The sequence below is a fragment of the Phodopus roborovskii genome, unplaced genomic scaffold (genome assembly GCF_943737965.1).
Source record: "Phodopus roborovskii unplaced genomic scaffold, PHOROB, whole genome shotgun sequence".
NCBI lineage: Eukaryota > Metazoa > Chordata > Mammalia > Rodentia > Cricetidae > Phodopus > Phodopus roborovskii.
Genome location: NW_026126424.1, coordinates 8642501 through 8770459, shown reverse-complemented (window position 1 = coordinate 8770459; position 127959 = coordinate 8642501). Strand labels below are relative to the sequence as shown.

General features: G+C 40.3%; 2 protein-coding genes, 1 long non-coding RNA gene and 1 other non-coding gene across 4 annotated transcripts in view; 1 reads left to right on the top strand and 3 right to left on the bottom strand.

Moving 5' to 3' along the window:
• The first annotated feature begins 43880 nt into the window (after nt 1-43880).
• Nucleotides 43881-98644, top strand: Prss12 (serine protease 12). The gene is made up of 11 exons (XM_051185559.1): nt 43881-44492; nt 60841-60991; nt 70722-70900; nt 72940-73081; nt 75927-76123; nt 78636-78777; nt 83042-83247; nt 86869-86947; nt 88624-88746; nt 96085-96365; nt 97500-98644. Exons 1-11 carry the CDS (start codon nt 44015-44017, stop codon nt 97805-97807), a joined length of 2286 nt encoding a protein of 761 aa, XP_051041516.1. The 5' UTR covers nt 43881-44014; the 3' UTR covers nt 97808-98644.
• A 134-nt stretch (nt 98645-98778) lies between these two features.
• On the bottom strand, nt 98779-99776 carry LOC127223017 (uncharacterized). The gene is made up of 3 exons (XR_007834609.1): nt 99427-99776; nt 99130-99177; nt 98779-98946 (listed from the first exon to the last, which is right to left on the bottom strand). It is a non-coding gene; the product is annotated as an uncharacterized LOC127223017 (long non-coding RNA).
• On the bottom strand, nt 99252-99381 carry LOC127223128 (small nucleolar RNA SNORA24). The gene has a single exon (XR_007834613.1). It is a non-coding gene; the product is annotated as a small nucleolar RNA SNORA24 (small nucleolar RNA).
• A 21345-nt stretch (nt 99777-121121) lies between the features above and the next one.
• Nucleotides 121122-127959, bottom strand: part of Ndst3 (N-deacetylase and N-sulfotransferase 3) — a 132954-nt gene continuing 126116 nt past the window's right edge. Inside the window, exons 12-13 of the mRNA XM_051185558.1 lie at nt 123783-123885; nt 121122-121433 (exon numbers count right to left, since the gene is read on the bottom strand). Of these exons, the coding sequence (XP_051041515.1) occupies nt 121314-121433; nt 123783-123885 (223 nt within the window). The 3' untranslated portion in view covers nt 121122-121313. The remainder of the gene's footprint in view (nt 121434-123782; nt 123886-127959) is intronic.

The window sequence follows — 127959 nt, the reverse complement described above, 5'->3', positions numbered from 1 at the left end:
TAGTTCAAATAGCCTTAGAACTTCAGAACATCAACGAAGTATACCTTATAAATCTATATGTGGACAGAATTTGTGTGTGATGTATAATTAGGAAACTGGGCGTGTTACAGAAATAGAGCATTGTAGATACATTCCTCACTTGAAACAAAGACCTTTCTGATATTATTGGGATGCATTTACTTAAGATCCTGTGAAAGTCTTTAAAATCTTTGGGTTATCAAAATAGCTGTGTGCTTAGGTAAAGTCTTCTACTTTTGCTATTATTGTTGACTTTTTAAGTCTTTTCCTTTTAGTTGGGTTTTCTGTTTTTGGGTTTTTTGTTTTAGACAGAATCTCATGTATCTCAGTCTAGCCTAGACACTTAGCCAAAGATGACATTGAATTTTGATCTCTCTTCCTCTTTCTATCAATGCTAGGATTGCATGTCTACACCACCGCACTGAATTTGTGAGATGGCAGGCATTGGAACTTTTTTTTTTAAACTGGTATTTCCCTTGTGATTCTTATTCAGAGAGAAAGAAGTGACTCATTGATTCTCCAACACTGTTGGGGGATCCATTATTCTCAATAACCGAGGACAGTGAAGAGCTGTTCATGTTTATGTAGACTGCATCAAACAGTTTGCAATGTTAGAAATTAAAATCACAAGGGCCCTCCATAAGAGCAGCCAGTGCTCATCTCTCCAGCCCCCATCCTCATTTTAAGAGTGGGCAACCCAAGCACTATTAATGACTTCTATTCCTCATCTTTCTTTTGATGTTCTCAATGACTTATTTAAAATACTAAATTGTGTCTTAAATTCTAGCACTTGAAGGTAGAGGCAGGCAGATCTCTGAGTTCGAGGACACAGAGAAACCCTGTCTTGAAAAAGCCCAAACCAAAAGCAGAAAAAACAATTCTGAGCTTGAATCCAGTGGTAGATAAAATATAATTAACAAAGAATAAGAATAAACAATTCACAGAAGTCCTAAATGACCAGTATATATGAGGAGAGATATAATACTACTTCATCTCTAATCAGAGAGCTTCAAATTAAGTCAACAAAGAAAATTAGTTAACACCAAGTACTGGTTAATATGAAGAGAATTTGTACTTCATGCACTGGTGAAATTAATTTCAGTTATATGCTCTCAACAAAAGAATACATTCTAAGAAATATGTCTTTAGGGAGTTATTTTTCTTGGCTATAGAATGTACTTGAACAGACTTAGACAGTATAAGTCTGCTTTCAACCTTGCTAATGCTGTGACCCTTTAATATAGTTCTTCATGTTGTGGTGATCCCCAGCCATAAAATTATTTTGTTTCTACTTCATAATTGTAATTTTGCTACCATTATGAGTTGTAATATAAATACCTATGTTTTCTGATAGTTTTAGGTGACCTCTGCCAAAGGCTAATTTGACCTCCCAAAGAGGTAGAGACCCATAGGTTGAGAACCATAGGTCTAGGTCAATCACCAGACATAGTCCTTTGATGCAGCCAAGGGACATAGTTAACCAGAGATACACTGTAGGTGGAAGTCCCATCCACCAGTTCCCAAATAACCTTCACAGAGGCTTAATATTAATTACAAATGCTCAGCCAGTAGCTCAGGCTCTTACATTTTAAATTAACCCATATTTCTTATCTACCCTCTGCCATGTGGCCCATACCTCATTTCTACGTGTCCTCTGCTTCCTCTGAGTCTGTATCTTCTTTCACCCCACCCCCTCTCGTCCCAGTCCTTGGTTGTCCCGCCTATGTTTCCTGCCTGGCTACTGGCCAAGAAGTTTTGTTTTGTTTTGTTTTGTTTACTGAGACAGGGTTTCTCTGTGTAGCTTTGTAGATAAGGCTGGCCTCGAACTCACAGACATCCTCCTGTGACTCTGCCTCCAGAATGCTGGGAATAAAGGCATGCGCCAGCACCACCCTTCTGGCTCCCTCTCCCTCTCCCTCTTTCTCTCTTATTTATTAACAATGGAACGAACACATTCTCACAGTGTACTGGATTATTCTATAGCAATACACAAAGCAGCTGCTGATATGACTACATACAGTCTCACAGCAGGGTTTTGTGGCTATTTATTTTTTTTTTGTAAGCACTCTCTAAATAATGATAAAGGAATGACATCGTAACTATACGAGACAGCAACCTAGTTATTTATTATCATCAATCATCATGTACTGCACATGACTCTAACTGCTTTGCTCTGGCAGCACCTTAGGTTTGTCTACACATCACCAGCACTAACGTGATGTGGCTGCGTTGTGCTATGTTATGGTGTTACCGCTATAACTCAGTTAGGTTAAGAAATGACATTGCCATGTTGGGGTGTGGATGGGGCTTGTTTCCTGAGATGATTAACAAAGGGAAGAAATGGACTGTGAATATTGAGGGCACCACAGATGGGATCTTGTTTGAAAAACAAACATAAAAAGGAGAGAGCAGGCTGAGCGGCAGTGTTCTCCTCTCTCTCCTCTTCCTGTCCTGATGAAAGATGAGAAGCACGTTTCCAATGATACAGAGAGAAGTTGGTCCCACCCCTGTGCCTTCCCTACTATGCTGCTTCACACCCATCCATGACTACAACGCCAGAGGATGCAACACCCTCTTCCGATCCCCTTTGGCACCAAACACCCAGTTGGTGCAAACAGACATACACCCACACATAAAGTAAAATGAATTAATTTAATAAATGTAAAAAGTAATGTACATTTAAAGTACATGCACCATAGAGAAAGCAATCTATCTCAAACCTAGGGGAAATACAGTGACTATATTAAAATGACCATCTCAGATGAGAAGGGCACAGGAAATGAGGTTAAGGGGACTGCGGAGAACAAGTAATGAAATATAATGAAGGAGAATCAGAGAGGCTCAGGATAGTCTGCAGTCTGTGTACCTGAGAGCCGTGTGATCACGGATAATGCATGGCCACCCTAATTTTCAGGAGGATACTTAAGTAATGTTCCCAGCAAAAGCATGCATGGATTTTAAAACAGACTTTGGTAAGGTTTCAATGGCCTTTGTAGAGGGCACATAGATAGCTGATTGATACAAATCTTTTCTAAATATATTCTTCCACCAACATATTTGAAATTAAGTTGCATGATGCAATCAGTCTAAGGGAAAAAAAGCTTAAAAAATTAAAATTAATACCCAAAGAGAAATGCTCTATAAATCTAGACAGTGCAAAGATATTTTATCACGAGGTTGTCTTTGTTGAGACTCATAATTTGTCTGATAGTAGCAAGACATTTTTGGGAGCTATTCATTCATGGGTGTTTGGAAGGGGGAAAATGAATCCCTTTATCTGAAATTCTGAAACAACAAAGCGACACTGAATGCTTGATGTCTGCGTCTTTAACATGCTGACGTTATTTGTGGTTCTGGAAGAAAACTATAACATACATTTTTTTCAAATATGTTTAACTATATATACTTTGTTTTATTTCTAAAAACATCTATTGACTTCTCTCGAACATGAGAATTTCTTCTGAATGAGCTTATCTTACTCCCTTAAAATATACTACTACAAAAACTATGTGCTATCTTTGAATCCTACATGTTGGTTGGAAATAGTAATCTTCCCTTAAAATATTTTAATGTTCCCTGAGCCTTGACTATGTTGTAGGTGTGTTCATTGGGGTGGACACATCAGTTGGTCTCTGCATTTTGAACAGTGTGTCTTTTTCTGGTGAGCTCCATCAGCTGTTCAAAGAAGTTTCTTTGAAGTGGGGTGAGAACTACACTTATCTGTCACAGGGTGCAAAGGAAACTGCACTGATTTAGGGAACTGGCAGTAGTGGGTTCTTCTTTTGGTCCCATGTCTCACAGCTATACAGAGTTGTTCAAGTTTACAGTTATCTATTGAGTGAGCCTCAAGTCTTACTAGGTGACTGTTAGTCACCCCCAGAATACAAGCGCCACCATTGCACCTTTCAGAAAATTATCTTGTCATACCGGTCACTGTTGTGGTTCATTGGCATTACAGTTGGACAGGGGTATTGATTGCTTCTCTATTGGTTTCTCAAATGACACCTTCCAAAGCTTTGAGAGCTAGAACCTTCAGTGAGGAGGTTCCCAGGTCAGAATTGTCACTACAAATCTTGTGCTCAAAGTGTGTAGCATCTTTAGTGATAGGGCCTTTACTTCTTTTACTGGAAGGTGCCAGGGGCAACTGCAGTCATCTATATTGTTTTGGGGTGTTTCTGGGCTTTTCTGACCAACAATTGGAAAGGGAGTCTCTCATGCCTGGCATTGGGGTTTTTGTTAGTCTGTTTTGTGGGAGGAACGTCATTACTTTGTGTGTGTGTGTGTGTGTGATCATAAAATAATACAATTTCCTATGGCCTTTCTATAGTGGCGTCTTGTTCTGCCAGTAGATTTGAGGCACCAGCCTTAAGGTGTGGCTTCGATGTGTGGGATGTGATCCCTTATAAGGAAGAGAAGGGGGCCTCACTTTCTGGGTTATGGTCTTCACATCCTGAATTGCAGAATCATGCACCTCCAGGAGCAGAAGACTGCAACAGCTATTTACCTTCATTATGTTCCCCAAATAAATATCTAAAATTTCTGCCATAAGATACATCCATTTCATATACTATATGATACTATATAAAATACATAATTTGAAAGAAATTGGAAGGAAACGTTTAAATGTAAACAATTATGGGTTAGAGATACTTTATGTGACTTTATCATCCTCCTGTTTTCTCCTGTGATAAAAGTGGTTAAAAAAAAAAAAAAAAACTATAAATGCATCAGTCGCCTGGATACGTATGAGGAAAAAAGTCTTTTAAAACTTACTTCATATTTTCAATGTTTTTCTAAATAATTGAGTAAATGGCTTAAATTGCTTTATTTCTTTAGTGGTGAGAGATCTTCCAGAAGGAAATTAGACAAATGTCGCATTTGTGGAATCAAGGTAAGGAAAGAGAACATGCAGCAGCATTTATCTGCCCGTCATTTGGTGCATGCTGTAACTGATTGCTCCATACCTTTCCATAGTCTTTTAGCTAACGACTCACAGATTTCTTCTCTGAGCGTAGAAAGTGTTGTCAGATAACAAAGCCCCCATTTCTTCTAGTATTTTGGGAATTGGTTTCCTTAGCAGTAATGTCTCAAATACACAAGTCGTCATCATTTTAGAATGACAGTTTAAAACTCCCAAGTACTCCAGTTTGGAATGTGTCCAGTTTTCGGTCCACCCAGTCTTTGGTTTTAGCCTAAAGAAGCAGCTGGTGGAAGTGTTGAGGTTAGAGAACACAAACATGCACGCATACTTTCCTGTCCAGAATGAGAGCGGGTCCTTTGGGGAGTAGTGTGATCACAGCGCACTGTGAACAAGTATGAGATGATGCACATTTTTTCAATGATCTTGTATGAACCTAAAATGTTGTTATAGACCCATATAGCTATGTGACAAACTACTAGAAGATTAATGACTGAAGACAAATCCCACATCGGCTACCCCAGCACATTCCCTTCACAAATACCTGGCTGTAAAAGGTCTTCCTTGGAGCTTTGAAACAAATGACAGCTCAAAGAGCCATTTTGAGCATACTTACAGACTGTGTGGCCACGAGAGATCCAGACACCATGCTCTCTAGGGGTTTAGGTTTGTTCCTTTTGCCACTGTGGAAGAGGTGATGCTGCTAAGAATGCCAAGTCCCACAAGGTAAACTGAGTTATGGAACCAAAGAGAACTGTGTAAAGAGAAGATTCTCAGTGACCAGATACCCTCTTCCCTATGAAAAAGGTGTCTTGTTGGTATTGAAAAAGATTTTGGAGACCATTACTTGCTCATGGGGAAACTCTAGTGACTGGAATCCTAAGAGGGGCCTTGCTTATGTCACCTTTGATGGCCACCACCCCATGGATAAGATTGTCATTCTGAAACGTTGGTGGTTGTTGTGAATGTGGTTTGGTAGCAATGACAATTTTGGTCATGGAGGGAACATCAGTGCTCAAGGTTCTTTTGGTGGCAGCCATGGTGTTGGATATGGCAGTAGTGGGGATGGCTAAAATGGATTTGGTGATGAGTGAAGCCATTTTGGAAGTGGTGAAAGCTATTGGCACTTGTGATAAACAGACTTATGAAGGCAGGAAACATTGGGCAGAAGCTCTGGCAGTTACTGTGGTAGAAGCCAAGTCTTTGCTAAGTCACAAAGCCGAAGAGGTCCAACAGTGTCTGCGGCAGTGGAAGAAGGTTCTCGTTAAGTGACAGGAAACAGCTAAGCAGGGTAAGGGAGCAGACAAAGACAGGGAAGCTCCACATTACAACAGACTTGGAAGTCAGCCCAGCACAGTGGTAGCAGGGCCTAGCTGCTACATAGAAGACACGTTTTAGACACTTTCATGCTTGGTAAAAAAAAATCTCTAGGACTGCATTTGGAATGGATTATGTAACAGGTTACTGTAGCTTGTGTTCTGAGGAAAGTGTAAAGCATTCCATCCCGGGTGTTAATGCAGACCTTTTTACCTACTTTGTGGATAGCTAAAGAGCATAACCTGATCATAACTCCAAATAAATGGATCTTTTAAAATAGGAAGTATAGTCTAATTTTTTTTTGAAGTGTAGAGCTGTTTTTATAAGTATGCAGAGCAAAGTGTCCTTACAACAGAATTCAGACAGGTATGGGCATATCTCAGGGTCCTGCCAAGGCCTGGAAGGGAGAATTGTGTAGTGGGTGGAGCCCTGTTTGCACTCACAACAGTCCATATGCCCACAGATGAATTCAAGGAAGAAAGCACAGTAAATAAACATAGAGCCCTTTTCGTCGCCTGGAAGCTTGGTTTCATTAATATCAGAGCTTATGCGCAGAGCGAGATTGACTTCCACAGCTTGCTCTCAAACACATCAAACATCTGTGTGAAGGACTGGAGGGCTAATTCCTCAGTGCACTGCCACAGGGGAGGGAATCAGCGGAGGGCAAGATGCATCATCGAGATAACTGAGTTTGTGAGCACAGGAGAAGGCCTCTGTGGAGAAATGCACAGTATGGTTGAAGAGGGACATTTTGTTAGTAGTCATTCTCCACAGGACTAGAATAGCCCTACAAAAGCCAGGTTCATTGTGGATCAAGGTCATATTCTAGTGCAGTCTGAGCTACAAAGATTGCTTCCTGTCCTAGGACCACAGCTTCCTTGACACAGTGACAGAGACAAGGGATGGAGACTGCAGTGACAGATCCTAGGAGGCTGGGATTGTACCTGACTTGTTTCCTATCCCCAACATTTAGCATCCCGTGCATAGGAGATTCTAGCGAACAGGTAAATAAATGCAAACACATGCTTAATGAATCCCAGTGCCTCGCTTACAGTGAGGCAGTCAAAGGTCACTGCTGATTGGCAGAAAGCCACCGAATTCTGATGAAAGCAGGAGTGATCCTGCAGACTACAGTAAGCTCTTTAGAGGTCAGAAATCCACCCAAACTCCTGAAAACAATTAGTGGTTTATGCAGACCATCTGTAATCTATGCAAGTGTGATGGGATGTTGGGAGCACAGGCAGCCGTTTTAGTAATCTGGTCAATGATTAGCCCAAGGAACATGAGAGAGAGAGAGAGAGAGAGAGAGAGAGAGAGAGAGAGAGAGAGAGAGAGAGAGGAACATCTTTGCTAGAAAATTATGAACAAAAGAGTCAGATCATGCTGGAATTAAGCATGATGAAGTGTGACTCTGAGAACTAAGTCAGTCCCCACACTTTAGTCACATAACATAATAAAAATGCTACTATGGTGCAAAAAAAAAAAAAAAAAAAAAAAAAAAAAAAAAAAAACCAAAACTATACAGGTAGTTTTCTCGGCGGGAGGGGAGTAAGTTGGAAACACACTAATAGCTTACTGTTTACCAGACTTGCAGCACATTAACTCATTTGGTTCTCAAAATGGTCTTGAGTTGGTTACTAATAAAGTCTTGTGCAGATGGGGAATGCTGAATTGAATTAACTCATCCAAAGACACATGTCCAGTGAACAGCAAAGGGAGGCTTTAAACAAAGGGGGCTAGTTGGCAATCTAGCCTTGAAGTTGGGCGTGGTCTGTGTCTTCACATAGCAGAAGTGATAGCCCTCAGAAATTACACTTCTGAGACTAGATGGTGAGGACAAAGAAGCAGCTAAATTTGTACCTTTAGGGGGATGGAGAGATAGCTCAGTGAGTGGAGCATTTCATAAAGTGTGAGGAGCTAAGTTCAGCTCGTCAAATACCAAAGGACTGTGCGATTCCAGAATTCTTACGGAAGGCAGAGATGGGACAATTTTTGGGAGATCATGGGCCAGCTAGCCGTGTAAACAATGGTGAATATGAGAGCTTGTCTCAAATTGAAGGTGAGAACTGAGACCCGAGATTGTCTTCTGATCTCCACATGTGTAAAAATACACAACACACTCACATTTATACACACGATACGTATATACACAAAGACAGATGTATTTTCTTGTGCAGCTTTGACTATCATAAGCATCCAAAGTGAGGCAGCAGACACTAGGCGTCAAAATACAATGGTTTAGGGGTAAATTCTGGGTCAGATTATACCTTTATCATCCCCCCCCAAAGTCACCTACATAAGATTAGGCTGTATTGTGGCAATCACAGGGGAATTTAAAATAGCAAAGCAATGCGTTAGTGATAGTACAAATGGACTCATGAAGACTAAAATTACATTATTGTATAAACAAATGAATGTCTTGTGACTGATGCAAATGGCTTGGTCTTTAACAGATTAAACCCTAAGAAACTCTGAAGGAAATTATGAAGAGTAAAAGTTTGAAAACAGCCCATAGTCGGCACTTGTAGTGAGAAGGCAGCCTGCTAACTTCATAAACTCTAACATTCTTGTCCTGAGAGTGTCTGGAGGAGGAGGAGGGCCGACCAGTAGGGCCCACCAGACAATGTCCCTTATTGTTTTTTTCTTGTTCAGCGATGCAGTGTCCCTAAGCATGTTCATTTCTTCTTTTTACTTCTAAAAACTATGCTAAACTATGCTGTTTTAACACTGCTTTAACATTCACGCACTATTAAAGTTTCTCCACCAAGGGTGTAAAAGGAGATATTTAGCTTTAGGGCAGCATTTCTTAGATGCAAAGGGCGCTTTGAATGCCACCCTTGTCCTGATCCACCCCAAGTTTTCTATGCACTAGTGGAACAAGGGTGCTTTAAAACTTTTGTCTTTACTGGGATTAATTATTTTGCTACCATATTGCCTTTTTTAACTTTAAAAAGATAATAAGAGAATTCCACTGTTTCTCGCTCAGTACTTTGAACAAAGAAATCTATTGAGTCTCACAATTTTTAGAATGTTTCCCACCAGCCTACAAAGAAATGTTTGCAATGCTTCTTAAATATTATTTAGAGAAAACTTCGAAATAGAAAGAAATACGTGGTGGTTATGATTCTCATACTATGATGGGGCTCATTTAAAGGTAGAATATGGTAAAGAGGGATCCTTGATTTTCACAAGAAATACAAAACCACTGTCACCCACTCTGTATGAACTGTCACCAGCAGCAAGATGTAGCAACAGGCACTTCATCCTGGAATTAAGTGCTTTTGACTTTTAACTTTTGAGACAGCGTCTAACAAGATTGCACCTCCATAGTTTTCTTGAGATGGATTTGTTCTTACTCCAGGTCTCCTTGTTGGCTCAGGACCACGGTGGCTGCAGGCTGGAGGCAGCTGGTGCAGAACAAAAGCAGGGTGCAGATTGTGTGCAAAGGGAGGAAGGGAGAGACGGAAGAGAGCCAAGGTTCAATATGAGGGTGTTTGCACATCTTCCTTTTGTAGTACAGGAGGACTTGGTCATGGCGTTTCTCACAGCAACAGAAAAGTAGCATATACCAGATGCAAATGTGTGTGTGCAGATCTACATGTAAGAAATTTTATACATACTGCATATTACCCTTCACTAGATTCTAAACACGACATTTCCTTTTTCCTTTGCTTTACCTACTGCCTGATATATAGCAAGTACTTAATAAATGCACCTTCCTTGAATGAATAAATATTGAAGGGTATAGAGTATAGATCTTTTCTTTTTAGATTTCATAGAATATAATGTACGTAGTTATTTAAAACTCAATAAAGAAGCCCCTTTTAAAATCCTTCTAGGCTGGGAAGATGAATCGGTGGTTACTTGCCAGTGGGCTTCAGGAACTGAATTTGAGTGTAGGATCCTATAAGGTGGGAACAGAGACTTGGATCAAGGGACAAGCGTTGTCTGCTGGTCACTGCAGCAACACAATAGGATATGTCTCTGCATACACACATGGAATAAACAAAGTAAGATCTTTTGTGGGTTTCAGAGGTCCTATATTTTTCTCAGAGGTCACATTTTTATCATCCCCTGAAAAATGTATAAAGTTCTCAATCCTTGGCTAAGGCCATGCAGGAAACAAATATAAATGTCTGGGCTTACAGGAAAAGTTTCTTTGTAAACAAATTAGTTTTATCTTAACTGGAAAAAAAGACGGACCTCATTAAGCTAAGTAGCATTGCTAATGATTTTAGAATGTGGTTGACTTGATAGTCATGAAAATTCTCAAGTATGTTTTTCATTTAACACAGGCTACATTTACTATATTCTTAATAAACAAATTAAATGTTCTGCATTATAAAATTACTCTTGGATAATAGTAATTCAGGTCTTCCAAACAGAAGTAAGTCTCAGTGAGTCAAAGATGAGCTTTTTATACTTTGTATTATGTTATTCTTTTTGTTATTGTTGTTGAGACAGGGACTCTGGCAGTCCAGGCTACTCTCAAACTAGCTATGTAACAGAGGATGACCTTGAATTACTGATCCTCCTGCCTCTATCACCCAAGAAATAGAATCACAAGCATGTGCAACCATGCCTCAGTTTATACTGGTCTATAAAATAGAAACAATTTGTCAGAATCAACTTCTGTCTCCGTTTTATACCTGATGCCCCTTGGTCATGATAACGAACTTGTTACAATGTTTAACAGAAGTTCCCAGTCAAAGTTAAATGAAAGAAAGGAGCAGATTTCAAACATATGTTTATTAAAATCTACAACTGAGTTCATTGTTAGCAGCTGGACCTCCAAAGCAGAACAGTGAACTTAAGTAAGCACACAATACATGGAATGACTTCTTTTTAATTTGTAAAAGAAACTAGAAATTTGGTTGGAAACAATAAGGGAAGAATCCATGACATCCATCATGGCTCCAGTCAAAGACTCCACTTTGTGAGTCACTGGCATGTGAGCATTCCTGTTCCGGTTCTGTTCACTGCATGCTTTGTCATTCTAGCCTTCCCTCCTTAGACATGTCTCCACCTCTGTCAACACAGCCATACTGTACACACATATGCATGCCCAGCTCTGTGTTGGGGATAAAGTTATTGTCCTGATGTTTAATGTTGACAACTGAGCTTTACTAAAGATCCAGGTATAATCATTTTACTGAAACAATTACAGTAGCCGCTGTGTTGCCCTAAAATGCCCACAGGGGATGAAGACAATTGCTTCTGCCATCTCAGGAAAGTACAAAGACCTTTCCTGTATAGTTTTGCCTCTGTAATTGCATAGAAAGATATTTAAATCAAAAGAAAGAAAGCCTACCGGGAATGAGAATGTTGACTCACTAATTAGACAATTTTGTATTAGGAAATATTCTTAAACATGAAATGTTCCACATTCTGACAAAAATGAAACAAACAGGGTTTGTTAAAAGGACGACAGCTATGTCACAAATCAAATGAACATCTGTAAAACTTAGTTTGTAAATTGATAAGAACTAAAATTGCATCCTAGTGAAGGTGGTCCCGGCTTCAGGCCTTGTTTGAATCTGGTTAGTCATTGAAAGGAACTCCAACTGGTCTCCCTCTCAGGTGTCAGTCTGCTTACAGCTCAACTTTTTTAGCTCTCTCTCTCTCTCTCTGTCTCTCTCTCTCTGTGTCTCTGTCTGTCTCTCTCTCTCTCATGCTGAAGTTCAAGGCCGCTAAGCAGTCTGTTTGACAGTGTCATCCAAGAACCCCAGGTTGTTCTGTTTGACTGAGACCCCTCCAGACCTTAGCCACACAATCTTCAGTCACTTACACTAAAGGAGGCAGAGAACCGGGGAGGTATGCAGCCTCCTTTGAAAGCGAGTGTAAGCAAGAAATTGCATTCAGTGCCTCTGCTCATTTCCCATTTGCTGACAGCCATAGATACACATATCTGGACTAAAGCTAGTAACTGTGGCCTCCAGACTAAAGCCCTGGGGAATTCTCTTACTAGAGATGAAAAGAGAGGATTCTGGGGACCAGAGAAGAGGTCAGGATAAGGCAAGTGGGGGGCAGAACTGAAGGGGACATTCACTCTTGAGTTTTCACCTCCTACTTCAATGTTGGATACCAAGCCCGTCACTTGCCCTTCTCTAGTTCTGCCCGACCGTGGGCAAGTATCAGACTGCGCTGCCCTTTAGTTTTAGAGGAACACGTGATGCTCAATTCACAGTCTGACTCAGGGTACACACACCAGGGGAGGAAGCACTCCCTGCAAAAGAAACTTGCGCTAGTACGAATAGACTAAATATAAGGTAGGTGGCCAGAAACAGAAAAAGCATCGATGACAAACAAATCTAGGACTTCAAAATTTAGAACCTAGTACTCTAGATTTAAAAAAAAAAATCTGCAATATTTACATCTCCCCCTAATTTTTAAATGCTAAGTTCTCTCATGTGTCTTGAGAATCAGTATAATATTCTATTCACCAGGTTTGAACACACAGTCCTCTAGATGAACATGGACATTACGATGGAATTTCTGGAACCAGTACATGGGGTGGGCAGGGCGACTGGTGACTTTCACCAGCGTTGTCAAATTGTGGTTGACTCTGCAAGAGAAAGCCAATACAGCAGCAACCAAAGATTGTAGCAAAAGCCAGTGAGATGAGAACAGATAGAGTGAAAAGATAAATAATTAATTAGATAAATTTGAAATGGTTATGTTTAAGTAAAGGTAATTTTAGCATCTAAAATCTATAGAACAACCTCATAGTTTATGTGTAAATGCTGCCAGTAATCCAGGTGCCTTTCTTGTGGCTTGGGCATAGTTGATTATATTCCATGAGTGTTTAATATTTTAATCAAGGATTTCTAATTTTTATCTTAATTGAAATGTTTAAATTTATTTATTTCATCCGCATGGGTACTTTGTCTGCAGGTATGTGTGTGTCTGGTAGCCACAGAGGTCAGAAGTGGCCATTGGATCCCCTGGGCCTGGAGTTACAGGAAATTGGGAGCCTCCTTGTGGGTGTTGGGAACCAAGCCAGGGTCCTAGAGAAGAGCAGCCAGTGCTCTTAACCACTGATTCATCTCTCCAGCCACAAGGAGTTCCATTTTAGAGATGAAACAAAAATCACAAAATAAAATATATACTATGTTGAGGAGCAGAAGTGTTTTAGATTGTGAGAAGTAAAGTCATTGGTAACAACATTTGAACATCTATGAATCCAGATAGAAGGAGCAACATCAGAGTGAACAAACCTAGCAGAGAGGAGATGGTGTCCTGGGAGGAAGCGCTTGTTTGCTAGTGTGAGGATCTACTTCAGTGGAAAAGTTGGACACAGTAGTTCAAGAGTCTGCAATGCTTGTGCTCCTAGGAAGAGGTATGGAGTGGAGTCAGGACAAGAGAATCCTAGAAGCTTGACAGCCAGTTAGCCTGGTCTATGCAACAGAACAATAGAGCCCCTGTCTCAAACAAGGTGGAAGATGATGACCAACCCCCAAGGCTGCCCTCTGACCCCAAGCACACAGAAGACTGTGGGCCTAGTGTGGCTGGTGGTGCAAGCAGTTAACCCCAACACTTGGGAGGCAAAGGCAAGTGGATCTCTGTGAGTTGGAGGCCAGCCAGGACAATATAGTGAGACCTTGTCTGAGTAAACAAAACATAGCAAAAGCATGTGTACATGCAATCACAAACACCACAGATAGTACTAATCATAGTTTTTTGAGATCTTAAGTGCAAGCATCTTCCATATATCCCAATCAATAACTCTTAAAAGGCAGGGAATTTTAACCTAGTGTTTCAGATTGCTTAATGGGATTAGCACAACACATACACATACACACACACACAACTGGATATGGATACATACAGTGACAGACAGACAGATAGACACACATGTAATTTTGGATATTTTATACAAAAATTTTAGAAAGCCCATAGGGAAAATATTTCCTGGGTTATATTTTTAAAAAGGCATCAATTTCAGAGAGATTGAAAATGGGCAAGGCTAGCTACAGCATACCCAACAGGGAACTCTGTCCATTAAGAAAATTGTGAATTGCAATTGGGTAAAGTAGAAACTTTTTCTCTCACATTGCCATTTATGAAACTTCCTACGCTTGTCAAAAGCCTTCTGTGGTTGTAGTTAATCTACTTTATTTGTTAACATTTCTTAATGGGAATCAGAATGGCATAAATGAGGTCTCTAAAGAGGCTTTAAACACTTAGTACTGGGAAGTCATTTAGCATTCTCCTAATTGCCTGCATTTTCTTCTCTGTACTCAGCCCATTTAATTCATCTGGGGTCCCCAGTGAAAGGCTAGTACATCTACTGTGAACCGTTTGAGGAGGGACTTACTCTGTACAACCCGTTCCACATTATATAATGAAAGGGCTTAGTGGAGAGGAATTGTTGGGCATATTTCTCATCTGTTGAGACCTTAATTATTCAGTGGTTGGTTGGCTCTTTGAGGATTATACAAGCTTTCATTTCCACGCTCTTGCCCTAGAGATGCCTGTTTTGCTATTGCACAAATCATTAACAAACCTGCCGAGAGGAGTTTGGGGACAGACTGAAATAGAGGATCACACTGTCCATTATTTTGCTATTTCTCACCCCACTTAAGAAAATCTTGAATGTCAGAGGGGATTGAAAAATGCACAAATGTAAGTCAGCTACTGGGGATTTTATGATTCCCACTACCCATGCTACTTCCTGTTCTTCAAGAACATGTCTGCCCATGTTCTTAATGCTTTAAAATAGTGACACAGTCCTGTACATTTAAGAATGTAAAGGATGCCACTCTATCATCCTACAGAAAATCCCATCAATTACATGTCCTACAAAAGTTTGTGAGGCATTCTTCCCTCTAAATTTCTCTTAACATTAATATGTTTTCTCAAGAGGATAGGTAAAAAAAAATTTTTTTCTGTAACTGTTACTCTAAGTTATCTTTCAATTTACTTACATGAACACAAAAAAATTCCAATTCAGGATATAATAAAACCTACAGTGGAGATATTCAGGAAGGAAGCTATAGGGAAAAGAATTAAACAAGGAAAAAATTAATGCAATACTTCCTTTGAGATGCATTTTATATTAAAAATTTTCTTTCAGAAGTTGAAGAGTACACACACACACATACTTTGGTCTGTACAGGTGAATGAAGCTAGGACCTCACTCATTTTAAGCAAGTGTTTCAGGGGTTCTATTGCTGTGACAAAACACCAAGACCAAACACAACATGGAGAGGAAAGGTCTCATTTCATCCCAAAATGTTTAGTTCATCATCTGGGAAAGCCAGGGCAGGAACTCAAGGTATGAGCTGAAGCAGGGGCCATAGAGGGTGCTGCTTTTGGCTTGTTTTCTATGGCTTGCTCAGTCTGCTTTCTTATGGCACCCTGGACAACCAGCCAAAGGGTCACACTGCTCACAACAAACTGGGACAAACTACATCATCATCAATAATGAAAATGTTCCATAGGCTTAACCCCAAGGCCAGTGTGGTGGGAATATTTGCTTGTTGAGGTTCATCCCCCTTCCAAATTACTCTGATATTAACAAGTAGTTATCACAGTAAGAAAGTGCTCTGCTGCTGATCTATATCCATGCCCATATTCACTTTCTATTTTGAAATAGGTCTCACTAAGTTGTATAGGTTGGCCATGAAGTATCGAATTGCAAATAAGCCTTCAATTTGCATTCCTCATGCCTCAACCTTCATAAATACAGGATGCAATGACAAGCCTGTACCACTAGACCCAGCTCAAGTGAAGAATTATAGCTTCACATTTGTGGTGCATAGTAACTTTAATACAGAGCCTTATGCTGTTATTTTGTTATTTAGCAAGTATTATCAATAGTAGCAAGTACAGTAAACAATTATTTTAAAAGAACTAGGAAATGGCATAGGAAATAACACCGCATGTTACAAAATGGAAGCAAGTATAGAAAAAGTTATAAGCCGAATATGGTGGTGCTTGACCAGCACTCAGGACACTGAGGTTGCCAGGCTGGGCTACATAAGGACATCCCATCTAAAAAATCTAAAAACAATAACAACAAAACTTACTTTTCTCATAATGTTTTCCTTCTAATAATTTAGAATACAGGAGAGTTGAAAATGTTCAAAGTCTTCAACAATGGTGGTTGGGGGTGGGGGCACAAATGAATATGGTTCACCATTAAAATGGAAGTTTCTTTTTCTTTTCTTCTTCTTCTTTTTTTTTTTTTTAACCAAAGAAAGAAGAGTTTGTTTTGGGTCACAGTTTAAGAATGGGTACAGTCCATTGGGGTGGGGAAGGCATGGTGGCAGAACCATAAGGTGGCTGGTGGCATCCCATCAGCCATCAGGCAGAAAGCAGAAAGATCCATGCTGCTGTTCAGCTTGCTGTCTCACTTTCATCCAGTTAGGGACATCAGTCCAGGGAATGATGCTGTCCACAGTTATGCTGATCTCTATCTACCTTCATGAACCCAATCCAGGAACTCCCTTGCAAACATGCCCAGAAACTGGTCTCCTGGGTCTTTCTAGATCGTGTCAAATAAACAGTTAATATCAATCAAAAGGTAATGAAATGGGAGGTTTATGGGAAGAACAGCATAAAACTTCTTTTTTATGTAAATAAATCGTTTTTTAATTTGTTTTATATAACCAAGTCCATTTAAATGAAAACAAACATTTATAGACAATATTTGGGAATTTGGGCATCGTTCTTTCCAAACTACTTCCTGCTGGTAAGGGGCACTGTCATGGGGGATTCTAAGAAGATGCAGAAATCCTGGCTGTAGTCTGTAAGGCTGCTTGGTCCAGCTGTTTTGAATGTAGAATCACCTGGTACTCTGTTTCAGGCAGTCTGGCTTGATCAAACCACATTAGTCTGGAAGGAATCCACAGCTTTTCATTTTCTGTGGAAAAAAAATAGAAATCCTTTTCCCCAGTAACTTGTCCTTGAACTTAAATTTTGGAGTCAAAGCATTTTTTTTTAATTTAATTTATTATTTTACATGTCGATCCCAGTTCCCTCTCCCTCCCTCCCCTCCAGCCCTCCCTCCCTCCTTCCCTCCCTTTTACCCTCTCTGCCCTCTCACATGTACTCTAACCACCCTCCCCTCCCATCCCCCCACCCCAATTCCATATGTAGGGGAATGCCATCCAGTTGGGGTCATGTAGATCTGACAGGTCATGTGAAGTAGGGACTAGGGCTTCTCTCCTGTCTCTAGATTAAGACAGTTATCCCTCCATGGGGGATGTGTTAGCAAGGTCCTTTTGTGCACCAGGGATACATCCTGTCTCCACTGTCTGAGGTCCCTTAGACTGCTCAGTCCTTCTGGCTGAGACCCATATTCAGGGGGGCCTGAGTCAGTCCCATGCTGGCTTCCCAGCTATCAGTCTGGTGGCCCGTTAGCTCCTCCTTGTTCAGGTAAGCTGTCTCTATGTGTTTCTGCAGCCTGGTCTTGTCCTCTCCATCTGCATCTGAGTTCTACTTCGACTCAGTGTTTATGTATGGGTATTTGCTCCTGTTTCCAACAGGCATTAGTTGAGGGCTCCATGGATAAGTTAGTTGTTGATCTCACTCTCCAGGAAGGGCATTTATGATAGCCTTTCCATGGAAGCTCAAATTGTTAGTTGGCGGCAGTCTTATAGTTCTCTAGACCTTTTTTTGTGTTCAATTTTATCTTCAAACCAATACTGGTTCCCTCTTTTATGTTCTCCCTCCCTCCCTTGCTCCCTCCCTCCCTCCCTCCCTCCCTCCCTCCCTCCCTCTCTCTCTCTCTCTCTCTCTCTCTCTCTCTCTCTCTCTCTCTCCTGTCTTCTATTCCTAACCAGGCTCAATCTTCCTGGTCGCACGTGTTTTCCTTTCCTCCCCCTTGTTTTCTCCTACTTCTCTCTCCATTTGCTGCCCCCCTCCCCACTTCACCTGAGCTCTGGGGGACTTGTCCCTTCCCGGTTCTGTGAGGGACTTTATATGAATTTCTTAGAATACACCTTGTATCCTAGTTCCTTTGGTGGTGTGAATTACAGGCTGGCGATCCTTTGATATAGATCTAAAATCCATATATTGAGTGAGTACATACTGTGTTCCTCTTTTTGTGACTGGGTTACCTCATTCAGGATGGTTTCTTCAAGTGCCATCCACTTGCCTGCGAATTTCAAGATACCATTATTTTTTTCTGAAGAGTAGTATTCCATTGTGTAGATGTGCCACATCTTCATTATCCATTCTTCAATTGAGGGGCATCTAGGTTGCTTCCAGGTTCTTGCTATTACAAATAGTGCTGCTATGAACATAGTTGAACAGATGTCTTTGTTGCATGGATGCGTATCATTTGGAAGTTTCAAGTAAGTGTTCACAGCCACAGACTCCACAAATGATGTGAATGAAAAAGAACAAAGCCAAATGCCTACGTGACTTCAATTTAGCAGTTCTGTCTTCCAGTAGAGAGGGAGGGAGAGGAAGTGTGTGTGTGTGTGTGTGTGTGTGAGAGAGAGAGAGAGAGAGAGAGAGAGAGAGAGAGAGAGAAATGATGAAAGTCAATCAACATTAATAAAGAGTTAACTAACAATAATTATCTCTTGATCTCTAGATCAAGGTGTGTAACAATTCTCTAAGTTTTTCTTATTTTGTATATTTTGCATAAGAATTGCTTATTATGTTTAAAATACATAGTAATATTGCAAATCCTCTTCTCATTCTGCATATTTTTATGCCTGACTGTATGCATCTACTGCAGAAACTTGATCATCTGTCTTTCAGAGAACTGAATTTCCTTGGAGAAGGAAGTCTCGTTTTTCCTAGACACAGTGTTAAAAAAAAAAAAAAAAGTATTTCTTACTTTCACACCTTCAAAGAACACTTAGAAAAATTCACAATTCACTAGCATCCAGCTATTGGAGCACACTTTCCACATTCCAAGTGTTAACACGTGCCATGCTTTTCTACCATTTACCATCTGTCAATATTTGTCTGTCTGTCTGCTACTATTCTAGATACTCTCTGCTTCTGTGAGTTCAGCTCTCAGCCTCTGTGCATGAGATCACACTGCATTTGCCTTGCTTCACTTATAATGTCCTCCAAGTCTGCCCATGCTGTTGCAGATGGTAGGCATTCTTATTCTCTAAGTTGCCATGAGTGGCTCCCCTGAGCCAAGCAACCACCACCTTGGGGTGCCCCCGACTGTGCAAAAGATCGTCTTAACTGGGTGTTGATAGTGTGCACTCCACATAGAGAAGCAACAAGGTATGAGACCCTTGCCTGAGAAAGCAGCCTCTCCCTCCCACCTGCTACCACTGTATGTGGCTGGGGAAGGCAATGGCGTATAGTCCAGGAAGACAAGAGAGGAGCTCCAACTATGCAACTAGGGAATAGCTTTCAGTTTGGCAGGCTTTTCCAGGTATGGCCAGTTAGGGAAGCAGAGCCCATACCCCTGTAAGTATCCCCCACCCAAGGCTTTCTAAAGAAACTCAATAAATTCACTGGCTGCCCGGAGAGAACCTAGAGAGAACTGTGCCATGGCTTGTAGTGGGAACTCTGGGAGGAGCGGCAGACATTGCATGACATTCTCCCTCTGAGAAGAAATTTTAGCAAGCTAAGTATTTAAAGTTTTGTGGTTCTTCTAATGTAATCACAGCTATTACCTGCAAATTTGGATATGTATTTATTTTATGCTGTTTTTAAGTATCAGCCTTCTATGTTGTTATAGGCCTTTTCGTTCTATCTTTAATTGCACTTTGAAATAACAAATTGGTAATTTACTTATAAGGTAGTGTATTGTACACAAATCTGTGTAAGCCCAACAGCCACATGATTGTTTTGCCTTCAGGGATGTCTATGAAGTACATATGTGCAGTGTCCTCAGTGGACAGAAGAGGGCGTCAGATCTCCTGGGACTGGAGTAAAAGAGTGCTGTGAGCACCTTCAGGTCCTCTGGAAGAGCAGCCAGTGCCATTAGCTATTGAACCATCACTGTCCCCATGGTTACTTAACTCATAAATTACATAAGTGTGTGTTTTGACATTCTAAACACAATTTTTCCTCTTTGTTCTCATATTTTTTAACTTTGCATTTTGAAATAACTAGACTTACTGGCGACTTATTTGTAAGTTTTTTTTTTTATGTACACAAATCATTGCAAGCCATTCTGTTTCAGAAAAAGTTGTTGCTCATGTAGCATTGCCTTCCTCGAATTTCTTTCTTTATGCAAAGACAGATGTCCCCCAAAGCCATATCATGACCGTTAAACTAAAGAAGTGAGCACGAACTAGGTCAACATCACTGTCAAACTCACAGGCTCAACTCAAATAGTGTTTATCCCAGTAGTGTTCACGGAGGGTCACATGGATGGACCATAATGGGTCATCCAGAATCATGCGATACATTAGTTTTACATGCTGTTTGGTTCCTTAGTTGGAAAACTTTTCATACCCCTCCTATCTCCCTCCTTTCTTCTTCCCTTCCTCCCTCCCCACCTCCCGTGGTTCCTGGTTAGAGTTTATGATATAATATGTATTAAGTTTACTCACCACTGGCAGTGAAAAATTAGAAATTATTTTGTAGGCAATCCTCAGTTGGGGCTAAAGAGATGGCTCAATAGTTAAGAGCACTAGCTGCTCTTTCAGAGGACTTGGGTTCAATTCCCAGGACCCACATGGCAACTTGAAACTGTCTTGTAACTCCAGTTCCAGGGAACTTGGCACCCTCACACATATATGCAAAGCAAAATACCAGTACGTATAAAAAATAATAAATACATCTTTTTTTAAAAAAAAAATGTGCTTTTTTTTAATGCTTTGTGGTTTTCTAAACAAAATAACAAAAATCAGCAATACTATGTAAGTATTGTTGTGGTCTACTTGGAGCACTGGAGCATTGCACCAAATCTACCTGATGTCAGATTGTCTGTCTTTCTTCTTCAAACAGGGTCTTATGTATACGAGGCTGGCCTCAAACATTCTGTTTAGCCACTTACCCATGGTGGAGCACAGTGGCACTGGCTTTATGTGGTACTGGGGACTGAGAGGGGCTGCATGCATAACAGGCAAGTACTCTACCATCTGAGCAACTTCCTCAGCCTCATCATTTATCTTTTACCTGGTGCTATTAACTTTTCAAACTTGGTTAAGACGGTATATTTTAGTTCATCCACTTTAAAATAAATCACAAGCATGCTATCATTAATCAATAAGTAATTAAAATGATCCCATTCCTCATCAACTTTAAACCACCAGTTTTTGCATTGTGAATTATTCTTGTCTATGTCAATCATTACTAAAATTGTTGTTAATTGCCAGCTCTTTATAGAGCATGCCATTTCACAATAAAATGGAGACTGTCTTTCTTGACCGTCAATTAATTAGCATCCCATCTTTTTCGGCTTGGGTTGTGGCACAGGTGGCCAGTGAGGTCCTATTGATGTTTAATAAGAATCTGAATAAACAATTAGGCCAAATAGATGTTTATTCAGGGAGAAATAACTCACAACATAGTCAGGTGAACACCAGCAGGTTCCTTCTCCCAAGAATGCCTTCGGAAGTACTCCTGTCCCAGTGCAAGAGAGCGTTCCCTCTCTCCTGCTCAGACCTAGTTCCACAGGTCACTTCCGCCCCTGGCTCCACTCCAATGGTCGTGGTCAGTGCCACAGAAGGAGATAAAGTGAATATTCCACTAAAATTCCCATTTTAGTCTAAAGAAAAGATTTAGGCTTGATACAAAACTATATACAAAACTTGAATAACAAGTGTGCTCTAAGAAAAGGAAAATTGAGAACAAAAAGACCTACAATCTAGTCCTAGGGTGAAGGCATAATGGAGTTTACAATAGAGATGTCCTAAGCTGGAAAACTTAAGTCTAGTACCTAATATATCTAACTAGGAAGAGAGAATAATAGTTGTGATAGTTTAATCTCTAACCTCATCAAGACCTGAGAAGGAAAGTAACAATACTAGGGTAGGCAGGAAGTGCAGATGGGCAACTTCCAAAAGGTGCAGCCATACAGAAACAGCAAGCTACCTGGACAGTCACCTAAGGTCTCACAGCAACATTGGTACACCCAGTTTTGGCTAAGGCCAAGAGTACTTGACAGACCATAACAATAGCAGGGAGGTAGAAAGGCTGTCTTACCCTGACTTGGCAAGGTACAGCAGTCTTCTATATTTGTCTCCTGCAAGCACATAGGACCGCATGTCCAAATCAATGGTCAAGGTGGGAGCAGTTCTCTGCTCAAGAGGCCATTAGCTGAGGCGAGAATGAACTCCAGCAGGAGCAACAACAGTGTCCAACATATTTTCATGAAAGTGCATGGTGCTGTCAGGAGCAATAAGTGTCTCATGTCAACAGAGTACTAATATTAAAACATTTAAATGCCATGTTTTGCATGTCTATGAAGTAATTGAAGATTAAGCATCAATGTCTGACTAATCTCATAATTAAAGGAAACATGGATGAAGATAATCTGTAATATTCAGGAACTTAGCTAAAAAAAAAACTGATTAAAACTTCCTTGAATAAAGCAGGGATAAATACCTAAACAATATATATATATATGTAAATCCCTAAATTAGAGGTAGAGTAGAAATGTCTAGACATGAGGTAGAACTATAAAGGGCAGCATGATAAATATCCCCAAATGTATCAATGTACAAAATGTCTTGAATACAAAAAAAGGTATACATACATAGAATATGGTAAAAATAATGTGCATTAAGTGTCGTAAGTGGAAAGATTTCACACAATATGACAAAATATAATATACAATTCTTCTGGACAGGGAATATAAACTTAATTTTATATAGCTTACCACAAATAAGAATATATATCAATGTAAGCTGTGTAATACTATCTCACTCTTACTCCATAATTCACAAGATAAGCTAATCTACCTATGTCCCATATAAACCATACCTTTCCCAATTATTCCCTATTCCTGTCTAAAAGATAAAAACCAAGTCTAAGCATCACCTCATACTCAACCCTAAGTAACTAAAACCAACCCAAGGAAGATGAATATTATCCCCAAATTCCAAGAGTAGGGAAAGGGGGCATTGTTATCTTAAGTTTACTTCCTGCTGAAATGGGACGATGATTGCTCCAATGGATCCTGGAAGAAAATTTTTAGCAACCAAATTTCTCAACAGAACTGGCTGTGACATATGTAGCTAGTCACTGTGTGGTAGAAAATGCTTGACTGTAGTTGTATTTGAAACTCTGGCCAGGGTGTAATGAGAAGGTGCACCATTACAGCTAGCTAGTCATGAGTTGTCTTGAGCAAAACAGTCTCAAACTGGTTTTAGGGTGATGTTTGTAGTTCAGATGCATCAGGTTGAGTCAAGTGGAAATGATGACATGGGGCCCATCTTCTTTCCGGAGAGTTCAAAGATTGCTGTTAGGAATTGTTATTATTCCTTGTGGAAAACTTAAACATTAATATTAAAGAAAAAATTTCAATTCTTAAGGTATGCATTAGGGAAAGGCAACAATAAGCATTAAAATGTATATGAGAAAATTAGGATTTCAGAATGATATTCTTGCTCTGTTTACAGAGCTTTTCATTTCCTCAAGGAGTCCTGCTTTCTCCTGGTGGGGAATAGTTTCTAGAAAACTATATCTGACCTGCCTTTAATCCTAGCACTTGGGAGGTGGAGATGGGATCTCTATTGGTTGGAGGCCAGCCTGGTCTACATAGTAAGAGCCTGTTTCAAAAACAGAACAAAACAAAACAAAAATAATAAAACAAAATACAAAAAAACAAACAAAAGCAAGCAAAGAAAAACAATAAAACTCAAATCTGAGCACAAGTCATGTCCATTGCTGAGATTTTTTTGCTTCTTGGGCCTCCCAGGGATTGCACTAGGAAGTGTGTGTGGGTGTGTGTGGGTGTGTGTGTGTGTGCACGCGAGCGCATGCATGCATGTGTACAGCCAGCTAAGCCTACAACCACATACACACACACACACACACACACACACACACACACACAGAGAGAGAGAGAGAGAGAGAGAGAGAGAGAGAGAGAGAGAGAGAGAGAGAGAGACCTGTTTCTTTCATTGTATCTGTTTCTACGTATATACTGATCTACTGTGAGGTACCTTTTCCATTTCCTTAGGAGAGTCCTCCAATTCCAGTCAAACAGCATAGGCTGTACTCCAGCATATCTTCTTCCTACATTGGGTTTCTTATTCCTCACTCCTGTTAATCCCAGTAGCTAAATTACTGGGTCTTGCAACTTAGTCTCATCCTCATAGAAAAGAGAGTTGGAGAGTTGGTGCAGTAGGTAGAGTGGTAGATAGATATACAAGCCCGAGGGCCAGAGATTGCATCCCTAGAAGCAACACAAATGCCAGGCCTGCTTGTGCCTAGCCTGCATCTCAGTCCTGCAGAGGCAGAGATTGGATCACATGAGCTGGCTGGAGAGGGAGGCTAGTCAAATCTGAGAGCTCTGGGTTCAAGCGACAGATCTGGCCTCAATATATAAGATGGAGAGCCTCTGGAAAAGACACTACATATGGAGCTCTGGCTTCCACACACACATTTGCATGTGCATATGTGCTAGTATATATGTGTCCTCCCTCTGTCTTGTGAACAGAACATACATATGCATACTCAAAAAATGAATAGTAATTTTTAGTCATTTGGTTAAGCCTCTGCTGGGTTAACAATCGATCTCCTGTTGGTATTGTAACCACCCGAAGTCTGGGAGGCCATCAACGTCCTTTCCTTTCATTGGTGGTTGGAAAGCAGTGATTCACGAATTCTCATTCCGTCTACATTCATTACCTACTGTTTTTCTGTGGTTTCTTTGCACACCTTTAATGGCAGCAATCTGGGCGGCAGAGACAGGCCAATCTCTGTGAGTTAGAGGCCAGCCTAGTCTATATAAAGGGTTCCAGGCCAGCCAGAGCCCTGCCTCCATGTAAAAACAAGAGTGGTGTCTCCCCATCTTTCTCCCTTTTTGGTATTGTTGTCACTATGTGGCTAATTTTACATTTTGAGCATGTCAACACAAAGAGGGGTCATGCACACACTCCCTACTCCAGTGTCTCTCACTTCTGTAGAGAGCTATGAACTCACAATCGCAGGAATGTATTAAAGCACACAATAGAGTACTCATTGGGGGTTAAGGGAGAACTCAGAGGAACTGAATAGCTACTCCTGCTGCTGTGACATCAGCTTCTGGAGTTATTTCCCACAATTCCTGGAGGTTGAGAATGCAGCGTTCCTTACACAGGCTGTAGTGTTGTTTACCAATGTGCTGTCAGTCGAAGAGATATCTAAAAGGACCCCTTAATGTGGTGCAGCAAATGTTGTCTGTTTTTGCACTGATGAACGACATCCTGACACTAGACTCAATGATGTATTTTGAAAAGAATGCGTAGGTCACGACCAGTGTGGCTGCCTGAGAAAGGCAATGGCTATATTTTACAAGAACAGCCCAAACGATGATCACATTTTCCATGCTTTCCTCCACAGATGTCTGTTTTTTTTTTTTTTTTTTAAAGAGAATCATAGTGTAGACTCAACTATATTTCATCACTCATCAAAGAAATCAGACCAAGCTCAGAGTCTGAGACTCAGAGTCCAGGTGCTCTTGGATTTTTGCTTTTGTTTCATCTTCATTCACATAGTCACATTGCTGTGGGCCTGTGTGAAGACAGCGGCAACCCTGTGACCCCCCACTGCCTGCCCATGTGTTTGAGGCATCATGGAGGTTCTGAGCAGTGGGGAAGGACGAGGAATAGACCCACCTGTCAATGAACTGCATGCTATTCAATCCCACTAAGTCGCAGAGTCCTTCTGTTAGACATCTGCATTGCAAAGGTTGCAGGTTAGTTATATAAGATGAAATACAGTATAGTGCATTTGTCACTACTGGAAACTGACCCAGTGATGGGCACTGTTATTACCCAAATGTCATAAGACAAAGGACACACTCTTAAGCCAGTGGTCAAAAGATTGTTTGCTTTCTCAGTTAATTTTTACTCATGTCAGTGCTTTCCAAAATTAAAAAAAAAAAAAAAAATCATTCCTTATCATTGTATTTGATACTCTTCTTAACTTTGGAGAGACACGATTTGGGTTGAATTATTGTATGTTTGTGTTCATTTCCTGTTGCTATTCCCCACTGTGGTGTTAGAGCACACATTTAACATTTATTTACTGGGGCGGGGCTGTTGTTGCTTTGTTATGTATAACTTGTGCTCTTTTCTAGCTAATTCCGGTTTATTGAAATCGTTAACGAAACTTCTCAAGCCTCATTGTCACACTAACCAAACCTCATCAATACATCAACCAAAGTCTAGCAAGCAGACTCTTGATGACTTGAAGAGATACATTGTCATTACTCAGCGCTCCTATGACAGAAGCAAAAGGAGTCTTCTCCTCTAGTTCTTTCAACAGACTGCCTTAACGAAACTTCTCAAGCCTCATTGTCACACTAACCAAACCTCATCAATACATCAACCAAAGTCTAGCAAGCAGACTCTTGATGACTTGAAGAGATACATTGTCATTACTCAGCGCTCCTATGACAGAAGCAAAAGGAGTCTTCTCCTCTAGTTCTTTCAACAGACTGCCTGACAGCAAAGGCACTGTGCTTAAGGACAAAACGTTGCATGACCTTATCAAAGACTTGATAAAGGCATTCTTTTAAAGTTGCCGGTGCATTTTTCACATTTTTCTAGAAAACATAAGTTAAAAATCTTATAGTCACACTATACATGTTTTGTATCTTAAATGTGAGACTTTTGTTTTTGTTTTTACTAAACTGACAGTATATACATTAGGACTTATGGGGGAAGGTTATAGTGATTTATTTCATAGAAATTCCAGTCTGTCAGTGCACAGACAAAATGTCAATTGACTATATAATTAGATGATACCATGTTTTTCTTAAGCTTTTAATGTTACTCTATGTCAGTGATATCAGATTTTAGTGACATCAGAAAATTATGAGCAGAGACAGTTAATCTACAGAGAACATAAGTAATTGCATAATATTTCTGTAGTATGATCAATATCAACAATGCCAACGTTGATGGAGTGGCACATGAACAAAAGGCAAATTCTTCTTGTAATATAGACTAGACAGGTACTGGGGTCTGGGGCGGCAGTGGGACTGGAGGAAACCGCCAATGTCTCCATGCTGCAGGGGCTGTGTTCTGCCTTCTCTCAGACACACAGTGACGAGAAGCAGACCCTCTGATTCCTTCATACCCCACTCCCACCCTTTATCCCACCATTAAAGCGCAGCCCCCACGCATGTACCAGATTTCCAAAGAGGAATTTCAATAATGATAGTGTGTGTGTGTGTGTGTGTGTGTGTGTGTGTGTGTGTGTGTGTGTAGAAGAAATAGAAAAGAGGCGAGGAGAACACCTTTAGGCTGAGTAAGTTGCTGAGGGGAAAAACAAACAAACAAAACAAACCTTGCAATGGGTGTGGGGAAAGGCAAAAAGAACATTGCTAGGGTGAGGCTGGTATATAAAACAGAGAATGGTGGCGTTCACAGAGCACCATAACTAATCAAAAGCAGCAGGTGGATACGTTCAGTTAAATCTTTCCTCCCAAAGGGCTTGGTCAAGTTGGTTCTTCAGCAAGCTCTGGAAGTCCGTGCAAGAAAGCCGCTGGCCACACGTGGGAAAGCTTGGGAGCTGCTCAGGCAGGCAGCTCGCCACAGGCACCTGTTCTAACCCATTACAGCTTCACTTCCTGCCCGGTCTAGATATTTACCCTCCTCTCTCATTCCTTTGGGTGACAGACTAAAATCGCAGTTATCTTAAGCCAATGTTAAGGTGCTGGGAGATAGGGAAGCTGTCCTGAGGGTCGTTCCGTCTATCACAGATGACCTGATAAAATTACTGATACGACTTCAAAGTGTAAAGCACTTGACAGCAGAGTGGTGAAGAAACTTCAGAGGCGGACTCTGTCCTCCCGAGGTACCTTGCTAGATACACATATCTGAAAACACCTGTCTCAGCAATGGAGTAGCTGAGGTCTTGTCAGGTGTGGCCTCCAAGACGGGATAAAAGGTGAAAAATCTATGGAAAAATCAGGAAATGGCAGACCCACTTTGGAACGTCTATTGCACACAGAGCTGACTTTGGCTTGCTGTCTGTTGACAGGCAAGACTTCTGTGGCCTGGTTGGGGTTCCTCGCTGTCCTCAGCAGTCTGGTGGAGATCAGGTGTTAGTAAGGCTTTTCCCCTAAAACTCACTGTCCGGGACAGGGTGTTGTTGCTCTTCATACTTCGGAGCTAAGCTTTGGGCCTAATGATCTAAGTGACTTCAGGTTCACAGCGTAGTTTCTGAGAACCGCCTGGGATCGCAATCAGTTGGTTCTAACTTTAATTCTCCAGCAATCTTTTGGCGGCATAGTGGGTGAGTAATTGAATCAGAGGGAGATGGTGTGGTTTGCTAAGGAGTAGGTCAATGCTATAGAAACCAAGGTGGTTGTTTTCATTGGTACCGTGAGCTGGAAACCTCTGGAAGGACATGTAGAGGAGAGGGAACCTTAATTCATAAGATTTGGAGGGGCAGGGAAATGGAGACAGTCTAGTTCTACCTCTCAAAAAATACTGGTAAAGTTGCATAACAGGCAACATTTTAAAAGCTTATTTTAGAGTTTTAGTCCAGTGAGAAAAAGGTCAAATGCCTGAGGGGAAATACAGAAGTATCAACACATAATTCTGTTCTTAGCAATAAAATTTAATTTGGCTTTTTTTTTTTTTTTTTTTTTTTTTTTTTTTTTGTCTCAAAGGCTTAGCGACTTTTCAGTTTGGTCTAAATCCCTTTACGTTCTAATTTGAAAAAGAAAGAAATTTTACTTTCTTCCCAAGGAGCTGAGATTTTGATTGTGTACAGGTTGTTTACTGTACTTCTGAGCCCCAAAGAAACAGCATCAGGGGATATTTTCCCCTTAATGGTAGTATGTGCTCAAACGTCTATCACAGCTTGCCTTTGCCGGCTCCATCCCTGAATTCTAAAATGGCTGCTCAACATATTCTGTGGGAGGGAATAAACTTTCAGTTCTCTAATTACACTGAGCAAGCAGTGAGTTAACACAAAGGCAAGAAAGGAGACCAAAAAAAAAAAAAAAAAAAAAAAAAAACCATGTGTTTTGTCTTGTCTTGCTTGAGTGCTTACAAAGCAGCAGACAGTAGTTTAAAGAGCATCTCTGTGAAGTAGCATTGTGCCTGCAGATGCAACTCAGCAGACTGTAGCAAGCCTAAACTAGTCAATGACTGATGAGAGATGTCATTCTGTATCATACAAGTCTGGAAGGAATCCACAGCTTTTTATTTTCTGTGGAAACAAAAATAGAAATCCTTTTCCCCAGTAACTTGTCCTTAAACTTAAATGTTGGAGTCAAAGCATTTTTAAAATATATAAATTTAATTAATCCAGCAGCATTTTCTTTATCAGTTGTTATTTTCTCAGCAGTCAAGCAATGTAGAGACAACACAATAGCATACAGTAACCAGATTCTCTCTGAGCTTTTAATCTTTACGTGCCTTTATTACTCTGTTTATTTTACTTTTATTTTTTTTTATTTTTTGACATAGGATTTCACTGTGTAACTCTTATCTGTCTTGGAATTTACCCTGTATACCAGGTTTACTTTGCAAATCACAGAGATCTGCTTGCCTCTGTCTCCTGAGTGCTGGGATTAAAGGCGTGTGCCACCATACCCAGTTCCTCTTTGTCTATTTAAAACCATTTTATTTTTGCCTCCCAAGCCTATGTATTTTTTTAAAACACATTGTAAACTTTTAGCACCTTTTCTTAATGTGAATCTGTCTCTACTGTAAATCTTTATTTTTATGGCCATGAGTCTTTATCTGTTAAACAACAACATTGTTAAAATGAAAGTATTTGTTTTTGCCACGGTTTACCAAAGATGGTGGCGGGTACTTTTACCGCCAGCATTGAGAGCTATGCTCACCGCCTTGGTCTGTGCTGCCACCCAGAAAGTATGCTGCCGGCTTGGAGATGTGGTCACTGCCATTGCCATCTCTCATACACACCAATAAATTGTTAGCAGAGTTATTTGAATCAAGCCAGACCCCCTGAAACAGAGGACCAGGTGATCCTACATTCAAAATAGCTGAACAAAGCAGCCTTGCAGACTACAGCCAACATTACTGCGTCTTCTTAGGATCCCCCATGACAGCGCCCCCTACAAGCAGGAAGTAGTTTGGAAAGAACGACGCCCAAATTCCCAAATATTGTTTATAAATGTTTGGTTTCATTTAAATGGACTTGGTTATAAATGGGTAATGATCACAACCAATATTCTTTTTAAAAGTAAAAAGGGAATTATGGTATAGATATGCATAGTTTGTTTTGGAATGGATTTTCATTTATTGATACAATTTAAGGTCAATTTTGTGATGTGTAGGTATTGTGTTTATATAACTCATTTAGAAATGTAATGTATAATGTAGTACAGATTATAGATAATTACCTATGATAGTCAAAGCTTAGAGTTAAGTTAGTTTTTCAAGATACACGGAGATGTATTTGAGATAGATAGGAATTCTTCAAACCTTTCAAAGACCTACAGAATATGGCATTTAAAATGGTTTAGGGTTTTCGTGACAGTGAGACATAATTGCTCTTGGCAATACCACCTGCACCAGAAAGGAAGATGGAAGATGGACATCGAAGAAATACATTATGGAGTTTGCTTTCAATATGGCAAGACTAGCCATGTGGACAAGATACTGCTCTTGTCTGGACTGTTTGACTTTATGCTGTATAAACTGGACATGCAGGACCCACAGAAAAGTGACTGCTGATTCAAGATGGACATTGCTACAGAGATCCTGCTTTATGGAAGAGTCTATGAGACAGTATGCAGGACACAGAGAAAAGTGACTGATAAACTGCGAATACAAGAAGACAGTTTAAAGTTTCCTGCATTGCTGAAGAGTCTGCCAGACACACTATGGCCTATGGGCTAAAGATGGAAGATTACAAAAGAACTTCGGGTGACCAGGCAGTGAGTTGTCTCTGTCATTTCTAGAGTTTATATACTATCCTTCTGTGGTCTTTGATGGAGTTGAAGACAAATAGTTATGGTTATAGTTTTCCTTAGTTAGGTTTAAAGATAAGATACATATAGGACTTTAAATTCACAAATATAGGATAGATGATAAAATAGTTTCCTTTAATCTTGCTAAATGTTAATGGACTAAATATTGTTAATTGTGATTCTTATTGGATAACTGTTGTGTTATATATTTTGCTATGTTAAGGTTAAACCCCTTCTTTTTATTTAAACAGAAAAGAGGAGATGATGAGAGATGTCATTCTGTATATGTTTCTCATACTGGTTAATAATAAAGCACTGTTGGCCAATAGGAAAGGAAGATAGGAGGGACTAGGAGACAAGGAGGAAATAGGAAGTAGTAAGGAGGAGTCAAGATGGAGAGTCTGAAGAAAGCAGTATGCCGCCAGCTCCCTGGTAAGAGAAATACATAGATCAGCAGAAATGGGTTAATAATTAAGACAGAGCTAGCCAATAAGAAACAAGTAACAGGGCCAACAGCATTGTATCAAATACAGAGTCTCTGTGTGTTATTCGGGGCTGGCTTGGTGGCAGAACAAGAGCCGGCGGCGGGTAGAAAAACCCATTCTCCTTACAAATGACCGTCAAAGTACCTGCTGTCCATTAGACAACATAGTATTCCCTTGTCTACACATAACAAGACCAAGTTGAGAATAACACTCTTTACTAATAGTAAGAAGACTTACTAATCCAGTTATGAATATCATAGTACTTGTAACTTCACCTTTTTTTGGGCTGTAAAAGTCAGCTGTTAGAAGCCTGGGTGTGAGGGGGGAGGGGTAGAGGGGTGGCTCAGTGGTTTAGAGTGTGAACTGCTCTTTGCAAGGCCAGAATTCAGTTCCCAGCACCCACATGAGGCAAAGCATAACTGCCTATAATTGCAGCTCCAAGGGACCGGATGCCCTCTTTTAGCCTCTGCAGGCACTGAGCATACATGCACAAGCCCCACCCCCACATTAAAATAAGCCTTTTAAAAATGATATTATTGCAGCGTTTTATTTATTCATCAAACAATTACTTTTCCTGACGTATTAGAGCACCCTAATTTACAGATTAATGGACTCAGCAAGAAGATGCTAAGCTCCTTGTGGGGTACCATCAGGTACTATGGAGCAAGCCAAGGCATGGGGTAGCTCAGTGGCAGCAGGTCTGAAGTATATTCCGAAATATTTACTCGTGTTTTCCCTCACAGCCGCTTCAGGAAGCTTAGTCAGACCATGTAACACAAGCAGGGCAAATCGACAGAGCACTGCCAAGACAGGCACCAGCCTCAAGCTCTTCTAGTGTAACTCATGTTGGTAACTGCAGAGTAGGCCACTGAAATCCACCTACATGACAAACTTATCCCCAAGCCAGCATCAGGTGCTGTGCATTGCTCTCAAGTAAATGTAATGTTCCCATTTGCCTATCGAGCTTCCCTACAGGCCAGAACTCTGTATTCTCCACATGTCCAACTATGAAACCTACATAACGAACAGTCATCGGAGGCCTTGGGAAGTACAGCTTTTCAAATTCACCTGTCCAAACTGTCTGACTGCAGAGATAATTCACTCAAATTGGAGTCTTCGGTCAAATGCAACTGTGTAGGTTAACGAATTCCACTAGTAAGGCAAAGGATAGTTATGTGTAGACAGAAAGGCAGTAAAACTCATCTTGAAAACTGCAAGTTGCTCACAGAGGTTGTAGTGAGAACAGAGGTTAGGATTGAAAGAAACATTAGAGAATTAACAGGGAAAGGTCTGAACTGCAGTGGCAACGGAAGGGTTGAAGACCTCATGGAGAAAACTTGAAGCTCTGTAGCACGTGGCAGGTTAGAAGTGCTTGCAGAGAAGTCAGGAAGTCACTGGCAAAGGTGGAACCTCAGTAGTCATGGAGGCCCGAGGAGGTTAGAGATGCCAGGATGGTGAGATGGCTGCCCAGGGTGTGGCAGGTGTGGAGAGCCAGCAAGAGTCTACCAGGAAAGCTACATACTCTGCAGGTGACAGAGCCAGAAAAGTGGAAAACTCAGGGCCTTTGGAGCCTAGACGATAGCAAATTCTTCCGCTCACTGCCCGATGCCAGACACTGGACTACGGAATTGGATTGCTCTGTATTGCTTTTGCTTGTGCTCTGGTTTTTTTTCCTTCTTGAAATAAGAAATATATAACTTATATTTTGTCTTACAAGAGTTCATAGATAGACTTTGGGTTTTTAAAGAGAGATCGGATTTTCTAATTGTTGAAACTTTAAAAAGACCGTGACACTTTCAGAAGTTGGACTGTGTCACATAATGCGATATTAATATTAACATGAGATCTTGGCAAAACAAGAAAGGAACGGCTGTGGTTTAGTAGTAATGTGTTGTGTGTTAAGCTGACAAGGTGTCGATTGTGCTGTTAGTTTTTGTCCACTTGATAAAAGTGAGGAGGAGGAAACCTCATTCGAGGAATGGTCCCTATTAGACTGGCCGGTAGGTATGTCTGTGTGGCATTGTGTTCTGTTTGTTCCTCCTTCCCTTATCCCTCCCTCCCTCCCTCTTTCTCTCCTTCCCTTCCTCTCACCACACACACACACACACACACACACACACACACACACAATGCAGCCCTGCTGGCCTGAAACTCAATATGTCAAACAGACTGGCCTTGAACTAATAGAGATCCTCCTGCCTCTGCCTCCTGAGTGCTGAAATTAAAGGCATGCACTGACATACACAAGCAGTTTCTTGATTAATAATAGATGAGTGGGCAGGCCACTGTGGGCGGTGCCCTGCCTGGGCAGGAGGCCCTGGGTTGTGTAAGAAAGCAGGTTGAGAAAGGCATAGAAGACAAACTAATCAGCAGCTTTCTCCTTGGTTCTGCTTCAATACTTGCCTCTAGGTTCCTACCCTTAGGTCTTGCCCTAACTTTCCTCAGGGATGGACTATTACCTGAACGTGTAAGTTCAACTTAACCCTTTCCTCTCTTAAGTTGCTTTTGGTCATGGTGTTTATTGCAGCAACAAAAACTAAACTAGAACACACAGGAAGGTCTGAGACACTAGGGAAGATAAACAAAAAGCTTGTAGATGTAACAGGAGATGGAGCTCTGGGCCATACAACAGAAAAGTAAGAAACTGAGGAAAATTGAGAAAGTCAGTATATTAGTCAGGATTCTCCAGAGTCACAGAACTCTATGGTGGTAGTGTGTGTGTGTGTGTGTGTGTGTGTGTGTGTGTGTGTGTGTGTGTGTGTGTGCGTGTATGTGTGTATTTATTGGACTTACAGGCTGCAGTCCAGCTAAATTCAACAATGGCTGACTATAAACAAAAATCTAGTAGTTTCTCTGTCCTACGAGACTGGGTGTCTCAACTGGTCTTCTGTATATATTGGATTCTCAAAATAGGCTCCAATGCCAGAGAAGGAAGGGTAAACAGACCAAAAACCAAAAGCTTCCTTCCTTCTACTATGTCCTTATATAGTCTTCCAGCAGAGGGTATAGCCCAGATTAAATGTACATCTTCCTGTCTCAAGAGTTTAACTAAAGGTGCGTGTCTTCCTAACTCAACATTCCTGACTATATATGGCTTTAGCCACTTCAAACCAATCTGAAAATCTCTCACAGGTGTGCCCTTCATTTTTGGGTTATAGTTCATTTCAGATATAGTTGACAACCAAGAAGACCCATCACACCAAGGAAAAGTAGGAGAAACTTCAGAGAACTGGGAGAATTTTCCAAGTGAGCAAAAGGCCATTGAACTTCCTTGGTGTATGAGTTTTAATGGTATATGACAGAAACTAGACAAAGACTAAAGTAATGTCTGTTGAGATGTTTCTTTGAGCTATCATGGGCTGAGCCAATGGAGGGCCCTGAATATCACCCCCTCAATTCAACTAGGGAGATGACTGCATGATATTTATGTGCTGAATCCCAGTTAGAGGTGGTTGAAATCCCCCATCTGTGCATCCCTGACTCTGGTTTTGTTAGTCTTGACTATCAGCTAGACATAATTAACTGCTGGCTGCTGCCACTGTCATCAGCCTTGTATGTGTCCCAATTACTGCTAACTATGCATGAATGACAGTTCCTTCACATTATGAAAACTTGAACTAGCAATTATTTGTCACGCTGGAGCCTGTAATGGAACCTAGCATTTAGTATTAAATCACCTGCTCAGTCTCAGTTGTGTGATCCAGGGACATAACAGCATCATGTGCCAAGTTCTGTCTTGGTTGATCAAATTTCATCCTTCCAACGACCATCTGATACCAAAGACCATTGTGTCATATGCAGAAGCCTTTTATATTGAGTAGAAATTTCCAAGGTTTTCAAAACTAAGGCTAATCTAAGGTTATATCATACTTATATTGTACAACTTGGCTGCAAATAACACCATTGGGTCTGAAAACTGTGCCAAGGTTTAGTTAGACAGTGAGGGATACATCCTTCACAATGTGCTTTTTTCTTAACCCAGAGAAGAAAAAATCCTTTCTGATTTCATCTTTACTAGCAAATTTTGTTTCTAGTTCTTATAACAGTGTTATGCATATATAAGCCCTTGACATATTGGGAACTTTTATTTGGGGAAAGGTACAGAGAATCAAGAATGAGGACCGCAGGGGTTTAGGCTGCGAAAGGGTTGTGAGGTAAACTATGGAGAATGGTTTGTTTTGCAGAGTAAGTATTAGTTTAATTAAAAATGATTTTGACCATCTCACTCAATTAAAGCACAGCTGTCTTTCTTTATTTTTGCCTTTGCTACTGCTCTACTACAGATAACTTTTAAAAGGGTGACATCTTCCTTAAGCAAATTCCTGCTCTCTGGGGACCATTCAGAGAGGGTTGAAATCTCCCACTTGCATTATTTCTTTCTGTCATTGTGTAAATGTTTACAGTTTCAGACAGGGTGACACATTAAGTTTTATCAGGCAACTGTTAACCTATCTAGTTGTCCACTCTCCTCCCTGAGGATTTTAACTGTGTAGTCCCAGCTGTCCCGGAGGGAGCTCCATAGTATTCTATCAAGAGCCTAGACACCTGATTTCATGGATAAAACCTTTTGTTTTATTGTAGCTGGACAAACAAGAGACCAAATCTGCTAATAAAACAAAGCAAGAGATACAATCATGGGTAAGTGAAGATGCTTGAAGCTTGCCCTCTGTTTAAAGAGATTAGCTGACAATGTATACATAAGGTATTTAGCATTTGGAAAACTCTAGTGTCATACTATTAATACCATATAAATTTTTTATTATCCTTTTCTTTTGTGCTGGGGTCTTAAACTATAGTCCAGGCTTACCAGTATTTACCATGTTGCCCAGGCTGCCCTCAAATCCATAGCAATCCTGTTGGCTCAGCCTCCCCAGGACTGGGATTACAGACACAAGGCACAACCTCTGGCTAAACATAGTATCTTCTTTCTATAAGATTTATTTTTATGTTTGTACTTGTATATGCATTTGTATGCAGATGTGAGTGCGCCACGGTGAGTGTGTGTGTGTATGTGTGTGTGTGTGTGTGTATATGTGTGTGTGTGTGAGAGAGAGAGAGAGAGAGCGTTGCATGCATGTCTATGTGTCTGCGTGCAATGGCCTGTCTGTGAAGGTCACAGGACAACCTTGGGTCTTGGTCCTCATATTTCATCTTCTTGGAGACAGGGTCTTTTATTTCTTTGCTGACTGCCATGTGCTCTAAGCCTGTGAGCTTCCTGGGGAGAGGCATCTCCTGTCTTTGCAACCCATGTTACCATAGGAGAGCCTGAACATAACAGACACATGCGATTCCCTTCAACTGTTTGTGGTTCTGGAGATTTGTACTCAGGCAGACACTTTCCTCACTGAGCCCACCCCTCAGACCCTAACTATGGCACCTTTTGTTTTAAAGTAATAGAATATTTTGCTACTTCTGTGAGAATTTCATACATGTGTTCAGTGTATTTTGATCATATTCACTCTCCACTCCCCTAAGACCCATCTGCCCAACCTCCAACACCCCCTTCCAAATTGCATGACCTTATTTTTCAATAACACTCTGAGTCCAATTTGTGCTGACCATATAGTCCTCAGTATGGGGCCACACTGGAGCCTGGTCAAGCTAACAGGGGCCACGCCCTTTAAAAAAAAAAAAAAAAAGGTGCCTTTCTCTTCCCAAGCAGCCATCAACTGTCAGGAGCTCCCCTCTGTGCTGGAATGCTGACAAGCGGGCTTGAGTTAGTGCATGTAACCACTTGTGCACAAGACACTGTTCCCCCTAGGTCCTCCCTGACCTCTGTGTCTGATAATCTTTCCACTCCCTCTTCTGTGATGCCCCGAGCCTTGGGGTGAGGGGGTGTGATGTAGGCATACTATTTATGGCCCAGCACAGCTCAGACAGTCACTATCTGTGCTTTGACCTCTTGTGAGTTCCTATGTGAGCCTTCCCAGAAATCTCTGAAAAGAAAAATCCTTAGCAAGCTTCCGGAATAGAGTTTTTTTCCTCTTAAAAGAAATGTCAGGAGCAACAGTTTTCTCTTTTTCTGGACAGAGGGTCCATCTAGATATGATCTCCATTGTGTCATTTGAAAGTTACGCCAACATTAAGAGGCCAAGCAGCCGGAGAAATAAAAAGGAGCCAGATCCCAATAGCATATTCAGACATAAAGCAATAAATTTGAGGAAACTTAAAACTTCATCTTGTATGAGACCATGTAAGTCCTTTCAAAGACCTTGCTTTAAATACATTTTGAGTCCAAACTTATTTTGCTTGCAATCAAAAAACAATCCAGGCATCTGTAGATTGTTGTTACTATTACTATTATTTGTATTTTGGAGACAGAATCTCAGGTAGCCCAGACTGACCTCAAGCTCACTCTGTAGCCATTGCTTGCTTGCCTTCTTGCTTTTATGCCCTGAATGCTGGAATTGCAGGTGTGTACTACTGCACCTAGCTGATTAAATAATGCATAAATTCCCAGCAAGGAAATAAAATGCCTATCATGTTGGCTGCTTATTTCTAACACTTTCTGTAGATATGACATCACTATACTGTAAATCATGAAGAGGATATCACTCTTTCACTGGAAGAACTCAGCTGACTCGAGAGCCAATCACTCTGGAATGAATGCTTCTTCCCACCAAGGAAGCTACAACAAGGTTAGCTCTGGGAGAGCAACACTATGGTTGTGAACTGAATAAGCATAGTGTACCATTCTATCATGCATTTTCTATTTCAAGAACAGAAGCTGGTGATGGGAAGTGTCACAGTTTGAGCACAGCTTTAAAGGATGTGAGGATTTTGTCAGGTTGACAAAGTTTTAGGTAATTTTGTGTCACCTAAATGTTATGCAATTGCAAAAAGTCAGCATAGCTATAGTACGGTATCTGTAATAAATGGCACTTCTTCCAATAAAATCTGTGCTTACCAAATGATTTGATTCTATGAGCTATGGGTTACTGAGGGCACTGACATGTTTGGGTTTAAGCAGAAGTGAGAGTCTAGCATATGTAGCATGGACCTGTAATTGCTACATCTCAGCCCAGCTGTATCTGGAGAGGTTGACTGATGCATGATCAGGAAGCCAGGGTCTCTAAATCCTGAGTTTCCCCTCTCCACCTCACCAGTTCCCAGGCAAATGTGAACTTTTACAGCTACTGAGCTGATCTCTGAAGTATCCTACCTCAGGAAAACAAGCAGGCCAAACAACCCATAGCCTCTCTTTCCTCCCTTCCCGTCAACCCATTCCTAACCTCAGCTTTATTTATGGTTCTGAAGATTTCAGAGATGAACAGAAAGAAAAAGACATTAAATCACACTGACTTATTTGTACCTCACACAGTAAATCCTCTCATGGGACCCAAGTGTGTGGAATAGCTAGTGTTTCTGCACCTTCCTGAAATTGGTCCTTGAGTATGGGAGAAGAGTGGGGGGCAAGAAGGAGCTGCCAGCATCCTCAGAAGGCCAACACACCAATAAACAATAGGGACTTGAGCCTTAGTTCACATAGGTCCATATAGACTGGACACTAGAACACAGCCATCACTTTCCATATCGACTCTCCTCCCACAGGACAGTGCTAGCAGAATCACAGCGAGATAAAATTGGCTTCGCCCTGGAGGCTACTCCTACCTCCCCAGAAGTCAATAATTTTCAGACACTGTAGACCTCCTGGAGAGGGAGTGAGCTGGCTTCCAAGTAGGAATTTGCCCATGTTTGGCTTTCAAGAAAGATGTAGAGGGCCAATTGTTGGAAGTTTGGGAAAGGATTCCTCCTGGGACTGGAAGTTGGTACCCTGTCCTTTTCAGTGCTGAGTTCTTGTAATTCCCAGACCACCAGCAAGCGTTTTGCCTGCTGTTTTTTCTGCCATCTCTTTACCTGCTCATGAGTGATCAGCTGATTTGCAACTGGAAGGCAGGGAGGTTTGAAACTGATCATTGTCCTTATGTAAACTCCTCAGGCATAACATTTTGATTGGACTGTACGGGCAAAACTGTTTTAAGGAAGGGAGATGATTCATTCAAACACCTTTCCCAGAGGTAACTTGTAAGGTCCCCTGGTATCCCCTTTCTACAGACAAGTAACTTTTGGATTAAAGAAGTGAGCTGAGGTGTCCAGTGTTCAGATATTAATGACTTCAGCCAGACTGAGCCCAGGTTTAAGTCCACAGTGAAAGTAACTTGTATTACTCCCCTATTTGTACATACAATTTGGTTAGCTTCAAGTGCACATTTACAGAATCAACATCTGTATAGAAATTATATGAAATTCCAATAAATCTTAAATGTAAACTCAAACTTAGAGATCGGTGTTATATCCTAGGGGAGGTTTTACCCTCTTGGAGGAGCAGGTGGGAGGCAGGGTAGGGAGGGGGTTGGGGGAATGGGAGGAGAGGAGGGAGGGTGAACTGGGATTGGAATGTAAAAACTAAATTTAAAAAATACACATAAAAGTCTGTGTTGTAAAATTCAACCTTAACAAGAAAATGGAGCTCAAATGACCCACGTGCACCGGGAACCCAGCGAAGCAGGCTGAGCCCTCTGCTTCCTCTTGAGCTTTCTGTTTAAAGCCAGCAGTGACCGGTACTGCTGTGCCAATCTTTGATCATCAGGTCACAGTGGCTTTAGGGAGAGCAAAGGAAACAGCAACTGGTAGAAGAGGCACAGACCCCCGTTACTAAACACTTCCTGACAACAGGGCCACTGCCCCCACCATACTATCAATCATTTGGGCCATTTCTTTATTATTTCAGTCTTTAATTAAGCATTAGAGTTCCACGGAGCTGTATTTTCACACCCCTGCAAGTCTGGTGATGCCTTTTAGTTTCAAATCTCCCAGAGCCCCAAGGCAGGCCCTGATATTGATTTCTTTTTAATATGGGTGAGTAATAACCACTGTTTTTCTAATACGCTTATTGCATTTGGGGTTGTAAAAAGTAAACAGTGCTTTTACACCATCTGTTTGAAAGCTGTTAGCTTTTGAAAATACAGGCACTATTTGAATTATAAATGGTCCTTATCCAGAAGTTACTTTAGACATTCACATTTGTAATTGTAAAAATAATATACTTACTGGCTGTGTTTCCAAATCAAATGATACAAACCCGTCTAGAAAAAAGAAAGAAAAAGAAAAAGAAAGATGTAAAATGATTCCATAAACCACCACGAAGCATAATGGTTACAGAAAAGTTACCCAGGAACCTGGAGAGGTGTGGATGTAGGTGTGTTCTTTGGCCCTGGGTACCACCCACTCTCTCTGCTATAGCAGAGATGCCTTTCTTCAGCTCCCTGGGGCTCTTATTATGATCCCGGTTCTCAGCCATAGTAACCTTTGAAATTAAGCAATTGAATTCTTGGGCCACAGATCAATGCGTTTACTGGATTGGGAGTGATAAAGGAATATTATGGGGGCCTGCTGTGGGGTTTCCAGTGTTGTGGTGGGGAGTATCTGTGAGAGGGCATAAGTGCTCAGAGGAATGGAAGGCAGAGAAAGAATGAACTATGAAATCCTGACAGAGTTGCTGTCTGCTCTCCTCTCTAGCTGTAAAATCTGAGACAGAGCGTGCCAGGAATCTGTGGAAGATGCAGTTAGGGTCTGGCCTTGTAGAGATGAAGGACTGGGATGCATTTCAGGAATGAGTTTGGGACTTAGAAGTCCCAGTTGTATGCATGTCTGTGGCAACAAGGATGGATGACAAAAGAGAGAGAAAACACTGGCAGGGGATAGCATAATATAAAAAGAACAGACTATTAAATCATACTTTGCTTGCAAAACAGAAAGCAAAACCCAAATTGAGGCCCCCAATCCATGCTCCAATTACACAAATGCCATTTTATTTTCTAAGAAAGGTGGGTTTTGAAAGCAAAGCTATGAAATCCAGATGTGAGTTTTCCTACATAACTCTACCCTGTGTGAGTCAGTTTTATAAAGTTAAACGTAAGAAAGGTGTTAGTTCCTCTTTGGGACAGGAAGCAGGAGGACTGGCCTGACTGCCCAAGGCTTTGTGCTGTGGAACTGACTTCCAACAATTTCTTACCTCTTTATCTCTGCATGCATGCTGAGTGTGTGTGTTCGCGCACGCGCGCGGATGTGTCTATGCATGTGTAATAGCCTGTATGTGGAGGTCAGCAGGCAACCTCAGACCTTCCTTCCACTATGTTTGAGACATGCTCTTTTGTCCCCCCTCCCCCATCTTGGTTAGCTAGCCCAGGAACTTTCAGGGATAATACCCCTGTTTCCACCCCGCCATCTGCCTCTGAATTTCAGATGGGCACTACCCTGTCCCCTCTCATGTGGGGATCCAAATTCACACCCTCAGGCTTATGGGGGCTGTGCAAGCACTGTATTCACAGAATCATCTCACTAGTTAACTTATTTCTCTTTGTCATTGTTTCCCTGTCTGCAAGGTGCATAAGAGATGTGTGGTGGTTGATTTATGTTTTTTTTTTTTTTTTTTTTTTTTTTTTTTTTTAGGAAGTGTGGTAACCATGGTTGTAGAAGTCATGGGGGAAGGAGAGGAGATTGAAGTCCAAGAAAGCCAGTCTGGAGGCTAAGACAGCATCTCCTGGGACATCAGGTACTGCCCAAATGGGAAGAGACAGCGGGGAAGCAAAAAGACTGGCCTGAACTACAACTGCTTTTAACCATGTCACAATTCTGTGACAGACTGGCTCTGTCAGCTCCTACCACAATAACCAAAGTGACAAACCCAGATATATATTGTCTAACTCTCTTTCACAAGTACAGTCTTACCAGACGGTGGTGGCTCATGCCTTTGAGGCAGACAGATCTCCATGCATTCAAGGCCAGCCTGTCCACAGAGTGATTTCCAGGATAGCCAGGGCTGTCTTGAGATTAAAAAACAAAAACACCCAAAACACACACACACACACACACACACACACACACACACACACACACACACCAATGACCCCCCAAACAAACAAACAAACAAAAACAAACACAAAACAAAAAACCAAAAACGAAGTACAGTCTTAACTATGTTTTTGGAGCCAGAAAAATATTAGTGGAAAAAAAAATCAAAACAATTAATTAAAAAACTTGAATAAAGTTTTTGACAAATGCGCTCATTCTTGAGTTCTTAATATTTACTTTACACAATAAAATGACTCACGAAATAGTAAATGAAACTGGATTCCTTAAAGCCAGGTGCAGGGATCCCAGCTAGTGACCTAAACCTAGGGTTTAACAATAGGCGTTTACATTTCCTTTAAGTTTTTCCTGAGACTGCATCACATTGCAGAACAGAGTTCCTTCATCGCAGAAACATGATCGTTCCCGAAAGCAAGCTTGTCATCTTCATCTCCTGCTTCCTGCTTCTTATTTAACTTCGTGGCATAGTCAAGAGCCAGCTAATTCTTAAAGTCCTAAACCAACAGGATTGGGAGTGGTACAGGGGGGAATGTTGGAAGGGGTGTACTGAAATACACAAAAACTATAAAATCGCAGAGTGGGGTTTGATTGAAGCTCGGCTAAAGAAATTCAGCTCTTGCCTGAGGCAGCAAACCAAGAGGCTTAACTCAAGCCCTGGCCCTGCAGGCAGGAGGCAGGTGGCACAGGGAAATAGCTTTTGTGGAGGATGGAGATTGGGATGGGTCCCTATAAAAACAGAACAACTGGTGTCCAGGGATCTGGTGGAAAGTGGGAGGCAGGAAGAAAGGCTCAAGCTCCTTTTGCTGGGTCTGCCCCGGCATTTCATTTCCGCCAATGTTCATTGGGACAAGGTGTTAAGCTTGGAGTCCTGCAGTTGTCCTTCAAGAACTGAGCTCAGTAAAGTGGTTTTAACACTCCTTTGTGGGCTTTGATAACTTCTCTCCTGAGGGTTGCCAAGGCAGAGAGGTGCATCTAATTCCATCCACATTTCTCCAGAGATTGCAAAACACAGGCAGGACGACCGAGAGTGGGAGGGACCGGTGCCAGGCGGGAGCCGCCAGACGGGGCTGTGGTGCGTGCCTGCTGGCACCGGCAGCCTAGACCGTCCCCCGCGTTGGCACCAAGAGTCAGCGGAGTTCGGTGCCGGCTCTGAGCCTCCGGCTGACAGCCGAGGGCGGGGTGGAGGTCGGGCTTAGGGCAAGAGTGCTCTTAGCCAGCGACAGAGTCTCCCCTGGAGCTCCAGCCTGTACTCCCAGGGCCGACCCTTCGGGTCCCGAGCGATCCTGCAGCCGCCCCCGAGGCCGGGACAGCAGGGCGGCGGCGCGAGCGTGGGAGGGGGCTCTAGGACTCTGCCGGCCCCGCCCCGCCCCCTCCGCGGGGACCCGGAGCCTAGCATGGACCACACTCGGCGCCACAGCCATGGCGCTCACCCGCTGCTTGCTGGCTGTGATTTTAGGGGTGCTGCCTTCAGTGGCCAGTGCTGATCCGGCTTTGCGCTCGCCCCTGCATCGCCCGCATACGTTCTCACCGCGTCCCCAACACGCGCACCCTCTTCCCAGCCCGTGGCGGCCACCGAGGACCCCGCGCTTCCCGCTCCCGCCACGGGTACCGGCTGCCCAGCGCCCTCAGGTCCTCACCGCCCGGCACACGCCCCCGAGGCTCCCACGAGGCTGCGGGGCAGGAGAGCTGTGGGGCAACACCACCGACCTCGGTGTCCGGTGTCTACACTGGGCAAAGGTGCCGCCCTTCTTGGAGCGGTCGCCTCCGGCTAGCTGGGCTGAGCTCCGAGGGCAGCCTCACAACTTCTGCTGGAGCCCGGATGGAGCGGGCAGACCTTGGTGTTTCTATCAGAATGCCCAAGGCAAAGTGGACTGGGGCTACTGCGATTGTAGGCAAGGTGAGTGGTGTCCCGGGAGAGTTTGCAGCTGGGGGCTGGCTCTGGGACAGTACTTGTGTAACTGGAGTCAGGGGGAAGAGGTTGCAGGGTTTGCACTGTGTGGTGGTGGTGGGGCTGGATAGCCACCTAACTAGTAAAGTGCATCCATTCCTAAGGTGTCAGTCAGCAAAGCGTGCAGTGCATTGCATCGTGTGACCATTGTCATGGGATAGCAGTTGTGAAGGCTGCTCAGCTCTAGCCACCCTGTGTGTGTGTGTGTGTGTGTGTGTGTGTGTGTGTGTGTGTTCAACCACACACACACTGGCAGAATTGTGCACGGTAGTGGGTGTTTGTATCAGCTGGTCTTGATAAAGCACTCTGTGTACAAAAGAAAAGAAAAACATACATTTGCAAGCCACTAGTTTGAGAAGGGGAAATATTAAATGTAAGATGAGTCCCAGCAAACTTTCTTACCTCTATAGAGCCAGATTTGGAAAACTTGTGAAATGTTTGCCTCAATGCCATTGTTGACTTTAAAGCATGACAAAATTCTCAGGCCAAAATACAAAGACAGTTATGTTCTCGTGCGCTGTATGGTAAATAACACCAGTCAGTGAAGAACAAAGGAAAGCAGGGGATAGAACAGGAACTGACTTAGTAACTAAGGAGGCAGCTAGAGTCAAATGAATGTTCTTAAGCTGTGCATGTCACTTAGGGTAACTGGAATTAAGAGTTAACTTCAGCAAAGAAGGTTACTAGCATATCAGGCTTGTGGTGGCAGATTAATAACTTGGATGCAAAAGCAATCAGCCTTTACACAGCATTTTACTCCGAATTGTGGGGGTTTGTGTTTAATATTGAGGTTTTAACTTTTCTCATACAACAAATGCACAAAAAACATTTGATTATCTCCTAGTAATACAAAACTTTTGGCTATTTTCAATGACACTCTGTGAAGGGAGTTTCATAAATTTCCCAAGTGTGTGCTTCCGGCCTTTGGAGGTAACCTTTCACAATGTCATTCCTTTCTCACTGACATTTTATTCATCTCTGCCACCAATTGGGTTAGCGCTCCAAGTTAAAGGAAAGTGATGCGAAGGTTAAGATCAATTATTCTTCATCTTGGAGAATGAAGTCATCGCTGCACTGGTGATTCATGGACAGAATGCCAATGTGGCTGTAAAAAATCGAGATGATGTCACACGAAGAGCCTGCTGTTACCTCATTTACTCTAAGATTGTTTTAACAAAGCCTTGTGTCTAGCAATCATAAGGCGACTTTTTATTATTATTCTTAGTCTTTTTAAATAGATAAGATAGAGACTTACTAGGAAATTAATAGGTAAGAAACAAAAGACTATTTTCCCTTTAAGTAAAAAAAGGGATTCAAAGTTAAAATATTGTGGTGATCTATTTCTTTTTTCAAACACACAAGTAACTTTCAGATTTATAGTCTTAGTGAAGAGAATAGCTTGTCTTTGAATTCCCTACCACCCCCCACTTTGGAGAGAAATTAAATTTTTTTTCAGTGCCTCTGGGTTCAAGGCTAGTGTTTAGCAGCCAAAATCTCAAATGTGGTCGTGTTTAGGTAACAAAATATAAGAGAGACAGAAGAAGCTATTTAAGATAAGCAACCGACACAAGAAAGAGATTGGCTATGTAAAACCCAAATCAGTCTTACAGGACCCAACCTTGATAACCGAAGCCTTGGGCTGTGTCACTCATTCCTGTAAGTCTGGCTAGCTATACTGCATGCTTCTGAGATGTCTGGTATGCTTTGAATCTTATGGTTTTCTTATCCCCACACATTTCAGTTAGCAGTTTGGGCAAGAATATCATAAGGCAATGAATGAAAGAATGTTGAATTGTTCTTTAGAAAACATTGGTGTTGTTCTTACCCAGCAATGTTGGGTAATACTCTTAACTGTTAGAGATTTGGGTTTTTCCATCAAAAGAAGAGCAGGTAATTTTTTTTTAAAGATTTCTTTGTTTATTTGTGTGTATTTATGCTGCATCTCTAAGTGTATGCACAAGTGGTGTGTGTGTGTGTGTGTGTGTGTGTGTGCGTGCGTGCGTGTGTGTTCATGTTTTCATCATTTAGAGCCCAGAAGAGGGCAAATAGACACCCTCCTCTATCACTCTCCCTAGTCCTTTGATGTGGGGGTCTCTTCCTGAGACCTCTTCTTGCCTCTGCCCTCCTCAGAGGATGTCCCAGTTGTTATGTGGGTGCTGGGATCCAAACTGTAGCCATCATGATTACATAGTCAGCACTCTTAGCTGCCCAGGCATCTCTCCAGCCCTAGGGAAAAAATATGTTTTTGAGTAAATTAATTAAAAGAATTTTTCAAGCTCTGGGCATGTATTCAGAATGACCTTGTCTATTTATTACAGCTAGGACTTATGGAACACTCACTTTTTGCTGGATGCTGAACTAAGAATCCTTTGCTTGTTTTGTTTTTCATAGTCATCCTTATAAAGGAGCCCCTACACTTTCCTGTTGGAAATCCTAAAGGAATATTGCTAGGAAAGCAGAAGAAAATATGATAGGATGTGCACATAGATGTGTACATTTTCATTTCACAATTCATTTTGCTCCCTGTCTTTATTTGTATGCAATGGAGAAATCTCTGTGCTATGTTGCAACTCTCACTCATTAGCTTGTGAGATAGTCTCAGGGCAGAAAGAAGGAAAAGGAATTATGTTTAGTGCAAGCATAAAGCACATTATTTCCAGTATCTTATGCTTTAAAGGTATTGTTTTCCTTTACAGAAAACTGGAGCAAAAGAAAAGACTAGTATATAGAAATGTGATCCTGCCTTTAAAGCTTAAACAGGGTAAGAGTAGAGTTTCGAGTCCCATACAGAGAAGAGAGGAAGTAAGGCCCTCCTCTGTGGTGCTGAAGGAACAGAGTGAGTATTTCAGGTGAGCAGGGTGTGGACAGTCCATTAGCTCGTGCTTTGGAGCAGGAAATGTGATGCCCTGGCTCTGGCTCCAAAAACCTTAGCATTAGTAATAAAACATCTTTCTGGGGTTTGGGATGCCTGAGTCAGTCCAGGGAGTTAGTTCTCACAGGGAACATTAAACTTTACCTGGCACAGTGTTTCAGCAGGTACAGCTATTGGCCATTGCGTCTGAGGGCCTGAGTTTGATGCCTGGGACTCACATGATGTAAGGAGGAAACTGACTCTTTCAGGTTGTGTTCCGACCTCCGCATACGCACCATGGAATATGCCCCTGTCTTGGTCACTGTTCTGTTGCTGTGAAGGAACACCATGGCTGAAGCAATTCTTATAAAAGAGAGCATTTAATTGCGGGTTTGCTCCCAGTTTCAGAGGTGAGCCCATTATCAGCATGGCAGGGAGCATGGAGGCAGGCTGACATAGTGCTGGAGAAGGAGCTGAGAGTTCTGCATCCTGATCTGTAGGCACATAGAGAGAATGATGAGAATGCGAGAGGAAGGGGAAGAGAGAGAGGGAGAGACAGAGAGAGATTGATGATTGATTCTGGGTTTGGCATTCTTCTGCCAACAATGTCATACCTCTTACTCTCTCTGATCCTTTCAAGTAGTGCCTGGTGACTAAGCATTCAAATATATGCGCCTATGGGGGACATTCTTATGTAAACCACCACACCTCAAAGCAAACAAACAGACAAACAAACTAAAAATTTACCTAGTGACTTGTTAAAATGCTTGGGCTTCTAGCCTCAGGGTCCTAAATGTCACCTCCAGATCAGGAATCGCATGGTGCCCTTCTAAGGTGAAATGACAGATGCTGTTTAGGTGACTCTTTCAAACCCCGAAAAAACCTATGTGAAAGCATCAGGGCCTTGCCAGAATGTGTAGTGAAGGTCTGTGATATTAGACATGCTGTGACTTTACCTTGCTAGGTCATAGCCTCAGAGCAGACATAAGATATGCCAACACTGGTTTCCTGTGTGGTCTTACAGAACAGCATCATTGGTATTTATTTTGCCTGTAAACAGCATAGTTGACCGGAACATCCATCTTCACTGAGTGGGAGCAAGAGGCCACTCTCATATTTCCACAGGCAGCTGACTGCATCCCTCCAACCATCCTTCGCAATGAGACAGTGCTTCCTGACTCACAGTGGCAATTATTTTTACAGTCTAGGTTGCCATGGCAGAAGGGGCAACTTGCTTGACTCTGTTCTGAGAATTCTCCTTCTTAACCAGCGTGAATTAGCCTCAGGTGGAAGACGTCTGCTGAGTGACACAGGCAGAACAAATGATCAAGGTTCAGAAGGAGTCTGTTAGTCAACTTCTCATCGCTGTGACAGAACGCCTGAGTTAACCAATGTGAAAGAGGGAAAGGCTTCTTCTTTCAGAGATTTCAGCCCATGGTCCATTTGGAACCATTGTTCTGAGATGTAGCCTCACAGCAGCGTGCTGATGGAGCACAGCTGCTCAGGGTTTGTCAGCCAAGAAGCACAGAGAAAGAATACGGGGCTGGGGTTCCAATTCCACTCCAAATGCATACCCTACAATTACCTGTGTTCCTCTGACCAAGCATCATCCATCTCTCAACATACTTATAAGCTGGTGGCCAAACGTTAGTGCTTGGCTATTGGGGAACATTTAAAAACCCCAAGTCATAAGAGAGTGATCCCCAGATCCAGCCTTTTATCATCTCATAATAATCTGCTCTTTAGTTCTTAGTCACCACCAAATTTCTTAGTTTAAATAGACATGGTGGACACATGGGCTAAATACTACTGTTTATAGATGTTCCTTTTGGAAGGCCATAAGATGTTTGACGCGAATATCAAAAAGTTAGCTGAGCAGGCCTAGTGGCTTGTGCCTATAATCTCAAAACTCAGGAGTCTGAAGCAGGAACATGACCTATGAGTTCAAGGCCAGCATACGCTGCATAGTGAGTTTCAGGGTAGCTAGGGCTAAAGAATGAGATGCAGTGGAACTCCCCTCTCCTCCTGCACTCCTTTTAATCCTGCATCTTCCAAAAAATGCTTTCTCCTGGAACCAATGTGTAAATATCATTCATCTCCATTAGTCAAGAAAGAAATAAAGGATGGGGACCGAATATATCAGTCAACTTTGTTTGGTAAGTCCCACTCTTTCCCAAATAATGAAAAGCTAAGCCAGTTGGGTTAATTGGTTACCACAATGCACATTTGTTTTACGAGAAAGAAGAATCAGCAAAAATAAGTCCTATCCCTAGAGCGTTTGGAACTATTAGGAATTATAATGTTTGTAACATGCAGGGATCAAAATAAATTTTTGAAACAAAGTTTTGTTAAGAACAAAAAATGTCATGTTACTATACCAATCTTCTTTAATCTATTAATGAAATTCAAAGGCACAAAAAGCAATTAATTTTAGTCACTTCCATTGTTCTAGTGGAATAAGATGAATGCTTGCCAGCAATTACAAGTTATTATTCATGTCCTTGACCAAAATATTATTAAAACATAGAAATTTCAGCATACAAACTACTCAAAATAATAAAAAATACTTCAATACATTTTTGAGCTATTAATAGGAATATTAATTGCATTATATATACTGATATGTCCTATAACAAATGTAACACTAGAAAATATGTTAAATATTAGTTTTTTTGTTCATTATAAATGATGAAAGATAACATTATCTGAAGACAACTGAATTGGGAGAATGCTTGTTGACTTTTCAAGGGCAGTAAAGGATGTCATCTTTGAGAACTTCTTTTCAACCTATCTGCAGAAACTGAAGTGTGCTGGTCTTATCTATTCTCATTCTCACCTGTAACTAAAGTCTGTTTTAACATTGTGTAATAGTAGATTTGATCATAACATCCCAGGTAAAAATGAAATCAAATCATCGTTTAATGCCAGGGCATTTCTCTGAACTAACATCCTACTGAACTCTCTCTTCCTCCATTAGTTCACATCTATAATTCATAGTAACTATTCATTTATTATTCATGTAGCTACCTTTCGTAAAAATATGAGTTGGTCTGGTTCAAAGTAAGCAAACATCCTGTGAAAAACCAGTTCTTTGATGTTATGCTTATTGGAAATCTATAAATCACATAAGCTATTCCTTAGTTTAAGACATTTCCTATGATGTCTTAAAGGACATCGAGGACTTACAAGGACCCTCTTTACAAATCAGAGCACATTCACAGGTATGGGGAATGAATTAGCACTTCAACATCTTTTGAGGAGATACAGTTCAAAAATAGCCTTAAGGATGAAAACCTGACACTTGTGAGGGGAATTTTAATAACATCAGCTGCTCTCTACTTTCCTTGAATTGATTGAGAGTGATAAAATGATCCAAGATACCTCTTCTTCCATGCTGTATGTTGGGGGAATGTTTTTAGTTTTAATATTTTGATTTTAAATTTTACAAACTTTATTATTTAAAAAACCTTGCAAATAAAATGTCTATTGTAGCATGATAAATAAAAGACCCAGAGATGGATACTTGAGTTCAAGCTTCAAGGTGAAGATCAGAAGAGCAAAGCAGCCAACATTAGCTCTCCCCTCTACCTCAGCTTAGACCAAAGGGGTGATCCCCAGACTGCTCCCAACTTCACTATTCTTCAGATTCACTCAGACATCTATACTCTCAACATAGCTAGAGACTAACTCTCAGACTGAATGCAAGCTCTGAGCCTCTGCTACCGTCTTATATACCTCCCTAATGCTGGGATTAAAGGTGTGTGATCCCAGGTGCTGAGATCTATCTACCTCTTAATCCTGAGTCTTTGCACATCAATGGACTTCAATATAGTTAAAATATGAAATCTAAAGCAATGACACTTCACACTGTGTTTTACACTTTCACTATGGAATATATTTTTATGCACTTATCCACCGCCACACACACACACACACACACACACACACACACACACAAATCCACGAGAGGGTAAGAACTGGAAAACAATTACCTTTATATTGTCTGCATGGGTCATGTTCATTATCTGCCCTCAGTCCTTGCTCATCCCCCTACATTTAGATTTTCCAGTCTCCTTTCTACCTATTATGCTATGTCCTCATTTGCTTTTGCCCCCCCCCACACACACACACATACTCAAAGAACAACATGTGGAATTCTAACAAAGCTGTCCATGAGGCCAATTTCTGTAACATGAACTCAGGAATCTTTTGTGTTATCTTTTCTTTCTGAAGCTGAACACATATCAACATAAAAAGAAAAATTATAATCTAGATGACAGTAAGTTAAATATTTTTGCCAAAAAGTTAAGAAAGTAGAATGCTAAGCATTACTGTGTATTGGGGTTGGAATTTTTCTTAAGCACTCATGTGATGGTCTTTGGTGCTCTTCCTGACAAGCTGTCATGGATGACAGCCTTCCACATCTGGCTTGGTGTGTACATTTAAAAGGATTGACACAGTTGCCTTCAAACCTCTGCTTGAAACAGAAACTTTCAAATGATTGTATAGGGAAATCTCAAAATGCAAGTACTGAGAAGATAACAGTTCCTGCAAATTTGCTCTTGAGACATTTGAAGGTAGTATAGGCTTAGATCTATTAAAATATGATCTTCCAGGTGGTGGTGGCACATGCCTTTCATCTCAGCTCTCAGAAGGCAAAGACAGGAGGATCTTTGTGAGTTTGAGGCTACCCTGGTCTACAGCGTGAATTTCAGGACAGGCTCCAAAGATACAGAGAAACCCTGTCTCGAAAAACAAAAGAAAAGCAAACAAAACAAAAGAAAACAAACAAACAAAAGGAATTTGATCCAGAGAAGTTAGCTGCCACTGTGAAGGGTATTTATGTATGACAGAAGGGGATAGATCATTTTTGATAACACAGGATTGTGGCAATTGGAAAGTACCTGCCAAGCAAAGAATTTAGTTTATAATTTATGTGAGAAATGATACTGTTGATATGTACAGCAAGAGCACTTAGTTTACCTGGCTTTGAACTTCATGACTGATCTGCTTTTTATCCTTTTGTTGAGCTAAGGTTATTTCCTTTTCCCATTTATAATTGTGTACCTATAAATTTGCATAAATATGTGTCTTAGTTTGGGTTTTTATTGCTGTGATGAGACAACGTGACCATGGCAGCTCTTATAAAGAAAACATTTAATTGGGTCTGGCTTACAGTTCAGAGATTCAGTCCATTACCATCATGGCAGGCAGCATGGCAGTGTGAAGGCAGACATGGTGCTGGAGCTGAGAGTGTTACGTCTTCCAGGCAACAGGAAGTTGACTGACTGTCACACTGAGTGAAGCTTGAGAAAAGAGACCTCAAAGTCCGGCTCCACAGTGACATACTTCCTCCAAGGAGACCACACCTCCTAATAGTGCCACTCTCTTTAGGGGACATTTTCTTTCAAACCACCACAGCCTTACCATATCCTTAGCCTTACTGCAGATCTGTATGGCCATTAGGACAAACACACCAGTGCTGGAGCATGTCTCATGTGTAGGACCCAGACAAAGCTACTGGTCACCCTTCTCTGCGGACAGTCTGAGGCTGTCTGTACACCTGCTGGATTAGTTTACTCCTTTGTAACAACTGGTAAATTTATTGTGATATTTCTAGTAGAATGATCACTAGCATGCTATAATACATGTAGAAATACCTAACATTGTAAAAGGGAGTTCAGTAGGGTCTTTGCCTAGGTTTGGAGGTAAGAGGACAGTGCCAGGCAATAGTACAGGGGACGATTGATCATGACACACCAACTTCTCAGTGGTGTTGGATACAGCTTCCCTCATCCACAAATTAAGGAAATTGGTTATAGTTTTTAAGATCTCCATCACTTCAAGCATCCTAGGAAAATAAACACTAGCTTGTTTATAGGAGACATGCAATTTGACTTCTCAGAATTGTATGTGTGAATTTGTTAAAAGGCAATTGTGCCAGGACTCCTCATCTCTTGTCACATCAAAGATAGAGCTAAGTGACCCAGGCTCTCACCATGTGTTTACAAGGTGTTTACAAGCCCTAGATGTTATAATGCAGTAGAACGTTGCCTTGGAAACCATTTCCACTGTCTTTGAATGATCCTCAGGTTTTCTTTTCTCCATGTCTAAATGCCCCTGTTATTTAGGTGATGTGATTACATCATTTCTTGTGGACAACATTGTTAGGCACTATTTGTTAATTATTTCTTTTACTTTTTTTCAGATTATTATATAATTAGATCATTTCTTCCTTTCCTCCCCCCAACCCTCTCATATAACCCTTGCGCTCATTAAAATAAAAGGCTTCTTCATTAATTGTTGCACACACACACACACACACACACACACACACACACACTGCTAAATAAATAAGTACAACATTCTCATTCTATATGCTTCCTGTGTGTAGGGTTTTCAGAGTGGATAAGCAATTGGTGTGCTTTTCCCTGGGGAAAACTATTTCTTCCAGATAGGCATTAAGTCTCACCATTATTTCCTTGCAATTTAAGTATAGCTGTAGTTTGTTTTTGTTATAGAACATTGTAGCTCTGTAGACAAGAGTAATTTAGTGGCAGTGGAATTAATACAGATGATACATCAATTTAAATGCAATTTCAAATGAATAAATGGGTTTTTGATTGAAACAAATTGTTGGAAACATTACATAAAAGAAACAAATTGCTGGTGTTTGTGGAACACATAATATTCTATCTACCTGTAGAAGATTTTGTGATTTAAAATAATCACAAACTGTTCAATCCCATCAGACTTATTTCTTTAATTTTTTACTTACTTACTTCTTTATTTATGTAAGTGTGTGTACTTGGTGGGTATGCCCATACCTCAGTTGTGCAGGGAGCTCAGAGGACAATTCACAATACTTTGCAGGAATATTTTCTTGCTGAGATATCTCACTGATCCCAGACATTTTTAAAAACATATCGATCCCAGTTTCTTCTCCTTCTCTCCCACCCTCCCTCCCTCCTTCTTCCCCTCTTTCCCACCCTCCCATACCCCCGACCACTCTCCCCCCTCCCCCTACTCCACATGTAGGGTGATACCTTCCAGGAGGGGTTATCTAAATCTGTCAAGTAATTTGGATTAGGAACTAGGCCTTCTCTCCTGTCTCTAGGTTAAGGCAGTATCCCTCAATGGGGGATGTGCCTGCAAAGTCCTTTTGTACATCAGTAATACATCCTGGTTCCACTGTCCTAGGTCACTTTGAATGCCCTGGTCTTCTAGCTGAGACCCATGTTCAGGAGGTATGAGTCAGTCCCATACTGGATTCCCAGCTATCAGTCTGGGGGCCCATTAGCTCCTCCTTGTTCAGGTCAGCTGTCTCTATGTGTTTCTGTATCCTGGTCTTGTCCTACCTCTCTGCATCTGGATTCCATTTTGGCTCAGTGTTTAGTTGTGGGTGTTTCCTTCTGTTTCCAACAGGTACTAGATGAGGGCTCTATGATGGTGGATAAGTTAGTCATCGATCTCATTATCAGGGAAGGGCATTTCCACTGTTGCTCAAATTGTTAGTTGGGGTCAGTCTTGTAGGTCTCTGGACATTTCTCTAGGTTCAGTTTTTTCTTCAAACCTATAATGGCTCCCTCTTTTATGTTCTCTCTCTTTCCCTCTCTCTCTTTCTCTCATCTATTCCTCCCCTGACTCAGTCTTCCTAGTCCCACTTGCTTTCCTCTCCTCCCCTTCATCTTCTCCTAGTTCCCTCTCCACTCACTGCCCCCCCCCACACTCCCCATATGCTCAGGAGATCTTGTCCCTTTCCCCTTCTGTGAGGGACCTTATATGAATCTCTTAGAATCCTCCTTGTATCCTAGTTTCTCTGGCGGTGTGAATTATAGGCTGGTGATCCTTTGCTCTATGTCTGAAATACATATATGCATGAGTACATACCATGTTCTTCTTTTTGTGACTGGGTTACCTCATTCAGGATGGTTTCTTCAAGTTCCATCCACTTGCCTGCGAATTTCGAGATTCCATTGTTCTTTTCTGCAGAGTAGTATTCCATTGTGTAAATGTGCCACATCTTCTTTATCCATTCTTCAGTTGAGGGGCATCTAACTTGCTTCCAGATTCTTGCTATTACAAATAATGCTGCTATGAACATAGTTGAGCACATGTCTTTGTTGCATAGATGTGGATTATTTGGAGGGGGTTTGCTGGATCCTGTGGTAGACTGATTCCCATTTTCCTGAGGAACTGCCATATTGATCTCCAAAATGGCTGTACAAGTTTGCACTCCCACCATTACTGGAGGAGTGTTCCCCTTTCTCCATATCCTCTCCAGCATAAGTTGTCCTGATAACTAAGGATGTTGAACACTTTCTTAAGTGTCTTTCAGTCCTTTCTATTTGCTCTATTGAGAGTTCTCTATTCAGTTCAGTTCTGTACCCCATTTTTTTAATAATGGCAAACAAAATCCAAGAATAAATGAGAGAAATCATCCACCATGACCAAGTAGGCTTCGTCCCTGGGTTGCAGGGAAAAATCTATCTACATGATCCACCACATAAACAAACTATAAAAGAAAAACCACATGATCATCTCCCTAGATGCTGAAAAAGTCTTTGGCAAAATTCAACACCCTTTCATGATAAAGGTCTTGGAGAGATCAGGGATAACAGAAACATACCTAAACATAATAAAAGCAATATACAGTAAACCAGCAACCAACATCAAACTGAATGGAGAGACGCTTAAGGCGATTCCTCTAAACTCAGGAACAAGATAAGGCTGCCCTCTTTCTGCATATCTCTTCAATATTGTACTTGAAGTTCTAGCTAATGCTATAAGACAACAAAAGGAGATCAAGGGGATACACATTGGAAAGGAAGAAATCAAACTGTCTCTATTTGTAGATGATATGATAGTTTACATAAGCAACCCCCCCCCAAAAAAAACCTCTATTAGGGAACTCCTACAGCTGATAAACACCTTCAGCAAACTAGCAGGATACAAGATAAACTCAAAACAATCAGTAGCCCTACTATATACAGATGACAAAGGGGCTGAGAAAGAAATCAGAGAAACATCACCCATTACAATAGCCACAAAAAAGATATCTTAAGTATCTTGGCGTAATGCTTACCAAACAAGTGAAAGACCTATATAATAAGAACTTTGTGGCTTTAAAGAAAGATATTAAAGAAGATACCAGAAAATAGAAAGATCTCCCATGCTTTTGGATAGGTAGGATAAGCATAGTAAAATAATGGCAATCTTGCCAAAAGCAATCTACAGATTCAATGCAATCCCCATTAAAATCCTAGTACATTTCTTCACTGACCTTGAAAGGATAATAATCAACTTTATATGGAAAAACAAAAGAACCAGGATAGCCAAAACAACCCTGTACAATAGAGGAACTCCAGGAGGCATCCCCATCCCTGACTTTAAGCTCTACCACAGAGCTATAGTCCTGAAAACTGCCTGGTATTGGCACAAAAATAGACAAGTTGACTGATGCAAGTTGACCGATAGAATCGAATCGAAAACTCTGATGTTAACCCACACACCTACGAACACCTGATTTTTGACAAAACAGGTAAAAGTATAAATTTGGGGGGGGGGAGACATCTTCAACAAATGGAGCTGGCACAATTGGATGATGGTGTGTAGAAGACTGCAGATAAACCCATGTCTGTCACCATGCACAAAACTCAAGTCCAAATGGATCAAAGACCTCAACATAAATCCAGCCACATTGAACCTTTTAGAATAGAAAGTGGGAAGTACCCTTGAACAAATTGTTATAGGAGACTGCTTCCTGAACATAACTCCAGGAGCACAGACATTGAGATCGACAATTAATAAATGGGACCGCCTCAAACTTAGAAGCTTCTCTAAGGCAAAGGACATGGTTAACAAGACCAAATGGCAGACCATAGCTTGGGAAAAGATCTTCACCAATCCTACATCTGACAGAGGGCTGATCTCTAAAATATACAAAGAACTCAAGAAACTAGTCCCAGACATATTTTTAAAACATACTGTGCATCAAATGTTTCAGTAGGTTAGGCAGTGATTTCTCTTGCTTAGTCTAAATTAAAAAGTTGAAACTCTGTGATGGATTTCAAATGGCCTGTGCACTGTGTGACCACATCCATGTGGCCTCCTGAGTGATCAGGATTTGACAGTATAGACTGCCTCCCTTATTATTGCTTTTTCATTTGCTTGTGATTTTGCTGTGAAACATGATGTATTTCTCTTAAATGCTTACATTTTTTTTTTTGGAGAATAATTATGTGGAAAATAATAGTGGTGATTGGTTTAGTTGAGTACAAGTAACATTAATAGATAATGTAAATGTAATAGTTTTTGAAAATTATCACAAAACCATACATGATAACATGCCAATATGTAAATTATCTCAGAATTTTCTAAATAGGGCTTATGTTTTTCTTCTTACTTTCTTAACTAACAAAATAAAGGTCGTCCTGTATAATCACTCTCTTTCACTCTCCCTCTCCTCTCTCCCCCTTCTCTCTTGCTCTCTCTGTGGTATATGTGTGTATGTGGTGCATTTGCCTGTGTCTGCACGTCTGGAAACCAAAGGTCAACTTTAGGTATCTTTCTCTATTACTCTCCACTTTTTAACTTTTTAAAGATTTATTTATTTTTATTTTGTATGTATGACAGATTTGTTTGCATGTATGTCTATATGTGCATCACATAGGGTATCTCATGTATGTAGGTGCTAGAAGAGGGTGTTGGATCTGAAAATGGAGTTAAGGATGTTTGTCAGCCATTGTATGAGTGCTGAGAACTGAACATATATGCATTGTACATTGATCGTATCCACCCTTCACTCCCTTTAATTCCTCCTAGACTCTTCCCCCAATATGTCCTCATCTCAACTTTATTTCTCCGTGTGTTTGTGTGTGTGTGTGTGTGTGTGTGTGTGTGTATGTATGTATGTGTGTGTGTGCCACACTGAATCCATTAGTACTGCATAAGTACAATAGATATGACACCAGCCACTAAAGCATGGATAATTTACCAGTGCCTCACCCTGTTTTGATCAAAGAAAGAATATAAATTATCACCCAATAAACACAAACAGAGATGCCAATAGTATTGTTTACATCATCCTTTGGTGTTCCCTTCCTTTTTTAAAAGCAAGCAATCTCCTTAATAAAAGCAGAACAACCTAGCTTTCTGACTGGGAAGACACATCCATATTTTCAATATCTCTCTGCTGTTATTGTTTTATTGATGGATGCTGTAGCATGAAAGCAATTATAGCTATTGCCATGTTCACCAGCTAAGTGTTGGGTATTTTTAAATTATAACCAATCTGTACCTTTTATTATGTATATTAATGATCTAAAAGTAGATCCCATCTGCATGCAGTTATTTTATGAATGAGTTTCCCAGTTATGTTGGCACATATTTACAATTTCTAGTTGGAAGAAATCTCCAGGTATCTGAGCTTCTCCTTTTTCTCACTGGCAGAGCTTGGAGACACTTAGTTAAGGCCAAACCTCAGCGTAAGCCTCACTTGGCCAGGTGACAGACTACTTGCACAAAAACATCTGACTTCTATTTTATATCTGCAAATTGCCCACTTTCGGTCACGGCTTAGGTAACAAAGAGATACAAGGAGATATTCAAGACTGATGCTGAAGCTGAAGGTTGGAGGGATAACTAAGATGTTAAGAGCATTTATTGCTTTTGCAAAGGACTGGGTTTCAGTTCCCAGCATTCACTTAGTCATGAACAACCATTTGTCACTCTAATTCCAGGGGATCTGATTCCTTCTTTTGGCCTACAGGTCACTAGGGCCACACACGGTACATATACATCCAATCAAGCAAAACACGATACACATAAAATTTAAAAATGTAAATTTTAAATGTTTCTGACTTGACTTTTTTATTTCTTTGATTTATTTGTATTCAAATGTGTGATGTGTGCTTTCCTTTTTTTCTTCCAAAACTGTCTTTATTAGTTCCTTCTATTTATAAAAATCCAAATCCTTTGATAACTTTTAAAAAATATTTGATAAAACTAACATCTGCCATTAGATTTTCAGAGGAAACAGAATAACAAAGCAACCTCATTATTTGGACTGGGTCATATTCCCATTTATTGGAATGAAGTTTGTTGTCAAGGAGATTTAAAAACATAGTGTTTTGTGAAATAGACATCTGGTGCATGGGGCGTGACCCCAGAAAGTGGCAGCTGTTATCTTGTGTAGCTTTTCCTGTCATTAAAAACAAACCTTGTTCTAGTTTCACTGTGCTTTAAATATGGCTCTAGATGATAAATGTACCTTAGTTAAATCATTTTTTAAGTGTTTAAATACACATAAGTCTGAGTCACATTCAACAATATAATTAAATACTATTGAATATGAATGCATCTAATTCTGAATTCTGTTGGTTTTTCAAATAATATCTAATTTTACATTTTCTTTTTTAATATCTTAGTTATGGAAATATTGTGCACTGTATATTATATTGAATATGAAACACTTATTTTGGCAATGGGAAATCCTAAGAGGTTCAAAATGATCTTGATAACAAACATGAAATATCTCAACAGGGGCAGATGCTTTCCCAATGTTTAATTATCTTAGTTACTTTCTCATTACTATGATAAACACCCTGACAAATGTGACTTAAGGGAGGAAGGGTTTTGTTTTTTTTTTTTTTTTTTTTTCTTTTTTGGTTTATAGCTTCAGAAAGACATGGTGCATGATGGCATGGCAGATATGGCACTAGGCAAGGAAGGAATAGCCGTAGGAGCAAGAGGCTGCCTAGTCACATTGCATGGGACTGTAAACAGGAAGTGGGTGGGGCTACAAAGCCACAAGTCCTGCCTCCAGTGGCCCACTTCCTCCAGTGAGGTTCCATAACCTTCCCGAATAGCAGCATTAAGAGTAGAGCAAGTTTTCAAACACATCAAATGCAATCACATTTAAACCATAGGAATGGGGCGAATTTTCAATAATTGTATTTTGGAGGTCCAATCTATAATGTAATGAATTAAATGGAAATTTGCATTGATTTCTACAAATGTAAAAGTAATTCACTTTGAAAACAAGTATGTTATAGACATGAGAACTATAGGTAATAATTACATTTGAGAATGTTCAGTTTTCTGTGAGTAAAAAATTAATGACTCCATTATAACCTGATGAAAATTAACTGTTTCTCTGGTGATTGGAAGTTTGTTCACTTCCCTTTCTGCTTTCTGGAGTTGTATAAAAGCCAAATTAGGACTATGTTCTCCAAAGAGCTCTCTATATAAATCTAGTTCAATTTGGAGAATTTTAATTGGGTCAAGATTCCCATAATGTCTATTAGACATGCATGTGTATGTCCATGTTACCAATGTGGCTTAATCAACATTATTTCTGAGAATGGAAGGAAATGAAATATATGTTCTATGAGGGAGAAGTGCAAGACAATGGTTTGAAGTTGCTTTTAATTTTGTATCACACAGGCCCGGTGTTGCCCGTCATTCGCCTTGCTGGTGGAAATAGCGGGCATGAAGGTCGGGTGGAGCTGTACCACTCTGGCCAGTGGGGGACCATTTGTGATGACCAATGGGATGATGCAGACGCAGAAGTCATCTGCAGGCAGCTGGGTCTCAGGTTTGTTTTGTATTGCTTTTGTTTCATTTTCCTAATTTTTGATACTGTTACTTCCATACACCAAAGAGGGTGCTTGCTGTAAGTCTAAATTACACATTTCCTTAAACTAATAGGAAAGACCACTTTTTTTTTATTTCTTTAAATCTTTGTACTATTCTGTAGGTTCCCTGAGTTGTACATAGATACATATATTCTATAGGTCTAATCTGCTTGTGTCTGATTTAGGGATGTTACTACTTCCATTAGTAACCTTTACATTACTCTTAAGTAATGGCTGTCATTGTCTATTACAGTAATTATTGTTTTTTATAAGTCAGTGTATTTCACATTAATTGTCATCTTACTTTAAATCTAACTTGCCCAAAGATTACCTAAACTTAGATAATGTTCTAAATTACCTAAACAAAGATTTTCTAGAAGTTCACTTCCTTTTTTGTTATGTTTAAGAACAAAGGATGTTTATTCACACATAAAGGAAGTAATTCCCATATAGGAAATGGAATGAAGTGTGTAATGGGGACATCGGGATGAAAAACAACTTCCAATGTCCTTTCAGGCTTATGGTTATTCTGAAGTATTATGCTTTTTCTTTTTTTAACCATTAGTTAACAATACTAAAAGTTTACCAAGGATTATATGAGATCTTGTAAAGGTTAATATTTTACACTAGATTTAGTTATTCTACTTAGCACTTTGCCAGAGACCTCTGTGATGAGACTCTCTCAGGGCATTATATCATTTTCTTTAGTTAGCCAAATTCTTTGACGTTGAGGTAGGATCTGTAACCTTGGGCCAATTAGTCTAAGTTGTTACGCCTGTCCCACTTTGCAAAACTTTATATTTACATTGAAGGATTTAAAAATTTTATCCCCGAAAGCTTTAAAAATAAAAACATTGTCCAAAGTAGCCAAATTACCATTATCATAGTTAGCCTAATTTCTAACTATCATATTCAAGTGTTTGTAGTCACTCACACAGTGTTTTTGACACCTGGCTTGTCCACAAGCGCACTCAGTCCGAGGTAATCTAGTACAGCTGGCTCTGAAGTCTTTTCGAACAGTCTCTTCTGTTTTCGTAGCCTAGACTTTCTGAATGGACACACTAGAGACTGTCCCATTTTCTGAAGTAGTGTCACTTGGTTTGGTTCTTTTGTTCTTACAGGTTCTGAAAGTGGAAATCAATCACAAAGGCTTGATTGGCTCAGTGCTAGTGCTCTGCTTAGGACCCATCACAGATGATAGGTTACTTACTCTCTTGCTCTCCACCAGGAATCACAGAGTCAAAATGACTCTCTCTCTCTCTTTCAATCCCACAATGGCAAAGCTAAAATAGAACGTTAATGTGATATTTTCAGTTTCTCTGTGTAACTGGATCTAACCGCTGATTTGTAGTTCACGGGTGGGCAAGGAACAAGCATGAGAATTCCTAAGACAGTGATTTTGTCCTTAACCACCAGCAGTATTGTTGGCTAGTATTGCTTTCATTGGGTGGGTCAGTTAGGGCTAGTCAGTTCCTTTTAATAAAACTAACACATTGGGGAATGTCCAGATGGATTCTTTGTCTGATTGGTCTCAGTTTGAAGGCAAGTGTCATTGATGTTTCTAAGTGTTGCTATCACAGGTAGATTGGCATAGCATGAGCTCCTGCTAGCCTCTCAAAGCCTATAGTTCTACCTCTGAGTTGTTACAGGATAGCTCTTACTAACAGTTTTCTTGATCATAACATGTTTCTAATTGAAAGTGTTTAGTTATGCAGTAGCCATCCAAAATACATTGGCTGTCAGGGTCAATCTAATTTGGGAGCATTAGATTGAAAAGATATTGAACATTAAGAGTAAGCTGGGTATTTGGTGGTGAGATTATCAAACACAGTTCCTCTATCAAGAACTTCTATTTAGTTAGAGGTATCTCCAGATTCTGAATTTTCAAAACATCTAATGATATGGTTCTCAACCTTCCTAATGCTGTGACCCTTTAGTATATATAGTTCCTTATGTTGTGGAGACCCCCAACCATACAATTATTTTTGTTGCCAGTCATAACTGTAATTTTGCTACTGTGGTGAATTGTAGTGTAAATACCTAGTTTGCTGGATATCTGATATGTGATCCCTGTAGGAGTCACAACCCACAGGTTGAGAACTGTTGCCCTGATGTGCGTAATCTCTATTTACTGAGCTGTCAATTACTTGCTCAGGAAGTGCTAAGTGGTTTTCATCTTGCCTATGAAGAAATCTATGCCTTTACCCCAAATAGCATTTTAAACACTATGTCAATAGCATGTTGACTTTTTATTAATCAAAATTTTTAAATTTTGAGACTTTAATACATAAGTACATGTCTTTCGTCTTTTCCACACCTCCTCTTTGGTCACTCCAACTCTTGTTTCCCCAATCTCCCTCCAAGTCCATGACCTCTTTTTAAATTATTGTTGTCACATATATACCTTATATGCATATGCACATATGTATATACAAAACACAGCCTGCCAAGTCCATTTAGTGCGGCTCACATGTATACCTGTTTAGGGATGACCACTTGGGATTACGTAACTGGAGAAGACTGAGTCTTCTCTTCTCAACAGACATTTATTGCCTTTAGCTCTTTTTCCAGGGGTAGACCTCACTAAATTTCTCCTGTTCACAATGGAGTGCCAATGGATGTTATCATGCTGATCTCATTTGGGCAACATATTGTTGAGATTTCATGGGTATAGCTTCCCTATCTAGAAAATGTAATCTCAGAGCAGACAACCTGTTCCTCTGGTTCTTAAAATCTTTCTGCCCCGCCTCCTTCTGTGATGTTCCCTGAGCCTTAGGTATAGTTGTGCTGTAGGTGTATCAGTTGGATTTGGGTGCCACACAGGCAATTGTTCTTTACCTTCTTCTAGTTGTGGATTTCTGTAATTGTCTCCACCTACTATAAAGAGAAGCAGCCTTGACGAGAGGACAGAGCTACACTTCTCTGTGGGTAAAGATTCAGAATGTGGTTAGAAATTATACTGGTTTAGAAAAGTGGCAGGAACAGGTTTTCCTCTAGGGTTCATGACCTTATAAGTCAGTGGGTTTACATTACCAGATAGGTATTCTTTTTTTTTTTTTTCTTATTTTACATATTGATCCCAGTTCCCTCTCCCTCCCTCCCCCATACCTTCCAATTCCCCTCCCATCCCATCCCCCTACTCCACGGGGGAGGGGGGTGATAAGGCATTCTCTCTTAATGAGTGGGATAAGACCAATGAGATGGTTCTCAGTTACCCTCAAGAAATAAGGGGAGGAGAGGAAAGCACATGTGACTAGGAAGATTGAGTCAGGGTAGGAATAGAAGGCAGAAGAGAGAGAGAGAGAGAACATAAAAGAAGAGAAAACTGAACCTAAAGAAAGGTCTAGAGACCTACAAGACTGCTGCCAACTAACAATTTGAGCAACCGTGGAAAAGCTACCATAAATGCCCTTCCCGGATAGTGAGATCAACAACTAACTTATCCACCATCATGGAGCCCTCATCTAGTACCTGTTGGAAACAGAAGCAAACACCCATAACTAAACACTGAGTTGTAACGAGTACGGTTTTTCCCCGCCGCCACGCCAGCCCCAAATAATACACAGAGACTCTGTATTTGATATTATGCTGTTGGCCAGGTGCTAGTTTCTTATCGGCTAGCTCTGTCTTAATTATTAATCCATTTCTATGTATTTCCACGTGGTCTCCTTACCGGGGAGTGAGGCAGGCGTCTGGTCTCCCCGGTCTCTCCATGCTGACTCTCCCTACTACTTCCTCTTCCTCCTTGTCTCCTAGTCCCTCCTATCTTCCTTTCCTATTGGTCAACAGTGCTTTATTCATTAACCAGTATGAGAAACATATACAGAATGACTCCCATCACTGAGGCAAACTAGAATCCAGATGCAGAGGGAGAGGACAAGACCAGGCGACAGAAACACATAGAGACAGCTTACCTGAACAAGGAGGAGCTAACAGGCCCCCAGACTGATAGCTGGGAATCCAGCATGGGACTGACTCAGCCCCCACCCCCAAATATGGGTCTCAGCCAGAAGGCCGGGGCAGTCTAAGGGACCTCAGACAGTGGAACCAGGATGTATTCCTGGTGTACAAAAGAACCTTGTGGACACATCCCCAATGGAGGGATAACTGCCTTAACCTAGAGACAGGAGAGAAGTCCTAGTCCCTACTTCAAATGACTTGACAGATTTACATGACCCCATCTGGATGGCATTGCCCTACATGTGGAATCAGGGTGGGGAGATGAGGGGGTGGTCAGGGTGCATGTGAGGGGACAGAGAGGGCAAGAGGGAGGCAGGGAGGGAGAGGCAGCTGGGATCGACATGTAAAATAAAAAATAAATAGAAAGAAAGACAGAAATGAGTGCCACTATTGCATCATTTCAGATGTTTTGCCATGCTGGTCACTGCTGTTGTTTGCAACATTTCCATTTAGGTAAGACTAGTGATTGCTCTTCTCTCTTGTTAGCTTGCATAGCACCTGCAGGAAGGAGACTTCAAAGTCAGCTCCAGATTAGTTTTCCACATCCTCCATCAAAAGTGTATAGTATCTTCAGTAACAGGGTTTTACCTTCAAGTTCTAGGAGGCAACCAAAGGCAGTGGAAACACGCTATATTGTTTGGGGAATCTCTTGGACTTTCCTCTTGATTTTACTACTTGCAATAAGGATTACTCTAAATCACAAGGCAGCTTTTATTTTTCTATATATTTTTTGTGGAGAAAAGCAATGTTTTGTTACTTAGAAAAATGCACATAAGATTTAAATGACATAAGGAATATTAAGGTTACTTCAAGGTATCAAGTGATTATGAAATTCTATGTTTTAAGTATATCATTCTTTTGTGAAAGACAAAAGAAATAGTTCCTAAAAAGAGAATGTTGACAAGTCTAGTATTTGGGGAGGAGATAGAACCATACTCACTGGGAAGACTTTGCTAATGTCGAGCACACAGATTAAGTAAGGAGTGGTTCTTTCTTCAGTGTGAGCCCATTGCTTTCTTTCCTGACTGAAGACCAACTCCTGGCATTCAAGTGTCATGTCACTAAGTTCTATCCTCAGCTCTGTCATTCTCAGTTTTAAATTCTTTCTTTTGAGAGAGAACTAACTTACCCAGCCTGCTTTTGAACTCACTTTGTAATCCAGGTGGCTCTGGAACTTGTAATCCTTCTGCTTCAGTCTCCCACAAATCTGGGAGGAATTTTGGAGGCTTCGCTCAGTGGTTGGTTGGCCCTGTTTGCTCTGGGGCCTGTGAAGGGACAGAATATCATGTTAAAGCAAGTTCCTTACCTCAGGGCTGGGAAGTGAGGAGAAATAAGAGGGAAGAGCCCAATGAACCAGGGTTCTCTTGATGGCTTCCTTTAATGACCTGAGATGTCTCACTAGGTCCCATTGCTTCATGGTTTCACCATTAAAGGGTAACGACCCTGTGGCAAGACAAGGCAAGGCAAGGCAACAGAGTCCTTCTGGAAAGCCCCAAGCAATGAGCAACCCAGCTTCATGGAGCTTTACATGGTGTAGGCACCCTGGTGCACAGAGCTGAGTTGTCCACATGACTTTCTTTCAGTTGATTTTATAGTTTGCTCATTGTTTGTATTCAAGTGATACTTTGCAACGCCCATTCCTCTGTGTTTGCTCATTGAAAGGCTAGGTACCTTTGGGTGAAACTGTTTTCAATAGTCCACACTTGATAGTAGGCAGCTTAGTTGTTTCTTGCTTTATTTGTTTTTGTTCTCAGGGAAATTTCATCTCACCTTTGCTTGCTTTGTTGAATTCCACAAGGGAGACTGCATCACATGTTGCTATAGTGCTGGCTGCAATTTCCTTGTGAGATTCTGTCATTCTGACCTCATATTTGAATAGCATTTGTATATATTGGCAGCTGGGAAGCTTTCTAAATGCAAAAGGAATTATTGCTCTTACGATACTTAAAGTTGATTAGCTCAGTATGTGGGGATGATGAGGAGGAAAAAGGGAGACAGGCAGACGTTATCAAATTAGACAACCGGGGGTTTCTGTGTGCAGTAAAATTCAGGTGGAGCCACTCTAAGATCCTTTCTGTGAGCTTAGCACTAAAAGCATTTCCCCATGGCTTCTGGAACCTTTAAAAGCACAGATTAGCATGACGTCACATTTCATTGTGTTGAAGTTCTGTAATTTACACAGAAATTTAATTATTTAAATGCATCTGTCTGTTAGTTTTGTTTTCCTTAGAGAGGGCTATAGAATGATATTAAATGTTAGGATAAAATTGTTACAGTGTAAGTTGCTTTTTAAATTTTTCTTTACCTTTTTATTTCCTTGTCTATTAAAAAAAAAACTTTGACTATGTTACAATATTTACAATAAAAACTTCTAGATATATGGACTGGATCAGAGAGGAAGGTTTATTAATAGATGGGGAAGTTATGCCCGTGTGTAGCCATGTTCTTGGTTCCATCCTGTGAGTCAAAAATAGTCATGAGACTCATAACTTGATCCATAGAGGATTTTTTCACTATAGTCTGTTAGCAGAAAAAAACAAAAAACAAACGAATGAACAAACAAACAAACAAAAAACCAAAACATAGAGCTGAAAGAAACAGAGAACAAAGAAGGGAAAGAAGATGATAGGACAGTGTTTTGACTAGACTGTTAGACATGCCACCTGCCATCACCTGAAAGCATCCTAGGAGGCTGTAATGCACCTGAGGTTCAGGGCTTGCTGATTGCCTCCATTTCAATACCGTGGGGTGCCGGTAAAGCTATTTAACTTGTGAGACTCTCTTTGCTTGTCCATAAAGTTGCTATTCTAACATGATGAAGTTGTAGGGGAAGACTAAGTAAATTAATATGCACAATGCACTTAGACCAGTGTCGGGCAATTCTTAAGCAGTTGTTGTACATTACAAGTCACAGGTGATAGAGGGAACTGGCAACTTGTAGATCATTAAAAATGAGTTTCTGTAGCCATACGTCACAAGTGTTACAAGCTGGTATGTGTAGTCAAAGAACAAGACCTTTATAACCTACCTCCCTTGTATGCTTCAGATAGTGGCCACATTTGAGTCGTGAGTTAATCATGTGTTGGCGTGTGTTTGGCCATTTCTGTAACAGGTCCATGCCCTTTGATTAGTGATGAGGGTCAGGCACAGAATGAAGCCATTGAATATTTATTAGGAATGTCTGTCACTAGGTCAAAAGGCTTCACCAACAAAACAAGCCAGTGCTATCAGCGTTTCCTATAAGCTTTCTCTGTAGTCAGGGCATGAAAGGAATGAATACTTGGAGCTTCAGCAAGAAACTGGCAGGGTGGTGTAGAAATAATTTCCATATGGGAAGGACAGGGCTTAAGCAGCTTACTCAATTCACATGGGAAGGACAGGCACACATGGCTTACTCAATTAACATAGACAGGAAGGACAGGGCACACATGGCTTACTCAATTCACATAGACAGGAAGGACAGGGCACACACAGCTTACTCAATTCACACAGACAGGAAGAAGAATCATACACAGGAAGCAGAGAGAAAGAACAGGAAGTGGGGCCAAGCTACACATGTTGAGGTGGTACTATACTTCCTCCAGTGAGGGTCCACCTCTTAAAGGTTCCATAACTTCCCCACACAGCATGAGAAATGGAGGATCAAATGTTCCAGTACATGAGCTCGTGGGATACATCTCTCATTTAAACCGCCACAGGCCAGATAGCAAATACCTTAAACTTTGTAGCCATTCAGTGGCACTGTCGTGGCAGCAATGCCAACTTAAGCACAAACATAGCTTGTTTTCAACACAGTTTTACTTTTGTATAAGGAAAGTTGGGTTCCAGTTGATTTTATACACCACCAATTATATTACCATTTCAGTCTCTCCCTTCCCACTGATCATTCAGAATTTGGAGAAATCCCTCTTAGTTCAATGGCAGCATAGGTCCATTGGGTATTCTGTCCATGGGTCATCATTTGCTGTCATCTGATCTAGAGTCATTAGCTGGGGGCTTCTGTCTTGTGCCAGATCCTTAAAAAAAAAAAAAAAAAAAAAAAAGAGTCACAAATCTCAGGCATAGAATTCAAAGCAAATTTATTCATAAGTTAACTCATTTTGACAATACCATTCAGTTTAGGATACCACTGTTGCTTTTTCCTTTACATCTGGTCTTTATTATTTGTTGGGGTAGACTATTAAGAGCAGAGCATAATTCAAGTGTTGGGGTTCTGATTTTTTAAATATTTTAACTCAACAAAGGAAATACATGTTTCTTTCCTCCATTCCCTCCATACCCCCTCTTAGAAGCATCCTTCATTCCATCTCTTTGGCACTTTCTGAATTGTATGCATAGTCAGTCAGGTCATATTGGTGCAAATGTACCCTATGCATTTGCCTTGATGTTATTTAAAGAGAGGCTTAATTTTTAAATGTTGTTTTCAACATGAATACTCTTGAGACCACTACAATACCAATAAAACAAATCTAATAAGATCTTTAACTGTGAATTTAAAGCCTGCATAAGACTTTACCATCACTGGGATATTATACCCATTTAGTGAATATTTTTATTTTAATGTTTTTATTGTAATTCTCAAGATAGTTATAGGCTCATGAATAAAGAAATCTGTACAGTATCAATGAATAACTGAAGATATAGATGTTAAAGTCCAAGGATAAAAGATAAAGGGGGCTGAAAAGCAGTCTCTAAAGTTAGTCATCATTCAGAGGGTGATGGCCATCTTCACTGCATCTAGACCTCACTTCTTTGAACTGTGGGAAAAGTTTGTTGTGAGTAAACTTGTGGGATGCTGTTTTTGTCAGAAACAGATGTGACTAAGTGGCAGGAATTGAAAATAATGATGACTTCAACAAATTTAAGCATACACTTAATTGGCTCTCAACAAGGAGACCAGAGGCAGCCAGCAGAGTCTAGCTCAGTGGGCCCACCCTCATCAGGACCCCTGGATCTTTCTTGCTTTTAACTCTGCACTCTTAGGGTGATTTGCTGGACACCAAGCTCATGCACCCAATCCAGTGCTCCAGAGGCTGAGGCAGAATGAATGATTATCTGTGAGTTTAAGTCCAATCAAGACTAGACGGTTTCAGAGGAGTCTGGGCTATGGTTTTCGACCCTGTCTCCAAAACAGTGTGTCCATGGAGGAGGCACAGTTTGGGCCAGTTAGCTTCTCCAGTTCAAGCCATTACCTCTGCTTTACGTGCAATATGAAGATGGAATGGAGATATTGCCTTCGAATGATCCAATGCTGTTTCCATATAGTGATGCTAAAAACTTAATAATGGCAATGTTTTATTTTCAGATGATGAAAAACTTCTGCAGACAGCTGGTATTGATAATTGTACATCAACCATCAACGTGAATGACTTAATGTGCTTAAACATTGTTAAAATGATGTTTATGTCACGACATAAACAGCCCTCTAGTAAGATAGGAGGGTTGGAAATGTGGTTTTTTTATTTTGGGTAGTCATTACTGTACTGTTTTAAACATTGAGATTAGGTTGTTATTGAGGACAGGAGAATGAAGGTTGAGAAATATGAAGGGGTTTTAAAACATGTAGTGGTAGTCATTGGAAGCAAGACAAAGCAGAGGAACTCACAGATAATGTAGGGAGTGGATTTGGGGATGGGATTAATCACTGTGTGTTTGTCAGAAGTGAGGAAACAAGACAGGAGCACCTTTCATTGAGGGATCCAGAATTCATCTGTTTTTGTGTTTGCTCAGTGGCATTGCCAAAGCATGGCATCACGCACATTTTGGGGAAGGATCTGGCCCAATATTGTTGGATGAAGTACGCTGCACAGGCAATGAGCTGTCAATTGAACAGTGTCCAAAGAGCTCCTGGGGAGAGCATAACTGTGGCCATAAAGAAGATGCTGGGGTGTCTTGTATCCCTCTGACAGGTAAGGTGTCACTTCCTACATGTGCTTCCTTCTGTCCCCATGTTCCTAAGCAAAACTCAAGATCAAATCAAACACAATTTTTCTTTTAATTTCAAAGTACAATTTCCTCGCTCACAGTTATTTCTAATAGTTCCTTTTTAAAATCCAACAATGCTAGATCAGAAACTATCATTTTTTCTTTTCAATATGCAGTACCCAACATCCCAAATCAGCATGCAGTGATACATACCAGGCATTAGATGTCAGTATATTACATCTTTAGTTCATTTAGCTGGTAACTGGTCTTTCCCAGATTGTGTGTTTGTGGCCACTGTAAATCTGTGTTTATGTGATTGTTAATTAAAGAAAACTGGTAAAGAGGCCAAGCTAGCTTTATAATTAAGTTTTAGACTAATGCACATTGCAGCACGTCTGTCTTATACGTCTTGTGTCATGAGAAAGGGGATATTTGAAGTTACTTTTATTTATGCGTATCTGTGTGTGAGTTTGAAAAGTAAAAGAATTACTATCTGTGGAATTCTGATTTATATCTTTTTATTTATGTTGTTATTTTTTTTACTAGCAACACAATTCACTTGTACAGAATAGAAATTTCTAATTTACACTAAAGACAGAGAATTTCATTTTCTTTAGCCACCTTCTTTCAAATGAGGGCATCTTGTTTGTGCTATGATGGGCAGAAGAGATGGTAGGTGGTACAGGGCTTTGAAGACAACACATTTTAAACACCAGATGGTTTTGTGTCAGAGACTTTGCTCGATTCAATGGATGCCAGAGATCTATAAAAACTATGTTCTACTCTCCAGTTACTTGTGTTCCATTGAGAGGTGTTTGGATTATTTTGGATGGAAATGAATTCTAAATGTATCCTTTTGGGTAATTAAATTTATTGTGCTATATGCTTACAAACTTTTTGTAGAATCCTGTGTGTATAATGATCCACTGATTTAATAAGCTTCAAATTTCAGATCTGCATTTCAGTAAAAGAACAAAGGCAAGATGTGTTTTTATCACCCATAGGTGTCCAAGAAATGTCACACAGTAAATAAAAGACCCAGAGACAGACATTGTGGTTCAAGCTTTAAGCTGAAGATCAGGGAATCAAAGCAGTCAAGCCAGTAGATCTTACCTCTACCAAGCTAAAAATGTCAATCATGTCTCCACACATCCTCAGAGGCAAAAGGCTCTGAATCCTGTCTCCTCCTCCTTATATTACTTTCTCCACCCTGCCATATCCTCCTGTCTCTACCTCCCTAGAGCTGGGATTAAAGGCATGTGAGCCCTGGTGCGGAGATCACCTTTGTGTGAGCTGTTTCTTTTAGCACTGGATCAATTTTGTGTAGTCAGTGTGGCCTTGAACTAACAGAGATCTGTCAACCTCTTAATCCTGAGTCCTGGGAGTAAAGGTGTGTGCCTGGCTTTTATGACTAACCAATATGGCTGCTTTGCTATTTTGATCGCCAGTGGCTTTAATAAATCATAAAATATATCACCACAAAGGAGTAATGATCTCACCAACATCTAGATTGCTCTTTACCCGAAGTAGCTTTGCCCCCATTCTTAGTTCAGTATTTTAATGTGCCCTTGAGAATTTGAAATACCACCTCTAAGTCACTATATATATTTTGCTATTCCAATGAAAATGATCACTGTTCTTTAGATTTAAGAGGACTGGAATTATGGAACATTTCCCTAATAAAATTTAATGTAGAAAAATAAAAGAAAACTGTACTTTGAAATTACATCAGAAAGTATTTTCTGTTTGGAGAACTGAGTACAAATACCAGGAAGACAGATGTATTAATCGTCAGGAAGAGCGCAATGACTTCCATGACTGAGTGGAATCATAATGTTAGGTTTTCAAATGGCTCAGGGGGAGACCTAAATGCAGTTATATGTCAGGTCAAAAAAAAAAAAAAAAAAAAAAAAAAAAAAAAAGGTGCTTCTTTTCTTTCCTTTCCTTTTCTTTCCTTTCCTTTCCTTTCCTTTTTTTTTTTCTTTAAGGTAATTTGCTTTGTGTCTTTATCTCTTTATCACAGATGGGGTCATCAGACTTGCAGGAGGAAAAAGCAGCCACGAAGGTCGCTTGGAGGTATATTATAGGGGAAAGTGGGGAACAGTCTGTGATGACGGCTGGACTGAGATGAACACATATGTGGCTTGTCGACTGCTGGGATTTAAGTAAGGCTCATTGGTGTGGGTCATTAAATACCAAAACATATCTTTAAAGTCAGAAATATTGTATAACCCTTACCTGTAATTTCTAAAACCCAGTAAGCTTAACCTATCAGTGTATCATGTATCATTGATATCTATAGTCTATCATCATTTGTCTGTCATATCAGTAATGCCTACCTATTACCTAACTACCTATCTACTACCTCACCAGTCTATCTACAAATAGAAGTTCAATAAAAAATGACATTTTAAAACAATTATTAACCTTTTATGTCATTTTTTCTCACATACCCTTCATGTACTATTTCATCTCTTTTCTTGAACAAATTGTTTGACACTAAGAGTGACTTCTAGTCCATTCTTTTGTCTATTCAGGCAAGCTTCTGAATGCTTGCTTTTATCATGATGCAGTGTTACTACTAAAGGCTATTACTTTTGACATCATTGTCTAAAATTTTAGCAATTCCAGTGAGGCATGCTGTGCTGGCAGATGGTTTTTTCTTGGAACATGATGATAATTGACGCTTTTGTTGGAAAAGAACAGTCCTCTTGTCGTGAGATGATCTTTAGAGCTAGCCTTTGACCTTGGCCACTTACAATCTAAGTGCCACACTTTGGGTAGTATATATCATGTTACATACATAATGCATTCCAGAATAAAGACTTAAGTTCACTAAAGTAACTGAAAAGGATGCCCTTGAGGTAAATACTCAAAAGAAGTCCATGAATGCCCCTTCTTTCTTATCTTCCATATTTCTAAAGCATAATTTAAAATATCGGTCAAATTACTTAATTTCAGCTTGAAATACAGCTAATTGCAAACAGTCACTAAGCCTTAAAATATATATCTCACTCAGGCTAGATAAAGCCATGCTTATGGGTATTTTTAAAAAAAAGTAAATAAAATACTTCTCACAACTTCCCTTTCTTACACATCACTTGGAATTTTCATGTGTAATTTTATATCAGTTGTTGTAGTGCTTTACTTTCTCACATTGCTTTACTTTCTCAATGGCACTGTGTCACAAGTTTTGATGTAACTTGGTACCCGTTAAATAGTTACACCACAATCTAGTGAATATTCAGCTTATTTTTCTAGGGTAAAATTATTAGTTTAATAATAAATAATGCTAAAATGAAAATACAAATGTACAGATTCACCAACATTTTTAATTTTAGGGGCAATGAAATTATTAGGCCAAGGGGTGTACTAGCCAGATATATATGGCCATTTAATTAGTAAGAACTGCTGAGCATATACCATGTTACGTTACCCTGATAATTATAACCTCAGATATCACAGATGCAGGGAGACATGTGTCTATCATTTGTGACTTACTTTCACCCTCCTTAATGAAAAGAATCAACTGACAACAAGATTTCCTCTCTATTTTATATACATTAGTCTCAAAGATCCATGCCATTTTCTCTCCTGGATATCTGTGCTTACTGGCACTTATAATGTTTTCATTCATGTGTTAGAGTGAGCGTGTGCCACATTTAAGTTACAGAGGAAATTCTAAAAGTGATGATTCACTGGGCATGAGAAAGAGTAAACTTGGTGTCTTTGTACAAGTGTGGTCTCAAAGCTAATAAAACTTCCTGTTATGTGTTTTGTGGTTGAATTAGACAGAGGGGGATCAGAGTAAGGTATTTGCTGGAAGGATGCTTCAAGTCAAAAGTGACAGCAATATACAATTGAAGTTCATTGCTTTTTTGCTAAAATTTGATGAGTTAGAAAAGTAGTTTCAAAACGACTACTCAAACAGTGTTGCACCAAGAGATGGTGGTGGCACACACCTTTAATGCCAGCACTTAGAAGGCAGAGCTCATGGCCATTCTGGTTTACAGAGTGAGTTTCAGGATAGCCAGTGTTACACAGAGAAACATGTCTCGAAAACAAAAACAAAAGAAAGCTATATTGCTTTACCTTAGTAAATAACTCAGCTGGTTAGATAGAGCTAGTGATTGCACAGCAGAACTATTAGGAAAATCCGTTGCAAATGGAAAGATGTCTTCATATCTTTAATGAAGAATTAATAAAAGGATAGAATAAGGGGAATGATGGGCATACATTTTCTGACTGAGAGTTGAATTTTACAGACTCTAAGAATTGAAGCTACTTGAAAGATCTTTAAGATCAGTGATAACCTCGATGATTTTTAAGGAATTAAAGAAAAATTGAAAGAAGGGTGAAGATAAATGCAGTTCTATAACTGCCAGCTTTTAAATTTGCTATGTCACAGCTATCATTTATTGCAATACATAATACAATGTAATAAAGTCAATTGGCACACAGTGTCATTTATAAAAAACATTACACATTAAATTTATATAACCCTTCAAAAAGAACACTGTCATTGATGTTACTTTGATGGGCCAACACCAAAATTATAATCCCCAATTGGCTCCTGTTTTGGAGCAGTCACTGAATTCTGATACGCTTTTTGTCTTGGAGAAGGACTACAGAGAGCCTGAGAAAAGTGGATAAACTCAGATAAGCTCAGATAGTTTGAGCAGAGCCCCAAACAAGCAATTGTTTTCCCTCTCTACTTCACAGAGTTGATCCTTGGCCAGGAATTTGAGGTTTATCTCTTTTGCACGCTCTCTGGCTGGTGGGTTAAACTCTAGACAAAACACAATTAGCGGGTAGTTACTCATCAAGTCAACCAAAGGATGTTCAAATGGTTTAAATGCACAGCAAAGCAAACAGAGTTGGGTCTCCAAGGCAGGAGAAAGGTCAGATTCTTACCCTCTGAAGTCATGATATTTAATTAGGTTGCTTTTTAATGGTTCTTTGATTCACCGGATGGCAGTTCTGTGAACAGTGTGCATCTCATTGCTGCAGATACGGCAGACAGTCCTCTGTAAGCCATTTTGAAGGCAGCAATGGACCCATATGGCTGGATGATGTCAGCTGCTCAGGAAAGGAAGCCAGCTTCATTCAGTGTTCCAGGAGACAGTGGGGACGGCATGACTGCAGCCATAGGGAAGATGTGGGCCTAACCTGCTACCCTGATAGTGATGGACACAGGATTTCTCCAGGTAAGGACACAGGCATTCACTCTGCTTCTCCAACCACTGGTCTGGAATGCAAAACATTTCCCACCCCTGACTTACTGTTTAAAAGTGTGTTTCCCAAGGGGAAAAAAAAATAAGCTTTTGAATTCTCAACTATCATTACATTTCTAATTCTGGATTTGTTTTTCATTACTTAAAAGTCTAAGTTGCTCAATAAGAAAAAAGTTTCTAACCCCACATGGCCTAAATTCAATCCCCAGAATTCACAGGGTGGAAGGAGAGAACTGACTCCCATGTTATCCACTTTCCTCCACAATAGAGACTATAAAATTATAAGTTTTTCAAGAGTATATAACAATTTGGGGATGGGTTGCTGGCTCAGTGGCAAAGAGCACTGGCTACACTTCCAGAGGTCTGGGGTTTTATTTTCAGCACTCACATGGCAACTCATCACAACGTGTAATTCCGTCTCAGAGAATCCAAGACTCTCTTTGGGCCTCTGCAGACATCAGGCAGGCACAAACATACACACAAGCAAAAATATTCATCTACATAAATATTAATTAAATGAAGCAGGATATATGAAATGTTCTGAAAACTATTGAGATAGATCATGGAGATTGAATTACTTGTAGATGTATTTTCTTAATACTGGAAGAAAGATTTAAAAATGTAAAAATTGAAAACTAAGAATCTTAAAAAAAATTCATCAGTTTGCATTTGGTCTTTGGGTAAATCACCATTTTCTTTTTTGAATCTTCTATGAAGAATACTAAAATTTCAGACACACTAATAAGAAATATAAAGTTTCAAATGTTCTGTTTTGTACATAGCTAAAACCTACTACACTTTGAAAGCTACTAGTTTGAAGTGCATAAAATATTCACTTAAACATGCATTGGTTTTGACTTTGCTAGATCATTCTCCCTCCTGTCTCATGAAGTAATCCTGATCAAGGATTAAAACTGAGGGTCAAATTATTCATTCTGGGTACTACAAGGAAGAATGGAGAACTAAAAATTATTATTTTTTTTCTGTCTTTGTAAGGACATGGGTTATACTGATTTAGAATACACCCCAATGACTTCACAATTTATTGTTATCAATATGTAAATCTCAGTGGGGACATTAAACACAACGCATGTTTTGTTTATTTGTTTGTTTTTGTTTTTGCAGGGGGTGGATTTTAGAATTTTGAGGAGGAAATTTAATGTATTCAATTTCAACAATTTTTTAGTTGACAAATATCAATTCAGAAATTCCATATGTTGTTTTAAGCACGTATTAAGTGATATTTGGTTATTACCTCCCTGATTCCACCTCCTTGGCTGTCTTGGTCATTTTCACCATGCTTCATGTCTTTAAGACCTTTCTAGTAAGTTCTGTTGAAGCTAGAAGACTCTCCCAGTAACTAGGAAACAAAATGTGTGTGTATCAATCTGCTTGGGCTGCTATGAAGACCACAGATGGAGTAGCTTCAACACAGATATTTATTACTTCACGTTCTGGAAATGAGGCATTCAGAACCAAGGTCTTAGGGAGGCTGGCTCCTTGAGAAGGAATTCTGAAGGGTGGACTGCAAAGGACATGTATTCTCCAGGTTTCTGTCCTTGGCTTGGCAGATCTCCTCCCAATGCGTTTTTAAATTATTATTATTATTATTACAAAGTCTGTCTTCTTTGTCTTCTTTTCCATGAGTATAATTTTGTACTGAATCATTATGCAGCTTCACAACTGTACCTTTCCATCTTAGAGAGTGCATCTCAGTAAAGGCCTTGAGTAATGCCATCTACCTACCACTATCTCTGTATTGTCTGTATCTATCTCTGTCTACCTATCTGTACATATTGCAGCAGGTAGAGAGGTGACTTTCTATCACTTATGCAATTTCAACCTTAATTTACCAGAGATCAGTTTCTTGGCTTTTCAATGTTAATAAATTTTGTGATTTGAAGTCCTTTATTTGCAATAAAAGTTAAATAGAAGATTTTAGGTTTTTTATTTTTATTTTTTATTTTTTCTGATGGTTGTCTTCTTCCATGCCACCCTTTCTGGAAGCCTACCCAATTGAATTAACCAATGTATGCTAATGTTGTACCTGTTTATACCTTCCTAAAACTCCTAACTTGGAAGTATATATTCCAGCTATGGTAGTGACTTAAAAATGACTTAAAAGCACTCTTGTTTATGCTCTAATACTATTTAGAATTTAGTTGTAATAAAAATAGCTAGCTCATGATTTTGGAGTGCCATCTGTCTATCCATCCATTTGTTTGAGCAGCTCCTGTCCTCTGCATGCAGGACATTTCCAAATGCTAGTGACAAAAAGTTGAGTGATATGAGTTCTTTGATGGCAGAGCTTTAATACAGACAAGAGTGACTACTGGGTTTTAGTAGTATTTTGTCTCTCTCCCAAGAAGAAAGATTGCTAGTTGATTTTATATCTGATTTTTTAAATTGCGTTTTGTAAAATTTTCATGCTTTAACATAACTTGGCTTGTTTTGGCTTTTCTAATATTTTTATATCATGACGTAGGTTTTCCTGTCAGACTAATGGATGGGGAAAATAAGAAAGAAGGACGAGTGGAGGTTTTTGTCAGTGGCCAATGGGGAACAATCTGCGATGATGGATGGAATGATAAAGACGCAGCTGTGGTCTGCCGGCAGCTTGGTTATAAGTAAGGATGGCGTAGTTCTCTGGGATGTTCTTGGTGAACATTTCTCTGACTCTTATTTTTTTTTATTTTATTTTATTTAATTTTATATAACAAAGTCCAATTAAATGAAAACAAACATTTATACACAATATTTGGGAATTTGGGCGTCGTTCTTTCCAAACTACTTCCTGCTGGTAAGGGGCGCTGTCATGGGGGATTCGAAGAAGATTCAGATATCCTGGCTGTAGTCTGTAAGGCTGCTTTGTCCAGCTGTTTTGAATGTAGAATCACCTGGTACTCTATTTCAGGTGGTCTGGCATGATCAAACCACATTACTCTGGAAGGAATCCACATCTTTTCATTTTCTGTGGAAACAAAAATAGAAATCCTTTTCCCCAGTAACTTGTCCTTCAACTTAAATTTTGGAGTCAAAGCATTTTTTTTAATTTAATTTATTATTTTACATGTCGATCCCAGTTCCCTCTTCCTCCCTCCCTCCCTTGCTCCCTCCCTCCATATGTCCCTCCCTCCTTCCCTCCCTTTTACCCTCTCTGCCCTCTCACATGCACTCTAACCACCCTCCCCTCCCATTCCCCCACCCCAATTCCATATGTAGGGGAATGCCATCCAGTTGGGGTCATGTGGATCTGACAGGTCCTGTGAAGTAGGGACTAGGACTTCTCTCCTGTCTCTAGATTAAGGCAGTTATCCCTCCATGGGGGATATGTTTGCAAAGTCCTTTTGTGCACCAGGGATACATCCTGGCTCCACTGTCTGAGGTCCCTTAGACTGCTCAGTCCTTCTGGCTGAGACCCATATTCAGGGGGGCCTGAGTCAGTCCCATGTTGGATTCCCAGCTATCAGTCTAGTGGCCGTTAGCTCCTCCTTGTTCAGGTAAGCTGTCTCTATGTGTTTCTGCCTCATGGTCTTGTCCTCTCCATCTGCTTCTGGGTTCTAGTTCGACTCAGTGTTTTATGTATAGAGAAGTAGGAGAAAATGAGGGGGAGGAAAGGAAAACATGTGCGACCAGGAAGATTGAGCCTGGTTAGGAATAGAAGATAGGAAAGAGAGAGAGAGAGAGACAGAGACAGAGACACAGAGAGACACAGAGAGACAGAGAGAGAGAGAACATAAAAGAGGGAGCCAATATTGGTTTGAAGATAAAATTGAACACAAAGAAAGGTCTAGAGAACTACAAGACTGCTCCCAACTAACAATCTCAGCTTCCATGGAAAGGCTATCATAAATGCCCTTCCCGGAGAGTGAGATCAACAACTAACTTCTCCATGGAGCCCTCAACTAATGCCTGTTGAAAATAGGAGCAAACACCCATACATAAACTCTTATTTTTTAGGTTTATTCTAGTGGGTTTCTTTCATGTAAAGACTGTTTGTTCAATTAAAAATATCTACAGCATGGTGATTTGGAATTTCAAAGAGTCAGTAAGTAGTCTAGTGATAGTCATTTTAGCTTTCCAAGAAATATGTTACATAACATTGCAAATAGAGTCCAACTCTGACTATCCATAGTGCTGTTGCCCTCGGAGACAGGCGTTCAGTTCCACTTTTCCTGCGATGTATGCTTCAGTTCAGCATCCTTGTCACTGAACCAATGGTAGGTTCTTGCTATTCATGGGAGTCACGCTGTGCCAAGAGCACAGGATAGAGACACTTTTTTTTTTATTATTTTACATGTTGATCCCAGTTCCCACTCCTTTCCTCCTTCCTCCCTTCCTCCCTCACTTCCTCCCTCACTTTTACCCTCTCTGCCCTCTCACGTGCACCCAGACCACCCTCCCCTCCCATCCCCCACCCCAATTCCATATGTAGGAGAATGCCATCCAGTTGGGGTCATGTAGATCTGAGAGGTCATGTGAAGTAGGGACTAGGGCTTCTCTCCTGTCTCTAGATTAAGGCAGTTATCCCTCCATGGGGATGTGTCACAAGGTCCTTTTGTGCACCAGGGATACATCTTGGCTCCGCTGTCTAAGGTCCCTTAGACTGCTCAGTCCTTCTGGCTGAGACCCATATTCAGGGGGGCCTGAGTCAGTCCCATGCTGGATTCCCAGCTATCAGTCTTGGGGGCCTGTTAGCTCCTCCTTGTTCAGGTAAGCTGTCTCTATGTGTTTCTGCAGCCTGGTCTTGTCCTCTCCATCTGCATCTGTGTTCTAGTTCGACTCAGTGTTTATGTATGGGTGTTTGCTCCTGTTTCCAACAGGTATTAGACGAGGACTCCATGGATAAGTTAGTTGTTGATCTCCCTCACTATCTGGGAAGGGCATTTATGGTAACCTTTCCATGGAAGCTCAAATTGTTAGTGGGCGGCACTTTGTATCCTGCTCTGACTTCCATGTGAACTTACTGACATGTGCACCTGCACACTCGTGTTTTTCACCACACATCTATAACATAGAGGATTGTGAAATATAAGCTAAATTACATGTCACCTACTTCATAGCAGATAACTATTAGTGATTTATATTGACAAAATATACCATTGCTTATATGCATATCGTAAATATTGCTCAATTGAATTTTATTCAAAAGAGCATTTGTGTTTTATAAAATTTCAATATTTCTGTTATTGAAGTGCTCTGATTTACTGCCTTGTTTTGACCCTCTTGCTGGTCTAGTTATCTTACGGTCAGGGAGTCTATAATTTGTAATACTGACCTGCAGCCTTGCAAATATGTGGTAGAGGGAGGTAAAGAAGTCTACTCTAGATGCATAGGTGGAGTGAGTGTTCAGCTTTAAATGTCCTCTGCTTCGCACTTTAGGGTCTTCAGTTACTTGCTTTGTTTCTGTATTGATTTTGTGATCTCTTTATCCAAGAGGGTGTGATTAATCTGTATTCAGTTTCCTCTGTAATGTTAAATTCTGTAATATAAATATACAACATATCTCATTATTGTATTGATGCTGTGCTTATATTTGCAGCACTGCTATAACTGAAAAGCACAGGCTGAGTAGTTCATAAAGAATGAAGTTTGTTCAAGTCAGCATTCTGGAAGGTTGGAAGTTTGAGGAGTCTCACCTAGTGAGGACTTGCTTGATGGTGAAGTTTACTACACCGAATCTGGAAGACAGGGCCCAGATTCTTTTTATAAGGGACTTATTCAAGAGAGTTGTGAGGGAATATACACAGGAATATAACCATTAGCATGTTCACTATGTGTATACTCAAGTTTGTTCAGGGCTGCAAGGTTGCTTTCCCGTGTGTCTACACTGATTTACACACTCAGTAGCAGCGACAGCCTTTCAGTTTATGAATAGCAAGTGTTTATCTCTTCACTAATCCCTAATGAGATCAAACATGCTTCCATTTGCTTACTGGCCATTAATATTTTCTTTGGTATAAAATTCATTGTTTTGGCACCTTATTTTATTGAAATTATTTTATTTGGGATCCATCTTGCCTTTATCTTTAAGTTTGAAGTTTTTTTTATTTTTTAATTTTGTGTAATTTTGTGTAGCTTTGTATAATGTACCTTATTTTCCCTATTATAAAAGTATTTATCAACAAATATATTTCTAAATGTTTATTCCAAATATGAACTCTCTGATTTAGTTTTTCACTTTCCTTAGTATGGTTTTTAGGAAAGTGGAATTCTTAATTTAAATTGTTAAGTTTATCAGTATTTTTACTTTATTCATATCTTTGCTTAATAATATTTTTTCTTACCTGACTTGTTAAGGGTTGTTTTCCTGATCCTGATTCTAACTTTAATGATTTTTCCTTTCACAGTTGTGTTCAGTAATTTATTAGAAAATGAGTTAAACATGGCATTTTTAGTTACCTTCATTAATGAAGGTTTTTTTGGATTTGCATATCTCCAGAAAGTAATGTTAAAATAACAAAGTAAATATTCCAAATAATCCTGTCCTCCATGAGTCCCAGCTTTTTTTGTGTTAAGAATTGTACCTATTGTTCAAAAGGAGGTGAAAAATTTGTCTTTCGGTCTCTGGTAATTATTTAATCTCATATTTTTTCTTGGTAATGTGATATTAAGAGAGTGAAATTTTTGGGGTAAGTTTATTTTTGGCATCCATTATGTGTGATTTTCTAAGTAGAAGCTAAATTAGAGGCAGCTGACTCCATAAAGTGTCTGGGAGTACACCAATGAAGAATGTTAAATGTGTTGACTGTCACAATAAGTCATTTTTCAGTACGTGCACATACTGATTTTAATATACAGATCTAAAGACGAGTTAAGGTAGAGGGTGTTGAACTCTGTCAGATGCTTGTCTGGCTAACCCTCCACTTATGAAGGATGCTCTGTTTCTAGGGGTGCTGCCAGAGCAAGGGCCATGGCTTATTTTGGCGAAGGAAAAGGACCCATCCACATGGACAATGTGGAGTGTACAGGAAATGAAAAGTCCCTGGCTGACTGTGTCAAACGAGACATCGGAAGGCACAACTGCCGCCACAGTGAAGATGCAGGAGTCATCTGTGACTATTATGAGAAGAAAGCGTCAGGTAGTGGCAATAAAGGTACGTCACTTCTGGGCCACTGCACAAGTCGAGAATTACTAATTCCCATCACTATGGCAGGACTTTGTTAACAAAATCCTAGTGCAAGAGGAATGGGCAATGCCCCTCAGAGTTTGTGTTCGTGTTTAGAGCTGCTAGTGGTCGGTTTATGTGCCTTCATAAGGCTTACAGAGGGGAAGGAGTGGCCTTCCAGAACCTTGCCATCTCTGAGATCAACTCCTTGTACATTCTCAGCCATTTTTGTGTTGTTCCTACTTTGAATGTAGTACAGCTGTCCAGCTTGCTGCCGTCCTTCAAGACTCAGGACTAAGATCATTCTTATAGTTACTATTTTAAAAAGTGGCAATAACTTTTAAGAAAGGTTTGTCTTGATGTTTTGAAGCAGAGTCTCACTCAAGCTCAGACTCATCTGGAATTCTCACTGTAGCCCAGATGGTCATAAGATCACAGTGATCATCCTGCTTCAGCCTCCTGAATATTGGGATTACAGTCATGAGACACCATACCCAATTAAAGTCTATTTTAAAATATCATTTTTCTTTGGTAGATTTTATTCCCTAAAACTTTTAAATCAAAGGAAATCAAGAATACAGTATAATATTGGCATGATAGGTAGTTCGTCCTTACTTAGAACGCTTGAAATTTCTTTGTATGTTCAAATTATATGACAAGAAATACTGCTTTAAAAGAAAGAAAGAAAAGAGAGAATTAGCTTTTATTGAGAAATCTTGGTCATCTTTTATAAAAAGAACAATCATTTTTGATCTGGACAGATGTGTATAGTTTTGCTACATTCACACATCTCTCTAATAGTTGTTGAGGTAACAGAAGGGCAGGGTTGGATGGTACTGACACAGTTCTGAGATTCTGAGGGACTTCAAGCTGTGATAGCCACACTCAGAGGTCTGTTTTCCCTAAAGACAACTTAACTTGTTTCCCTAAATACATCTTTTCCTAAAAGCAACTTAATTTGTTAAATTTCCTTTCAATAACTAAAATTATACTTACAATTTGAATGTAAAAGTCCACACACACACATATGTATTTAACATTCTAATCCCAGTTCTCTCTCCCTCCTCTCTTCTTGGTCTTCCTATCCCCCTCCACTTCCTATCTGCTCCTTGGAGAGGGTAAGGCCTCCCCTAGGAAGTCTACTGATCTGTCCCATCATCTCGTTGAGGCAGAACCAAGGCACCAGCTCTCCACCCACCACACTCCTGTGTCTAGGCTGGGGCAAGGTATCTCTCCATACAGAATGAGCTCCACTAAGTCAGTGTGTGCGTTAGTGTTAGCTCTATATGATCTCATGCTCTCATATATTGTCCCAGCCACACCACTGTCACCTGTATTAAGGGAGTCTAGTTCGGTCTTACTCAGATTCCCCATCACAGACCTGAGTCAGTGATCTCGCACTAGCTTGGGTCAGCTGATTCTGTGGGTTTCCCCATCATGGTCTTGACTCCTTTGTTCATACTTTTGCTTCTCCCTCACTTTTGATTGTTCTCTAGGAGCTTGGCCCATTGGTTAGTTGTGGAGTTTTGTATCTGCTTCCATCTGTTTCTGGAAGAGGGTTCTAGCTTCTCTGGAGTTGTGAAGTGTAGGCTGGGTATCTTTTGTTTTATGTCTAATATCTACTTATGAGTACATGCTATATTTGTCTTTCTGGTTTGGGGTTACCTCACTTGGAATGTTTTTTTCTAGTTCTGTCCATTTACCTTCAAGTTTTAGGAGATTAATACTTTTTTAAAAAGCCAGTAAAGGTTATCCATAATGACCTGCAACATTTACTGAGGACCTACAAATATGCACACTTTTATGCTGTTCCTAATTTAATTGTTAAATCAGATTCTTTTCCTATCAGTTAATCAATGAGAAAACAACACCCAGACATATTGATCAATGTGTCTGTAGCCAGGTTGTTGCCTCTGAACCCTGACTTCAACTCACTGTATTTAACTCCAGTGGGCTCTTTTGTCTTTTCAAATATTAGGCTAGGGTGTTTTGTCACAGTCCAAAGTGTCTGTACCATGATGCAGTTTGTTTCTCTCATAACTTTGAGTTAGACAGGAACACTCACTATCAAGAGAAATTGGGGACCCACTCTGTGTTTTAATTTTTTCTTTATGGCCACTTCTGTATATTCTCTTCTGCTTATTCCTCTAAGTTCAAAGAATATTTATTGCTATCTAGCATATCTAGCAATATGGAAATCCCACCTTGAAAGAAAAAGTCCCTTCTACTGAATGGTCAGAGAGGTCTATAATTAATATATGTAAATATATAGGAGATTTATGGCCAAAACTCCATGTTGCAAAAAGAATGATTAATTGCCATAAAGCTGTCATACAACAGTCCCAACTGTAATCCACAATAGGGTTACTGGAAGAGCTCACATCTGTAAGAAGCAACAACAAAAAAATCCACACATAATTATGTAACTATAAATAAACATGTAATTATATGTAATATCTATATATGCTGTATAAAGTATATCAAATTCCTGAAGCAGTTGAAAACTGTAAAACTGAATGTGTAAACGCACTTTATTTTGATGCTTTTCCACGGTAGGCAGTGCCTCCATCCCACAGTGAAAATGTTTCTTCTCTAGCTCCCTGACAGAATTTGGCTCATTATCGTCTTGCTTTTTCTGCTGCAGCTCAGGACCCAGTGACTTTCATAAGACAATTAGACACAAGTGATTGGTGACTGGTCACCTGACAGGACTCTCTTACAAAGGAATGCGATCTCGCTTCTCATTTCTTTATATGTCAGTATACAGCTTAAAATTGATTTTTGTTTCTTAAAGTCAGAATGATGGACACTTTAGATTTGCTTACTGTTGGAGCAATACTTTTCTTGGCATCAGGTACACGGGCCCAGTGTGGAACATTACCACACAGTTCTTCTCATATTGTAAATTACAGTGTCAGCTGTATCCAAAGACTCATATCCAAAGTGATGAAGGGTCAGGTTTTGATGGCAGACCCCGAAGATCATTTGGCAAATTAATCCTCCTGATACACATTGCTCCACCTCTTTCTTTGCCAAATATTACTGCTAGCTCTCGTGGATCCCCTTGCCTTGGAACCATTAGCACTGATTTGGTCTTCATGTTCTTGGCACAATTCCCATCCTCCTTACACAAAGAGAAAAATAACAAAACAAAAAACATATATATATATATATATATATATATATATATATATATATAAAACTTCATGTTTTAACTTATTTATACACTTATTAATAAACAGTACATACATTTATGTATATATGAAACACTAATCTACATATGTTCCTTGTAAAATTTGGTCATGCCTTATGTGTTTTCTTTTGTATACATCTGCCACTTTCTCACATATTTAGTTGAACTCATGTATTTATGACAGAAATGTTACCCTGGGAAGGATAATCAGGATTGTTGTGGCAGCCTATGAAATACTTCAGAGCCTAATGATTGAAAACTTCATAAATTTCTGATCTACTTGCATAAGACTGTTGTTAGGTTAAAATATAATTTATTTCAAGAAAAATAACAGTACAATTTTCTGAGAAAATTTAAGTAGAGGAGGAAGTACCTGGGACATGAGATGGATATTAGTAACCCCTTTGTCCTTTCAGAAATGCTCTCTTCAGGGTGTGGATTGAGATTATTGCATCGTCGACAGAAACGGATCATTGGTGGGAACAATTCTTTAAGGTAATGAAAGGCTCTTGAAACAGATTTTCATATTACAGGATTATTAATATATGTGTGTGCTCCCAGTGTTCCAGTCCCAGGGTTCCCTTTTATTATGCATGGGGCTTGTTTTATTATTTTATAAATTAAGTAAAGATTGCACAGATAGTTTCCCTGCTTGTTTTGCTTATAGGTTTATTTATTTTTATATGCATTGGTGTTTTACCTGCATGTATATTTGTGCAGGGGTGCTTGATCCCCTGAAACTGGAGTTACAGACAGTTGTGAGCTGTCATGTAGGTGCTAGGAATGGAACCTGGTCCTTTGGAAGAGTAGCTGGTGCTCTTAACCACTGAGCCATCTCTCCAGCCCAGTTTTCCTGCCCTTTGAAGCATATTCAAAATACATACATACATACATACATGTACATACATACACACACACACACACACACACACACACACACACACACATATATATATATATATATATATATATAAAATCATGTTATCACATCATTGAACTCTTAACTCATGGTATGTTTCTGATGCAAAATGTGACAGAAACAAAGCATGTAACTGTGGAGAGCCGTTTAATGGAGGAGAAGTGTGTTCCTTCTTATCAATGTAAATGTGTATTCACGGTCCTTCAGAAGTTACCACTCCTCATAAATTTCCGCATTGGCCTGTGGCATGGCTTCCTGGGTTCAAGGTGATTGGAAGCAAGGCTGGGGAACTGAGTTTGGTCCTCAGAACTCATGTGGTGGAAAGAGAGAACTGACTCCCACAGCCACTATATAACCTACACACACACACACACACACACACACACACACACAGAGAGAGAGAGAGAGAGAGAGAGAGAGAGAGAGAACTCAAATGAAAAGCCAAGAAAAATTACAATGGCAGCTTATTCTAAAGCAGAAATATACATCTGATGTATATAAACGTTGGAAGACATTAGCAGGCACTGTGGATAGAGACCTTTATGTTCTTTCTATTACATGACTACAAGTTAAAATTTAAGACAGCTATAGATAATAGCATTACCTAATTCACTTTTACATTGTAAAGTGTTATATTGATGTGAGCAAAAAAATCTACATATCATTGTATAGGGTTAGAAAGGACCACACAATTTTTCATGTACAGTGAGAACTTTGAGTTACAATTTTCATCTGATGAACCATATTGAGAGGAGGGTAATACAGCATACTTACTAAAGTGACTTTTGGTCCTCAGCCGCACGTGTGTGTGTGTGTGTGTGTGTGTGTGTGTGTGTGTGTGTGTGTGTGTGTGTGTGTGAATGTACAGGTGCCAAGGCATGAATGAGGATAATTGTTTCTTAGTTGAGTGATTTTTAAAATGAAATTTTAGTTCTAATTCACTGGTGGGAGCCAGTACTGCTTTAGGCTACCCTGTGTTAGCTACATGTGTGACATAGAGCAAGTAGAGAAATTACACTGGACCCATGGAATATAAAGAAGACAACTTGCTTCCTAGAGAGTTGAAAGCGAGTTGGATGTATAGAGATGCCTGTTGACAAATTTTCAGAGTTGCTGATCTCTGTGGTCTGTTGAGTTGTGTGGGCATTGTTTCCCAGGAAGAACCTAAGGGCTTCACTCTACTTTGAGTTCTTCCCTCCACCTGCGTCAAAGCCATTGTTTTACCCGATGCTTTTCTTTCCTTTTCTTCTAGGGGTGCTTGGCCTTGGCAGGCTTCCCTCCGGCTGAAGTCGTCCCATGGAGATGGCAGGCTGTTGTGCGGAGCCACCCTTCTGAGTAGCTGCTGGGTCCTGACAGCAGCGCACTGCTTCAAAAGGTGTGTGTCCCTCCTTCTAAGCAATCCAATTCCCTCTAGCTCACTCTATGCTAGGGTGGCAGAACCGGACTATATACCTTCTCTGTTTGCCCTGCAGGCTATGAACGTAAGGGAGGTGATGCAAACAAGAACAGCAAAGAGGCTTCAGGAAACAACCTGATGTTCTTTGTCTAAACCAAGTCTGGAACAAGGGAGGAGGGAAGGGAGGTTTGGAGAGAGGAAACAGATATGGTTGGTGGTGGTTTCCTCAAGTGTTTATCCAAGATATGTGGGTGTGGAGACACATCCCTGTACTTTGGAGGCTGATGCAAGAAAAACACTGAGTTTATCCAAAATAACAATACTACTATTACTACTAGTAAGACAGCAAACAACATATATTGTCAAACAAAAATATATCTGATTAAATTCATATTCTTGTAGAAGAAAATTCAGGTATGTTATTTGGTTACCAGTTCTAAGGAAGAATGGATGTAGCCCTTAGTGCTTTCAATGCTTCTATATTCTTGATGGTTTGCATATTTGCTCTGTACCTTCTTGAAAGCCATATTGCATCCCTGTTATTTTTAGCTTTTATGGCACATAGTGCTATTCTGACCAGAGTTTCCTCTTGTCCTGGACATTTATCAGTCCATCCTGAGCTCTTCCCAGCTCCTTGAGCAAGCTGCACTAGAAGGTCACTGTCCAGTTCCAAGGCTGTCCTCACGGTGCCTCTCTCCTCATCCATGTGTACTGTTTATTTACAGGCTGTAGTCAATAGCCATTTCTTTACATTAACTTTGGCATTTAAAGATGTATACCAACATTTGGCAAAATGTTGATAATTATTGAAGCATGGCAATGAACATGAGGAATTGTGGTATACTACATTAATTTGGTACAATGCAAAAATTGTCCTAATTAAGATTTGAACATAATGTATTATAAGGAGTATGGTTTTTCCTCCCACGGCCAGTCTTGTCCCACTGCCGCGCCAGCCCCAATTAATATACAGAGACTCTGTATATGATATAATTCTGTTGGCCAGTTACTAGTTTCTTATCGGCTAGCTCTGTCTTAATTATTAACCCATTTCTATGTATTTCCACGTGGTCTTACCAGCGAGAGGCGGCTGGCGGTTCTATTCTCTCCAGATTCTCCATCTTGACTCCTCCTTCCTACTTCCTCTTTCCTCCTTGTCTCCTAGTCCCTTCTATCTTCCTTTCCTATTGGCCAACAGTGCTTTATTCATTAACCAGTATGAGAAACATATTTACAGAATGACATCTCCCATCAATGTATACCATAGAGTTGAAGAATTCTTCAAAGTAAAACATTATTTGTCTCTTTTACATAATATTGCATGGTGCATTTATGTTTTACTGTGTATTCGTAGTATGTCTGTGTAGATTCATTTTAACCAATGAGTGAACTGTCACTTCTTTTCTAGAACTTTGCACTTTACTCATTCCCCTGCTAATGAGTAGTTAGTTATTCCTACTCTTCCGATACTACAGAGTACTGCTGCAGAAGACATCTGTGTAGCATTTGTTGGGTGTTGATTATAATAATGCCTCTGTCATACTTGTTTTAGGGACTCTGTTGCTGTGAAGAGACACCATGACCATGGCAACTCTTGTAAAGAAAACACATTTAATTGAGGTGGCTTGCATTTTCAGGGGTTCAGTCCATTAACATCGTGGTGTTAACATAGTGTCCTGCTGGCAGACCTGGTGCTGGAGTAGGAGCTGAGAGGCCTTACATTTTGACTCACAGGCAACAGAAGTGGCCTCGTTATAACACTGAGTAAAGCTTGAGCAAACGAGACTTCAAAGCCCATCCCTACAGTGACAACTTCCTTTAATAAGGCCACATCTACTTCAACAAAGCCACAGCTCCTAATAGTGCCTCTCCCTTTGGGTGGTGGTTCTTTCAAACCACCACAATATCCTTTGCCTATTTTATATATATCATTATCTTTTTAAGTAGATTTTATTTTTGCATATGTTTTACATACAGAGCCTTTGTTGTTATGTGTCACAAAGATCTCTTCCTGGAATGTCACACTCTTCTATTGTTTATGATTCCTTTCCTGTCTGATTTCTCCTTTTGTTTGGTAACATGGGGTCTTATGTAGCCAAGTCTGGCCTCAAACTCACTAAGTAGATAAGGAAGGCCTTGACCTTTTGGCCTTCTCTCCACTTCTCAGGTGATGGGATTTATAATGTGCTCAGCACACAGTTTTATGCAGTGCTGGGGATCTAGCCCAGGGCTCTGTGTGCTGTGTGTAGGCACCTGACCTCCTGAGCTACATCTCCAGCCCTGTTTACAGTTTTTCTTAGTTTCCAAGTTTTTTGTGCATCTTATCACACCTTTAATCTCAGCACTCAGAAGGCAGAAGCAGGCAGATCTCTGAGTTCTAAGCTGACCTAGGATAGATAGGGAATTCTAGGTCAGCAAAAACTATATAGCAAAATTCTGTCTCAACAAAACAAGACATTTCCCCTAGTTCCATATAGCAATCACATTGTCTTGCTTTTCCCTTAAAATAGTGAAAGGTTTTGTCTTACAGTTTACTTTATACATTATATAATATGAGGAAGGGGCCTGGTTCTACACTCTCCTTTATTCATGGTTTCCCTCTTTTCTGTTTTGAATGTTTCCATTTTCACCTACTGACTTATGATAACTATGTCACACACTGAATTCTCCTGTCTGTTTCATAATTATTTGTGCATTTGGGTTCCATGCACAAGGTGCTTCACAGGACAGAAATCCACACTCATATGGTTGCTATGTTGGGTCTATAAGAAATAGAGCTTAGTCTGAAAATTTACCCAAATACAAGTTGTTTTAAGACATTTCTGTGTTACGTGAGATGCAGAGATCATGACAATTGTAAACACTCACACGTGAACAAGTACTTGCTGGATCCCAGGAATATGCTCCAACAATGCAGGCAATAATGAGACAGCTTGAATGCTTGCCCTCCATACAGTGTTTGGTGTTGCTGTAAGAACCCAGAGGAAAAGAGACACTATTTCTATGACCAAACACTTTAGGGGACCATCTTTAAACTATATTCTTTTCACCACGATGTGAGATTCACTTAGCTTGCTAAGTGTTAAAGTTCCTGGGGTCAACCCTACATCTGCTGGGTTTGTTTTGGAGCTGATACTCATGGGTGTGTGTTTGAATCTAAATCTCAAGTGTCTTATGTATGCTAACATTTCAGTCCCATTGGTTTGGTGGATAGGACAGGATATGGTTTGAACATTTGAAAGTAATTATGAAGTAGAATGCATAATGGAGCTGACAGTTGCTTAACCTTGTTCAATGGACTGATTGCAAAACTGAAAATGGACTCTGATGATAAGCTATTTATATTTAATACATAATGCATTTGAAGACAGAATCGTGATGGCAAAAGATGTTGACCAACTGATTTTTGTCAGATAAGGGCAAAATAAAATGCCAGGAAACAGTCTAAATATAGCACAAATGAAAAAGTCATTAAATGGTGTCTAACGCTCCAACTTTGTGTCAGTATGTCATGGGTTGGTGTACAACACTGTTACTATGTCAGTAATGTAATTCAGTTTCCCACAAAACTAATCTGCCGACAGAACAGCGTCCAAATGAAACAGTGAAAGCCTTGCTGCTTTGTCTCAGTCAGCTTGAAAGACTGTTGGGAGAACAGCACCAACTTTAGAGAGAACTGTGCATTGTCTTTTGGAGAAAGTGGAGAATGTGTGTGTTGACTGTTGCTTCAAACACCACAGATGCCTTTTCACGTATGTGTATGTGTTTGTGTATGGAAGTGTTCATGTGTTCACACATATGTGTGTGGGTATATGTGCACATATGCAGATATGCACATAGAGGCCAGAAGTCAGGTGTCTTCTTCAATTGCTTTCTACCTCATTTAAAATGAAATGTTTTGTGTATGAGTATATTAGCAGCATGTGTGTATCTGTGTTTGGTGCCGGCAGAGGTCAGAAGAGGATGTTGGACACTCTGGGACTAGAGTAATAGACAATTGTGAGCTGCCATGGGCTGCTGGGAACTGAACCCAGGACCTCTCCAAGAAAAACAGGTGTTCTTAACCGCTGAGCCATACTTTTTGAGATAAGGCTGCCACGTGGAGCTCACCAGTTCAGTCAGCAGGCCCCTTTGTCCCAACTCTGTGTCCGCAACCTCAGGCTCACACATGCACTACTCTGGCCAGCTTTCATATGGCCGCTGAGGATTCAAAGGAAGGTCTGCATTTTCGCACAGTGAACACTTGGCCCACTAAGCTATCTCACCAGCACCTTGTGTTTTCCTTTAAATACACCGTCTTAGACTCTTTCCATGTTGCTGTGATAAGATACTCTGACAAAAGCAACTTAAGGGGGAATGGGTTTATTGTAGTGCACAGACAAGGTGCAGTCCATCATAGCTCAAGTTAAGGCAGCAGGTCACGTGGCAGTGACAATCAGAAAGCAGAGGGATGAATGCTTTCTGGTCCTCTGCTCTCCTCCATTCATACAGTCCAGCATCCCAAACAGGAAATGGTTCCACAGTGGACAGGACTTCCAGCTCCAATGAACGTAATCAGGACAATCCAATGCCCAGAGGTCCATCTCCAGGGTAATTCTAGATTCTGTCAAGTTGACAGTTAACATTAACCATCACAGATGGAATGGCCCATATGTAGAGTGAACATGTGCTTTAAATGCATTTATTTATTTATTTTTGGTTTTTTGAGACTGGGTTTCTCTGCATTGCTTTGGAGCCCATCCTGGAACTCACTCTGTAGACCAGACTCCAGGGGGCCTCGAACTCACAGAGATCTGCCTGCCTCTGCCTCGTAAGTGCTGGGATTAAAGGTGTGCGCCTCCAACACCTGGCTCTTAAACTTATTTTTAACTAAAATGTAATTGTTATTTCTTCCCTCCCTCCAGTTCCTCCAATGTAATCTCCATACCCCACCCCATTGACTATCAAGTTCATGGCTTATTTTTCTTTGTTATTACACACACACACACACACACACACACACACACACACACACACACACACGCACGCACGCACGCACACACCCACCTTGAGGGACTCATCCTGGGGGAAGAACAATTCTCCTAAGAACACATTTTTTTTTTTTTTTTTAAAAAAGAGAGGTTGCATTCATGTAATAGAAGATGGCAGTAGGTAGTGTTGTGGGATTGCAATGTTGACACTTTAAGGAATAAGCATTTGACACCAATGAGAGTGGAAGAGAGATGTCACTAGTGGACCATAACCAGGACAGCTCCTGAGAAGCTCTCATGCTAGGTCTAGTTTGTATTCTTATTTTATACTCTAAAATCACAAGGTGAGACAGGTAAGCAAGATTTGACGAAAGCAGGCATGGCAGTCAGAGGTTGTTAAGGGCAATGATCCATTATTTCATCCACTTCTCCAGGTTGTTTTGTTTGGGTAGCAAGTGAAGCCATGCTTGGCAAATAGTCGGTACAAGTTGTACTTTAAGTCAATCACTGATAAATCCGTATCTAGTAATCAGTCTCTTCTGTCTTATTCTATTCCAGTAACATAGTGATGAGAAGGTATGAGATACACAGAGAATGACGGAGTAGCACATATATTATGAGAAAGGGTATGGGGTCAGTGGTTTGTTTGGTAGAAGAGAGAAGCAGGGACACTCTGGCCTACTGGGTTTGTGAACCTCTTTCTCATTTGTTTTCTGAGCCTTGAAGTATGTTCAAAGAACATTTTCACAATAGGGGTCATTGGGATCTTCTAGGAGAGGTCTGAAGGAAGAAAGCAAATGTGTAAAGGTATTTTATAAGTTTGAAATTACATGAAAAGAAATGCCCACAACTCTAAAGTCTTGAGTATGCATTTTTCTGAAGTGAGTCAAAATTGTTTTTTGCCAAATGATAAAGACCCACAGTTTTAGGAACTCGAATGGGTGTGTGCAGGAACCCTAACTTTATATTTTTATATTGGAGGGAGACCAGTTCCATGGCTGTTGTAATAAAGGAGACGAGAGGTAGCACAGGAGAGAAGAGAAACACTGGACTAGTAGTGGACGGATATAATAGAAGCTGGGATGTGGCCATCAGGACCAGAATCTGGGAGGGAGGGTGTTGAACCTTTTGTTTACAAATGATGCTTTTCTACCCTGGCCTGACCATTCCAGATAATGCTTAAATAACATAGAAGATACTCCTAAGTGCTCCTTCCATGATTAAAGTGGGTGCTCTGTTCCCAGGTGGTGGATATAGTTAAGAATGATGGACTATTTAGAGGACAGAGGTTATTCTAAATGTAGATCAACAGATAACTTTTTTCATCTGTCATTTGGGATCCCTTTTATCTACAGAGTATGAGATAGACGGACAGTTAAATATCAGAGGAACAGGTTATGATATTCAGCATTTTCTATGCTTTAGAAACCACGGGAGCATCATTTAATGCGAGTAAGAGGGAATCTGCTTCCAGTGTTACAGTCCATCTGATGTGGACTTTAAGCTTCATTGCATTTGGGGTCTTCTTGTTTGAAGTGCCTGAGGACTTTTGAGTAATTTTATTAAAAGGCATATAGTCAGCTATTAGTTCTTTAAACAAGCTTTGGGTTTTGGTTTCCTAGATTCTGGGGCTATGGCTCAATTCTCTGCCAATCATAAAACACTGGCATTTGCAAGAAGCAGAGTGTAGGCCCCAAGAATTTCTTTTGAGTTTCATTTGTAGATGTAGGAAAATATAATCGCCTAATTGAAGGCCTCCTTTGACGAGAGCTGGATTTTGTATTTGATTGTTCCCTATTTCTTGCTTTCCTATTTCCGGACACTGAGCCTCGGTACATGTAGAGACAGACATGCCGGCCCCATTTAGCTCCTGTTCTTGAGGTGATGCTATGACCAGCACTTTAGAGCAGCCATGTGTGGACAATGAGAGTGCTTGGTGTCTGCTGTGTCCTTTGTTAGACTGAGGAAAGCTTGAGGTTTGATCTTTACAAAGTCATCACTGCTTTGTATCAGAACAGTCTAGAAGAGATGGCCTCTTTGAAGCCTTTTCTATTTGGTAAAGGATTGACAACTTGATGCTTTGTCCTTCTGTATTTTCCACTCCTTCCCTCTTCACATTTGCTGCTTCCTAGGAAACAGTCATTTAGACATACAGCAAAACCAAACTAAGATAGTAATGGGCTTTGGGGTGAAGGGCAGTGAGCATTAGGGGAGAGAAATGGAAAGATGGGTTGCAAAAGGACGTGGTTTGAAATAAGATTTATTGTTATAGTTTAAACATCCCTAGCTGTCAATCATCACTTTTCATTATCTGAAAAAAGCCTCACATCTGGCTTTTCCCTTTCAGGTATGGTAACAACACAAGGAGCTATGTAGTTCGAGTTGGGGATTATCATACTTTGGTACCAGAGGAGTTTGAAGAAGAAATGGGGGTTCAACAGATTGTGATTCATAGGAACTACCGGCCAGACAGCAGTGACTATGACATCGCCCTGGTTAGATTACAAGGACCAGGGGAGCAATGTGCCAGACTAAGCACCCATGTTTTGCCAGCCTGTTTACCTCTGTGGAGAGAGAGGCCACAGAAAACAGCCTCCAATTGTCACATAACAGGATGGGGTGACACAGGTAATAATAAAAAGACACAAACTAGGAAAACTGGGCAGCTTCCTGTCTCTTGCCTACATGCTAGGATGTGCAATGGTAGGACTTAAATGGAGTCCTTTGATACTTGAAGTCTGCCAGGTGTGAAATATACACATGTAGCCTTAAGAGTCACATCCTGGAAGTTTTAGTCCTAATTCCAATGTTAGCAAAGGCTGATAAACTCAACTGCCAGTAGGGTAGGTAGAAAGTGTTCTACAACTTTAGTTACCCAGACCAGGGAGAGGACAGTCAAGAGACTTAAAGGTCCCTGCGAATATTTCAGTGTGGTTTCGAAAGCTCTCCATATAGATGATTTGAAGCAGCTGGCCCAGTAAAGGGTTTTGCTTTTTGTTCTTTTTGCCAGGGAACCCTCAAACTGACTTTTAAGTTTGGCCAGAAAATAGCAAAGCTTCTTAGATGGAAACTCAAGTTGAAGAAAAGCATTTAACTTTCTTCCTCACACTTTGCTTTCTACTCCAGCCTCTAAGCAGTGGCAGAATTCCACATGGGTTCTCAGGTGAATGTAGCTGCTTGAGCTGTCTCGCTGTGGAGACAAACTAGTGCACATCAAGTAGCAGGTACTTCAGGACAGTCCTTAAAATACACAAAGCTCTCACTATCATTAGGTGCTCAACTTAAAAATGTATATTAAATAAGAGACCTCAGGTTGGTGGCTTTCTATCCAAAAGATTCGCTTTCACATTCTTGAATGCCTCAGAAGCAACAAATCACCCTGAGAAAGCTGTTTTAGAACAGTGATTCCCTCATGAGATTATTTGCTTTCTTTTGGATACATGGAATGACCTGACAGTACATTTTCTAGGATGGTCTAGTTACTTCCATTAAATAGACTATGAGAACATGTGGGGCACAACAGTTGTACATTTAAGCCAAATAATGGCCTGTCAGAAAGCAGACTATGAATACCATGTGGTATTCAGTCTGTTTAAATGAGAAACTATGTGCACTTTTATTTTGGAACTATGCTTATACAATACATCCCTATATTAAACACCTGTAACTTAGTATCCCCATTTTGAAATCCCGTCAATGCTGCACTAAATGCAGTCATTAACTGAAATCTTCTAACTCAATTCTTTTCTTTGGTCTGAGCAGGGCGTGCTTACTCAAGAACTCTACAACAAGCTGCTGTGCCTTTACTACCCAAGAGGTTTTGTAAAGAGCGTTACAAGGGTCTATTTACTGGGAGAATGCTCTGTGCTGGAAACCTCCAAGAAAACAACCGTGTGGACAGTTGCCAGGGAGACAGCGGAGGACCACTTATGTGTGAAAGACCTGATGAAACCTGGGTTGTATATGGGGTGACTTCCTGGGGGTATGGCTGTGGAATCAAAGATACTCCAGGTGTTTATACCAGAGTCCCTGCCTTTGTACCTTGGATAAAAAGCATTACTGGACTTTAATATATGGAAAGCTCAAGAAACAGAAAACAAACTCATGGAAAAGTATTCAGTCTCCACATTGGGCATCAAGCCAGGGAAGACTCCTGAGACTCATCCCTTCTCCAGCAGTTTTGAGGTACAGGCAGTTCAGTATAATAGTTTATTATCCTCGCCTATTGTATTTATGATTTGGTGCCCAACTAGTTAAAACCAGATTTTACCTATAAGACTGGCATCTCCTTGAAATCAGAGGCCAGAAAGTGACAAACTTGTGAGCAGAGTTACTTACTTATCTACTTACTCACGAGTACCTTAATATCAAGCAAACCCTAAGGGCATGCTTTCAGCCACCTATAAGTTATTACCAAAATCATTTTCCCAGAGCACAGTAGGAAGCCAAACTTTTATTGTACTGTTTTGGACCACAATGTAAGAATGCCACCTACTGGCCCATCCCAACAAACCCAGTTTTCTCAAGACTAATCAGACACAATCCATTTTATACTAGGGGAAAAATGCACATACTGCAACAACCTAAGAGATGGCTGGTGGGAGGCTAGATTCCAAGGAGTCCCTCCTGTGGTTGGAGATACGGCACATCGCACTCTTGAGTGATGCCAGAGCCTTCTCAAAGCACAGCCCACACCTTAGGGGTGTGAAGCTTGAATGCATTAATATTCATGTAAAACCCAATTCTTACAGGCAGACACCTAAAGGCTTGGGGAAGTGAATTTCTGTAAAGGCAACTGTAATTGGATCACCTTGTAAATTTTAAGACCAGCAACTGGCAAATGTAATGAATAGTTAATGTCATTTGAATTAAGTACAAAAGCCACATGAAATAAAATATGACCCACATGTGTTCAGTGCATCTTTGCATAATATGCAGCAATCAAACTATTCTCTTAAGAGGGCAATAATTTCCTGTGCAAATGTCTCCTGCACCAGAATTCACTCATACAGTTTCCAAAAATAAACAGGACACATTATTTACCAACTAAACTTTATTTATTTGGTTCATGAAAGAAAAACTTTATATGAAATAAAAGGTCAGGACAGTACTGAATACAGTGCTGTATTAATATCCATAATACTCATTTCCAAGATATTAAGTGCGAAAATCCCCTGTATCTCAGCCACTACTGCTTTGCTTTAAATACCTGCAAGAAAAGAAAACCAACATTAAGAACATCTGCGGATTCCCCAGTCTTGAGCACCTATCAGTTTATCGACGTCTCATTTACGTTACACAATGTCAGCACACGTGCAAAACTGCACCTGACCGTAATGACGTCTTCCCAGTCACCCGGAACCCCGAGGACATTAAAAAAACAAGACCTCACCTTAACGTATCATCCCTCACTCAGCCAATACCGATGAATTCGGGTTACCTAGAAACATATATTTCAATAGTTAAGAAAAGTCTGTCCAGTTTCCTAGCGTTAAGCAAACTCTTAACCTCTTAGAATGTTACTTGTTCAAGTCAGAATCTGATACCAATTAAATGGTGACAGCTTTGCCAATAACAAGCACATGCTCTTCCATGGCTAGGAAGGGAGACTGCCACAGGCGGCAGGTCCCAAAGATACATGGAGTCTCACAACCCAGAACCCAGGTTAGCTGCCGAAGTTGTCACTCACCATCCGGGAGAGTGGAGTTCGCCGGCGAACGAGATCGGCTTCACACGGTGTTGGGCTGCGTGCTAGCCCTCACCACGCTCCTGCGGTGCTGACGGCCAGCGGCCGGTACCGCAACGGCCCGGGGTCCCCCGCATCCCGGCCGCTCACGGATGCGGGCCCAAAACTCACTTCGCCGCAAAGACTACATAGTAGGGGCAGCACACAGAAGGGACTGCAGCGAAAGAGAGCTCCGCACGCTGTGTGCGCGTTTTTATAGTCCCGCTGACGCTTTCCCGAGAGCCTGCGCGCGAGAGGCGTGGCCTGTGTGTCCTCTCTGGGCCCCCGCCGGCGCCCAGTCACTATGATTGGCTCTTGCGTCCCGGGTTCCACGCATGCGCCTACAGGAATGGTGGGGCGGGTGTAGTGGGATGGAGCGGTGGGAGGGAGGAGGAGAACAAATCCCAAACCTCAATTCTCGCGTTGTCGGAAGTCTCGTTGCCGCCGATGCGACCCCAATGAGGAGCTCTGTTCGTCCCCGCGCGTTCTTTCCGTCCTCCCGGCACTGCGGCCGCCTGACACGTCACGTCCGGTTGTCGCTGGATGGTTCCGGCGCGCACCGGCGGCGGACGCGGGCGGCGCGAGCCGCGGGGGTGCCGGCGTCACCTCCCGGGCGCAGTCCGTCCCGTGGTGCGGAGGGAACGCCCCCGGCAAGTGCCCGGCCAGCCCTTCTCCCGGTCCCGGGGGAACCTTCCGTGACGGGCCGCTGCAGGCGCAGTGGCTCACGGAGGAAGCTGCGAGGGCGATGGCCAGAGCTGCTCGAGCTCGGAGGCTGGGGTCCCGTTTGCATCTCAGGGACCCCGAGGTCACCGCGTTCACGGTGTCGTTTTACTCACACGTCACTCACGATGCGAAAGCAGCAGTCAGTAACGAGGCCCCAGTACTGCGCTCGGCCGAGGCCTTTGCCCGCACACGCTTCCGTGGGCTAGTGTAGACGGTCGGGGAGTGCCAAAGGTAGAGTCCCCGGAGCAGTCCGAGGCGAAGCGGCTGCCCTTTCGGAGCCCGCCTTTCTCTGGCCTGTAGATGGTGCTGCGCATCTTCCTGTCGGATTTTCCTCCGTGCCTTGAAGCCCCGCTTTAAAAACGGATTATTAATGCAACCGCTTTCCCCGAGAGTAGGGATTAAGGCCTCATAAGTTCTAGGAGTACGGTTTGTTTGTAGAACCATGGCATTTATGCTAAGATTTTAAGTGAACATTTCCGTTTTGTTAGATAGCATGGGATGAATGAGAGTTTATGTTCCTGCCTTTTAATAAAAAGTTTTGTTTAGTCTGAAACTGGGCTTTTAAACCCCCACCCCACTTTGCCACTCCCCTGCCTCCTTCTTGCTCATTTCTTGCATTGTTACTCTCCCCTCAACCACATCTCTTTACTGTCGAAATTCTTTCCTGATTTCAGTGTTTTGGTCGAACATGGTTAAGGAAATGCCCATCCCTAAACCCGAATTTGATTTTTTTTTTTTTTTTTTTTTTTTTTTTGGCATGTAGCTATATTTGCATTTTTTTTTGGTGTCTTTTTTTTCTTTTTCTTTTTCTTTTTCTTTTTTCTTTTCTTTTCTTTTTTTTTTTTTTTAAATAAACTCCTGTGAAGACCTTAATTGAAGTTCCTCCCTGGGAGACCTGATTTAAGTGAACTCTTGGGACCATGGTCAAATGCTTGAAGAGTATGGTATCTATTTCTGATACTTTGAAAAATTTTGTGATTAGTGTTTGGGAAGACACTTCATTTGTGAGTGCTTACCTAGCAGCACAATTCCTGGGATCAGTCCCCAAGGCATATGTTGGGCATAGTGGCATATTTATAACCCCAGCACTAGGGGCTTTCAGAAGGTCAGGGTCTTTCTTGGCTACCTAGTAATAGTAAGTTTATGGAGAGTCCAGGGTACATGAGACCCTAGCTCAAAACGATTTATTGTTCTTATTATTTTAAACAGTATGAGTGGGTGGCTGCAAATGTACCTTAGAGGTAGAGTGTTTGTCCAGTATGCACAAGGTCCTGTGTACTACAGGGACAAATAAAATAAATAACAAAAGTCATTTTTCTCCAGGTGGCCTTTAATCCCTCTCCCAAATTGTAGCACCAATTTCGTCATGGATTTTATAACTTGATTTCAAGTAGGGTAAAGGAAGGAGGATGTCCTAGTTTTTTCTGTGGCTGTGATAAAACATCATGACCAAATGCAGTTTGGAGAGGAAAGGATTTATTTGGCTTCCAGGCTACAGTCTATCATCAAGGCCCAGGCAGGAACTTAAGCAGATTCCTAGGAGAAATGCTGCTCACTGGCTTGCTGTTCTTGGCCGACTCAGTTTGCTTCCCTATACAGTTGAGGACCAACCTGCCCAGGAGTGGTATTGCCCACACAGGACTGCACCCTGCACATCAATCATTAATCAAGGAAATGCCTCACAGCCGAGCCCACAGACAGGCATTATCTCAAAAGTGATCCCTCTTCTCAGACACAAGTAAGCGACACAGAGGAGAAAGTATACCTGAGCTGTGCAGAAAAGGGATAGACATTCCCCATTCTGGGTAAGAAATGATGACAGTGTGCTCTCTGTCCTTGTTCCTCAAATTCCACACTGTATTCTGACCACGAGGAAAAAACAAAACAAAAGTTAGACAAAACTGCTTATCTAATTCTTTTAGGTGATTAGATAAAATCAACACTGCCTTTTTAAAATTTTTTTTCTGTAAGTCAGAAACTTCACAAATGAAGTTTAACACAAAAGTCATCATACTTTCATAGTTGATCATATCGCTTTAGGGCAAGTGCTACTTTAGGATGGTCCATCTCTATTATGAATTTGAGACAGATAACATTTCTAATCAGTGGAGATCTGAGTTTAATTCCAGTGAGTCCCATCACTACCTTGGGAAGGTGTTGAGTCAGAATGCACGTGAGAGAAGGGAAGTGGAATAATTGGAAATTGCTTGTAATGAAAGTTGCCTTCATTTATGGAGGGTAAACTGAAAGAGGGAGAAGCAAATTTCCTGGGCACATTTCCTTTCTGCGTGTGAATGGATGGGATGATTCACTGTGGAATACTCATCTTTAGCTGGCTCCCTCCATAGTGGATGCCTCTTTCCTGTTTTGATTTACTGGGGAAATTAGTAATAATCAGAAAACCATAATTAGCATTTACATATCCACCTCTTAGGTGAAGACTTAGTTCCTTAGGAGAAACCATAGTCAGAAAATAGCCTGAAGCTTGATTTTTCATTTTTACCTATCAGTTTTTAGTTAATTTTGGTTTACTTTTTATTTTGCTTAAGTTAAGTAGTGCTCATTCATATCAACTTAAGCATTCAGTCATTTGTGGTTTCACTGCAAAGAAGATTGTTTTTACTTTAGTGTGATAAGAGTTTTTCCCAGTCTGTAATTATATATATGCATATGCACACATATACATATATACATACATACATATATATTCAGTTCCAAAAGCCTTGTTTGTTAAATATTTACTAGACTCCAGCAAATATTTGTTCTGAAGACAAACCTTTGCCTGAATAGGCATTTCTTAAACCCTAATACAAAGGCTAATTAAGTGCATGGGAAAATGCTCAGTGTCACCAGCTGTCAGGGAAATTCAATTTAAAGCCAGTTAGAATGATTGTTGTAAAAGGAGAAAGCAATAGTCAATGCAGGAGAGTTGCACCTGTGGGATGTTCATTTGGTGCAATTGTTAGGGAAAAGACCCAGAGACAGATATTGGGGTTCAAACTTCAAGCTGAAGATCAGAAAAGCAAAGCAGTTGGACACTAGCTCTTACTCCACCTTAGACTGGAAGGTGATCGATCCTGGCTCCACCAAACCTCAGACTGAAATCCCAGATGACTACACTCTCTTCGACATGGCTAGAGAATCCTCAGACTGAATGTATTCCTATGCTCAATGTGGCTGGAAAATGAATGCCAGCTCTGAGTCCCTGTTCCTGTCATATATACCTCTCATGAGCTCTGATTCTCTCTGGCAGCCCAAGGTGGTCCTGGACTCGGATCCATTTCCCTCTCTCCTGAGTATTTGCATTAAAGGTGTGTGCTTGGCTTCTATGGCTAACTAGTATGGGCTGCTTTGCTATTTTGATCTCCAGTGGCTTTAATGAGTCATAAACAATATGTCATGTCATACCACACCATTTTCCTTAATAAGAAAAAGAGTTGAAGAGAGCAAAGGATTACCAGCCTACAGTCCACACCACAGGAAAAGCTAGGAAATGAGGACCCCAAGATAGACATGCATGGTCCCCTGGAGAAGGGGAAAGGAACAAGATCTCCAAAGCAAATTAGGAGCATGGGAGGAGGGGAGAGGTAGGAAGAGGAGAGGAGGACATGAGGGAGCAAGATTGAGTCAGGGAAAGAATAGAGACGAACAAGAAAAGAGATACATAATAGAGGGAGCCATTATTGGTTTTAAGAGAAATCTGGCACTAGGGAAATGTTCAGAGATCTACAAGGATGACCCCCAACTAACAATCTAAGCCATAGTGGAGAGGCTACCTTTTTTTTTTTTTTTTGATGGCTAAATATCTTTTTTATTTTTAATGAGAAATATAGTAACAGGCCATTTGCCACTCATTCTGTGCAGAAATTCTGTCAGTGAATGCGTAATTTATCTTATCCTAAGAATGAAGCTTGTATCACCTTCTCACATTTCCAGAACTATAATTTGATGCACAGAAAAAGTTTGTCAAGAACAGAAATTTGAATTACTCTGAAACTCAGTGGAAACGTATGGTGGCCTGTTAGGATAAAAACATTTTCCTGCCTTAGAAAGTTGGCAATTTTGGTACGATTATTCTTGTTTCTTAAATAATTACATCAAAATATTTAGATGTTGTATATGTATGAGGCAACAAATAAAAGAAACATTTATTTCAGGTTTGGAAGTGTCATTGTTCCTTTCAAATCTCTGCCTTTGTATACACAACATGAGAGTTGCTGAAATCCATCAAGTTTATCAAAAATTCACATGGTTTATACTGTGTATTAGCTTTTCTTTTTAATACAAATAAAATTTATCAATAAAATCCTATCCTCCCAGAAGTTTAAAATTTTTTTTGCATTTTTTTTATTTTATTTAATTTTATATAACAAAGTCCAATTAAATGAAAACAAACATTTATACACAATATTTGGGAATTTGGGCGTCGTTCTTTCCAAACTACTTCCTGCTGGTAAGGGGCGCTGTCTTGGGGGGATTCGAAGAAGATTCAGATATCCTGGCTGTAGTCTGTAGGGCTGTTTTGTCCAGCTGTTTTGAATGTAGGATCAGCTTGTACTCTGTTTCAGGCAGTCTGGCGTGATCAAACCACATTAGTCTGGAAGGAATCCACATCTTTTCGTTTTCTGTGGAAACAAACATAGAAATCCTTTACCCCAGTAACTTGTCCTTCAACTTAAATTTTGGAGTCAAAGCATTTTTTTTTAATTTATTATTTTACATGTCGATCCCAGTTCCCTCTCCCTCCTTCCCTCCCTCCCTCCCTCCCTCCCTCCCTCCCTCCCTCCCTCCCTCCCTCCTTCCCTCCCTCTCTGCCCAGTGGAGAGGCTACCTTAAATGCCCTTCCCCTATAATGAGATTGATGGCTACCTTATATGTCATCCTAGAGCCTTCATCCAGTAACTGATGGGAGCAGAAGCAGACACTCACAGCTAAACTCTGAGGGGAACTCCTGGAATCCAGTTGCAGAGAGGGAGGGGTGATGAGCAAAGGGGCCAAGACCAGGCTGAGAAACCCACAGAAACTACTGACCTGAACAAGGGGGAGCTCATGGACTCCAGTCTGATAGCTGGAAAACCAGCATAGGACTGACCCAGATTTCTTGAATTGTGGGTGTTAGTTAGGAGGACTGGGCAGCCTATGGGGCCTCTGGTAATAGATTAGTATTTATTACTAGTGTATGAATGGACTTTGGGTGCCCATTCCACACAGAGGGATACTCCCCCAGTCTAGACACATGGGGGAAGGGTCTAGACCCTACTCTAAATGATATGAGACACCTCATGGAAGGCCTCACTCTCCCGGGAAAGTAGAAAGGGAATGGGATGGGGGTTGGTGGGGAAACAGGAGGAAGGGAGGGTTCAGGAACTGGGCTTGACATGTAAAACAAGCTTGTTTCAAATTTAAATTATATATATATATATATATATATGTATATATATGAGTTGAAATTGTGTGAATATCTGGGAAAAGGTCTGGGCTGAATAAACTAATAAGATAATATAAATAGAAAGTGAGATGAGGGGCTGAGTATTCCTCACATTAATCTACCAACTCCACCCCCCAAAGAAAAAAAACAGAAAAAAAAGAAAAAGTACTTATAGAATTTTGTATATGTATTAGTGAGATAGGATGCTATATACGTCTCAATTAAATACTTATCATCTCAAAAGCTTGTTTTTTTCTTTTCTGCCATTTCCAGATGAGTATGAGGCTTTCTCTTTCACTCTTCTTTTCTTTCTGGCTACGTTCATGTATGGAAAAATATATATGTGACCTTTGATACAGCATATTAAATGAATTTTTTAAAAATGTTTTCTGACATCTGTAAACTAATGCTTTTCATATCAGGCATATTAAATCATTTGGAAATTGAATGGTCGCTTGTTAAATTCTGTTGCTTCTCTTTGTCACAATATACATCATAGATGCTTCGTGGGTGAGACATTTTCTTTACTACCCCATCCCCAAATCCCTTGTGCCACTGTCCTCAAGAGCAGTGAGATGAACTGATGTTTACTCACTTAAAATGTTATGAAACGAAACAGTAAATTTATACAGCCACTAGGTGGCGCCGCTATCCTATTATTTAAGCACCGCTATCCTATTATTTAGTCATGTGTTTAAACCCCTAGAAAACTTGACTATTATCCTGTATGAATATATTGATGTAACTCATTGTGAATAATTATGGAAAAGTGCCAGTATTCATAATGGCTCTGCCAACCTGCCCCATATGGACTCTGTAATAATGAGTTTTGAAAATGGCGAGTTTTGAAAAAAACTTGATTTTATTAGAAGGCAACAATTTCAGAGCATATCCTACAAATAAAACATGCCTTTCTTTTGTAAGATTTTATTTCATTTTAAATTATGTATATGTGTGCGTTTGCAAGTGGATCTGTGTATATGAATGCAGAAGCCAGAAGGGAGCCTCAGATTTTCTGGAGCTGGAATTACAGGCAGCTGTGGACCACCTGAATAGGATGTTGGGATCCAATTTCAGGTGCTCTGCAAGGGCATCAAGTGCCCTTAATTACTTTGTATTAGAATGTGTTTGGCTCTAGTCCAGCTGGTTCAACAATGGCTATCTACCAATAGAAGGCCCATGAATTCCGTCATTGTTCAGTCTGCAAGGTTGAATGTCTCAGCTGGTCTTCAGTATTTGCCAGAATGCCAAAGAAGTGGATCCTACCGCCAGGGAATGATTGAACTTGTTAGTGAGAATGAGAGCAAGCGGCCTAGGGAGAGCTAGCTTCCTTTTCCCATGCCCTTTATCTAGGCTGCCAGCAGAAGGTGTGGCCTAGATTAAAGGTGGATCTTCCCATCTCAAAGATCTGGATTGGAAGTATGTCTTCCTATTTCAAATAATTTAATTAAGAAAAAAATCCCTCACAGGTGTGCCCATCTGGGATTTTAGTTAATTCCAGATGTAGTCAAATTGACAACCAAGACTAGCCTCACACACATTAAGTTGACAAGTAGCAGTTTTAATTCATCTGATACTGCCTGAAGTATTTAATACATCATTAGTGTGGAGTGATCTAAAGGGAAGACCACTGAGGTGATGTTTCTGTCTGGTCCACCAGAGGGCGGAGAGGCATCCTATTCATGTTATCATACCAGTGCCGTCTGTGTTGCAAACCCAGTTATTCAAATGATAAAGCCAGGAGGATGGAAATGACAAACGTGTGCATAGAACCAGCAAAAGGAAAGTAGGACGCTGTATTGCAGCACACTCACAGTTCTTGACTTCCCCAAATCTTTCCTGTGTTTCTGCCAAAAATTTATCCTCCCACGAAGGGAATGCATTTCTTTTTTTTTCAAATTTTATAATGGAAATCATTTCACAGAAAACACCAATTTTGGCCCTGATTCTTATTACCTAATATTTATAATTAGAACAGATGGTCACTGTTTTGAATTAGAAAATTGTTTTTTTTTTTTTGGTTTGGTCAGAAACCAAGGATTATACTGAATAATTTCTGTTTTATTTCTTTAAATGAATCTAGAAAATCATTTTTCTTCCTTTTTTTTTTTTAATCCAAATGTGGTCTCTTGTACCCTACCTAGTAGCTTGAACTTGCCAAGTGACTGAGGCTGACCTTGAACTTTTGACTTCTGTCTCTTTCTTTCTCTAGCAGGGGGTATCAGTCATGTGTCTCCCTGCTGTTTATGTCATGCTAGGGTTCGAAACCAGGGCTTCAGGCATGCTAGGCAACCAGCTGAACTACGTCTCCAGTCCCTAAGTAATCATAATATACCCTTATATTAAAGTAACAGAAAGACTTAGGGTCTGTGTGTGAGAATGTTTCAGTTATATGAGTTTTAGGGTTTTTTTTTGTCTCCAAAAATTTATAGAAAACCAAGTAGATTTAGACCCACTATTTAGAACATTTTATATATATATATATATATATATATATATATATATATATATATTCCTTTTATCTATATGCTAATTTATGTAAACAAGTAGTGAAGAATAGAATTCAGGAAGACCCTGGAATTCAGAACTTAAATTTGATACAAATAAGTAAGAATTAAAAAAATTGTAATTCTTTCTAAGTACTAAACAAAACAGAGCTCTATAAGAAAGCAGATACATGAGATGGAAAGGACCTGCCCATAATGGTTACTTATTGTGCCTTATGAATGTAATAGCAGTTTGCAGCTAATTATCTTTTTTCCTATTTTTTAAATTAAAATATTTCATTTATTTTACATACCAACCACAGTTTCCCCTTCTTCCTCTCTTCCCTTCCCCTCTCCCATCTCCTTTCTACTTCCTCACCTCCTCCTCCTCTCAGAATGGGGCAAGTCTCCCATGGGTGCCAACAAAGCTTGCCATATCACACTGAGGTAGGACCTTTCCTTACATCAAGGCTGGATGGGGGCATCCCTGCATGGGGAACAGGTTCCAAAAAAGCCAGCTCATACTCCAGGGACAGATCTTGATCCCACTTCTAGCGGCCCCTTAAACAGACCTAATTACACAACTGTCACCCACATGGAGAGGGTGGGTTCCATGCAGACTCCCTAGCTGTTGGTCAGGATCTGTGAGCTCCCATTAGCTCAGGCCAGCTGTCTTCTGTGCTGTCTTCCCTGTCATGATCTTGACCTCCTCTTGCTCTTACAATCCCTCCTCTCTCTCAACTGGACTCTAGGAGCTTGGTCTAGTGGTTGACTATGGATCTTGATTGCCTAGTATATTTGTGTTCGCACACCGATCTAACCCTTATAAGAATTGAATGAGGGCTGGAGAGACTTGCTGCTCAGTCATGAGGACCAGTACTCACATAGCAAGTCAGGCATCCTGCAAATGCTGGAACTGTCTCTGAGGAATTCAGTGCTCTCTGCTGGGCTTGCTGAACACATGGGTGAGCATAGCCACATATAAACATGCACAAATAAGATAAATCTTTAAAAAAAATCTTGTATGAGAGATGCAGAGTCATTGTCTTCATTTTGCAGAGGCCTAGGTTGAGGCAAGAACTAAATGTGAGACTGGAATGTAGTTGGCCTGGCTTATAGCCCACACGCCTCATTGGCTGTCTATAAAGGTTCATATGTGATAAATTAGAGCTCATGTGCTAACTTCGTTACTTTGAACCTTGGAAAATTATCTTTCACTTTGAAGACACTTTTCATTTGTAGATGGAAACAGTCAGAATTTTGTGGTTTATAGGAAATGTATGGTAAAAAGTATTACTGGAAAGACAGGCATGCTTTTGGTCTTACACTTTACTTTGATAGCTTTATTATGAATTATTTTATTTAAAGGGTGTAGAACTTCACACACCAGCCTGTTTCCTTGTCACCATGTTGAAGGTTTTGTTAAGTCAAGCAGTTCCCAAATAGGGACAGATGTCAGAAGGTCCTTCAGAGTTCCCAGTGCAGCCTGACATCCTGTGATGGGAGATGTCATTCTGTAAATATGTTTCTCATACTGGTTAATGTATAAAGAACTGTTGGCCAATAGGAAAGCAAGATAGGCAGGGACTAGGAGACAAGGAGGATTCGAGGAAGTAGTAAGGAGGAGTCAACATGGAGAGACTGGAGAGAGCAGAACACCAGCACACTCTCTGGTAAGATAAGACCACGTGGAAATACTCAGATTAATAGAAATGGGTTAATAATCAAGACAGAGCTAGCCAATAAGAAACTAGTACCTGGCCAACAACATTATATCTAATACAAAGTCTCTGTGTGTTAATTGGGGCTGGCATGGCGGTGGAAAAAACCTTACTAGTAACAATCCTGTACATAAAATTAAGAGTGAAAGATCTGCCACAACCAAATCCTCCTGCCAAGGCTTTGCTGTAAGTCCCTGAGAACCTCAGACTTCTTTATAGACCCCAAAATCTGTTTGCCAGCAATAGCCATCTTCCAGTCAGCCTCTAGGCACCGGCGATAGTGCTGGGATTGGAAGCATAGGTACATAATTTGTTCTTTGTGGACTTGAAATTTAGAACAGGTCACTATTGCGGTAAATAAGGATCAGGATAAACAAATAGGACGAATAGATGTTTATTCAGGGAGAAATAACTTACAACCTAGACAGATGAACACCAGGAAATTCAACCCGATCCTCTCCTGTTCGAGTCACACCAGAAAGAGAGAGCGCCTTCCTAGCCCCCTCCGACCTCCTTCCTCAGGTCACCTCCGCGCTCCACCCCCCAATGGGCGTGGTCAGTGCTACAGAAGGACTATCTCACTACAATTCCCCTTTTAGTCTAAAGAAAAGATTTAGGCTTAATACAAAACTATATACAAAACGGTGAATAACAAGTGTGCTCTAAGAAAAGGAAAATCGAGAACAAAATGACCTACATATCTAGTCCTAGGGTGAGGGCATAATGGAGTTTACAATAGAGTTGTCCTAAGCTGGAAAACGTAAGTCTAGTACCTAATATATCTAACTAGGAAGAGAGAATAATAGTTGTGATAGTTTAATCTTTAACCTCATCAAGACCTGAGAAGGAAATGAACAATACTAGAGTAGACAGGAAATGCGGATGGACAACTTCCAAAAGGTGCAGCAAGGACAGAAACAACAAGCCACCTGAACAGTCACCCTAGGTCTCACAGCGACGTTGGTACACCCAGATTTGGCTAAGGCCAAGAGAACTTGACAGATCACAACAACAGCAGGGAAATAGAATGGCTGTCTTACCCTGACTTGGCAAGGTTAAGCAGTCTTCTATATTTGTCTCCTGCAAGCACATAGGACTGCATGTCCAAATCAGTGGTCAAGGTGGGGGCAATTCTATGCCCAACAGGCCATTAGCTGAGGCGAGATTGAACTCCAGCAGGAGCAACAACAGTGTCCAACACATTTTCGGGAAAGTGCACGGTGCTGTCAGGAGCAACAGTGTCTCATGTCAATGGAGTACTAATATTAAAACATTTAAATGCCATGTTTTGCATGTCTATGAAGTGATTGAAGATTAAGCATCTATATCTGACTAATCTCATAGGTACAGGAAATGTGAGTGAAGATAATCTGTAATACTCGGGAACTTAGCTAAAAAGACTGATTAAAACTTTCCTGAGTAAAGCAGGAACAAATATTTAAACAATATAACTATTTACATATACCTACATGTAAATCCCTAAATTAGAGGTAGAGTAGAAGTGTCAAGACAAGAGGTAGAACTATAAAGGGCAGCAAGATAAATATCCCAAATTGTATCAATATACAAAATGTCTTGAATACAGGAAAAGTATACATACATAGAATATGGTAAAAAATAATGTGCATAAAATATTATAAGTGGAAACATTTAACACAATATAACAAAATATAAACTTAATTTTACATAGCTTACCACATAAGAATACACAACAATGTAAGCTGTAAAATACTATCTCATTCTTACTCAAATTCTCAAGAAAATAGGCTAATCTACCTATATCCCATCTAAACTATACCTTTACCAACCATTCCCTATTCCTGTCTAAAAGATAAACCTGAGTGTAAGCATCAACCAATCCCAAATAACTAAAACCAACCCAAAGACGATGACTATTATCCCAAAATTTTAAGGGTAGGGAAAGGTGGCGTAGTCATATTAAGATTACTTCCTGCTGAAATGGGATGATGATTGTTCCAATGGATCCTGTAGGAAGAAAATTTTTAGCAACCAAATTTCTCAACAGAACTGGCTGTGACATATGTAGTTAGTCACTGTGTGGCAGAAAATTCTTGACTGTAGTTCTATTTGAAACTCTGGCCAGGGTGTAATAAAAAGGTGCACCATTACAGCTAGCTAGTTATGAGTTGTTTCGAGCAAAACAGTCTCAAACCAGTTTTAGGGTGATGTTTGTACTATCTCACTACAGGTCACCATGAGAGATTGACTGTCAAGTTCACCATGAGAGATTGACTGTCAACTTCATGGGACCTGAAATGAGTGACCCTAGAGACAAAGTTCTTGAGGGGCTTTCTAGACTACTTTGACTGAGGAGGGAAGACCTACTGTTAATTCAGGTGGCACCATTCCTCAGGCTGGGATCCCAGACTGAACAAAAAGTGGGCAGTGAGTGAACCACATCCGGCCTTCATCTCTCTGTTTCCTGACTGTGGGTGCCATGTAACCAGCTGCCTCATGCTCTTGTTGCCATACTCTCCCCACCTCCAGGGATGATTCCATGAACCAAAATACATCCTTTGTTCCTTAGGTTCTCTGTGTTAGGTATTTTATTACAGCAAGGAGAAAGGTAACTAATTGAGCATCTTATTCCTGCATTCAGCCTAGAAATCATTGCTATCTATGTACTGCTGTGCGGTGCCTGATTTAACTGAAACATAATCAAGTGTGAAGCCAATATCGCTGTGAAGATTACACAGGAGCTTATGAATTTATGAAGGAACATGCCCCCATGTGTTAAAGAGTGCTTTCTGATTTAGGGCCAGTCCATTTTAAGGCAAAAAGTAACCACGACAGCTCGCCGGGAGGAAAACAAAAGCATTTTGTATCAAAGTCAGTGAACCATTTTCATTATGCTGCTGATTTTAAAAAGTGTAAGGATTTGGCATTGTAGAGGAGATTGTCTTGGGCAAATTTACTAATAGCTTGTAGGTATCTAATGAAATGATATTCCTTAGATCTGTGACTTAAAAACAAAATCTGGCAGAATAGGAAGATTTTAAGGAGACAGGCATGGCCTAATCAAATTGCTTTGTAGAAAAGTGTGGAGCATGTTTTGGATTTGCTCAAGTTCCTCCGACCTCCAAAAGCATTGCTTTGCTTAAGGGAGAGTTGACACACCTTGTTTTAAAAGACTTTAACAAGACACAGCGTTTTATCTTTTCCTAGAGTCCCCTGACCCATACAAGTGAGTTGACAGTTTGGTGGTTTTAGGGACAATGGCTGCAGGTGAAGGTCTGGACAGGTGGTACTTGCACCTGCATATGCTTTTCTCAGGAAAGAATAGTGCACAGCAAATCTCTCCCTAGTAACGGAGTATTCGGTACACACAACAGCTGAGCTTCAGGACGGCATTGCCCAGTGGCTGTTGGGAAGCCAGCCCTGGCGGCTTTCTTGATCTCCTTTAACAGGCACAGTTCATAAGAGGCTTTCATCATTAAAAGTGACTTTGTGGCTCCAGTGTCAACAGGAATGCTGAAGGGCATGTTCCCCATTGTTGGCTATACCCACGGCTCTTATGGGAAAATAATGATTGGAGATGAAAGGGCTATGGAGTCTCTGGGATCCTTGGTTCTCTAGAGATTCATCATTAGATTCATCATTTACTGGGGCCATCTGGAGACTTTGTTGTTAGTCAAGCCAATTCTTTCTTTCTTTATGTTTTTAAATAAAGGGGTATTTGTTAGTTGTATGTGTATGTGCTATGTCTTGCCTGCCTTGGTCCTGGAAACTTGCTAGCCTGGAGTGATGAGGGAATGAAGAAAAGACAGACACACGCGTGCATGCATGCACTCACGCATGTGTGGTTATGCTAACTCTAATGGAGCAGCACCAACCACATACTGACCCAGTACTAAGTTTCTCATGGATACTAAGAGAATGAGGGCTTAGCTAGTCTTGTTAGGAGGCCTTTGTAGAGGAGCACTCTTCTCAGGTTTCAGTCATCTGGGAAGACCAAGCTGCAGTTGCTATATTTTTCACATACTGATCAATCAGACATAAACACTTGTACTTGGGCCAGAGGAAGGCTTTGCTATGTCCATGAGCCTCACCTGGAAGAAGACACTGCAAATCCCCATGGGTCTGGAACATTCTTTGGTCCTTGTCAATAATACACATTCACTTAGGGTTTTCTTGGCCCCCCACAAATATGTGTATATGTATGTCTGTGTATGCATGCACTTGTGAGTGCTGGTACCATAGAGGTTAGAGGTGTCAGCTGGAATTATAAGCTCCAACTCCCTAGTGATCTGCCCAGTGTCAGTGCTAGGAACCCAATGTGGATCCTTAGCAAGAGCAGCAAGTATTCTTAACTCCTGAGGTATCTCTCCAGCTGCCTCAAGCTGGCTGTTATGAGAGTTTGGGGCCAATCTTTCCCACAGTCCATTCTCACTACAGTCAGAGACCCCTACCCTGAAGACAGGGTCTGGAGTCTGCGTTCCCAAACTCGGGTGTTTTGGATAATGATGTTTGCTTGCCCAACCTTTTAATGCCCATCATGCCCACAGCCTCAGTTCTCTGTAGTTCTCAGTTAATGTCTGGTGCACATTGCCCTCAGTTGCAGAAGGAGGAGTAAGGCAGTGATGAACAAGGACCATAGTACATCAGGACTGTTTAATGAGGCATAGCTCTTGTCACTACCTACCTGCACTCCGCTGTGCTCTCTACTCAAACCTAACCCTCATGTCACTACCCTAAAAATGAACTTGGATGTCACAGAACATCTTTATTGGTCCTACATTGAATAAATCTCTACGATTTACCATTCCTACAGTCTCTTTAATTGATATATTGGGATGGGTGGCAGAGTTGAGCCGACTGGTACCACTGGAACCCATCTTTCACTTTAAAATCTCTAGTAACAGTTAAAACTTGAAAGAAAGTTGAATTTAGGGTCAGAATGTTGTTTACCAAGTAGAGAACAAAAACAACGAATCTTCCCTGGTCCAACTCTGTAAACCATGCATAATACTTAAGAGCAAAGTTGGCTTGTTATTTTAGTTGTTGAATGAACAGAACATTTGGCCCAGGAATATAGATAGCAGTCATTTCCTTTACTTAATGCATTCTCTCATAGCCAAGAGGTTTAATGTTGAGACTTTAATGTAAAACTTATCATGAAGTCAGTGTGCTTTGAAAATTCTTCTAATTTTTCTATTTAGTCTTCTGTAGCATAAAATGTGGGAAACATATTCTTCCTAACAATCTTGGAGACTTCAAACCACTGCAAGCTTTTATTAGTGAATTCTGCTTTACTTCCTTGAAAGGGGTTTTTAGGTAAATTATGATGGCTCGTATTACTGGTCAGCTTGGCTGGCTGGCTAGCTGTTGCTTCTGGATGGAAGGATGAATACTGACATTAGCATTGATATTAGGGGGTTGATAAAGTTCAGCCCATGCGGATGAAGATCAAATCACCTTTGCCTAGCTACTGAGGCTGGAAGCTGTTCTGTTCTGGGTGCTCTACATCCAACCAGATTGGAATCTACACCATTGCTGGGCTGCCTCCCAAGGCTTGAATGAATGTAGTTTTTTAGATCTCTTGTGTGTGGTGTATGTGTGTATGTAGGTGTTTGTGTGTGTATGCATGCTTGTGTGAGAACTCACACATGCATTTGTATATATGAGTGTAAGTTATGGAGGCCAGAGGTAAATGTTGAATGTCTTCCTCACAAGTTCTCTACATTATTTCTTGAGGCAAGGTCTCCCACTCCCACTGAAATTGGAACACATTTTTTTTTTTTTTTTTTTTACATTGGTTGACCAATGAGCTCCATGGATCCTCCTAGCTCTGCCTTCTCCAGCACTAGGGTTACAGAGAACATTACCATCCTTTCCTTTTATGTGGGTGCTGGAGGTTGAACTCAGGGACCTCAGATTACCATGGCAGGTACTTTTCTGAGTAATTTTCTCACCCTTCCTTCTATAACTTTTTATATGAAGTTATAAAAGTAAATGTATACGTGTAACTTCTACATATCTCTATGTAGCTATTATATATTATTGTTACAACAAAATGAAACAAAAGAAAAACAACCCATGATTCTCACCTAAAAGGGGGTAAGAGATAGTTTATTCTGAAGCCACATATGAGTGAACACAACCTGGGGATAGAGACTGAGGTTATTCCAAATTCCATGCCCTGCTCTTGTAACAGAACAAAGGCAGTCAGAAATCAAGGCACTTTTCAAAGTCTTGGGTGGAATCATTAAGTAGGTGGTGACAGGAAAGGGGAAATCTCAGCTGTAGGTACCAAATGTCATCTGATGACACTCTTAACCTTTTGCCTGTTGGAAGCTGGGGTTTTGTTAATACAATCCAAAAGGTTTTTCTCAGTTAAGTTACAGGATGTTAGGTCAGACATAGAAGTGGGTAAGGAAAGCCTATTAAGGGACCAAACATAGCCCAGAACAATTGCAATTAGGATTTGGATCAGCAACACTCCAATTTCTTCATAACCAGCGAAGCTTTAGTCATTTACTGGCTTTGTAGAGATTCAGTGGAAGGTGCAGTTTCTTTCTGAGAACTCTCTCCTTTCCATGCCATTTCTCCAGAGAATCCTAACATAAGAGTAAACAAGATATTTGACTGGAACTTTGAAAGTGAATGTCTGTTCTTATTTATCGACATTGTTCATGATTCCTCTTCTCCAAGAGGTCTGCCTAAGTAAGTTGTTAACATGTAGCCAGTTCTAAATTAGTAGCTAACAGATCTTTGCATTTGTATCTCTTGGCAATATACAACAAATGATAGAAACTCAAAGATTAGAGTGGTTGTAGGATTAATGGAAGAAAGTGTTAGGAAAGGTTAAAAATAATTTTAATATATGAAGGGATAAACACATAAATTTGACTCTAATATTTATGAAGAACAGTGAACATGTAGAGGATTATCTTGCACCAAAATTGGTAATAACAAATGGAAGGAACCAGTGGCTGAACCAAATGGGAAGTGGCTCTTGGTTGATAGGTGCACTGTGCACTGTGTTATAAGTATGAGACTTCACAAGGTCCTCCACAGCTATTTCCTTAGAATTAGCATTACATTATATATCAGGGTTCTTCAGAGAAACATAACTGACACATATCACACACACACACACACACACACACACACACAGTAAATATAATATAATGCATACTATGACTATATATTATACTATGTATTTGTTATTTTTCTGTTACTGTGATAAAACTCGAAGACCAAAATCAACAGAAGAAAGTGTCAGAAGAAAGAGTTTATTTCAGCTTACAGAGCCATGGGGAGAGTCTATGTGGTTGGTGAGGCATGGCAGCAGGCAATCGGAGCAGGACGATGGGACATCACACTTCAGTTAACACACAGGAATCAGAGAGCAAACTGGAAACAAACTATAAACCCTCAAAGCCTGGCTCCAGTGATGCCCTTACTCCAAGCAAGTCTCCACCTCCTAATGGTCTCATAACCTCCTCAAATGATACCAGCCAATGGCGACCAAGTGCTCAAATGGGAGACTTTCTCAATCAAATCACCACAGTACATAGTTAAGGATTTACTCACTTGTGCTTGTATTTGCTAAGCAGTCCCTTGATCAGCTGCCAGAACACAGGAGACTGCTGTAATTCATTCTGATGGTGAAGCCTGAGAACCATGGGGAGCATTGGCACAAACCCCAGGCAGATGGAAAATGGGAGCTGGTGCAGTTTAGCCAGGGAGACAAGAAGAAATGCCCATTTTTCTTTTGTTTGGGTGCCATCCACACTAGGGAGGGATATCTACTTTCCTGAACCCCCTAACTCATATACTAACCTCTCTCTCCCAGAAAGACCCAGAAATAATAGCTAATAGCTAATCTTGTTTAGCCAACTTCACATAAGATGGACCACTTTTTATTTATTTATTTTTGTCTTTATTGCCAAAGGGCAAATTCATGGTTTGGCTTCACAGAACTGAAGCATCCTTGTCTAAAGTAGGTAAAATTGAACATCCAAGCCAACACAGAAATAATTTCTTGAGAATCGTCAACCACAGAGGATGTTTCCCCTACAATGATTCCTAACTGTCTGAGTTAGCTACAAGGTGTTTCAGAGGTGTGACGAAGACAGGGAGAACCTGTGAGTTTCTGTTAGTTTAACCTCTAGAATAAAGATTGTTAAATCACTAAAATTAGAACCAGTAACATGTCAACAACTTATTTAGAAAAATCTCTTAAAGAAGGAAGAATTATAGTTTAAAAAATGGAAAGTATATTCCTTTACCATAGTCTAACCAAGTCTTTCATTACTATGTATCAGTTAGAATTCTCTAGAGGAATATCACATACATCTCACACACACACACACACACACACACACACACACACACACACACACACGGAATAAACTGTGGTGTTGCTACCATTGACCGAAGAGAATTCAGGTACAGAGTGAAAATTGAATTTAAAGAAATATATTGGCATCCCTGTTCAATGCCCTGTCATTAATGAGTCATTGCTTAAGTGAGTGCTTACAAGCTGCAGGGCTGATCTTCCTAAAGCATATTGCTATTCTAACCACAAAAACTGATGGGTAGGTTCATTACCTGTTCATTGATTGGTCCTGAAGCAGATGTAACCTGTGTCATCACACATTTGGAAAGAAGAATGTGTATTGCAGGGATGGGAGGGCGTGCAATGTGAGAAAACCTAGGATCTTGAAGAGAAAGAAAGTGATCCAAGCAGAGAAACTTGGTAGAGAACGATACACATCTAATTCCTCTCCTCATCTTGCAGAGACCGTTTTCTAGATATATGTGAAAGGGACTAGTTTACATCTCTTGAAACACTACAGAGAGAAAAGGACCCAGGAGTGTCTTGAAAACTGCAGCGTTGTTCTATTAGGAGACAAGTAAAACCGTAGTAGGCAAAACCGGAACGAAAATTCCCCATTGCCTACTAAGCTTTTCAATTACCTCTCCATTTTCAGTCATAACAGTGTGTCTTTGAGATCTGACCATGTCCCACTTCCACCCCTCAGCCACAGCAAAACAAGCACCTGCTCATTACCTAAGAATCACCAGGCCCATCATCTTCATTTTCTTATCAGAGTTTATTGTTATACATTTGAGGTACCATGCCACTTTTAGAATTATATTGAGGGTTTTTTTTTTATTTATTTAAAAACCCAGAGGACAAAATGTTCCCAATAATTTTCATTCAATGTGAATGACAAGAATATTATAGCTATAAACATTGAAATAACCATTTCATTTCTTCCTGAGGAAGCTCTATATTGTAAGTAATGAAAAAGGGAATTCTATACAAAGCTAGTTTAAAATCATGTCCTCTCTCATTCTTTTCTCCTAGATCTCTGTTACTTTCAGGATAGCACAATAGCCAGCTGGAGCTCACAGTGTGAAGCCTGTGGGTGTCTTCTAGAATTTGGAGCTGTCTCTTTGACATGCCGAGTGGTCAAAACCCTTTCAAAGGGCTGCTGTCTGACATTGCATCCCACATGTACTTGTGAGTGAACAGGTCTTGGTACCCTCTCTCTTCTTATCTGACTCATTATAAGTGTTATCTTGGCCATTTATTTTAAAGGCACTGTCTACCCAGACTAAAGGATGTCAGTAGCCAATTTAGCTAGAGGTTCAAATGTGGAGACATATGTCAACTTGTTTCCTCACTCCCTTCATAAGATGACATGCTGTCGCCTGTGAGATGGTAACAGCTGGAGCTGCCGGGCCTCACGACCCCTTGAGCCAATTTTCTTAAATTAATGGTCACTGAAGTGAGGGATGATTGTCCTGCTGGGTTTGGCAGGTGACACTTCTGAAGCCACAACGGTAAGGGGGAAGACTGATTTCAGCATCTTTTGCTTTTGCTTCTCAGTCAGGGTTCTTAAAATTTGGTTGTTTGTCCAATTCTTTCTGTATTCTTTGAGTACATACAACACAGAAAAACCTTAAATAGACAAGTCAATAAATGTGATGTGTATAAGGAAATACACAGTGGATTGAAGCATTTCACCTTTGTTTGCTAACTGGTAAGTAACAGAAAGAGTACAGTTTTATGCACTATAATGACAGGCAAAATCTTGCATATCTTTTTTCTAAACATATCTTGTAAAATACTTTATAAGAGCTTGTGTAGTCACAACAGGGGACATACTACTTAATATTTACATATGTATCAATTACAATACAAAATTTAGTAAATGTTAACACAGGAAAGTATGGTCTACTGTACTTTTGTTTTGAATTCTCGACTCACTGCACATCTAATTAAAATCAAATATCTTTCAAGAGCCATGCCTATCTTTTGCAGTTCTGCATCTGTTTTTGTAGTTGTAGATGGTCCACACACTTGACTGTGCTCACTGTGGGGTCAGGATGTGGAAGACAGGTGAGATCTTCTCGAACATTGCACTCTACCTGCTCAGATGTCTCCACCCTTGTAGCACAAGAATCATTTTTAATATTAGATTACAATTTGCATATTAATTAATTTTTTACATAAATCTGTATATTATAGAATTTCCTTTGGGATCCCTTGGAAAAAGCAGTTTTTCAATAAATTAAGTCTGCGTACTTTGGTAAAGCACCTCAAGGAACTGTCCCTAGTTTTTAGTTAGTGGAGTTTGTTCAGTAGCTGCCCTGCACATCTAATGGTCGGTGTGGCTCGGATAGGGGCACTTCCTGCACACTGCTCACATTTCCCTACAACCAAGGGTGGTCAGCACAGATCTGCAGCTTAGAGCTGAAAGCATAGAGTTCTCAGTGGCATACCTTTTGATGATCACTCTCTCTCTCTCTCTCTCTCTCTCTTAGAGGATTTAGTTGGTACTCTTCCATTGTTATTCACTATTTTGATGTAAAAATAGGTTTCTATTTACTGCTGACAACTCTGCATTGCAGAGCTATGCAAGGACACTGGGTTGTGCCCAAGGAGTCACCGCCTTTGCTCTATCCTTTGCTTGTCTAGTGGAGACAAAGCCCATACATAACTTCCCAGTCTCCGTGTCTCACAGTCAGGGCCTATGCTGGCAGCCTTTTTTTTTTTTTTTCCATGCTTTTGGAATTTTACAGTGTGACATTTATCATCGTTGAAGATACTTCACAGAATCAAATAAAAAAAAATTTTACAGTCAATGATCCAGAAATCTACAGAAATATAACTTTAGTCAATAGACAAAATAATCATAATATTAGTGTGAAATGGAACAGGCCTGTGTCTGTGTTGTTTCTTTGTTTCTGTTTTTTTGTTTGTTTTTGTTTTTAATTTACATTGGTTGGTGTTGGGTTTCCATACAAGTACAGAGTTGAAGGCCATTGGCTGGGAACTTCTTAAAGGTACTTTATATCTCACCCTCACAATCATGCACATGCCAGCACATGGAAGGAACCTCGCTTCTTTCTCTTGACAAAGAGGTATGCGTTTGACAGCTTTTTGGTTGCTTCTGTGAGCTCTGGAGGAGCTGCATGCCAGGTCATGGACAGATTCGTGTTGCTTTCTCCATGCTACCTCACCTTCTGCAGCTCCTGTCTCAGCCACGAGGGTAGAGGCTGCCCCAGCCTGTGCAGCAGCTTCGAGAGCTCCACGTTGTGGTCCCGGTAGTAGCTGGACAGAAATGCTCTGCTCTGAGTGCGAAGGGGGAGAGACACATTTCATTTTACTAAAATATATTTCGTGCATTTTGACTTTGCTGAAATAAGTGCCTCATGCACCACATATGGGTCAAGATCTGCATGAAGCACTCCGACTGTGTTGGTCATATTCCGGGATGCTTTGCTTTCTGTCTGGGGTCTGCAATAGGACAGGCACCACTGCAGTGGCAAAGGTTGCTATTCCAATCGGATCACATGCTTGTGTTTCCATCCCTCTGTAGAGCTTCCCGTTTGAGGCTCTTTGAGCAACGTCAGACACTTTACTCCTTTAAGTAAACTCTATATATTTCCAGAGTAACCTCGTTGGCATCTACAGTTGATATTCTGAAAAGCTGAGTTGTTTTTATTAATCTAGCACCAGTTTTGTAGAGTATCTCAGTTTGGTCTGTGTTAGGCCAGGGTGACATAAAACACCAAGCTACATCTTAGTGCCTTCTAATAATTATACATGGAAGTAGCTTTGATGTGAAAATGAATGTATTTAATTTTTTGAAACAATGAGGGAAATTACCTTGGACATGTTTTAGTGTATTCTGACTATTTTCACAGTGATCTGATGGTGTATTTTGATAGTCACTCAAACAGAATTAGAATTCTCACAAAGCAATCTCTTTATGAAAACAATAGGCCTTTCTCTCACTTAAATCTTCTATGTAGACTCTAATTGTGATCTGACCAAGGTCCTGTCTATCAAACTGGCACAATGCATTGTCCTCCAGACCTTTAAGGATAAAAATTTGTTAAATACAGATTACTGAGAAAATTTGACCACCTCAGGATTGTCAGCTAACACAATGTATTTAATACTGTATGAGGGGGAAAAAACCCCTCCAATATTTAAATTTCTGAGTTCTAAAAAATTATAGTAATCGACTTATATTTTTATAGTCAAACTATATTCTAAGTATACTGTGAATAAATATTAGTGTATGCGAAATAAACATAAAGGAAAAATTCAGAGCGTAAGTACAGGGACTATGAAAAGGGCCACCTTAGGCATTCACTACACCACTGCTGTAAGAATAAACACAGTATTGGGTAACAACATGCCTGTGCCCATTTTTTGAAAGCCTAGACTATGTGTTAATCTGCTAGACAATTGAGAGATATATTACTTATCTCATCCCACTAGAATAGTAACAGTTCAAAGGTTAGTATATCATATCAGTTAGAATTATAATCTATGTCCACAGAATCATCTGACATTGAAAACGGAAAATATTTTTCAATTACTGGTTGATATAATTCCTATCTTGGTTTTAGTTGACTTCTTTGGTAGTGCAATTCAGTGCAGCTATCATTTGTCTGTAGTCAGAGAGTACCCGTTTTCAGATTTATAATCACGAATTCTGTTTTCTTTCATTCTTGAAAGACAGATATCAGTTGCAAAAATGGAAAATCAAAACAACCAACCTAGATACACTGTAACACAAACACTTTTAATGAAAATGTTATTTTTTGCATTTTGTTTATTTGTGTGTGTGTATGTATGTGTTTCATTCTTGAAAGACAGATATCAGTTGCAAAAATGGAAAATCAAAACAACCAACCTAGATACACTGTAACACAAACACTTTTAATGAAAATGTTATTTTTTGCATTTTGTTTATTTGTGTGTGTGTGTATGTGTGTGTGTGTGTGTGTGTGTGTGTGTGTGTGTGTGTACATTCCATGGCACATGGGAGGACGTCAGAGGACAGTTCGTAGCAGTTGCTTCTCCCTTTCTACCGTATATGTCCTAGGATCACAGTCAGGTCTTCTGAATCGGTGGCAGAAACCTTTATCATTAAGCACTCTCTTCCACCCTTAAACTTCCTTCCTTCCTTCCTTCCTTCCTTCCTTCCTTCCTTCCTTCCTTCCTTCTTTCCTTTCTCTCTTTTCCTTCCTTCCTTTTGTCTTTTGCTTCTTGTAATTTATAATATTTGAAATACTGTATCTTGTAACTATAATTTCCCATTTAAAATTGTTTGACAACTTTCATACATTTATATAATGGAAGTTAGTAATTTTCATCCTTGTTTCCATCCCATCCTCCTCCTTCTCTCTCCCTCCTCCAGAGGGATAACTAACATTTGTTAGGGTAGGTAATGCCACTTTCTTTGTGCTGAAGCCACGAATGGCTACCCCCTCCCCAGAATGCCTTCCTACCCTTGTACAGGAGACAACTCGATAACACAAAGGGGATGTGACAGCAGAAGGAGACCCATTGGCTTTTATTCTGTACAAAACCTGAATTTTGTTCTTAACCACCTTTCTAAGAAAATAAGTTTATTATTATTATTTGTCATTTCTTCTTTTTATATTTTCAGGTTCTATACTTACATCAGAGTCCATTGGTGGATATTTTCTTCCTTTACTTTTTCCAAGGCATTTTGTTTTACCTTCTTCCAAGAGCTGACACCAGAAGCCTTTATGAGAATCAAACCTAAAAATAGAGGAAATTGACCAAGTTAAGTATTTTTCAAGCAGTTTATAAGCTATAATGGCCAGCTATTAATTAATAACCAGGTAAATGGGAATGATTTTTCATACCATCTCTTACATAAAGTCTTTGAGCACACTTCCTAATTTTCAGCCCATCTGTCACATTTTTGAGTTTGCCCAGGTTTTAGTAGACAATTTCCAGAAAACTTCCTATTAATAGAAACTTATATGTCAGTTGTAGGGGGTCCACCCTCATTCCCTGAAAAGTGACAAGGCCTTTTGTATTTTGGACTGTTAAAATTTGATTCTTTAGCAATAATTCACTAAAGTTCTGTTTAATTTTCTCTCTCTCTCTCTCTCTCTCTCTCTCTCTCTCTCTCTATATATATATATATATATATATATATATTTAAATTTGTTATGATGTTAGTACTAAAGTGAAAATGCCTATAAATAGTTTTTTTTGTTTTTGCTGTAATTACAAAAACAATGATAGCAAAATGCTAAATTTACATTTCTACTTATAATACTGGTTCATTAATTTATGTTTCATTTGGGTCTTTGTTATGGCTCTTTAGGAAGTAATATAGCACAGTGTTTTTTTTTTTTGCAGGGGAATACTCACTGAATATAAGATAGATAATGGAGCTGGGTGTGGTGGCACATACTTTTAATACCAATACCCAAGAGTCAGAGCCAGGGAAGTCTGGTCTACAAAGAAAGTTCCAGGACAGCCAGAGCTACACAGTATCTCAAAAAAAAAAAAAAATAACACACACACATGATAGGTAACAGTGAAATGAAGAAAATGTTCATCGAGGCTTAGTTTTTGCAGACCATATGTTTTCTCTGAATCATGCTAAGTTCAAGTCTAGGCCTCCTGATGAGACATTCAAGGACCAATCTTTCTACCTATATTTACCTATATCTACCACAATGGATCCATTTGTGTTATTTGTTGTAAGCAAAGCAGTGGTTTCCATGCTCAGATGTAAACATGGAAGTAACAATAATGGTACTTCCTTCATCTGTGTTATTTAGTCATTTAGTGACTGTGATAGTTTCTTCTCTGCTAGGAAGAATTACTTATGATAACAGTTCCTTTGATGTTCAGTTTGCACTCCTCAAATATCTATTCTCAAAAGTTTGCTTAAAATTATCCAGTGAACAATTTAGGAAATGTAGACATATTTAAATTATAATAAAATTTAAGATGTTTTTTTCCCCATTTTCTCTACCTATTCTTCAGTTGAGGGGGCATTTAGATTGCTTCCAGGTTCTGGCTATTACAAATAATGCTGCTATGAACATGTTGTATGAATGTGCATCTTTTGGTTATATGCATAAGGGTGCAATTACTGTATCTTCAGGTAGACTGATTCCCATTTTTCTGAGGAACCTCCATACTGATTTCCAAAGTGGCTGTATGAGTTTGCACTCCCACCAACAGTGGAGGAGTGTTCTCCTTTCTCCATATCCTCTCCAGCATAAACTGTCTCTGGTGTTTTTGATTTTAGCCATTCTGGTGGGAGTAAGAGGGTTGTTTTTATTTGCGTTTCCCTGATGTCTAAGGATGTTGAGCACTTCTGTAAGTGTCTTTCAGCCATTTTAGACTCCTCAATTGAGAATTCTCTATTTATTTTGGTACCCCACTTTTTAATTGGATTATTTGGTGTTTTGGTAACTAGCTTCTTGAGTTCTCTGTATATTTTGGAAGTCAGCCCTCTGTCAGATGTGTGATTGGTGAAAATCTTTTTCCATTCTGTGGGCTGCCATTTTGTATTGTTGACCGTCCTTTACCCTATAGAAGCCTTTCAATTTTAGGAGGTCCCATTTATTAATTGTTGATCTAAGTGTCTGTGCTACTGGTGTTCAGGAAGCAGTCTCCTGTACCAATTCCTTCAACACCTCCCACTTTCTCTTCTAAGAGCTTCAGTGTGACAGGATTTATGTTGAGGTCTTTGATCCATTTGAACTTAAGTTTTGTGCATGACACTAGATATGGATCTATCTGCACTCTTCTACAGGTCAGCATCCAGTTATGCACATTTTCAGGCAAATAGATGGGACTAGAAGAAACCATCCTGAGTGAGGTAACCCAGTCACAAAAAGACAAACACAGTATGTACTCATTCATATATGGTTTTTAGATATAGAGGAAAGGATCACCAGCTTACAATCCACACCTCCAGAAAAGCTAGGAAACAAGGAGGACCCTAAGAGAGACATACATATTCTCCTGGAGAAGGGGAAAGGGACAAGATCTCCTGAGAAAATTTGGAGCAGTGCAGGAGGGGAGAGGGAGTTTGGGGGAAGAGGAGGGGAGAGGTGGTCATGAGGGAACAGGAATATTGAGTCAGGGAAAGAATAGAGGAGATCAAGAAAAGAGATACCATAATAGAGGGAGCCATTATTGGTTTTAAGAGAAATCTGGCACTAGCTAAATATCCAGAGATCTACAAGGATGACCCCAACTAAAAGTCTAAGCTATAGTGGAGAGGCTACCCTAAATGCCCTTCCCCTATAATGAGATTGATAACTACCTTATATGCCGTCCTAGAGCCTTTATCCAGTAGCTGATGGAAACAGAAGCAGACATCCATGGCTAAACACTGAGTCAGACTCCTGGAATCCAGTTGCAGAGAGGGTGGAGTGATGAGCAAAGGGGTCAAGACCAGGCTGGAGAATCCCATAGAAACAGCTAACCTGAACAAGGGGGAGCTCATGGTCTCCAGTCTGATAGCTGGAAAATCCGCATAGAACTGACCTAGATTCCCTGAATGTGGGTGTTAGTTGGGAGGACTAGGCAGTCTATAGGGCCTCTGGTAGTGGATCAGTATTTATCCCTAGTATACAAATGGCCTTGGGAGCCCATTCCACATAGAGGGATACTCCCTCAGCCTAGACATATGGGGGAGGGCCTAGATCCTGCTTCAAATGATATGACAGACTTGACAACTGCCCATGGAAGGCCTCAGCCTCCCTGGAGAGCCGTAAGGGAATGGCATGGGTGTTGGTGGGTGAAACAGGGAAGGACAGGAGGGAATAGGAAGTGGGATGAATATGTAAAATAAGCTTGTTGCAAATTTAAATAAAAATATATAAAATAAAAATTATAGTAAAATTTAAATAAAAACATCTAAATTACAATTTTGAAGTACCTAAAAATAAAATGAACAAAAACCATGTTACCACTGAAAAACACAAAAACACAGAAGGTCTAAGCAAAATGGGCACTGTACCAGTCACAGAGAAGTTTAAATACTGAATATCAGCTGGCTCCAACATTACTTATAGATTCATATGATTCCAATTAAAACTTGACTAGACTGTACTATATTTTTGTAGATATGGAAAACGAGTTTGAAATCATACGAAAATATGAAGGACTTAGATAAACTAAAACATTTAGAAATGTTGAAACAAAGAGCCATGTTGGGGATCTTATACTGCATACTTTCCATGCTTCCTGAATACTTAGTAATCAGTGCTGCTCACAGTCATAAAGACGGATCAATGGAGCAAATAAAGGGCACACCAAGACACTTCCACCGTACTCACAGTGATGGACCATTGGAGCAGAATAAAGGATGGACCAATACACCTCCACTGTACTCATAGTGATGGACCATTGGAGCAGAATAAAGGATGCACCAAGATACTTCCACCATACTCACAGTGATGGACCATTGGAGCAGAATAAAAGATGCACAAGGAGACCTCCCCATCTAAGGTCACTGACTTTTAACAAATAGATAGAAGCTATTTCAATGAGAGGACTAAAACAAACTGTACTAGAAAAAAATGAATATTATCATGGGAAAAAATAAAGAATACTGATAGTTACACATTTGAACTTTAAGTGATTAAGATTCAGAATCCAGAGCCACTGCTATTATGTTGCTAGTATACCTTATTACAGATGTATGAATATGGCACATAGATGTTATGTGAACAACCTTTCCAGGTATACCATATTTGCATTTTATATATATATATTTCTGGCTTTTTGAGACAGATTTTCTCTGTGTTGCCTTGGTTGTCCTGGAACCCATGCTGTAGATCAGGGTGGTCT

Excerpts from the sequence above, each read along its gene's own strand:
- Prss12 (XM_051185559.1), top strand. The coding sequence starts at position 44,015 with ATGGCGCTCACCCGCTGCTTGCTGGCTGTGATTTTAGGGGTGCTGCCT. Across the intron at positions 73,082-75,926 it reads TGTCGACTGCTGGGATTTAA|ATACGGCAGACAGTCCTCTG; the intron begins GTAAGGCTCATT and ends TCATTGCTGCAG. Across the intron at positions 76,124-78,635 it reads TGGACACAGGATTTCTCCAG|GTTTTCCTGTCAGACTAATG; the intron begins GTAAGGACACAG and ends ATCATGACGTAG.